Raw genomic sequence first — 144,179 nt, forward strand, 5'->3', positions numbered from 1 at the left:
ACCAATGTTAGCGCACTCTCAATCAACGTATGGGAATCAAAGCTTCCCGGTCATATCCAGGGGCAGGGCTGCCCACACTCTCCTACCTTGTTCGTGTGCTGTATAGAGCCCTTCGCTGAGTCCATCAGGAAGGACGTAATCCTGAGAGGAATGACTGTTTCAGGCAGTGGAGGCCTGCAGGTCATAGCCTCCCTGTGTATGGATGACATCATCATTTTCTGCTCGGATCCACTGTCAGTGCACAGACTCACGAGCATCTGCAACCAGTTCAAACTGGCCCTAGGAGTCAGGGTAAATCAAGGCAAGTATGAGGCCATGTTCTTTGGGAACTGGACTGACCAATCCTTTATCAGCTTCAGTTTCAGGACAAATTACCTGAAGGTGCTGCAAATATGATTTGGGAGGAGCATATCACCAAGTTGAGGCAGCAAGTGGGCAGATGAGAGCTCCGCTCACTTTTCATCGTGGGTTAAAAAAACCTTTTCATCAAGCGTGAAGCACTCTGTCCGTGAAGCATGTTTTGCCTATTCCCGAGCCCACGCCTTAGCAGTCACCGGAGCTACCTTTCGCTTCAGCTGGAGATCTACAATGGACCATTTTCCCAGGGACACCACCTACAAAGCTCTGGATAAGGGAGTAGATAACAGAAATGCCACCCTCAGCCTGTTGGTCACCTTTGTGTGCAGACCCTCTATGCACAAACACTAAGTGTCACTACGAACTAAGGTTCTACCTGCCCCCGGTGTTGCAAAGGACAACTCTGGCCTGCAGGTAGTTAGAGCATTCCATTTTACCTGCTCTTTATGGAAAAATTTGCAAACAAATATACTTTTAACCACAAATCCATCAGGAACTGGTCAGTAACTGATAGCATCCTTGAGAGCCTGCAGGAAAAGGAGAGGGTAGATCCTATTGTGTGATTCTGAACAGACTGTCAAAATCATTTGGCAAAATGCCTCATCACTAGAACTTTTCAACAAGCACCAAGACATCACTTGGCTTGTGGGGAGAAGGGCACTTCCCAACAATTCCTTCATGTATGCCCAGTCTATGTGTGCCCTCAAAGCAGCTGTGGGGGATTTTGATGAGGAGGGTGGTAGAGACAGTCACACACATTCTGCTGGATTTTGCCTTTGCACAGAAGGTTATAGAACATAGAAAAGTACAGCACAGAACTGACCCTTTGGCCCATGTTGTGCCAAGGTTTAATCCTAATGTAAAATAAAATAACAACCTACGCACCCCTCAACTCACTGCTACCCATGTGCATGCCCAGCAGTCGCTTAGATGTCCCCAATGACTCTGCTTCCACCACAATCACAGCTGGCAACGCATTCCATGCATTCACAACACTCTGCATAAAGAACGTTCCTCTGACATCCCCTCTATACCTCTCCTAATATCTTAAAACTATGACCCCTTTTACCTGTCAGTCCTTCCCTGGGGAAAGAGTCTCTGGCTATTGACTCTGTCCATTCCTCTCATTATCTTGTATACCTCGATCTGGTCACCTCTCTTCCTCTTTTTTTTCTCCAGAGAAAAAAAGTCCAAATTTGTCAGCCTTTTTTCATACCAGGCAGTATCCTGGTAAACCTTCTCTGCACCCTCTCCAAAGCCTCGTCTTTCCTGTAGTAGGGTGACCAGAACTGGACACAATATTCCAAGTGTGGTCTCCCCAGGACTTGTAGAGTTGTAGCAGAACCTCGCAGCTCTTAAACTCGATCCCCCGGTTAAGAAAGCCTATGGTGTTTTGGCTTTCATTAACAACCCTATCCACTTGGATGGCAACTTTGAGGGATCTATTGTAAAGGTTTGTCCTGCTCAGCAATGCAGGACACTGCTCTATGGCCTGTTACCCAAGACACCCACAGAGACAAACATTGACTGCACCTAGACGACCATCAACTCGGCAAAGCTCTTTTGTCTCCCCAAAGCTTGTTTTCCAGTGCAAGGAGCTGACCTTGACTGTGTTGATGGAGTTTAATTTGGATGAACGCAAGGCTTTTGCTAAAACAAACAAGGGCAGGACTTATATAATTAATGGAAGGGCCCCAAGTAGTATTGTAGAACAGAGACCTACAGGTGCAAGTACATAACTCTTAGCCAAAAAAGATGGAGTGGTTAAGAAGGTGTTTAGCACACTTATCTTCATTATTCAGATCTTTGAGTATAGGAATTGGGAATGTTACTTTGAGGCTGTACTAGACAATGGGGAGGCCTCTCCTAGAGTATTATGTCTAATTCTGTTTACTCTGCCATAGGAAGGATATTATCAAATTGGAGAGGGCACAGAAGAAATTTACCAGGATATTGCTGGAACTGGAGTGCTTGAATTATAAAAATAGGCTGGGAAACAAAAACAGAAGTTGCTGAGAAAAGCTCAGCAGGTCTGGCAGCATCTGTGAAGAGAAATCAAAGTTAATATTTCAGGTATGGGGATCCTTCCTTAAAACTGATGGCAGCTAGGAAATGCTAGTTCACAGGGTATATATGGAAAATGGGGAGATGAGGGGAAAAGAGAAGAAACATGGTAAGGAGTAAATAATTGGAATGGATAGAGCCCAAAGACAAATGAGTTGATAACAATCTGGCTGGAAGGGTGAATAGCTGTTAATGGAGACTGTTAGCCTGCCATCATACACTATCCATTGTTAGTCACTACGTGATAACAAGACCTTGTGAGAGAGATAGGGGGCTAGGACAGAGTCCTAGAGATGTACAGCATGGAAACAAACCCTTCAGTACAACCCATCTATGCCAACCAGGTACCCCAACCCAATCTAGTCCCACCTGCCAGCACCCGGCCCATATCCCTCCAAACCCTTCTTATTCATATACCCATCCAAATACCTCGTAAATGTTGCAATTGTACCAGCCACCACCAGGCTGGGACTTTTTTTCACTGGAGCTTGAGGTTGACAGGTAACCTTTAGTGGTTCATAAAGATTCTTTTCCTGAGGATGAGAGTGTTCAAAATTGGCTGGCATATTTTTAAGGTGAGAGGATATTTTTAAAAGCTTTGAGGGGCAACTTTTTTTAAAAAAAAACACAATGTAGTTAGTGTATAGAATGAACTGCCAGAGGAAATAATGAAAGCAGTTACAGCTGGTACATTTTAAAGGCATTTGCATAAGTACTTGAGTAGGAAAGATTTGGGCCAAATTTAGTTTGGGAACATGGAGATGTGGACTAGTTGGACCAAAGGTTCTGTTTCCATGCTGCTGTCTCTATGATTTGGATAAGAATAGAGGTAGCATGTTTAGTAAGTTTGCAGATGCCACCAAAATTGGTACTATAGTGGACAGTGAAGATGGTTATCTACAAGTATAAGGGGATCTTGATCAACTAGGCCAATGCATTGAGGAATGGCAGAGGGAGTTTAATGTAAATAGAGTTGTTGCATTTTGGTAAGACAAACCAGGGCAGGACTTACACAGTTACTGACAGTACCTGGGGAGTGTTGTCAGACAGACCTTAGGGGTGGAGGTACATAGTTTCATGAAAGTGGCATGGTGAAGGCCTTCATCGGTCACAGCATTGAGCACAGGAGTTGGGACATTTGAAATAGTGCATACAATTCTGATCACCCTGTTATAGGAAGAGTTATTAAACTGGAAAAGGTTAAGAATGATTTACAAGAATGTTACGGAGACTGGAGAGGTTAAGTAGAGGCTGAAATTCCCTGGAATGTAGGAGGTTGAGGGGTGACCTTGTTGAGGTTTATAAAATTGAGGGGCATAGATAAAGTGAATAGCCAAGGCCTTTTCCTCAGGATAGTGGAGTCCAAATCTAGAGGGCATAGGTTTAAGGTGAGACAAGGAGGATTTATAAAAAGACCCGAGGGGCAATATTTTCAAAAGGATGGTGCGTATGTGGAATGAGCTGCCAGAGGAAATGGAGAGTACAATTATTGGATTTAAAATAAGTTGGACAGGTACATGGATAGGCGAGGGATATGGGCCAAAAGCAGACAAATGGGACTAGTTCAGTTTAGAAAAACTGGGTCAGCATGGATGAGTCAGGCTGAAGGGTCTGTTTAAGTGTTGTTATGACTCTTGCAATAGTTTCATGCTTACAGGTGCTGGTATTCAAAGAACAAAGGAAATTACAGCACAAGAACAGGCCCTTCAGCCCTCCAAGCCCCTATCTAAACCTGTCGCCTATTTTCTAAGGGTCGGTATTCCTTTGCTCCCTGCCCATTCACGTCTGTCTAGATACATCTTCAATGATGCTATCGTGTCCGCTTCTACCTCCTCCACTAGCAACCCTGTCTATACCTCTCATGATTTTGTAGACCTCAATCAGGTTCCCCCCCCATCAATCTCCGTCTTTCGAATGAAAATAATCCTAACCTACTCAACCTGTCTTCATTGTTAGCACCTATGAAGCTGACTGATCCTGTACAACCACGTAAGGGGGCTTGAGAGATAAATAGGAGGATGGGGATAAATTGGGGGAGGGGGGGGGCATAAATGGGGGTGGGGTGGGGATATATTAGGAGGACTGCCAGATTGGGTTTGAAGAAACAGATTCTCCTTAGAGCAAAACAGATTGAAGGGAGTGTGGCATATACCCATAGGATTTGACAAGTTTAAGTAAGGTAGATAAAAGTTATTCTTATTAATGTACAAGAATTAGGGGTGGGACAGCTCTAAAGACTATGGGCAAGAAATGCAAGACCAATATGAATATGAATTTTTCTTCATACAGCAACTCATCACCCACAAGGGTGCAGGAAGTGGAAACAATCAACTTCCAAAAGAAAATTGGTTAAGTACTTGAAGGAAGTAAACGTGCATGACTGCAGGGGCTGATTGGTTGCTCAGAGAGCCAGCACATACTGAATGGGTTGCTGTTATAAATGACTGCCTCACAGAAACAAAAGGAACACAAGATCAGTGAAAATGTCTCCCTAAATACCCGGAGTCCTCCAATGTCAGCATGATAGATTAATAAACATTCACCTTAAGATTTTCAACCTCCAGATAAATCACTATAATCAATGTCTACTCAGAACTAATCTGGCTTATTGGTGTTGGATGTAGGTTTGCACGCGGAGCTGGAAGGTTCATTTCCAGATGCTTTGTCACCTTACTAGGTAATATCTTCAGTGGGCCTCAGGCAAAGCACTGCTGATAATTTCTGCTTTCAATTTATATGTTTGGGTTTCTTTGGGTTGGTGATGTCATTTCCTGTAGTGAAGTCACTTCCTGTTCCTTTTCTCAGGGGGTGGTAGATGGGTCTAACTCGATGTGTTTATTGATAGAGTTCTGGTTGGAATGCCATGCTTCTGGGAATTCTCATGCATGTCTTCTCCTGGGATGGATGTGTTGTCCCAGTTGAAGTGGTGTCCTTCCTAATCTGTATGTAAAGATACTAGTGAGAGTGGGTCATGTCTTTTTGTGGCTAGTTGGTGTTCATGTATCCTGGTGGCTAGTTTTCTGCCTGTTTGTCCAATGTAGTGTTTGTTACAGTTCTTGCATGGTATTTTTGTAAATGACAAAGACAACAAGCAAAACTAATGTCAACACATGAAATGATATCACCAACCCGAAGAAACCCAAACATATAAATAGAAATCAGGAATTATCAGCCCAAGGCCCACTGAAGATGCTACCTAGTAGGGGGATGAAACATCTGGAAATGAACCTTGCAGCTCAGCAAGTAAACCTACATCCAAAACCTCAACCTGAGTTATAAATCTTCTCAAAACTCACTGGTTTATTGGTTTTGTGACAAAAATTAGAGGGGCTGAGGTACAGCTGACTTTCCAAAATGGATTTAAAAACAATGAAAAACAAGTTTTCATTTGAAAAAAGTTTAATGATATTACAGAATGATAATGGAATATCAGCAAGTGATCAACAATCTTTAATCCAAGACAAAATTACATAAATGCAAATTTGTTAATGTTTTACTCTTTAATTTATAGCCAGTTAAAATGTTGTGGTTGGTTTCCCTTGCATTTGGATCAGTTGTCAAGTGATATTTGGAAGCAATTTTACCAAATTTAGCCAGAATTTCCACTAAAGGCAGTGAAACCCCCTACCACTGCCTCAATGCCAGCTGCAGCCCCTAATCCAAATTGGAAGATAACCACTTTGGCATAGACTCATCTTGAGCCATTATCTGTTAAGCATTTTGAACATGGTCTATCTCTTTTAAATAAATAAATAAAACAATCAATAAAATACAAATAAAAAAAACACTGACCCCAATCTCATTTAATGAGATTGGAAAGTTTGGTCTCTGCTTTGTGATGTGTTAGCTGATTTCAGCTGAGAGTCAGCAGGTCAGTCAGTGTTCCTTCAGGCTGCTATTCAGTGCATCTGGCTGCAACTATACAAGACTGGAAATCGGACAATACCAGGCTCAAGCTCAAGTACAGTATCTCATCACAGACTCCTGTCCAAGTTACATCTAATTAATGGTTACCCAGGAGAAATGTTGGAGGACAAACCCCTGTGGATCTTCAGCAAACAACTGACACCTTTGGCGAGGAAGGAAGAAAATGGGTAAAAATTATAAAAACAAGTAAATGCATTTGTGATAAGTAAGTCACAGTGAGACCAGGAAAATAAATCATTACCTTTTCAGATGCAAACAAAATCAGGAAACCAACCTGGAAAGCAGACTGAAGTCTGATCAATCCTGAGAAGGGATTGGTACCCCAACCAAGATTTCTTCAGATTTCAAGTCGAAACTATCACTGGAGATCTGAAGGATCTCTCTCATATTATGTATGCTTTGGGAATAGAAATATTTGAAGGGATACTCAGACCTGTTACATTTGTGTACACAGTGAAGCTGCAATAAAATTGAAGAAATTAATGTGATACCAAATCTGAAGGAACCACTACAAATCACTAACAAATTCTGAAATTTGGAAATTTTGAAAATGCTTCAGAATCCAGGACAGTTAGGTTCACAATAATTGATGAGAAAGCTCAGACTATCACACAACATATATCCAAAATACTGGCATTTCAAGAGGGTTTTGAAAGGAATCTGAAATGCTTTTGATTAAGAAGAAATGTGTAGTGGATCTAACCGGATAATTTTTGAAAGTATTTTAACAGATATGATGGGCCAAATCATCTCCTTGGGTGCTTTGTCATTTCCTTAAGTCATATTCAGCTAATATACAAAGAAAACAACTTCATGCCAAGTCTGTCACTGCCAGCAGCTTGAGAAGACTGTTCAACTTCCAAAACTGGAGGCTGAAGAACTGCCTCAAAATACTAAACATCATGTATTATGGGTTCAACTGAGTTGACCAATATTCAGTGAAGTTCTTTTGTGAAACTCGAAGGCACTTGGAAATAAGCCATTTTGTATCCCACAAGCAGCAGGTCTGCAAATGAGATGATTGCTCCTAAAACCAAATAAAAGTTACAAAACAAAACAAATCTAATTACTTCTGTTTTTTGCAAAAGACAAACAGTGGTTCACCAAGAAATAAGAATACTTAAATACCTCACTTTCAGAGGAATAAAAATAATTACTTGGTAAACTGCACTCCTAAATTATAGTAATTTTTTTTTCAAAATAAAGACAATACAGGGTCCAGGATCAGCAATTCTGACTCAGTCTAATAGATTTTAAACTTCATTAATTGTCACTGCTCAAAGTACAAAAACAAAATGCTTCCAGATAGAAAATTTGACAATGTGAATTTTGCACAAGTACTGTAAATGACATCTCATTTAGGAAAATCATCCACGGTCCAGTAGAAAGCAAATGAATATGAGCAAAGGCAAGACATGGGGAAATGGGGAAATGGGAAAATAACCTGTTTGAGACATTGAAAGGATCATGGCAACGACCTAGAAGGATCAAACGCAATCAGCCCAATTAATAGCAAGTTTCAGCCTTTATTATTTCTGACCTGTACCAAATACAGGATGAGGGAGCCAAATAAATTTCATCAATAACTTGAAGAAAACTGCAACCCATCCCTTTGATCATCATCCAAAAGCATTTAATTGGAAAACAGGCAAATTAAAGGCTACAAGCTTCTCCACAGCTCGATAAAGATCTTTCACGCACATTGCAATTTATTGCACTTTATCAACACATTAACAGTAAACTGCTGTGAAGTACCTGTTCCTTTATTGTTTAGCAGCTAATCTGTAAAGTGCAAAATCTCACAAAGTAAATGTATGTTTTGGGTGCTAATTCAGGAAGCAATGTTTGGAAAACTGACAGGATCTAAATTTAATACTTCACCTCAACAATCCGCAAACATCCTCTTAATTTTCAACCATGATTTTGTGTTTAAATCAGAAACTGGAGTTTCATCCAACAAGCTTTTGACTCCAATAAGTAAATGTTAATAGCTGAGTCAAACTGATAGCTGCATTCACTGGAAGGTGTTCTGATGCAGAAGCAAAAGCTCGAATAACACATTTAACGAATTACAAATATACAAGATACTTTGTAAGTGCCTTCAAAATGAAAGACTAAGTTCAAAGCTTGTGCTGACTCCTTTCTGGTTACATGGCCTAATCTTTTAACTCTTCAGTTATAGTATTCAATGGGTCTTGCATATGATATTCTTGTTCAATGAACCTAGGCTTACTCTATATTCGGAAGGCTCTGCTGCATTTCTCACTCATGGAACTCCTAACATGTCTGCTTTTTCTCATCATCTAAAATGTTTCACAGACTTCGGGGCAAAGCTAGCACAATAGAATTTCAGTGTGCTTTACATGCTCTTGTGATACTCTTCCATCTAGAGCTGATGATCATGCAGCAACCAATGGGGTTTAGATATAAAGGTTGCATTTTGTGGGTCATTGCTGATGACTAAAACCCAATGCATGAGAATCAAGTTCTGCCACAGGCACCACACAGGACGTGTTGTTACAAGTTGTTGTTGTGGATAGCACCTGTTCCCAAGCTGCTGTAACCAGTTGTTGTTGTCATGGTGCATGACAACCAACAGGAGGTGCTCCTCTGCTTTCAGTTCCTGACTCCAAAAGCCAATGTTTGAGGGTCATCATGCCACACATAAAACTATCTATAAAATGGAGCTTTAAGCAGCCTATCGGTCACCTGGCTTCAGTTACTTCACTGTATAGAAAGTTCTTAGGTTGGCAACTGTCTTCCAGCCTGCTGACCAGCTTTATCCACTGAGGCTGCTTTTGGCTTTCATTGCATGGATCGGTGTTTCAAGAGAATTACTCAGTTTGTGATATTGCTCTGCCAAGATATGTTCATAACGCATCACATACAATGAAGACGAAAACGGAGTTTCTTTTCACAAAGCCTTTAAGTTGCCCATGTTTTAGAGCCAAACAGATATTAAAAACAAAAGGTCCCTAAATAACACCATGCGGAGTAGGAACCTAGAACACAATTCCCATTATACTGGAGATTTATGGATTTTTGCAGACAGCCTACAGTTGCAGAGCTCTCTGGCAGGCTGACTGAACAGCATTGAGATGTCAAGTAAGCAGCATGGTGGCTCAGTGGTTAGTACTGCTGCCTCACAGCACCAGGGATCTGAGTTCGATTCCAGCCTCAGATGACAGTGTGTGGAGTTTGCACATTCTCCCCGTATCTGCGTGGGTTTCCTCTGGGGGCTCTGGTTTCCTCCCACAGTCCAAAGATGTGCAGGTCAGGGTGAATTGGCCACACTAAATTGCCCATACTGTTCAGGGATGTGTAGGCGAGGTGCATTAGTCAGGGAAAATGTAGAGTAATAGGGAATAGGTTAAGGTGGGATACTCTGAGGGTCAGTGTGGACTTGTTGGGCCAAATGGCCTGTTTCCACACTGTAGGGATTTGTGTCTCTTGGCATTTGCTCATTAGTCATCTATTCCCATGTTTATTCCCCACTAGTTAATCTTCGTTCAAGCATGTTTGATCCCTCTGCTCACTAATCACTTTTTAAGCTCGAGTCATTTTTCCTTCATTTGCTTTGTCAGAAGTTGAAAAGTGATCTCTTATTGAACAGCATAATGCACCTAGGCAAACAACAGGCACTTGTACGAGATGTACTAATCTCTCAGATTCTAGAACACACTACTGGATGGTCAATTTTCATCAAAAGTTAGGGGCATTGATCAAACTGGAAGTTGAGCTCTCGATTATTCATCTCCTTTACAGTAATGAAAATGTACTTTTAAATAATTTGTAAAATCTAACTTTCCTACTTATAATACATTTGCATTTTTAACACTTTACATATTCAAAATATGTAAAGAAAGTAAATTAGAAAACAAATACACGATAAAAAATACCTGGCAAACACAGGCTGATTGGGAATTTAAAAAAGTGTGCTTCAGTGTCCACTTTTAAAACAGGAAGACAGATAGATATGTAATATAAAACATTTCAAATATTTTTAAAAATAAAATGATCTTTCAGATTCCTGGAAACAGACATGGTCCCTGCAAGTGTACAATCATTCAGACACAGCTCCATCAAGAAGAGCAGAGGAATCCTCGTTGTCTTCAGCACTGACTCGCCTGTACTCTGTATGGAACAAGAGTGCAAAGCAGCAAGCTTCCAAGCTACAGATAGCAGCCAACACCAATGTAGGAACTATTAAATAAAAAACATATGAATGCATGATTATTTCTTCAATAAACATGTATTACAGACACCGTGAAGCAGTCTATGCCTGTGTACAAGGTCTGGACAATATTCAAGTTGAGGCTGATAAGTGGCTAATAATACTTATGCCACAAAAGTGCTGGAAAATTACCAATGCAAGTGAGAATCCAACTATTTTCTCCATAATGATCAATAGCACTTAGTCACCAAATCCCCACGTCCCGAGATTCACCACTGACCAGAAACTGAACTGGACCAGGCATGTAATAGCAACATTAACAATCCAAAAACAGGGAACTATGTGGCAAATAACTCACCTGCTATCACTCCAAAGCCTGCACACAAACTTCAAGACACAAGTCAGGAGTATGATGGAATATTGTCCATTTCCTGAATGAGTACAGTCCCAATAACACTCAAGACGTTTGACACCATTCTCTCCACTTAGAACATTCACTCTCTACATCCCAGAAGTATTGGCAGTTATATGAACAATTGAGAGGATCCACTGAAGCCACTCAGCAGGCTTCTTTGAAAGTACCCTCAAAACCACAGCATCTGCCACTTAGAAGGTCAAGGGAAGATGATCCAGGCAGAAGTCTTGTAAACCTTCTGCAGACTGCTTCCAATACATTTACATTCTTCCTTAAAGGAGTCTTGTCATCAATCTAATACACAGTTAATTGTACTGATCCTTTCACACCACATAAGGAGCCAATTCTCATTCTCCCCCGGAGATTAGAAACATAGAATATTAGAGGAGGAGTAGGCCAGTTGGTTCTTTGCACCTGCTCCAACATTCCATATGGTCATGACTGATTATCTAATTCAGCAACTTGTTCCTGCATATCCTTTCATTTCTTTAGCTTGAAGAGCTACATCTAACACCTCCTTAAAAACTATTCAATATTTTATCCACAACCACTGTCAGAGAATTCCACACGCTCACCACTCTCTGGAGAGATTTTTCCATTCACTCCTAAATGACTTTACATGATATCCTCAGTCTGTGACTGAGGTTCTGGACTCCCCAGTCATCCTGCATTTATCCCATCTAGCCCTGCTAGAATTCTGTGTTTTTATTGGTTCCTCCCTCATTCTTCTAAACTCGAGTGAATATAATCCTAACTGATCCAGTCTCTCTTCATACCACTCAATCTTATGCACCTCTTAGATCCCCTCTCAGCTTTCTCTGCTATAATGAAAACAACCTGAACTTATACAGCCTTGCTTACAGCAGAAATGCAGCACCCCAGGCAACATCTTTCTTATATTGTAATAACCATAACTGCACACAGTACTCTATTACCTAACCACAGGTCTGCACAGCTTTCAAGTGACCTCCCCATTCTTATAATCTGTCACAGCAGTGAAAGATAGGACTCCCATATGGTTTCTTAACTACCTTGCCACCTTTATGAATCTGTGCACAAGCACCCCAAGATACACTAGCCCAATCCCATGTTCTTTAATTGTTCTTGCTGATTACTTGTGGGACCTTATCAAAAGCCTTCTGAAAGTCTAAGTAAACCATATTCACTAATTTCCTCTTATTAATTCCACTAATTACATCCTCAAAAATAAACTCCAGTAAATTTGTCAAGCATGACTGTATCGTAAACGGGGAGGCACGGTAGCTCAGTGGTTAGCACTGCTGCCTCTCAGCACCAGGGACCTGGGTTCGATTCCCGCCTCGGGTGACTGTCTGTGTGGAGTTTGCACATTCTCCCCGTGTCTGCGTGGGTTTCCTCCGGGTGCTCCGGTTTCCCCTCTCAATCCAAAAATGTGCAGGTCAGGTGAATTGGCCGTGCTAAATTGCCCATAGTGTCAGGGTTAAATATAGGGTAGGGCAATGGGGCTGGGTGGGTTACTCTTCTGACCTGTTGGGCCAAAGGGCCTGTTTCCATACTGTGGGAATCTAATCTAAATACTCTCTGATCCTGTCACAGTTTTCCAAGTGGTCTGCTATTGAATCTTTTAGAACAGACTGCAGCTTTTCCCCCAATATCAATGTCGGGCTAAGCAGTCTATAAATATTCTCGGCTTTGATTTTTAAAAAAAATAGTGGAGTTGCAATAGCTACCCTCCAATTCACAGTCCTCAAGTCTAAAGAAATGTGAAAGCTGACCATCAATGCATCTACTTTTCAAGGGTCACGTCTGGGATGTAGTTTGTCAGGAACTGGGGAATTATTGACCTTTACTCCCCAACACTATTTCCATTGGTTCCTCTCTCTCATTAGACAGTGTTCCCCAAAATGTTTGAGATGTTATGTGAGCCCTCTGTGGTGAAAACAGAACCAAAAATGTATGTATTTAACTGGTCTGTCATCTTTGTTCCCCATTATAACTTCCCCTATTTATGAATGGAATGGACCTACATTTGTCTTCACTAATCTTTATCTCTTCACACACTTACAGAAGCTTTTACAGTTTGTATGTTCCCTGCATCATGTTCAACCTCCACCTTTCCCCTCTTAAATCTTTTCCTTTGATGAAATCTAATTTACTCCCTTGGATCTAAAACTATTGTTAACCTTTCTGGTTAGTCATTTGGTCCAGCTTTCCCATTTTATTCTTGTACCAGACAGGAATGAACAATTCGAGTGTTGTGCTGGAAAAGCACAGCAGGAGAGGCAGCATCCAGGAGTTGGAGAATCAATGTTTTGGGCATAAACCCTTCATTATTCCTGTGGCTCTTCTACCACAGGCTTATTAGACCATAACACATAGGAGCACAATTAGGCCATTTAGCCCATCAAGTCTGCTCTGACATTTGATCATGGCCAATATATTGCTCAATCCCATTCTCCTGTCTTCTCCCATAACCCTTGATCCCCTTTCCAATCAAGCACCTCTTAAACACACAACGACTTGCCCTCCATAGCCCCCTGCAGCAAAGCATTCCACAGATTTACTCACCACTGGCTAAAGAAATTCCTCCATCCCTCATTTCCAAGGGTCATCTCTTCACTCTGACGCTTCTCCTACTAGTGGAAACATCTTCTCCACATCCACTTTATCCGGGCCTCTCAGTATTCTGTAAGCTTCAATGAAACATCCCTCGTCTTTCTAAATTTAACTGAGTGCAGACCCAGAGTCCTCAACCACTCCTCATATGTAGAGAAGATTTGTAGCTCAGGTGCTCGTTGTTGTGGTTCTGTTCGCCGAGCTGGGAATTTGTGTTGCAGACGTTTCATCCCCTGTCTAGGTGACATCCTCAGTGTTTGGGAGCCTCCTGTGAAGCGCTTCTGTGGTGTTTCCTCCAGCATTTATAGTGATTTGTATCTGCCGCTTCCGGTTGTCAGACCCAGCTGTCCGCTGCAGTGGTCGGTATATTGGGTCCAAATCGATGTGCTTGTTGATTGAATCTGTGGATGAGTGCCATGCCTCTAGGAATTCCTTGGCTGTTCTGTTTGGCTTGTCGATAATAGTAGTGTTGTCCCAGTCGAACTCATGTTGCTTGTCATCTGTGTGTGTGGCTAAGGATAGCTGGTCATGTCATTTCGTGGCTAGTTGATGTTCATGGATGCGGATCGTTAGCGGTCTTCCTGTTTGTCCTATGTAGTGTTTTGTGCAGTCCTTGCATGGGATTTTGTACACTACATGGTTTTGCTCATGCTGGGTATCGGGTCCTTCGTCCTGGTGAGTTGTTGTCTGAGAGTGGCTGTTGGTTTGTGTGCTGTTATGAGTCCTAGTGGTCGCAGTAGTCTGGCTGTCAGTTCAGAAATGCTCTTGATGTATGGTAGTGTGGCTAGTCCTTTGGGTTGTGGCATGTCCTCACTCTGTTGTCTTTCCCTTAGGCATCTGTTGATGAAATTGCGGGGGTATCCGTTTTTGGCGAATACATTGTATAGGTGTTTTTCTTCCTCTTTTTGCAGTTCTGGTGTACTGCAGTGTGTTGTGGCCCTTTTGAACAGTGTCTTGATGCAACTTTTTTTGTGTGTGTTGGGGTGGTTGCTTTCGTAGTTTATGACTTGGTCTGTGTGTGTGGCTTTCCTGTATACCCTTGTAGTGAATTCTCCGTTTGGTGTTCTCTGTACCATCACGTCTAGGAATGGGAGTTGGTTGTCCTTTTCTTCCTCTCTAGTGAATTGGATTCCTCCGAGTGTGGCGTTGATGATCCGGTGTGTGTTCTCTATTTCTGTGTTTTTAATGATTACAAAGGTATCATGGGCGGCATGGTGGCACAGTGGTTAGCACTGCTGCCTCACAGCGCCGGAGACCCGGGTTCAATTCCCGACTCAGGCGACTGACTGTGTGGAGTTTGCACGTTCTCCCCGTGTCTGCGTGGGTTTCCTCCGGGTGCTCCGGTTTCCTCCCACAGTCCAAAGATGTGCAGGTCAGGTGAATTGGCCATGCTAAATTGCCCGTAGTGTTAAGTAAGGGGTAAATGTAGGGGTATGGGTGGGTTGCGCTTCGGCGGGTCGGTGTGGACTTGTTGGGCTGAAGGGCCTGTTTCCACACTGTAATGTAATCTAATCTAATGTAATGTAATCTAATCTAATATCTGACCCAGAGTTTGGGTTGAATTTGCGGTAAGACTTTGCTCTAACCTTTGCATTACCGCTTCTGCTGAGTCCAGAGATGGGTGAGCCCATGGGTGTGCCGTTGATTTGTTTATATATTTGGTTGTTGAATGTGAAGTGTGTTGTGAGGCACAGGTCCAGTAGTTTGAGTATGCCGTCTTTGTTGATAGGTTCCCCGTCTTGTTGTCTGTTTTGTATATCCAGCAGGTTGGCTATTGTTTCTCTGGCTAGGGCTTTGTCGATAGACGTGAACAGTGCCGTGACCTCGAATGAGATCATACAAAATCCCATGCAAGGACTGCACAAAACACTACATAGGACAAACAGGAAGACAGCTAACGATCTGCATCCATGAACACCAACTAGCCACGAAACGACATGACCAGCTATCCTTAGTAGCCGCACACGCAGATGACAAGCAACATGAGTTTGACTGGGACAACACTACTATTATAGGACAAGCCAAACAGAGAACAGCCAGGGAATTCCTAGAGGCATGGCACTCATCCACAGATTCAATCAATAAGCACATCGATCTGGACCCAATATACCGACCACTGCAGCGGACAGCTAGAACTGACAACCGGAAGTGGCAGGTACAAATCACTATAAATGCCGGAGGAAAGATCACAGAAGCGCTTCACAGGAGGCTCCCAAACACTGAGGATGTCACCTAGACAGGGGACGAAACGTCTGCAACACAAACTCCCAGCTCGGCGAACAGAACCACCACATATGACAAACCCTTTTGCTTAAAACTATATTCTCCTGCTCCTCTGACCTACTGTGCTTTTCCAGCACCACACTCTCGACCCTGATCTCCAGCATCTGCAGTCCTCACTTTCTCCCAGGAATGAACAATTGTTGCAGTTCCTCCATACACTCTTTAAATATTTGTTGTTGCCCATCTACAGTCATCCCATATGATCATTGTCCCCAGTTTATCATAGCTAGCTCACGCCTCATAGCATTGCAGTTTAGATTCAGGACCCTTGTCTCAGTATCAACTATGCAATCACCATCTTAATGGTCTCTCATCACAAGGGGGCTTGCACAGCTAGCTTGCCAATTATCCATTTCTTATTACACACTACCCAGACTAAGATGGTCTGCCATTCCGTTGGTTCCTCAACATAACGATTCAGAAAATCATCTAGCACACTGTCCAGGAATTTGTCCACTACAATAGGGTGAGTCATTTGATTTTCCCAATCTAAATGCAAATTAAAGTCACCCATAAATACAGCTGTAGCCTTATTGCTTGCATTTCTAATTTCCTGTTTCGAGCCTTCTCCAACATTCCCACTACAGTTTGAGGGTCTATATACAACCCACATTATCGTTTCTTGCTCCTTGGTGTTTCTAAACTCTATCCATAGAGTTTCTACTTCACCGGCAATAATGTCCTTTCTCACCATAAGACATTGGTTAGGCCACTGTTGGAATATTGTATGCAATTCTGGTCTCCTCCCTATTGGAAGGACATTGTGAAACTTGAAAGGGTTGAGAAAAGATTTACAAGGATGTTACCAGGGTTGGAGGGCTTAAGCTATAGGGTGAGGCTGAATAGGCTGGGGCTGTTTTCCGTGGAGCGGAGGCTGAGGGGTGACCTTAGAGATTTATAAAATCATGAAGGTCATGGATAGGATAAATAGACAAACTCTCTTCCCTGGGGTCAGGGAGTTCAGAACTAGAGGGCATAGGTTTAGGGTGAGGGGGAGAATGATATAAAAAGGACCTAAGGGGCAACTTTTTCATGCAGAGGGTGGTGTGTGTATGGAATGAGCTGCCAGAGGAAGTGGTGGAGGTTGGTACAATTACAGCATTTAAAAGGCATCTGGATGGGAATATGAATAGAAAGGGTTTGGAGGGATGTGAGCCAAGTGTTGGCAAATAGGACTAGATTGGGTTGGGATATCAGTTTAGCACGGACGAGTTGGACCGAAGGGTCTGTTTCCATGCTATACATCTCTATGACTATACAATTAACATTTACTTATTAATTACATATAATTAGTCTACTTAAGAGCTAGCGAATTCCAGCTGAGTGCAAACAAAAATTAAAAGCACTTTGATTCTTTAATATGCCAAAATGCAAAAATAATTTTGCTGAGAAACCAAAGAGGCAGAAAACCATGTCATTTAGGCAGTTGGCTGGAAAGTTAACTTGAAAGCTAAGGAATAGCTCCACCTACTGACTGTATCTGGGAGGATTCTGGATCAGTGGTGCTGGAAGAGCACAGCAATTCAGGCATGTCCTCGGATGCTGCCTGAATTGCTGTGCTCTTCCAGCACTACTGATCCAGAATCTGGTTTCCAGCATCTGCAGTCATTGTTTTTACCTTTGTATCTGGGAGGAACCAGGTCAGCTGTTTGCGATTTCTTGTCTACAGCATTGTAACAGTAACTATCTTTTAGGAAGTATCAATCCATTTTTCTAGCATTAATACAGTTAACCAGACTTAATAGTAAAATAATTATTTATGTAATTAACTACTCCTCGTTACTCAAGTGTCCCTTCTACCAAAGTCTTATTAGACCATAACATATAGGAGCACAATTAGACCATTTAGCCCATCAAGTCTGCTTTGAGGTTTGATCATGGCCGATGTATTTCTCAATCCCATTCTCCTGTCTTCGCCCATAACCCTTGACCCTCTTTGCAATCAAGAACCTTTTTTGGTCTTAAACACACAACGACTTGCCCTCCATAGCCCTCTACAGCAAAGCGTTCCACAGATTTACTAACCACTGGTTGAAGAAATTCCCCCATCCTTCATTTCCAAGGGTCATCTCTTCACTCAGACACTGTGTCCTCTCCTACTAGTGGAAACATCTTCTCCACATCCACTTTATCCAGGCCTCTCAGTATTCTGTAAGCTTCAACGAAACATCCCTCATCCTTCTAAATTTCTGAGTGCAGACCCAGAGTCCTCAACCGCTCCTCATATGACAAGCCCTTCATCCACAGATTATTCTTGTAAACCTCCTCTGGACCCCTTCCAACACCAGCATTTCTTCATCATTCAATATGAGGCAGCCCTGCGGACTATGGAAAGGGTTTGCGATAGAAATCTACCAAAAGATGAAATTATCACAAGGTACAGTAATCTTAGAATCCACACTAACCTGTCCAATCGAGTGCTGCACCTACTCCAACTTGACAGGCAGAACCATCACTAGTAATTGGCTGGGCCAGTGCTGGCAGGAAATATATAAATAAAGATCCCTGGAGCTGTCTGCAGTTAAAAATAGGAGAAATTAGTTACTAAAAGTGCAAACATATACTCCCTCGTGCGTCAACCATGGCTCAGTAAATAGTACTCTTGCCCAAATCAAAAGGTTCTGGATTCAACGGTCCTTCACTATGTGAGCAGAAATATCTAGATACTACCTTGTCGGCTCCTGTAAGGATGGTGCATGCTTCAGAGAGAAAGCCATCCCATCCTTCTAAATTTTAAAAAATATATTTTAAAAGTACTTTACTGACATCCATTGATAATGAAAAGTACAGGCAACTGTGGGCCATCGTCGAGTACATCTCTGATTCTGTGACAAGGAGAAAGAAATCACTGGACGGGGAGAAAAACTGGATGAAAACCAAAAGCAATAATGATCCATTACCCAGAAACGAAGATTAATCCAGCAGAGGTTGCTTCACCCACAGGGTAAGAACATTCTACACCAAGCTCCATGCCCACTGGATAAATGGAAAATCCAAGCAGCCCAAAAAGTGAGCATACTACAGCGAGTCCATAAGGTTGATCTCTCATACGTGAAACCTGAAAATGCAGAAAAGTGATATTGGCACGACACCAATTCAAATCTTTCAGTTTAGAACATAGAATGATATAGGGCAGAACAGGCCCTTCAGCCCTCGATGTTGCGCCGACCTGTGAACTATTCTCAGCTCGTCCCCCTATGCTATCCCAAAATCATCCATGTTTTCAAGTCTATTTCATAAAACAATTCTAGTAAAAGGAAATAATTCTCAACATAAGAGTTTAAAACATTCAACAGGTCAAACAACACCTACGGAGAGAGAAGCACCAATATTTTGGATCAATGGTCCTTAATTAGAACTCTCTACACAACCTGCTTAACGAACCCAGGATAAGGAGAAAGTGAGGACTGCAGATGCTGGAGGTCAGAGTCGAAAGAGAGTGTGGTGCTGGAAAAGCACAGTTGGTCAGGCAGCAACCAAGCAGCGAGAGTGTTGACGTTTCAAGCATAAGCTCTTTTCTTGATGAATTGTTTATGCTCAAAACATCGACTCTCCTGCTCCTCAGATGCTGCCTGACCAGCTGTGTTAACCCAGGATCAGCCAGCCTTCAGAAATAACTGGCAGCTTAGTGCTTTTTCTTTATCCACGTCATCTCAATTAGTTGTTTGACTTCCGCCATTATAAACTAAGTCTCAAGTGTTTAATACCCTCATGAGCTGCAGTGTTAAGTATTTATAATCATAGAATCATCAGTGAATAAGGCATTTCAGCCCACTGTGTTGTTGCTGGCCCTATTATCACATGCCAATCTCTTCCTTTTCCTCATATCGTTGCACACCATTTCTATCTAAATACAATCAAATGCTTCTTGAATGTCTCAATTGAACCTGCATCCACCACACTTCCAGAAAAGGCATTCCAGACCCTAACAATTTGCCACGAGTGCTTTTCACACATCATCCTTGCTTCGTTTACACAACTGAAGTTGAAATTTGTGCCCTTTCATTCTTGCTTCTTTTACACATGAAAACAGTTTCACCATATCTGTTCAGGCCACTTATGGTTTTGAACACCTAAAGTCAGATTTTCACTTTTGTTCTGGAGAGAAGGCGGAGAGAAGTACAGCATAGATACAGGTCCTTCAGCCCTCCAAGCCTGTGCTGGTCATCATGCTCTAATTAAACCATAAAACAAACCTTCTGCCCTTATTCAGTCCGCATCCCTCTATTCCCTTCCTATTCATGTAACCGTCCAGGTGCCTCTTAAATGTCGCCAATATGCCTGCTTCCGCCACCTCTTCTGCCAGTGCTTTCCAGGCTCCTACCACTGAGTGAAAGACTTCCCTCACAGATCTCTCAAACTTACCCCCTCTCACTTTGAATCTGTGACCCCTTATAATCAAAACTTCAACCCTGGGAAAAAGCCTCTGACTATCTACCCTATCTATGCCTCTCATAACTCAACCTCTATCAGGTCTCCTCTCAGCGGCTGTCTTTCCAGTGAAAACAATCTTAGTCTTTTTAACTTTTCCTCACAGCCAATGTCCTGGAGACCAGGCAACATCCTGGTGAACCTTCTCACCAAGGCTTCCACCTCCTTCTGGACATGGGACGACCAAAACTGCTCTCAATCCGCCAAATGCAGCCTAACAAGGGTCTTGTATAGCTGCAAAAATGGTTTGTCCACTCTTGTACTCCACGTCCCAGCCAACGAAGGCAAATATGCCTTCCTGATTAAGGGCTTTTGCCCAAAACATCGATTCTCCTGCTCGTTGGATGCTGCCTGACCTGCTTTGCTTTTCCAGCACCACACACAACACTAATCTCCAGCATCTGCAGTCCTCATTTCCGCCAAGTATGCCGTAAGACTTCCTAATCGCCCTGGCCACCTGTGTTGCCACTTTTAGGGAACTGTGACCTGCCACACCCAGATCTGTCTATACGTTAATGTTCCTAAGGGTTTCTGCAGTATAATTCAAAATGCATCAACTCGCATTTGTCTGGATTAAACTCCACCTGCCATTTCTGTGCCCAACTCACCAATCTATAACCTGTTGTATCCTTTGACAATTGTCAGCACGATCAGCAACTCCACCAATCTTGTGTCATCTGCAATGTAACTCATCAGACCAGCCAAATTTTCCTCTGGATCATTTATATATGCAACAGCAAAGAACCAAAGACTGAACCCTGTGGAACACCACTAGTTACTGAAAAGCACCTTTCTACTTCTACCCTCTGTCTTCTATGACTAAGCTATTTTTTGTATCCATTTAGTAAGCCGACTCCAAATCCCAGGTGCTTTTAGTTTTTGTATCAAATGCCTAACTAAAGTCCATATAAACAATCCCAGCTTCTTCAATCCATCCTCAGAGATTGGTTCCAGCTATGAGAAATTCATTCAAGTAAATTGCTTCTGCACACAATCTCCAATACGTTCTCAGCTTTCCTATAATGTGGTATCCACAAACTGTGTGTCATATTCCATTTAAGGTCTAATAAAAGGTCATATACAAGTTCACCATCTCCTCCTCGATCTTGTACTTTGTGACCCTATTAATAAAGCTGAGAACATTATATGGTTTATTTACAGCTCTCAACACCTGTTCTGCCCTGTTAAAGATCTTTGCATATATAACCCCTAGTTCCTCTGTTTCTTCATCCCTTTTTAGATTTGCACCCACTATTTTATATTGTATTGCAGTATTCTTCCAATTAAAGAGCAGCACCTCAGTTCTCTGCATTGCACCTCATCTGCTACCTGGTTGGAGTAAGACCTGACATCGGAAAATGGCCGTGCTTGTTGGAGGTCAGTCATCGCAACTGCAGGAATTCTCTGCAGGGGCTCCTCAGGGTAGTGTCCAAGACCCAACCATCTTTAGTTTGTTCATCAATGACCTTCCCTTCATCATAAGGTCAGAAATGGGGATGTTGGCCAATAATTGCACAATGTTGAGCACCATTCACAACTCCTCAGAAACTGAAATAGTCTATATTCAAATGCAACAAGACTTGAACAATATCCAGACTCAAGCTGACAAATGACGAGTAAAATTCATGCCACACAAATGCCACAATGAATTTCCAATAAAAGACAATTTACTCACCACCCCTTGACATTCAATGGTGTTACCATCACTGCCTTGCCCCACTATCAATATCCTTGAGGATGCCATTAATCAGAAACTCAACTCGACTCACCACATAAACAGTAGCTACAAGAGAGGTCAGAGGCTAGGAATACTGTGGCATGTAACTCCCCTCCTGACTCTCTAAAGCCTGTCTACAAGGCACAAGTCAGGAGTGTGATCCACTTGCCTAGATAGGTGTAGCTCCCACCACAACACTCAAGAAGCTTGACACCACCCAGGACAAAGCAGCCCGCCTCACTGGTGCCACCTCCATGGGCATCCACTCCTTCCACCACTGACACTCCGTAGCAGCAATGCATACTACCTGCAAGGTGCATTGCAGACATTCACCAATGATCTTTATACAGCATCTTCCAAACCTGCAACCACTTCCATCTGGAAGAATAATGGCAGCAAATGCATGGGAACACCACTACCTGCAAGTTCCCCTCCAAGCTACTGACCATACTGACTTCACCATTCCTTCACTGTCACTAGGTCAAAATCTTGGAGCTCCCTTCATAGGTGGACTGCCTTCTCAAGCGCAATTAGAGACAAGCAATAAATGCTGGCCAACCAACAATTCCCACATCCAATGAGTAAATAAAAAAAACTTTCCATTTACCATCAACTTGTCAACATCTTTTTGAGTTCCATACTGTCATCCTCACACTTTACAAATAGAATCATACAGCACGGAAACAGACCCTTCGGTCCAACTTGCCCATGCCGACCACAGGTATCCCAATGCAATCTAGTTCCACCTGCCAGCATCTGGCCCATATCGCTCTAAACCCTTCTTGTTCATATAGCTATCCAAATGTCTTTTAAATATTGCAATTGTACGAGCCTCCACCACATCCTCTGACAGACCATTCCGCGCACACACCACCTTCTGTGTGAAAAAGTTGCCCCTTACGTCTCTTTTATATCTTTGCCCTCTAATTATGGACTCCCCCACCCCAGGGAATAGACCTGTCTATTTACTCTACCCATGCTCATGATTTTATAAACCTCTATAACGTCACCCCTCCTCAGCTTCCAACACTCCAGGAAAAACAGCCCTAGCCTATTCAACCTTTCCCTATAGTTCAAATCCTCCAACCCTGGCAACATCTGGGCAGCACGGTGGCACAGTGGTTAGCACTGCTGCCTCACAGCGCCAGAGACCCGGGTTCAATTCCCGCCTCAGGCGACTGACTGTGTGGAGTTTGCACGTTCTCCCCGTGTCTGCGTGGGTTTCCTCCGGGTGCTCCGGTTTCCTCCCACAGTCCAAAGATGTGCAGGTCAGGTGAATTGGCCATGCTAAATTGCCCGTAGTGTTAGGTAAGGGGTAAATGTCGGGGCATGGGTAGGTTGCGCTTCTGCGGGGCGGTGTGGACTTGTTGGGCCGAAGGGTCTGTTTCCACACTAAGTAATCTAATCTAATCTAATCTAATCTAATCCTTGTAAATCTTTTCTGAACCCTTTCAAGTTTCCCAAAATCCTTCTGATAGGAAGGAGACCAGAATTGCATGCAATATTCCAAAAGTGGCCTAACCAATGTCCCAATAAATCCTCAGGACCTTATCAGGCGTACCCTAGAACTTTGAGAAGCTAGGGAAGTGATTGCTGAGTCCTTTGCCGAGATATCTGTATCATTGGTAGGCACAGGTGAGGTGCTGGAAGACTGGAGGTTGGCTAATGTGGTGCCACTGTTTGAGAAAGGTGGTAAAGACAAACCAGGGAACTATAGATCTGTGAGCCTTAGGTCAGTGATGGGCAAGTTGTTGGAGGAAATCCTGAGAGACAGGATGTATTTGGAAAGGCAAGAGCTGATTAGGGTTTAGTCAACATTTCTTTGTGCATGGGAAACCATGTCTCACAAACTTGGAGTTTTTTGAAGAAGTAACAAAGAGGATTGATGAGGACAGAGTGGTAGACGTGATCTATTTGGAGTTCAGTAAGACGTTCCACAAGGGTCCCCATGGGAGATAGGTGGGCAAGATTAGAGCTCATGGAATACAGGGAGGACTAGCCATTTGAACATAGAACTGGCTGAAAGGTAGAAGACAGAGAATGGTGGTGGAGGGTTGTTTTTCAGACTGGAGGCCTGTGACCAGTGGCTCTTCCAAATATTGCTTCATCTGCAAACTTGGATATTGTCTCCCACTCATGAAGATTCAAATCATTAATATACATCAAGAAAAGCAAGAAATGGCTGTAAAGCTCCTCCAGTGATTGAAGTGGTTGCAGCAACAGACTTCAAGAAGGCACTGCCAGCAAGGCAACATCTGGCAGCAGAGTCAGCGACTCCTGGGCACAATAAGCCCAGAGCTGGGACTCTCGATTGTGGGGTGAGTGTGGGTTCAGCATGGGACCCAGCATCAGTGGCAACGACCACGAGGTAGGCCCAGCTGCGAAGATATAGAGCCTGAAGAGCTGTGACTCCTACAGTGATGGGTCTTGAACAGGCGGTGGTGAGGCGTGAGCTGGCTCAGGTATATTTTTTTATCTGTTTTATTCTTAAACTATTCAAAATGGTACCACATTGTGGCAACTGTTGAAGCTTTTCACTATTCTCTGTATAATACAAATACAATAAAAAAATAATTGAAGTGACCCAATACCAACCCCATGGGAACTACATAAAAAGTTTTACAGCCTGAAAAATAATCATTGATCATGACACCTTGACTATCAGTCAATTTTGCATCTACATTGCCATTGTCCTTTTTTATACAATGTCACACAACCTCTCATGAGACTTGAGGCACTGTATTAAATGGTTTCTGGAAATGCATGTATTCCATCACAAAACTTTGACCCTCACAGCATCACACACTACAGAAGCCCAGTCGTCCATTAGATATACACCCAACTAAAACTCCTCTAAAATTTACACTCGCTTCACTTTCCATCCCTTGAATGTTCTGACATTTCAAGTTCTTATTAAAATGTTGAGGTTTCCTGCTTCAATTACCCTCTGAGGCAGTCCATTCCAGATTTCCACTAACCTCAGTGAAAATATTTTTCAAATCCTCTCTAAATCTTCCATCTTTTCAAATTGGAACTCAAAATAATTTTATTTCCCCTTGTTAGTGACCCTTCAACTAAAACAAATAGCTGCTTTCTATCCACCTTGTCCATATTTTTCAAATTTATGCATCTCTATCAAGTCCCCTCTCACTCTTCCGTTCTGAAGAAAACATCCTGAGCTTATCCAGTCTCTCTTCTTAGCTCAACTACTCCATCTCAGGCAATATCCTGGTGAATCTGCTTTGGATGTCCTCCATTGCATTTACGTATATCCTTCCTATAGAGCAGAGACTAGAACTACACAGAGGACTCCAGCTGTGACCTTACCAATGTTCTGTACAGCTCCAACATAACCTCCCTGCTCAGTGCCTTGATTGAGAAAGGCAAGTGTCTCAAACTCTTGACTAATGTATAACCCATCTCGCTATCTTCAGGCATCTGTGCACAAGCACCCAAATATCCCCTGGTCCAGAGCTTAGGGTCAATAACCAGGGGGCATAATTTTAAGGGGAAAGGTAGAAATTTTAGATGACAGTCATCAAGTCACACAGTCGTAGAGCTTGGAAATAGATTCTTTCGATAACTCATCTACACTAACCAAGTTTCCTAAACTGAACTCGGTCCCATATGCCTGCATTTGGCACGTCCCTCTAAACCTTCCTTATCCATTTACCTGTCCAAATGTCTTTTAAACATTGTAATTGTACTCGCCACTACCATCTCCTCAGGCAGTTCATTCCATATAGGCAGCAACCACTATGAAAACCTTGTCCCTTAGGTCCCTTTCAAATCTTTCCCTTCTCACCTTAAATCAATGCCTTTTAGTTATGAAATGACCCCACTCCTGGGAAAAGACTTTGGCTATCCACCTTATCTAAGCCCCTCATGGTTTTATAAATCTCTAAAAGGTCACCCCTCAGCGTCCGACACTCCAGGGAAAGAAGTCCAGTCTATCTAGCCCCTCTTTAGAACTCAAACCTTTCAGTCTTGGTAATATCCTTATACATCTTTTTCTTGCACCCTTATCAGTTTATTAACATCCTTCCAAAGCAGGGTGACCAGAATTCTCCCCATGTCTGCGTGGGTTTCCTCCAACTTCCTCCCACAATCCAATGTGCAGATCAGGTGAATTGGCTATGCTAAATTGCCCATAGTGTTAGTTGCATTAGTCAGGGTTAAATATAGGGTAGGAGAATGGGTCTGGGTGGACTACTCTTTGGAGGGTTGGTGTGGACTTGTTGGGACAAAGGGCCTGTTTCCATACTGTAAGGTATCTAATCTAAAATTGTACATGGTACTCCAAATATAAATCCTTTCACCCAGTGGTGAAAATTTACAATGCACTTCCTGAGAATTCAGTTGAGACAAGGAAGCTCAACCTTTAAAAAGCACTTGGAAGTGCACATACAATTTGTTTCAACTAACTTGGCAGAGAGGTGTGATCCAGGGAGAATGTTCAGCAGGGGGAGACGAACAGCCAAAATCAGAAGAGACAGTAAGTGAGTCAAGTGAACAAAAATTATAAACCAGTTAAGGCACAAGAGAATTTGGTAAGATTGGAGTCTGATTTATTGTGACATATATTGAATAGTGAAAAGCATAGTTTTCCGAGCTACACGGGCAGATCGTACAAAGTTCATCTGGGTAGCAGATCAGAGTGCAGAATATAGTGTTACGGCCACAAAAAAGGTGCAGAGAGAGGTCAATATTAACGTTTGAGAGGTCCATTCAAGAGTCTGATGACAGCGTTGAAGAAGCTGTTCTTGAATCTGTTTGTACATGTATTCAAATGTTTATATCCCCTGCCCAACGGAAGAGAGTATAACTGGGATGGGAGGGGTCTTTGATGATGTTGGTTGCTTTCGTGAGGAAGCAGGAAATATAGGCTCTCTATAGTTTGTGGTGGTCTTGGGAAGAGCAGTTGCCAAACCATGTGGTGATGCATCCAGATAGGAAGCCTTCTCAGGTGTAGCTATAAAAATTGCTAAGAGTCTTCATTAACAAAGTTCATTAGCTACCTGAGGCATTGTTATGCTTTTCTGACCATCGCATCGATGTGGGTGGACCAAGACAGATTGTTGGTGACATGTATTGAGATAGTGATTAGTCTTGTTTTGCATGCTATACAGGCAAAGTGCACTGTACAAAGTGCATCAGGGTAGAAGAACAGAGTGCAGAATACAGTGTTACAACTACAGAACTTGTGCTCTTGACCATCTCCACTTCAGCACCACTGATACAGTGTTCTCCACTCTGCTTCCTGAAGTCAGCGAGCAGCTCCTTCATTTTGCTGACATTGATGGAGAGATTGTCGTCTTTATACCATGCCCCTCAGCATGGTACTGCTATACTCTGTCTCATCACTGTTCAAGATCTTACCTATAATGGTGGTGTTATCAGCAAACTTGAAAATGGAATTGGCGTTGAATTTGGCCACACAGTCCTCAGGAATAAACGTTGTATAGTAGGGGGCTAAGTACACAGCGCTGTGGGGCAATGGTGTTGAGGATTATTGTGGAGGTGGTGATTTTGCTATTTTTACTGATTGCAGTCAATAGGTTAGGAAGTCGAGAATCTAATAACAGAGGGTGGAGAAGAGACGTAGATCGTGGAGTTTGGAGAAGAGTTTGTTTGGAATTATGGTGTTGATGCAAAGCTTTAAATGATATGCAGGAGCTCGATATTAGGATTAGATGGTATTTATTTTAATGCAAGAGTCTCACGAACAAGACAGATAAGTCGAAGGCACAGATTAAAACATAGGAATTGGTGTCGTTGCTGTCACTCAGACATGGTTGAAAAAGGGGCAGGACTGGTAGTTCAATATTACAGGATTTAGGACCTACACGAGAGACAGGAGATTAAAAAAGGAGGGGGTGTCACAATATTGATCAGGGAATTGGTAATGCAGATGATGTAGAGAATTGATATAGAGTCCTACAACATGGATACAGACCCTTTGGTCCAACCCGTCCACGCCGACCAATCTCGTCCCACCTGCCAGCACCCGGCCCATATCCCTCCAAACTCTTCCTATTCATATACCCATCCAAATGCCTTTTAAATGTTGCAATTGTACCAGCCTCCACCACAGCCTCTGGCACCTCATTCCATACACGTACCACCCTCTGCATGCGAAAGTTGCCCCGTAGGTCTCTTTTATATCTTTCCCTTCTCACCCTAAACCTATGCCCTCTAGTTCTGGACTCCCCAACCCCAGGGAAAAGACTTTGTCTATTTACCCTATCCATGACCCTCATCATTTTGTAAACCTCTATAAGGTCACCCCTCAGCCTCCGACACTGCAGGGAAAACAGCCCCAGCCTGTTCAGCCTCTCCCTGTACCTCAGATCCTCCAACCCTAGCAACATCCTTGTAAATGTTTTCTGAACCCTTTCAAGTTTCACAACATCCTTCCAATAGGAAGGAGACCAGAATTGCACCCAATATTCCAACAGTGGCCTAACCAATGTCCTGTACAGCCGCAACATGACCTCCCAACTCCTGTACTCAATACTCTGACCAACAAAGGAAAGCATACCATGTGCCTTCTTCACTATCCTATCTACCTGCGACTCCACTTTCAAGGAGCTATGAACCTGCACTCCAAGGTCTCTTTGTTCAGCAACACTCCCTAGGACCTTACCATTAAGTGTATAAGTCCTACTAAGATTTGCTTTCCCAAAATGCAGCACCTTGCATTTATCTGAATTCAACTCCATCTGCCACTTCTCAGCCCATTGGCCCATCTGGTCCAGATCCTGTTGTAACCTGAGGTAACCCTCTTCGCTGTCCACTACTCTTCCAATTTTGGTGTCAGCTGCAAACTTACTAACTGTACCTCTTATGCTCGCATCCAAATCATTTATGCAAATGACAAAAGGTAGAGGGCCCAGCACCTATCCTTGTGGCACTCCACTGGTCACAGGCCTCCAGTCTGAAAGACAACCCTCCACCACCACCCTTTGTCTTCTACGTTTGAGCCAGTTCTGTATCCAAATGGCTAGATCTCCCTGTGTTTCATGAGATCTGACCTTGCTAATCAGTCTCCGATGGGGAACCTTGAACGCCTTACTGAAGTCCATATAGATCACATCTACTGTTCTGCGCTCAATCCTGTTGACTATCCCTAATCAGTCCTTGCCTTTCCAAATACATGTACATCCTGTCCCTCAGGATTCCCTCCAACAACTTGCCCACCACCGAGGTCAGGCTCACTAGTCTATAGTTCCCTGGTTTGTCTTTACCGCCCTGCTTAAACAGTGGCACCACGTTTGCCAACCTCCAGTCTTCCGGCACTTCACCTGTGACTATCGATGATACAAATCTCTCAGCAAGAGGCCCAGCAATCACTTCTCTAGCTTCCCACAGAGTTCTCGGGTACACCTGATCAGGTCCTGGGGATTTATCCACTTAACTGTTTCAAGACATCCAGCACTTCCTCCTCTGTAAGCTGGACATTTTGCAAGATGTCACCATCTATTTCCCTACAGTCTACATCTTCCATATCCTTTTCCACAGTAAACACTGATGCAAAATATTCATTTAGTATCTCCCCCATTTTGTGGCTCCACACAAAGGCCACCTTGCTAATATTTGAGGGGCTCTATTCTCTCCCTAGTTACCCTTTTGTCCTTAATATATTTTGTAAAAACCCTTTGGATTCTCCTTAATTCTATTTGCCAAAGCTCTCTTATGTCCCCGTTTTGCCCTCCTGATTTCCCTCTTAAGTATACTCCTACTTCCTTTACACTCCAAGGATTCGCTCGATCTATCCTGTCTATACCTGACACATGCTTCCTTCTTTTTCTTAACCAAACCCTCAATTTCTTTAGTCGTCCAGCATTCCCTATACCTATCAGCCTTCCCTTTCACCCTGACAGGAATATACTTTCTCTGGATTCTTGTTATCTCACTTCTGAAGACTTCCCATTTTCCAGCCGTCCCTTTACCTGCGAGCATCTGCCTCCAATCAGCTTCCGAAAGTTCTTGCCTAATACCGTCAAAATTGGCCTTTCTCCAATTTAGAACTTCAACTTTTAAATCTGGTCTATCCTTTTCCATCACTATTTTAAAACTAATAGAATTATGGTCGCTGGCCCCAAAGTGCTCCCCCACTGACTCCTCAATCACCTGCCCTGCCTTATTTCCCAAGAGTAGGTCAAGTTTTGCACCTTCTCTAGTAGGTACATTCACATACTGAATCAGAAAATTGTCTTGTATGCACTGAAGAAATTCCTCTCCATCTAAACCTTTAACACTGTGGCAGTCCCAATCAATGTTTGGAAAGTTAAAATCCCCTACCTTAACTACCCTATTATTCTTACAGATAACTGAGATTTCGTTACAAGTTTGTTTCTCAATTTCCCTCTTACTATTGGGGGGGGGGGGGTCTATAATACAATCCCAATAAGGTGATCATCCCTTTCTTATTTCTCAGTTCCACCCAAATAACTTTCCTGCATGTATTTTCAGGAATATCCTCCCTTAGCACAGCCGTAATGCTATCCCTCATCAAAAATGCCACTCCCCTTCCTCTCTTGTCTCCCTTTCTATCCTTCCTATAGCATTTGTATCCTGGAATATTAAGCTGCTAGTCCTGCCCATCCCTGAGCCATGTTTCCATAATTGCTATGATATCCCAGTCCCATGTTCCTAACCATGCCAAGTTTATCTGCCTTCCCTGTTAGGCCCCTTGCATTGAAATAAATGCAGTGTAATTTATTAGTCCTACCTTGTCCCTGCCTGTTTGATTCACTTCTGTTCTCAGCTGTACCAGTCTCAGATCGATCCCTTTCCTATCTCCTTGGGTCCCACCCCCCACCTTACTAGTTTAAATCCTCCCAAGCAGTTCTAGCAAATTTCCCTGCCAGTATATTAGTCCCCTTCCAATTTAGGTGCAATCCCAAATAAAGCAACATAGGAATTAGCAGAAGCAGGCATTAGAGCAATTCAAAGTCACTCCACTTGATCTTATGCTGGTCTCAACTCTTCGTTCTTGCCTGCTCCATGTCGTCCTTTTTCCCACTTTTCATCAAAAAACATATCTATTTCTTTCTTGAATCTATTGATTGGGGCAGTGAGTTCCATAGATTCACAACTCTCAGTAGTAGTTTCTCCTTATCTCAGTTTTGAACCTCCCTCTTTCTCTACCTATGCCCTCTGGCTCTCAACTGCTCCACAAGGGGTACCATCTGATCAGCATCCACCTTACCAATCACTTTAACATTTTACGTACCTCAAGCAGATCCTCTCCCCACCCCCCACCCACTTCTTCTGAACTCCAGCGAGTAGAAGCCCAAGCTATTCAACTGCTCTTCATACCATAGTCCTTTCATCCCTGGAATCAATACGGTGAACATCCCACAAACCGCCTCCAGTGCCACCTCATCATTCCTCAAGTAAGGAGGCCAAAGCTGGACACAATATTCCAGGTATGGTCTCACCAATGCCTTATATAATTTGAACAACACTTTACTTTTATAATTCAGTCCGTTTGCCATAATTGCCAGGATTCCATTTACCTTTATTATATGTTGCATCTGTATACCCACTTTCTGCAATTCATGCAGAAGGACACCCACACCCTCCTGCACCGACGCACTTTGAATCTGCTTTGCATTTAAATAATAATTTGCCTTTGCATTTTCTCAGCTAAAATGGACAACCTCACACTTATCCAGATTAAACGCCATCTGCCAGATTCTGGGCCATTCTCTGAGCCTCACAATATCCGTCTATAAACTCTATATCGCCTTGTCACAGCCTGCTTTCCCAACTATTTTAGTATCATCTGTGAACGTTGCTATGTTTCACTCTGTCCCTACTTGCAGATAATTTATAGTGATTGTGAGAACTGGACCCTACGGCAGCCCACTAGTTACAGCTCACCGTCAAGAGAAGGACCTCTTTATCCTGAGAGAGGAGTGTGTGTTGCTGGAAAAGCACATGTCAGGCAGCATCCGAGGAGCAGGAAAATCGCCGTTTCGGGCCAGAGCCCTTCTTCAGGAATGAGGCTGAGAACCTCGGAGAGGAGAGATAAATGGGAGAGGGATGGGGCTGGGGAGAAGGTTGCTGAGAGTGCAAGAGGTGGATGGAGGTGGGGGTAAAGCTAATAGACAATACACAATAGGTGCAGGAGTTGGCCATTCTGCCCGCACCACCATTCAATATGATCATGGCTGATCATCCTTAATCAGTATCCTGTTCCTGCCTTATCTCCATTACCCTTGATTCCACAATCCTTAAGAGCTCTATCCAACTCTTTCTTAAATGAATCCAGAGATTGGGCCTCCACTGTCCTCTAGGGCAAAGCATTCCACACAGCCACCACTCTCTGGGTGAAGAAGTTTCTCCTCATCTCTGTCCTAAATGGTCTGCCCCGTATTTTTAAGCTGTGTCCTCTGGTTCGGCACTCACCCATCAGCGGAAACATGTTTCCTGCCTCCAGAGTGCCCAATCCTTTAATAATCTTATATGTCTCAATCAGATCCCCTCTCAGTATTCTAAACTCAAGGGTATACAAGCCCAGTCACTCCAGTCTTTCAGCGCAAGGTCATCCCGCCATTCCAGGAATTGACTTTGTGAACCTACGCTGTACTCCCTCAATAGCCAGAATGTCTTTCCTCAAATTTGGAGACCAGAACTGCACACAGTACTCCAGGTGTGGTCTCACCAGGGCCCTGTACAGCTGCAGAAGAACCTCTTTGCTTCTATACTCAATCCTTCTTGTTCTGAAGGCCAGCATGCTGTTAGCCTTCTTCACTACCTGCTGTACCTGCATGCTTACCTTCATTGACTGGTGTACAAGAACACCCAGATCTCTCTGTACTGCACCTTTCCAAAATTAATTGCATTTAGGTAGTAATCTGCCTTCCTGTTCTTGCTACCAAAGTGGATAACCATACATTTATCCACATTAAACTGAATCTGCCATGCATCTGACCACTCACCTAACTTGTCCAGGTCACCCTGTAATCTCCTAAAATCCTCATCACATTTCAACCTGCCACCCAATTTAGTATAATCAGCAAATTTGCTAATGTTATTGCTAATACCATCTTCTATATCATTAATATATATTGTAAAAAGCTGCGGTCCCAGTAATGATCCCTGCGGTACCCCACTGGTCACTGCCTGCCATTCCGAAATGGAGCCGTTTATCACTACTCTAGGTCAGAGAGGAGGGTGGAGCAGATAGGTGGGAAGGAAGATTGACAGATGGGACAGGTCATGAGGATGGTGCTGAGCTGGAAAATTGGAACTGGGTTAAGGTGTGTGGGGCAGGGCGGGGAAGAAGAGGGGGAAGAGAGAGAGAGAGGAAATGAGGAAACTGGTGAAGTCCACATTAATGCCCTAAGTTTGTGGCACCTTGTCAAATGCCTTCTTGAAGTCTAGGTGCACCATATCCACCGGATCCCCATTGTCCTCAGGCGACTGACTGTATGGAGTTTGCACATATTCTCCCAGTGTCTGCGTGGGTTTCCTCTGGGTGCTCCGGTTTCCTCCCACAGTCCAAAAATGTGCAGGTTAGGTGAATCAGCCATGCTAAATTGCCCGTAGTGTTAGGTGCAGGGGTAAATGTAGGGGAATGGGTCTGGGTAGGTGCACTTCGGTGGGTCAGTGTGGACTTGTTGGGCTGAAGGGCCTATTTCCACACTAAGTAATCTAATTTAATTTAACATTACAGCGCAGTACAGGCCCTTTGGCCCTCAATGTTATGCCGACCTGTGAAACCAATCTGACATCCATATAACCTATATAATTCCACTATCATCCATATGTTTATCCAATGATTATTTAAATGCCCTTAAAGTTGGCGATTCTACTACTCTTACAAGCAGGGCGTTCTATGCCCTTACTACTCTGAGTAAAGAAACCTCAGACATCTGTCCTATATCTATCACCCCTCAATTTAAAGCTACGTCCCCTCGTGCTAGCCATCACCATCCAAGGAAAAAGGCTCTCACTGACCACCTTAACTAATCCTCTGATCATCTTGTATGTCTCTATTAAGTCATCTCTCAACCTTCTTCTCTCCAACGCAAACAGCTTTAAGTCCCTCACAGCCTTTCCTCAAGACCTTCCCTCCATACCAGGCAACATCCTAGTAAATTTCTTCTACACGCTTTCCAATGCTTCCATATCCTTCCTATAATGCGGCGACCCAAGTTTTGTACAGCTGCAACATGACCTTGTGGCTCCGAAACGCAGTCCTTCTACCAATAAAAGCTAACACCCCACATATGCCTTATTAACAACCTTAACCTGGGTGGCAACTTTTAGGGATCTATGTGCATGGACACCAAGATTTTTCTGCTCATCTACACTACCAAGAATCCTACCATTAGCTCAGTACTCTGCATTCCAGTTGTTCCTTCCAAAGTGAATCACCTCTCACTTTTCTGCATTAAACTTCATTTGTTACCTCTCAGCCCAGCTCTGTAGCCTAAATCCCTCTGTCACGTGCAACATTCTTCTGCACTATGCACAACTCTACTGACCTTCGTGTCACTCGCAAATTTACTAACCCATCCTTCTACGCCCTCATCCAGGTCATTTATATAAATGACAAACAGCAGTGGCCCCAAAACAGATTCTTGCGGTACACCACTGGTAACTGAGCTCCAGGATGACCATTTCCTATCAACCACCACCCTGTCTTCTTTAAGCTAGCCAATTTCTGATCCAAACTGCTAAATCACCTTCAGTCCCATGCCTCCATATTTTCTGCAAAAGCCTATCATGGGGAACCTTACCAAACTCTTTACCAAAATCCATATACACCACATCAACTACTTTACCTTCATTCACCTGTTGGTCACCTTCTCAAAGAACACTAAGGTTTGTGAAGCACGACCTATTCTTCTCAAAATCATGTTGACCATCCCTAATCAAATTATTCTTTTCTAGATGATTATAAATCTTATCTCTTATAATCCTTTCCCACACTTTATCCACAATTGAAGTAAGGCTCACTGGTCTATAATTGCCAGGGGTGTCTCTACTCCCCTTTTTGAATAAGGGGACAACATTTGATATCCTCCAGTCTTCTGGCACTATTCCTGTAGGTAATGATGATAAAGATCAAAGCCAAAAGGTTCTGCAAGAATTTCAGCAAGTTTGTCAAGCATGATGTGCCCTTCATGAAACCACGCTGACACTGCTGAATTGGGCTTTGTTTTTCCAATTATTCAGTTATCTCCTCCTTGAAGCTTTAGAGGGGGTGCAGAGGAGATTTACCAGGACGCTGCTTGGACTGGAGGGCAGGTCTAATGTAGAAAGGTTGAGGTAACTAGGGCTTTTCTCATTGGAGCAAAGATGGATGAGAGGTGACTTGATAGAGGTGTACAAGATGCAGAGAAAAGATAGAGTGGATAGCCAGAGACTTTTGCCTAGGGCAGAAAAGGCTATCACATTGGGGTGGGGGGTAGGGGGGCATAATTTTAAGGTGACTGGGGGAAGGTTTAGGCGAGATGACAGAGATTGGTTCTTTAAACAGAGTGGTGGGTTTGTGGAATGCACAGTAGCACAGTCAGATACATTAGGGACATTTAAGTGACTCTTGGATAGGCACATGCAAGATAGTACAATGAAGGGTATGTAGGATAAAAGGTAGGCACAACATCAAGGGCCGAAGGGCCTGTACTGCACTGTTCTGTTCTATGTTCTACATTTATGACTGAACAATAAATAAATCCATTTGGATATGAACTTACAAATGAAAAAGGAGCAATCACTTTGCTGGGAGTATATAATTGGTTCTGTAACAGTCAGAGAAATTGATAGGTAGGCAAATTTCAGAGAAGTGTACAAGTGAAAGTAGAAGTGAAAATATGGTAATAAGGGATTCACTTCCTCAGCATTACTGGGGGTTGCCAGAGAGTGTGCAAGGTTTAGAGGGAGCAAAATTGTTAAAATGCATCCAGGACAGTTTTTTAAAAAAAAGCAAATACATAAAAGATACCACAAGTCTTGGAGACTGAACTGTTGGTAATTAAGCCAGGCAAGAGGGTCAACTTTCAGTGGGGCACCATTTTGCAGTCAGCGATAATAATTCCATTAGATTCAAGATTGTCCTGTTCCATAACAAGGATGGGCCTGAAATCAAAGTTCTAAATGGAGGGGAGATGGAGTTTAATAAGATTAGGTAGGATTTGGCCAGAGTGGAGTGAGAGCAGATACATTTAGGAAAATCTGTGTCAGAACTTTGGTACACATTCAAGGAGGAAATTGGGAGAGCACAGGGCCAACATGCTCCAATAAAGACAAAGGTAAGACTAACTCCAGCGAACCCTGACCATCAAAGGACTTAGAGGACTGGGTAGAGGGAGAAAGGGAGGATTATGACAGATCCCAGAGGTTGGAAACAGCAGAAACTCTAGAAGAGTACAGAATGTGCAAGGGGAAACTTAAGGAAATTACAGGAGCAACAAGAGGTCAAGAATGAACAATGGCAGGTAAAATGAAGGAAATTTTAAGTTATTTTACAGGTACATTTGAGAAAGGACACGAAGGGAAAACATAGAATTAAAGAAACCAAACAATGTTAGGAATAAAGCAAAAGGAAAAAATATTAAATAACTTAAATAAAGGTTTCAAGCTTTGCTGGGAAAAGCAGCAAGTCCAGCTCTGTACCAAGAACACGTTTCGGCAGCTACGAAACTTAAACATTTGTCATTAAGGAGGAACAAAAGCCTTCGACAGATCACTTCAAATACCGATGAGGAAAGACAATAGGGGTTTGAATGAAGAGTTTACTGACCAAGTGCGTGAGGTGGAAAACAATTAGGAATGCGTTTAAGACAAAAATGTCAGCAATCAGGTTTAAACAAAGGGCATGAGGTGATAAAGATGTGACCAAACTTTATAGGAGATCAACACTTTATGTCATCACCCAAGTCAGTACAAGGGCAGTTTCATTATCACTATTCTAGTCATGTGATGAAAGTTCATCACAAGCACAGCAGGAATGTGGTGAGAATATCACGTTCATCAGTAGGAGTTTGATTGACATGTTTAGTGGGCAAAAACTGTATTAATACTAAAGATTGAGAGTGCCATTTTCAGAGTAGTCCGAGAATGCACGAGGTTGGTAAGTGCTAATACCGCTACTCTGCTGAGGTTTTAGAACCTCTGCTTAGACTAGGGCTTGGAGTCTTGTTACTCTAACTGTGATATTGTAGTAAGTGTTTAAATAAATGTGCTAAACCTTTAATAGACTGCTTGTAAGAATTTTATTCCAGGCAATTGAATAATCTCAGGGAAAGAACCAGGGAAGACAGCGATTCCAATAGGGAGATCTCCCTCACCCACTAAAGCTCTCTGGGAGGCTTCGACGCATTCAGGGTAAACAGATGACTGGGGAAATGAGTAGAGCTTGATAAGGACAAAGTGCACACAGAGACTGAAGATGTCTAAATTAATACTTTGTGTCAGTTTCACTTGTGAGGGAGAAGATGTGAATATGAAGTTAAATACAGTGGATGCCCAAAGAGACTTGGGGTTTCAGGTGTATCAATCTTTAAAATATCAGCAGGTGTAGAAACAGATGAAAGAAAGCTAATTGAATACTGGCCTCTACATCTAGAGGTCTGGAATACAAAGATGCAGAGGAAATGCTGCAGTCATTCAAAACTCTGGTTGGACCCCATTTGGATTACTACGAGCAGATCTGGGTACCATACCTTTGAAAGGATATAAAGGCCTTCGAGGCTGTATCACATAGGTTTACAAGAATGACACCTGGACTTCAGGAGTTAAAGTTGTGAGGAGAAATTAAATGGGCCTGTTTTCTTTAGAATTTAGAAGATCTGATCAAAGTCTTCAAGATATCCCAACCCAATCTCATCCCACCTGCCAGCACCCAGCCCATATCCCTCCAAACCCTTCCTATTCATATACCCATCCAAATGCCTTTTAAATGTTGCAATTGTACCAGCTTCCACCACTTCCTCTGGCAGCTCATTCCATACATGTACCACTCTCTGCATGAAAATGTTGCCCCTTAGGTCTCTTCTATATCTTTCCCCTCTCACCCTAAACCTATTCCCTCTACTTCTGGACTCCCCGACCCCAGGGAAAAGACTTTGCCTATTTACCCTATCCATGCCCCTCATCATCTTGTAAACCTCTATAAGGTCACCCCTTAGCTTCCAACGCTCCAGGGAAAACAACCCCAGTCTGTTCAGCCTCTCCCTATAGCTCAGATCCTCCAACCAATATTGGTCGGCATGGACGGGTTGGACCGAAGGGTCTGTTTCCATGCTGTACATCTCTATGACTCTATATTAAACAGGAGAGAAAAAAGCTGAAAATGTGTTGCTGGAAAAGCGCAGCAGGTCAGGCAGCATCCAAGGAACAGGAGAAATCGACATTTCGGGCATAGGCCCTTCTTCAGGAATGAGGAAAGTGTGTCCAGCAGGCTAAGATAAAAGGTTGGGAGGAGGGACTTGGGGGAGGGGCATTGGAAATGCGATGGGTGGAAGGAGGTCAAGGTGAGGGTGATAGGCCGGAGTGGGGTGGGGACGGAGAGGTCAGGAAGAAGATTGCAGGTTAGGAAGGCAGTGCTGATTTCAAGGGATTTGACTGAGACAAGGTGGGGGGAGGCGAAATGAGGAAACTGGAGAAATCTGAGTTCATCCCTTGTGGTTGGAGGGTTCCTAGGCAGAAGATGAGGCACTCTTCCTCCAACCGTCATGTTGCTATGGTCTGGCGATGGAGGAGTCCAAGGACCTGCGTGTCCTTGGTAGAATGGGAGGAGAAGTTGAAGTGTTGAGCCACGGGGGTGGTTGGGTTGGTTGGTCTAGGTGTCCCAGAGGTGTTCTCTGAAACGTTTCGCAAGTAGGCGGCCTGTCTCCCCAATATAGAGGAGGCCACATCGGGTGCAGCGGATGCAATAGATGATGTGTGTGGAGGTGCAGGTGAATTTGTGGCGGATATGGAAGTATCCCTTGGGGCCTTGGAGGGAAGTAAGGGGTGAGGTGTGGGCGCAAGTTTTGCATTTCTTGCGGTTGCAGGGGAAGGTGCCGGGAGTGGAGGTTGGTGGGTGGGGGGTGTGGACCTGACGAGGGAGTCACGGAGGGAGTGGTCTTTTCAGAACGCTAATAGGGGAGGGGAAGGGAATATATCCCTGGTGGTGGGGTACGTTTGGAGGTGGCAGAAATGACGGCGGATGATACGCTGTTTATGGAGGTTGGTCGGGTGGTAGGTGAGGACCAGTGGGGTTCTGTCCTGGTGGCAGTTGGAGGGGCGGGGCTCAAGGGCGGAGGGGCGGGAATTGGAGGGCATCGTCGACCACGCCTGGGGGCAAATTGCGGTCTTTGAAGAAGGAGGCCATCTGGGTTGTACGGTATTGGAACTGGTCCTCCTGGGAGCAGATGCGGCGGAGACGAAGGAATTGGGAATATGGGATGGCGTTTTGGGAGGTGTAGTCTAGGTAGCTGTGGGAGTCGGTCGGTTTATAGTAAATGTCCATGTTGATTTGGTCGCCCGAGATAGAAATGGAAAGATCTAGGAAGGGGAGGGAGGAGTCTGAGACGGTCCAGGTGAATTTGAGGTCGGGGTGGAAGGTGTTGGTAAAGTGGCTGAACTGTTCAACCTCCTTGTGGGAGTACGAGGCAGCGCCGATACAGTCATCGATGTAGCGGAGGGAAAGGTGGGGGGTGGTGCCAGTGTAGCTGCGGAAGATGGACTGTTCCACATATCCTACGATCCCATCGCCAGACCATAGCAACACGACGGTTGGAGGAAGAGCGCCTCATCTTCCGCCTAGGAACCCTCCAACCACAAGGGATGAACTCAGATTTCTCCAGTTTCCTCATTTCCCCTCCCCCTACCTTGTCTCAGTCAAATCCCTCGAACTCAGCACTGCCTTCCTAACCTGCAATCTTCTTCCTGACCTCTCCGCCCCCACCCCACTCCGGTCTATCACCCTCACCTTGACCTCCTTCCACCTATCGCATTTCCAACGCCCCACCCCCAAGTCCCTCCTCCCTACCTTTTATCTTAGCCTGCTGGACACATTTTCCTCATTCCTGAAGAAGGGCTTATGCCCAAAACATCGATTCTCCTGCTCCTTGGATGCTGCTTGACCTGCTGCACTTTTCCAGCAGCACATTTTTCAGTAGAGAGAGATCATGCCAAACAAATTAGAATCTTTTGAAAATTTGAACAAGTATGCGGACGAGGGAAGTTCAGTTGATGTAGTTTGAGAATTTTAGCAAAGCTTTTAACAAGGTCTCACATGGAAGATTGATTTAGAAGTTTAAAACACATGGAATTCAGGGAAACTTGGTGAGATGGATCAGAAACTGGTTTAGTAAGCTTTAGGGTAAGGAGAAGATGATTCAGTGGAGATATTGAAGAATCGTCGTGACTCAGCAGGTAGTGGGAAACTGGAATGCACTTACCTGGGAAGGTGGTGGTGGCTGGAAAACTTACAACCTTTAAAAAGGTATTTGGACGAGTACTTCAAATATAATAACATTCAGGGATATTGGGATTAGCATACTTTTAGTAGTTGGTGCAGACTCCACCTGCCATTTCTGTGCTATGCTGTGTATGAATCTATGAACAAGGTGGCCTCACTGAAACAAACAATTTTTAAAAGGCTTGACATGCTAAGTGCTGAGAGAATGTCTCTAGACTCTCCCATGAAGAGAAACATTGTCAGACAAAAAGGGGAACCAATTTAAGACTCAGATGAGGAGGAATTTCTTCTGTCAGAAGTTTGTCTTTGAACGCCTTGCCAGAGAGAGCTAAGGAGGCAGAGTCTTTGCGTATATTTAATACTGAAACAGACATTCTTTATCAGTAGGAGAATCAAGGGTTCAGGGAAAATGCAGATAACCGGTCATGAGAAATGTTGGATCAGCCATGATCCTATTGATTGGCAGTGGAAGCTCGATGGGCCAAATGGTCTACTTATGTTCCTCTTGCTTATGATATTTTGGTCTTATAGACTGGTTAGACTGACATCAGCAGTAGGGAATGCTACAATCCATTTATAAAAGATTAACAGCAGAGCATTTGGAGAACAGTGACAGGATCAGACAGAGTTCGCATGAATTTACAAGAGCAAGACCACACTTGACAAATCTACTGGAATTTTAAAGATACAAGTGTTGACTTGATATGGGTGTCAGTGGATGTTGTTTACTTGAATTTTCAGAAGGTGTTTGATAAGGTTTTACATTAGAACTAAAGCACATAGAATTGGGGATAGTACTGACACGTAGAGAGAACTAATTGGTAGCAGGAAATAAAAAGGGTAGGAATAAATGGGTCTTGTTCCAAATGGCAGGCAATGACTAATGTAGTACCACAGGGCTCAATGCTTGGAAGCCAGCTATTCAGAATGTAAGGTTATGATTTACATTAGGGAACTAAAAGTATTATGTCTAAGCCTGGAGGTGACAATAAAACTGGGTTGGAAGGTGAATAGAGAAGAATGCATTGATGACTGTGAGATTTGGATAAGTGTGAAGTTACGCACCTTGGTCACAAACACAAATGCATACCATCTGAATAGCTGTAAATTGAGAGGGGAATATGCAAAACCTGGGTGCCCTTATACGCCAGTTGCTGAAAGAAGCATACCAGTGCAGCAGGTAGAAAGTAAATGCTATGGTGGCCTTTGTAGCAAGAGGATTCTAGAAAAGCAGTATGGATGCCCTGCTGCAATTGTACAGGGCCCCTTGTTGAGACCACACCTGGAGTAATGTGGGCAATTTTGGTCAGAGGAAGAACACTCTGGCTATGGAGCAAATGCAAAGGTTTACCAGACTGATGGCTGGGATAGTAAGACTGACATATGAAGAGGGGCCAGAATCTGTTTTTAAGGAGTATATTCACTGCTGTATAGAAATAGTGCGAGGGAGGGATCTCACAGAAACAAATTCCAACAGATAGGGTAAATGCAAGAAGGAATTCTTAATGCCCAGCGAGTCCAGAACCAGGATCACAGCCTCAAGAGGGAAAAAATGAGGACTGCAGATGCTGGAGATCAGAGCTTAAAAATGTGTTGCTGGAAAAGCGCAGCAGGTCAGGCAGCATCAAAATTCCTGAAGAAGGACTTATGCCTAAAACGTCGATTCTCCTGCTCCTTTGATGCTGCCTGACCTGCTGCACTTTTCCAGCAATACATTTTTAAGCTCTGATCTCCAGCATCTGCAGTCCTCATTTTTTCCCTCTTGAGGCTGTGATCCTGGTTCTGGACTCGCTGGGCATTAAGAATTCCTTCTTGCATTTACCCTATCTGTTGGAATTTGTTTCTGTGAGATCCCTCCCTCGCACTATTTCTATACAGCAGTGAATATACTCCTTAAAAACAGATTCTGGCCCCTCTTCATATGTCAGTCATCCCCACACTGTGGCAGAGAATTCAAGGGCTCAACACATTCTGGGTGAAGAAATGTTGCCTTCTCTCAGTTCTAAATGGCCTCCCTTGTATCTTTAGGCTGTGAGCTTAAAAATGTGTTGCTGGAAAAGCGCAGCAGGTCAGGCAGCATCAAAATTCCTGAAGAAGGACTTATGCCTAAAACGTCGATTCTCCTGCTCCTTTGATGCTGCCTGACCTGCTGCACTTTTCCAGCAATACATTTTTAAGCTCACAGCCTAAAGATACAAGGGAGGCCATTTAGAACTGAGAGAAGGCAACATTTCTTCACCCAGAATGTGTTGAGCCCTTGAATTCTCTGCCACAGTGTGGGGATGAAGCTAAGATATCGAGTTTTTGCAAGATGAAGTTAGGCTTAGTTCTTAGGGTTAAAGAAATCAAAAGGCTATGGGGAAAACACGGTGGAATGGATTTGGACAAAGAGCCACGATCATACTGAATGGTAGAGCAGGTTCAAAATGGCCAAATTAAATAGGCTTGCTCCTATTTTCTATATCGTCAGCTTCCCTTCCCTGTCCTCAACCCATGTCGTCACTCTCTTCCCTCCTTCCCCCATTGAACCCTGTTCCAATACCTCTCTCTTCTAGGAGCATGTACATCATGGCCTTGATGAATTACATCATTAATATTTTACATGTTGATATAGGAGTGTTTCTGGGTTAGCTATATTGATGATCATACTGAATGTGCAGTTGCTGGTATCAGCAGACATTATCTGAAAAAAAACTTTGTTAGCATAGTGACCTATTTGAGGTCATTACCATCACAAAGACTGCCTACTGCTAACTCTAGACAGCCATTAAAACCTGATGCATTCCATTGTCACTTGCAAAGATCTTGTAGCACATTGATAATGTCCATATCTTTGAACCAGGAAGTCTGAGTTCAAGTCCCACCTGCTCCCGAGATGCATAATAACATCTCTGAACAGGTTGACTGGAAAGTATCTCCACTGTTACTTCCTGACTTGATTAATGCAATACTTTTCAGGCTAGCTTCCCAATCTTCAAATCATCCAAAATTCAGATGTTTGTACAGTCTCCTTTACCAAACTCCACTTTCTGATCACATTAGTGACCACTGACCTATGTGGACTCAAAGTCTATTTGACCACTCTTTATAAATCCAGGGCCTCACCAGTGCCTAACCAGGTAGTTGGTGTACATCCCTTCACATACCTTTGGCAGTGCAAGCAAGCTCATCTCTGCCAGTTGGTTTCATCAAATAATCTAGAAATTATAATGGTAAAATCAGAGGAACTTCAGGCAACAGATTCCCGATGTTGGCTCTCTAAGTTTTCACTGTGATTAAGGTGTATCAGTAACATCGAAGAAATACTTACCAGTGCAAAAGCAATAGTGGCAAAAGCAGTCAAACAAAAATTAATTTTGGTGGTTTCCATAAACTTCTTTGTTCTATCCACATACATCCCGAGCACAAATGCACCACAGATTCCAAATACAATAAACAAGGCCCCACAGAGTCCAGCAAAAGTCTGTAACACAAACAGATTTTACAGTTCACAAATGACAAACAAGTTATACTTGCACACAGGAACTGTAACATTAATCAGACTGTATAACATCCAGGTTGAACCTTATCACCAGACTCGAAAGATTCACTCTGCGCAAAAATACTCCTTCAAGAATCAAATTCAAACAATAAATATCTTCAGATAATGCAGCTTTCATCTCTTAGTATGAACAAACTGCATGAAGCACAGGCTCAAGCACAAGTCTCAACCATCAAGAGTGTCCACCAGGTACTCACTGAACTGTACATTAATACAGCTTTTGTCACCCCTTTTAATCCTTAATTATTCAAATTCAACAAGCGACTGGCCAAGATTTTGTTTAAACAGATTACAAGTTGATGGCTTCTGTAATTGGATGGTTTGTGTATTCATCACTTTCACACTGCCTGACTTTCCTCCAACAGATTAGTACTCTATTTGGTTCCTGTATATCATCTTTTTGCCACTATTTAGTCAAATGCTCCTTTGACCAAAACTCTGAAAGGCATCATTGCAAGGCCCAACACTTGAGTAATGAATGAATGTGAAAGTCAACAAAATTTACAAACCATGTACTCCATTCCCAAAGCGGTGTCGGGTACCTCCTGAGCAGCCACTCCCAAAAGCTACTATCAATGCTATCGTCAGCTTTTATAAAAATTGTATTATCCAACTTCAGAAACACAAATTCTGTTTCATCCTTCATTTTCTTTTATCCAAGGAGCTGTGGATTTGTTTGTTTCTGTGCCCCCCCCCCACCACCACCAAAGCCCGCTCATCTAAACAACAGAATACTTTGATCACGATCAAATGCAGCTGTTTCCCTTAGTCACAGGGTCAACAGTGAAGGGGCATAAATTTGAAGTAAAGAGCTGGAGGTTTACAGGGTACTCAAGGAAAAGTTATTTCACTCAGTGTTGGGAATCTGGAATAGGATTGCATTGCATGGGAGTGGAGTAGGGTTGGGAAAACTGACAACCTTTAGAGCACTTGAAATGTCATACTATTCAAGTCTATGGATCAAGTGCTGGAAAGTGGGATTCATACAGCTAAGTGGGCACAGACACAATAGGCCAACAGGCCTTTTCTGTGCTGTGTGACTCTAGTGACTATTCTCTAAATTACTCCATTGATACTTGATCCAGTCAACACAATTTATTCTTTAGAGTTATATCCCTGATAGCCAGTGAGTTAAGAAAAAAGAATGCCAATTTTATCTGAAATATTTGCTCATTTGACATTGGTGGAAATCGATAACTAATTTTTTTTGCCAGGAAATCTGAAAATTCAGCTCATGTACTGCAAGAATGAGCTACAAATGTTCACTAATTAAATAGAGAACTTTCCTACATAAAAACTGGCACAAATACCAAAAACTAAGATATTTTAAATACTTGTTAAAGATATTAAAAATTCAATGAACACAAATGTGCCAAAATTGTACACGAACAAGACATTGGTTCGGCTGCATTTACCATACTGTGCACAGTTCTGGTTGCCACATTACCAAAAGGATGTGGATGCTTTGTAGAGGGTGCAGAGAAGGTTTAGGAGGATGTTGCCTGGTATGAAAGGTGCTAGCTATGAAGAGGTTGAGTAGGTTAGGATTGCTTTCATTCGAAAAACGGAGATTGAGGTCTACAAAATCATGAAGGGTATAGACAATATAGACAAAGTAGATAGAGATAAGCTTTTTCTCAAGTTGAAGGATTCAATAACGAGAGGTCACATGTTCAAGGTGAGAGGTGGAACGTGGAACGTTTAAGGGGGATACACGCGGCAAGTACTTCACACTGAGGGTGGTGGGCATCTGGAACGCGTTGCCAGCCTAAAATATTGGTTTTCTTCAAGAACACAGGCAAATACAATTAGAATTGTATCAATTGATGTACAAACCTCCAAAATGTATTCTCTCACTGCCTCAGTAAAATGTCTTCCTGCATAAAAAAGTGTGTGATCAAACAATTCAGACATATTATCTGGATGTAGATAACGTGCAAGGATTTGGGGAAAAAAGCAGGACCACTGGCATTATGAATGATACTCGCTTAAAGAGCAAGTGCACCATAATGATTTGATGTTATGACAACCTTGCCTTTCATCTGAACAGGAATATACTGTTTCTGGACTCTTGTTATTTCATTTTTGAAGGCTTCTCATTTTCCAGCTGTCCCTTTACCTGCAAACATCTGGCCCCAACTTTTGAAAGTTCTTGCCTAATACCGTCCCAAAGTTAGCCTTCCTCCAATTCAGAACTTAGATGTTGTGAAACATGAAAGGTTCAGAAAAGATTTACAAGGATGTTGCCAGGGTTGGACAATTTGAGCTACAGGGAGAGGCTGAATATGCTCAGGAACAGACCCTTAAGTCTGCACCAACATTTGTTGCCTTTCTAAACTAAAAACCTTTTGTCACTACATTGTTCATATCCCTCTGTTCCCTTGACAGATTTGTCAATATGCCTTTGAAAATGATGCTATCATATCTGTCTCCACTAACTCCTCTGGTAGCACATTCTAGGCGTTTACCATCCTGAGGGAAAAATGCCTCATCGCTTTTAAACATGGACCATTTTACCTTAAACTAATGTCCCCTAGTAACTGACATTTCGATGCTGAGAAAAAGACTGACAAACAATTCTATTCATTCCTTCATAAATTTCCATCAGGACCCTCAGCCTCCAACATTCAAGTGAAAACAAAGCAATTTGTCCAATGTCTCCTCATTGCGAACACTCTCCAAGTCATACATCATCCTGGTGACTCGTTTCTGCACCCTTTCCAAAGCCTCCACATCCTTCGTTAAGCGTGGCAACCAAAAACGTACACAACATTCTAAATTCTTTGAAAAACTCTTACCCCCCCTGTCTTTTATTACTGCCCTGTCTTTAGCAGGATAACTAAAAATCCTCCTTTGCATTTAATCTTCCCTGTAATTTTCAAGCAATTGCATTGTTCTATATCTATCCCACTAGTTGGCGACCAATAGAATGTATGTAACAATGCAATGCATCTATTTGTTTGTTAGCTCTAAATAAATGGTTTCCATTAGGCCCCTGGACTACTACTCAGATCAGCAAATGCAATGCAATGCTTGGAATCAACAGTGCAACCTAACTTAATTTCCTCTTTCAAAGACACTTGTAATGGAAGATCTAGCGCCCAGCTTTGAATTATTTGATCCAGTATCAGAAAAGTTTAGGTACATGAAAGTAACACAGCTGGAAAATATACAGAGCTAAGAGGGGCAAGGTAATACAAACAGACAAGCAAGGCTTCATTTGGCCCCTCAAGCCAGGTCCACTATTTTTCATTTATTAGCAATTAATTTTTTTTGTCTCCTATACCCTCTTTGCAGCTTATTTTCCTACCTTTGTCATCAGGACATTGTGGCAACCATATCTTCAATCCATCATCCAGATCATTTATACAAATTGCAAACATAAGTTATATATGCTCTCTTCTAATCTAATGGAATCTTCCAAATTGAAGGAGTTTTCGAACATTTAAAAAAAATATCAACTATCTCACAAACTACTTCTTTTAAGACTCCAAAATGAAGGCCATCAGGATTTGGGTACTTGAGACCGCAACTGCAACAATTAGAGGGATTTGAAAAACGATGGGAATTGTAAAATTTAAGCGCTGCCTAACCAGGAACCAAAATGACAGTGAACACAAGGTAATGAGTGAACAAGTTTTGATGTCAGCATGCACATGAACAGAAGGCTAGATAAGTTCAATTTTACAGATGATAGAATGCCGGCGAATAACCAGATGGCTTACTAGTCTTATCCAAGAAGGATACCTGCCAACTGCACCTGGTCTGGCTGACATGGGACTCCAAAGACACAACAATGTGATTGACTTAACTGCCCTTTGAAATGGCTTAGCAAGGCTCTGATTAAAGGCAGTCAGAGCAGGCAATAAACACTGGCAAGCCAGCAACACCCATGTCCTACGAATGAATTTTTAAAACGTGCATTGGAATAGTCAAGCCAAAAATTAACAAAGGCACGAAGGAGGGCATTTGCAATATTCAAGCCGAGGCAGGGGATAGAGTTAGGTGATTTTCCAAAGGTGGAAATCAATGATCTGGTGATAGTGCAAATGTAGTAGGAAGTTCACCTTCGGCCATGGAACGTGGAGTTTGCACGTTCTCCCCGTGTCTGCGTGGGTTTCCTCCGGGTGCTCCGGTTTCCTCCCACAATCCAAAGATGTGCAGGTCAGGTGAATTGGCCATGCTAAATTGCCCGTAGTGTTAGGTAAGGGGTAAATGTAGGGGTATGGGTGGGTTGCGCTTCGGCGGGTCGGTGTGGACTTGTTGGGCCGAAGAGCCTGTTTCCACATTGTAATGTAATGTAATGTAATCTAATCTAATATTATAAGTGTAATATTATCAAGTATTTGGCTGAACTTGATTCAAAAGAGTACCTCTGTTAGCTATAGCTAATGCGCCAGGACAGTGATGGAGTTGATGTCCACACAACAGATTTCATCATTGGAAGCAACAACTTCAACATTTTCAATAATTGGTTGGAGAAATTTTGTGCTCATCCAATACTGAATGTCATACGTGGAACCTGCTAACTTGGAAACAGCAGAGGTAAAGAGACTGATGGTGAGATAGCTAGGCATCTTGGCATACATGCAGAAACATGCCTTTGGATGATATTGCTGGGTGTCAGCACAAAGATGAGAAACCAGAGGTGGCCAATAGATCCAGAGGAAACTATTTGGGAGCTCACTGCCCTGTATTTCCTCCCCTTTTCCACCCCCCACCCCGCCGCCACCATTCTCATTTTTTATGGAAATTTCAAAGTTAAAATGATTGCAGTACCTAAACATCCACATTCATAATTTCAAAAGAAAGAGCAATAAACGGAGTTTCTCTTAAAAGGTGTCAATTTCATGATAAGGCCACAAACCAATCAGTGCATAAAACAAAATAAGAGTTCGAGCAAAAATGTCCCCATACCCCAAATGGAATAACTAGATCCATTCCCAAACAAAGCTGATATTTTGCTCAACTGAAAATTAGAAGGGCAAGAAACAGGAGAATGTAAACGTGGTCTTACATTTGAATATCCCCTAACACACAGAATCTGTTGTAGGAGTGCAGAGAAAGAAGTAAAAACACCAATTCCTCCCCCAAAACAGACCATCAGGATCAGGTACGCCTTGTTCTTCAACAACTGCAATTTAAAAATCAAAACACAAGTTAGAACATGTCAATAAGCTCACATACCAAGTACAACATGCTTTAAATTAGTTCCAGACTTCCTGGCTAGTTTACAATCCCATTTTAAAAAGATACTTGAACTTCCAGTTAATAGGTGAACAGATCACACAAAAAGATTTCACATTTTAAAGGTATGACTATAACAATATGGAAGTAGAACTGATTACACACTTTTTGCAGCAACTTGCACTTTAAAATACAGAACAGATTTACTTTCAACCTTTTCCATTCCCCAGTCTGAAAAGTTTGAATTTGAGTAGTGTACATTTTCCAAGCCTTCTCCCTTGCAGCTTCATTTTAATGACACTCAATTTAGTCTTTCCATTCCAAACACAAGCTCACACCTGCACTCCTGTGGTCAATCACAATGGCTTAGTGTTTAGAACTTCCCATCTACTCCCAAATCCTGATAGAATAACTGTCTGTGAACTTTCAAGAATATCTTAGAAACCCTACTCCTCTCAAAGCCAACTTCCACAGTAACGTGGATCACTTGGACCATGTATCCAAGTAGAAATCTTCATCAGGTTGGATACCTTGGGACCCCAGTCCAATTTTATCTTGGCAGTCGATCAGTCCGAAGCACAACTGTTTATAACCCAACCTCTCAGTATTTGGCTGAACTTGATTCAAAAGGGTACCTCTGTTAGCAAATAAACAGAGGACACTGTCTCAATGTAAACACCTAGTACCTTCTTCTGGAAGAGAAGTCCTTGCGTACAAAGCATCTACCATTAGTTGAGAATCTATAAATGTACAGTGCTTGCTGAACAATCAAAAAGTTAGAAAATGAACAGATTAGCTGTGCAATACTGCAACTACAAGAGCAGCTCAGGGAAAAGACCTGCACCAAATAACTTACTACCCAACTCCCCCAATCTTCTGTCGGTCATCTGCAACTCACAAGTGAACAGTGTGATAAGACTACTCCCCATTTGCCTGGATGAGTGCAGTTCCAACAGCTCTCAAGAAGCTTGAGCTGTCCAGGATCAAGAAGATCACTTGAATGGCACCACATTCAATATCTTTACCAGTGATATAAGTAGTAATCGTCCACACCATCTACAAGATTGACTGTAGTGACTCAACAACGTTTTCCAGTGGCCTCTAATATCTGGAAGGGTAAGACAGTAAATGCATGGTAAGGCCACCAGCTGCAAGTTTCCCTTGAAGTCACATAACATCCTGATTTGGAAATACACTGCCATTTCTTCTTCACCACTGGAGCAAAATCTTCAAACACCTTCCCCAAACGCCACCTACGGTGTGCACTTCGAGTTCAAAAAAGCAACTGGAAGACCATCACCTAAGAGCAATGGGAATAGCCAATAAATGCTAGCCCAGACAAGACTCATATCCTTCAACTGAGAAAAGCACAAGTACACTAACAGCTTTACCAATAACATTTTTTTGAGAATCAGTTGAACTCAATTTGGCTCTTGCTAGAAGCAACGTATGACCACGGAATAGAGAAAAACAGAATTAATGTTTGAGTCCAGTGAACCTTTGTCAGAACTGACCATGGACACAACCAGATCTAACGAACAGCCATGGGGCTGAAAACATTAACTTTAGACTCCACAGATGCTGCCAGATCTGTTGAGTTTCTCTAGCACTTTGTTTTTGTTTCATATCTCTAGCATCAACGGTTTTGTTTAACATTTTTGCAGTTCTGGAATCCACATTATGGGAGGGATACTGTTGCACTGGAGAGGGTGCAGATGAGACTTACAGGATATTACCTGTGCTAGAGAGTTTTAGTTGTAAAGAGAGACTGGGGACATTAAGGTTATTTCTCTTGGAGCAGAGGAGACAGAGGGTCACTATTGAGATATAAAATTATGAGGGGCGTAGAACACTGTAGATAGGAAGAAATTTTCCCCATGTTGGAGAGATAAATAACCAAGGGTATTGGCTAAAGGTAAGGGATAGGAGGCTTTGGTGTGGGGAGGAGAGATCGGGAGCATTTGAGGAACAATATTTTCATCCAGAGTATGACAGGAATCTGCAACTCTCTGCCTGTAAGGGTGTTAGCAGCAGGAACCTTTGTACCATTTTAGTTGTTTTAAAATGTGCACTTGCAGTGCTAAGGAATAGAAAGGTTATGGGCCAAGTGCTGAAAAGTGGGATTAGAATAGTTAGGTATTTGCTCTTGATGGTCACAAACTGGATGGGCAGAAGAGCCTTTTTCTATACTGAAGGCCTCTGTGGATCTATTCATAGGAACCCGCAAGCAAAAGGAAAATGCCTCACGCATTTTCCAGAGTTACCCAGGAACAGTAGAAACCTATAATTCTTTTCTTTTCCCACAGATGTGGCCATGATTAGCTAAGCCAGCATTTATTTGCCACCCTTAATTGCCAAAGGTCAACCAAATTGCTGAGAGTCTGGAGTCACATGTAAAGCAGACCAGGTGAGGATGGTAGAGCTCTTTCCCTCAAGGACATGAATGAACCACCTGCGTTTTTATGATAATTGACAATGTCCGCCATTCCTAGGATCTTTTTTATTGAATTCAAATTTCATTATTTGTCATTGTGGGATTTGAACTCATTTCCCAGAATAAACACTGTGATTCTGGATTACTGTCTCTGGATTAGTGCAGCAATATCACCAGTTCTTATCTCCATGGGAATGCCTCAAAATAAACTTAACTAATTAGCATTTATCTTCTCCTGTATTTGTACATTGTTGAGATTGTTGGAAACTTAACATTCTTGGATTTTCCATTGAATGTATGACAAAATGTTTCAGTAACACACTTTTTGCAACACTGGTTTCTGTTAACTTGTGTTCAGAATTCATCTGAAGAATCATACTGGACATAAAACATGAACTGGTGAGTTCTGAAGAAAAGGTCATGTTCAACTCAAGTTAACTGTTTCTCTTTCCAGTGATATTGCCAACCCTGCTAAACTTCTCCACCACTTGCTCCTTTTATTGCAAATTAAAAGCAAATTAAACAAAATCCATTTTATTTGTGATCAACTGCAACCTAAAATTAGAAGTTAGATGACAGAAAAAGCAAAGACACAGAAATATTGTTAATTTAGTCTCATTCATAAGGCAATAAGAATACAAGATTCTTTATTGTAAATCCATTTTTGGCTTGTGTTTGGCAATGAGTTCAGTTAATTGCAAAATGCTTTTATCAAAATCTTCAGAGGAACAAAAAATAAAACAGACACACTCCCACCCAATTCTATCAACAGTCCCATAGCATTATTTCTTCACTTCTGAACTCAAAACAATAACTGTTTCTTTCTGTCTCTCTCTACACAGGTACTGCCAGACCTGCTGTTTCTCCTGCATTTATCAATTAATTATTTACTTGGCTGAAACTTAGGGCAAGACATTTTTAAGCTAAATGTGAGACAGGGGAGCTCAGTCTCATGTGTCATTACAGTCAGCATTATACAGGAAATCAAAAATGTACTCCTGGCAGTCCAAATGACCATATGGACAAGTAAAACCACCAGTTTGCTCAGTTTCAGCACTGCAGTACATCTGCAAGCCTGAGAGGCACGTGGAGAGTGTGCTTTTAGATGTGGCCACACCGCAGCCTAAGAAAGTGCTGTCAGGGAAGGAATAGGTGAACAGTCAGATGGGAGATAGGTATGCAGCCAGGAAAGTCTAACAGTGCAACTCACTCAAGAACATTTTTCCTGTGTTGGAAAACAGTGGAAGTAATGGCTTCTAAGGAATAGAGTCAGAACCCAGCTGCATTGTGGATCATTACAGCAATAAAAAAAACTGTATAAGCTGTGGTTAATTTCCTTACAAGAGAAGACAGGAGCTGGGGGGGGGGGGGAATGAGAGGTGCTGCTGCTGCTGCTGCTTGACATGTACAAAATTACGAGACATTGATAGGGCTATTCGGAAGAAACCTTTCCCCTAGTGGAAGGGTCAATCACTAGGGGACATAGATTTAAGATGGTGGGCAGGAGACTGAGGGGGTATTTGTGGAAACTGTATTTGTGTACATCTAGAGCTTGCTGTCTGAAAGTATAATAGATACGATAATCATTGCAACCTTTGAGAACTATTTAGATGGTTACTTGAAATGTCGCAGAATACAAGGCTATGGAACAAGTGCTGGAAAATGGGACAAAATTAGAGAGGCACTTGATGAATAGTGCAAGTACATTGGCCAAAGAGCCTCTCTCTGTGCTTTAAAACTAAGACTCTAACTGGGATATAGAAAGCAAGCTCATGATCTCGCCACTGTAAACCAGTGTCCAATCATCGGTTACAACTTTCCGGAGTAAAACTGGCTCCATCTAAGCCATGTGTGGAATATTAACCTGCTGAGAGGCAGCTACTGCTTGCTGTGCACAAACTACCAGGGCAAACCATACTGCAAAGCCTTGTAACGTTTTGCTAAAGCAAGCTCGAGCATTTGTCAGAGCAAATCATGTCTAAAAAAACCAAGGGATTTGCACAGGCATCAGCTTCAGTACTATTCATCACTGTTACTAAAGCAGAAGACTGTAGGTGCTGGAAATCAAGAAGAATCACAAAACAAGAATTATTCAGTCGCACTACATTTGCGGTGAGAAACAGAAATATGATTTTAGGTCTCTGCCAGAGCTGCTGCGTAAATTCCAGCTTTTTCTTTCTCATCATCACGGTGATCATCTTTCTGCAGGTAAATATATCCTACTTAGTTAACACTTCAACATCGCTTAAATGAAAATATTTGAGTTAAGGGGCTCTTACACCGGATCTGAAAAGTTCTTACCCTGACATGGAGTCCGTGAGGACAGGAGAGATCTAACCACTTTCATCAAGTGTTGTCTGAATTCTGCAGAATGCCCTAGTTTTTGGTCATCATCAGTACCCTTTCAAAAAATGACAGTATTACTTAGGTTTCATGCATATTGCATGGACTGAGCCATGACCAGAACTCAAGGATGCACTGCATTGCATGACAGTAATGATGTAGGACTAACACTAACATATTCCAAATGATTATGTGGGCATGTTCGATGATTCATAGCCCAGTCACAGTAATGCACCATTGTCTCTGGATAATATAGAATTACACTTTTTAATAACATACTGCATAGTACAGTTAATTTCCACTCAGGTTTGACACAGCTGCTAGTGGGAGTGAACCAGTGATTTTATTAGATACCACTCAGTATTATCAAGATCAAAAATACCTGCACGACCATGGATTAATTTCTCAGTTTCAACACTGGGCTCATCAATATTTCAGAATACAGGTTTGATATTTGTACTCAGTTATCTCAGTCATGAAGATAGAAATTGTGCAGTTACTTTTATTCCTGCAACTCACCTGAAAGGAAATTTCCTGCTGGGAGTAAAACTGCTGCAAAGCTGACAACTCAAAGTTCACCAGAGATCAAAACAGTATTTAACTTCTGTCGGCTGTGGTTAACTTTTGCCTCAATGGTCAGTAATGTTTGGTTTTAAATCCCAAATGTTACAAGATGAAAAAAAAAATCAAGTCTGACACTCCATCACAGCACTGTAGAGGGGCCATCTTCTGAGTTAAAACAAAGCACCCATCTGCTTCCTAAAATAAAGATTTCACAGCACTATTTTGAAGGAGGATTTCTCCTTGGTAAATGTTTATTCCTCACTCAATATTACAAACAGATCTGGTTACCAATTGCTGGCTGTGGGAATCTCCTATAAAGAATTGGACTGCTGCATTTCCTGCATTAGAACACTGACATCATTTCCAAAATATTTCCTTTCTGTAAAGTATTTTGAGACATGATGACTAGTCATGAAAAGTCCTATATAAACAGTTTTTAATAACGTAATAAAGTCATCTTGGACTGCATGCGATGTCATAGCTCACTCCCTCAAAGAGAACTACAATGACGAATAAACGAAAGAATATTGCATTGCTAAAAACTAAATTATCCCTCTTCCATCCCCATTTGAGCTTCATTCAAAGTTATTTGACTGTTGCTACGATAAGTGGTAATACTGTGAAGTTAGGATTGACAAATCAGTAGTTCTCATTCAGCCAATTCTGTCAATAGCCAGTGTGAAATAGGTATCAAGTCACCAAGTACATCCAAAGTCCAGTTTTACTGGATTTGTGAAAGGTTGCTGTTTAGGACAACTACAGTTGGTGCGATCATCAAATGTGCATAATGAAAAGGTGCTCAATCAAATGAAGACAGAAAAAGACAATGTCAACAAGCATTTAATATGGAATCATCAACTTTGCAAGAGCACGCCTTTGAGTTCAAGGGTTGAACCTGAAAATGATAGGCTATTAAAAGTCCAGAAAACAAATACATAGTAAGCATTTCTGTATTTGAATTAATTCTGTTATTATAAGCTACTGAAACCAATGATTGCAATACTTCCCTTTGGGTAACTGACATCTTACATCAGATTCGGAGATGCCGGTGTTGGACTGGGGTGTACAAAGTTAAAAATCACAACACCAGGTTATAGTCCAACAGGTTTAATTGGAAGCACACTAGCTTTCGGAGCGACGCTCCTTCATCAGGTGATTGTGGAGGGCTTGATCGTAACACAGAATTTATAGCAAAAATTTGCAGTGTGATGTAACTGAAATTATACATTGAAGAATTGATTGTCTGTTAAGCCTTTCATCTGTTAGAATACAGTGATAATTTCACTTCTTTCATGTGTAAATCACAAAACCCTTTTTTTTAAATGCAACATTTTAAAAAAAAGGGTTTTGTGATTTACACATGAAAGAAGTGAAACTATCACTGTATTGTAACAGATGAAAGGCTTAACAGACAATCAATTCTTCAATGTATAATTTCAGTTACATCACACTGCAAATTTTTGCTATAAATTCTGTGTTACGATCGAGCCCTCCACAATCACCTGATGAAGGAGCGTCGCTCCGAAAGCTAGTGTGCTTCCAATTAAACCTGTTGGACTATAACCTGGTGTTGTGTGATTTTTAACATCTTACATCAGGACAGTGTGCATGCCAATATTTGCAAGAAATATCCTGGGATTAGACAAAGATATAATTTTAAAACACAATTTGGAGATGCCAGTGTTGGACTGGGGTGTACAAAGTTAAAAATCACAACACCAGGTTATAGTCCAACAGGTTTCATTGGATGCACTAGCTTTCGGAGCACCGCTCCTTCATCAGGTTGTTGAAGAATGATGAAGGAGCAGCGCTCCGAAAGCTAGTGCTTCCAATTAAACCTGTTGGACTATAACCTGGTGTCGTGCGATTTTTAATTTTAAAACACATTCAACACTGCTATTCCCGTGCTAATTACCTGAAGTAGTTATAGACTTTACCCAGTCCTTTTTGCATATGCCATGTAGGCATTTCCCTTTAAAGAATGAATATGGATCTTAATCCATCACTTGGCGGTGCCTGAGAAGAGGTTCACTAGATTGATTCTAGAGATGGAGAGGTTTATCTTATGAAGAGACACTGAGTAGTTCAGACTTATACTCTCGGGAGTTCAGATGAATGACAGGAGACCCAAGTGAGGTATACAAGATGCTGAAGGGGATCAATAAAGTACATGTAAAAAGGACATTTCCTCATGTGAAGCAATCTGGAACAAAGAGGCAGTGTTTTAAAATGAGGAGTAGCCAATTTAATATAACGATGAAGAAAAATTAATTCTCTCAAAGTTTATGAATCTGTCAAATTCAATATCCAAGTGCTGGGACACGGAGTGAATTTAAGGAGAAGATGGGCTGATATGATGCAGAGCTAGGCTGAGGAGTGGCAGATGGACTTCAACCCTGTCAAGTGTGAGGTTGTCCATTTTGGAAGGAGAAATAAGAATGCGGAATACAGGGTTAACGGTAGGGTTCTTAGTAAGGTGGAGGAGCAGAGGGATCTTGGGGTCTATATTCATAGATCTTTGAAAGTTGCCACTCAGGTGGATAGAGCTTGTAAGAAGGCCTATGGTGTATTAGCGTTCATTAGCAGAGGGATTGAATTCAAGAGTCGTGAAGTGATGTTGCAACTGTACAGGACTTTGGTTAGGCCACATTTGGAGTACTGTGTGCAGTTCTGGTCGCCTCACTTTAGGAAAGATGTGGAAGCTTTGGAGAGGGTGCAGAGGAGATTTACCAGGATGTTGCCTGGAATGGAGAATAGGTCGTACGAGGATAGGTTGAGAGTGCTAGGCTGTTTCTCATTGGAACGGTGAAGGATGAGGGGTGACTTGATAGAGGGTTATAAGATGATCAGGGGAATAGATAGAGTAGACAGTCAGAGACTTTTTCCCCAGGTACAACAGAGTGTTACAAGGGGATATAAATTTAAGGTGAAGGGTGGAAGGTATAGGGGAGATGTCAAGGGTGGGTTCTTTACCCAGAGAGTGGTGGGGGCATGGAATGCGCTGCCTGTGGGAGTGGCAGAGTCAGAATCATTGGCGACCTTTAAGCGGCAATTGGATAGGTACATGGATAGGTGCTTAAGCTAGGACAAATGTTCGGCACAACATCGTGGGCCGAAGGGCCTGTTCTGTGCTGTGTTGTTCTATGTTCTATATGTTCTATGGACAGATCTTTAATTAGCCGTGGGTTGCAGGGTTATGGAGAGCAGAGTTGAGGTTGGCCATGATGGTATTAAATGACAAAGCAGCCTCAGCCTCAAGATGCTGAATTTCCACATGTTCTATTAGTGCAAATCCCAAAAACATCCCATCACCAGACCATCATAATCTCCCAGACCATCCACAACCTCACCATCTGGAGCTCTCCCATCCACAGCCTCCAACCTCAGTCCGGGAAACCCCCCCATGGCCCAGTCGACCTCCTACCCAAAATCCACAAAACCTGACTGCCATGGTCAACCCATCATCTCAGCCTGCTCCTGCCCCACCAAACTCATCTCTGCATACCTTGACACCATTCTGTCTCCCTTAGTTCAGGATCTCCCCACCTACATTCTGGACACCACCAATGCCCTCCACCTTCTCTATGACTTCAGTTTCCCTGGTCCCCAACGCCTCATCTTCACCATGGACATCCAGCCTCTGTACACAACCATCCGCCATGACAAAGGCCTCCAAGCCCTCTGTTCCTTCCTCTCGCGCCAATCCAACCAATACTCTTCCACCAACACACTCATTCGACTGGCTGAACTGGTTCTCATCCTCAACAATTCCTCCAAGTTCTCCTACTTCCTCCAAACCAAAGGGGTAGCCACGGGCACCTGCATGGACCCGGTTGTGCCTGCCTATTTGTTAGGTACATGGAGCAGTCCAGCTCCCGCAGCTACACCAGCACCATACTCCACCTTTTCCTCTACTACAGCGATGACTCTATTGGCACCACTTCATGCTCCCACAAGGAGGTTGAACAGTTCATCAACTTAACTAAACACCTTCCACCCAGACCTCAAGTTTGCCTGGACCATCTCAGATGCCTCCCTCCTCTTCATGGACCTCCCCATCTCCATGTCTGACTCAACACTGATATACACTACAAACCTATGGACTCCCACAGCTACCTGGCTACACCTCCTCCTACTACCTCTCTCTTCTCCTCGCCCCACCCCATTGTAAAACTGCTATGCTTTATTCAGAATTCCTCTGCCAGATCTGCTCCCAGGAAGACCAATTCCACTGCAGAAGATCCCAGATGGCGGCCTCCTTCAAGGACCGCAATTCTCCTTGCCACATGGTCGACGATGCCCGCCAGCGTATCTCATCCACTTCCTGCACCTCCACCCTTGAACCCCATCCCTCCAATAGCAACAAGGACAGAACTTCCCCCGCCCTCACCTTCCATCCCACCAACCCCCAGATACATTGCATCTCCTCGGCCATTTCCGCCACCTAGAAACAGACCCCAGAGATATATTTCCCTCCCTACCATTGTGTGTTTTGGAGAGACCATACCTTCCACACACCCCCCACTCCCCTCCCCCCAAACCCCAATCTACCCTTCCCTCCCACACTTTCCCGTGTAATTGCAAGAAGTGCAAAACCTGCGCCCACACCTCCAGCCTCACCTCCATCCAAGGCCCCAAATGATATTTCCACATCTGACAGATTTACCTGTACTTCCACACGTCACCTACTGCAACCATTGCACCCGATGTGGTCTCCTCTACATTGGGGAGACAGAATGCCAACTTGCGGATCATTTCAAAGAATATTTCTGGGACACCCGCACTAATCAACCCCACTGCCTTGTAGCTGAACACTTCAACTGCCCCTCCCAACTCCAAGGACATGCAGGTCCTGGGCCTCCTCCATCGCCAAATCCTAGACACCTGCCACCTGGAGGAAGAATACCTTATCTTCCACCTTGGGACCCTCCAATCACACTGGATCAGTGTGGATTTCACCAATTTCCCCCCCATCCCAGTCCCAACCGTCCAACTTGGCACCGTTCTCTTTAACCGTCTTACCTGTACATCTTCCTTCCCACCTATCTGCACCACCCTCCTGTCCGGCCTATCACTTTCAGCCCCACCTTCATCTACCTATCAGTTACTTGAACCTGCCCATCTTTGGAATCACCTTAGCAAATATCTTCTTCAATGTCCTCATGGCCTTCACATCCTAATTAGATTAACTTCAAACTGGGCACAATGGTCTAACCAATTTGTAGTGCAGTTGTAGCATAACTGCTACTTTTGTATTCTATTCACTTCTTTAAATAAAAGTGAGGAGCCATCAAATTCCTATTTAAAAACAAAAATGAACAGCATTGCAAATGTGTAAACACTGATATATGTGAAAGACATTTTTTTTCTCTCTGCCTGACAAGAGTATCTGACATTGCCCAATTTTATATCTGAATACTCAAGCCTCAGCACCTTTTAAAGCTTCATCTCTTCATTCATAAATCTTATCTAAATTCATCCTCTTAAAATCCATTACCTCATTTCTCTGCATGAAAGTGTATTTGATTTTGATCAATCTAGGTTGCTTTAACCTTCTTACAGCGGCTTGCATTCCTCCTCAGTTAATTACACACCCCGTTTTTTGCCTCAGTGACGAAATGACATCATTGTACTACACAAATGCAATGGTCAATAATTGTAGCATCAATTAGATAGTTCTCCAGTGGGAGAAAGTGAGGACTGTGGATGCTTAAGATCAGAGTTGGAGTGTGGTGTTGAAAAAGGACAGCTGGTCAGGCAGCATCTGAGCAGCAGGAGAGTCGACGCTTCAAGCATAAGCTCTTCAGGAATCTATTGAAGAGCTTATGCTCAAAACCTTGACTCACCAGCTCCTTGCATGCTGCCTGACCAGTTCTCCTTGCAGTTGCTTGTAAGGAACTCAGTTGTGTTAATATGTTTAAAGAAGTGCAATTAGATTGTAAGACAATGGAAGAAATTGGAAAAGTCGGCCCCTCAGTCTACCTTCATTCAATAAGATCTTTGCTGATTTTCAACCTCAACACCACCTTCAAACTGATCCCCAACAAGCTAAACATTTAAAAATCTAATCAAAATTCATTCATGGCCTTAATATGATCATTGACAAAGCATCTAGACAAGAGATAGAATTCCAAAAATTCCAAATTCAGAGTGAGGAAATTTCTTATCTTAGTACAAATGGCTGCTCCCTTAGCCTTGAACAATGGCCCGACAATTGTATCCATAATCTCAAACCCTCACAGGATTATAGAATCCCTACAGTGTGGAAACAGGCCCTTCAGCCCAACAAGTCCATGCCAGCCCTCCAAACAGCATCCTACCCAAGCCACTTCCCCTACATTTACCCCTGACTAATGCACCTAACGTACACATCCTGAACACTATGGACAATTTAGCATGGCTAATTCACCTAATCTACACATCTTTCAATTGTAGAAGGAAACTAGAGCACCCAGGAGGAAACCCACACAAACAAGGGGAGAATGTGCAAACACCACACAGACAGTTGCCCAAGGCTGGAATCGAATCCAGGTCCCTGGCACGGAGGCAGCAGTGCTAACCACTGAGCCAGCATGCCACCCCAGAGTGGGACAGTGCTGGTCTTTAGTGTTTGAATGAGATCATCGCTCAATCTTCTATACTCCACAGATTAAGGTGATTCCACTATTTCTTCTCAAGATTTTCATCTCCGGAATTGACAAGTGAATCTCTGTGCATCCCATCTAAGGCAAACACATTCTTCCTTGGTCATTTAGATCAAAACAAAATACCACAGATGTATTCTCACTGAATGATGTACAATTGCAGCCATGAGAAAATATTAATTTCATTTTTCAAACACTCCCAGAAGTACATACTTCACAGCCCCCATTATACATCAGCTGACACGTATAAATCCTACAGCACAGAGACAGGCCCTTTGGCCCAAACTGGTCCACGCCGACCAAAATGTCCATCCATGTTAACATCATTCCCTGCACTTTTGCCCATATCCTTCTCAGCCTTTCCTATCCATGCATTTGTCCAAATGCCTTTTAAATGTTGTTAATGTACCAGCCTCAACCAACTCAGCTGGCAACTCATTCCACATGCCTACCACCTTGTGTAAAAAAGTTGCCCCCCAGGTTCCGTTTCATTCTTTGCCCTCTAACCTTAAACTGATGCCCTCTGGTCCTCAATACCTCACCCCTGGGAAAAAGACTGAGTGCATTCCCAATATCTATGCCTCTCATGATCTTATGCACCTACGTGAGGACCCCCCCCACCAGCCTCCTACGCTCTAAAGAAAAAAGTTGAGACTGGTGATGGGAAAAACACAGGTCAGGCAGCATCCAACAAGAGTGAACATTTCAGGCATAAACCCTTCGTCAGGAATGAGACTTGGTGGGCCAGGGGGCTGAGATAAATGAGTGTGGGAGGTAGGTGAGAATGCGATTCTTAGATACCTATTGCATTCTCAGCTACTTCCTCCCCCCAAATTATCGCTCAGCCCCCAGCCCACAAGCCTCATTCTGATGAAGGGCTTATGCCCAAAACATCGATTCTCCTGCTCCTTGGATGCTGCCTGACTTGCTGTGCTTTTCAACACCACATTCTCAACTCTGTCCTTCGGCATCTAGAGTTCTCACTTTCTTCTAAAGAAAGAAGTCCAAGCTTGTCAAACCTCTCCCAATAAACTCAGACCATGGAGTCCAGGCAACATTCTTGTAAATTTCTTCTGCACTGTTTCCAGTTTATTAACATCCTTCCCACAACAAGGTGACCAAAATTGAACATAATACTCCAAGTGCGGACTCACCAACATAGTGTACAACTGCAATGTAACTTCCCAACTTCTATTCTCAGTGCCCTGACTGAAGGCCAGCTTGCCCAAAAGCCTTCTTTCACTGTCCTGTCTACCTGTGACTCCACTTTCAGAGAACTGTGAACCTGAACTCCAAGATTCCTCTGTTCCACTCCACTCCTTAAGGCCCTACCATTCACCATGAAACTCCTACCTTGATTTGACTTTCCAAAATGCAAGACCGCACACTTACTTATGTTAAACTCCATTTGCCATTTCTCAGCCCATGTCCCCAGCTGATCAACATCCTGCTGCAATTTCTGATTATCTTCCTCAGTGTCCGCGATACTGCCTATTTTATTGTCATCAGCAAACTTATTAATCATACCTTGTACATTCTCATCCAAATCATTGATACAGATAACAGTAATGGGCTGTAAGGCACTCCATTAGTCACAGGCCTCCAGTTTGATAAGCATCCTTCCACTATTAACCTCTGCTTCCTACTATCAAGCCAGTTGTGAATCCAATTTGCCAGCTCGCCCTGGATTCCATGTATATAATTTTTAACACCAGTCCGTGTGGAACTTTGTCAAAGACCTTACTGAAATCCATACAGACCATGTCTACTGGCCTGCCCTCATCAACGTTCCTGGTTACTTCAGAGAAATCTAACAAGTTTATGAGGTATGATTTCCCACTCAAGGCCATGCTGACTACTCCTAATCAAACCCTGTCTTTCCAAATACACGTATATCTTATGTTTCGATCTTCTCAAGTAACCTATCCACCACATATGCAAGGCTTACTAGTCTATAGTTCCGAGGCTTTTCTTTGTAGCTCTTCTTGAATAATGACAACAATTCACTATCCTCCAGTCTGCCAGGACCTCACCTGTGCTTAACTTACTGAACCCGTCCAAACTCCTTGCAACCTCAGTACTCCTCAGAGGTGGCTTCCACATTGATTTTGGATCATTAACAAATGGAAATGCATTGTGCTCAGTCCCTTCAACTGTTATTAATATATACTGCATACAGATAATGCAGCAATTCAAATCCTTTCAGCACTCCACAGGAACAGCTTGCTAAAATGAAAATTAGTCATTTATTCCTAGCTTGATTTCTGTCCTTTAATCAATTTCTATTCCTGTTAATATATTATTTTCAATGTATGAACGCGGGAAAACTGGATTGATGAGGGCAGAACGGTAGATGTGATCTATATGGACTTCAGTAAGGCATTCGACAAGGTTCTCCATGGGAGACTGATTAGCAAGGTTAGATCTCATAGAATACAGGGAGAACTAGCCATTTGGATACAGAGCTGGCTCAAAGGTAGAAGACAAAGGGTGGTGGTGGAGTGTTGTTTTTCAGACTGGAGGCCTGTGACCAGTGGAGTGCCACAAGGATTGGTGCTGGGTCCTCTACGTTTTGTCATTTACATAAATGACTTGGATGCGAGCATAAAAGAGGTATACTAAGTAAGGTTGCAGATGACACCAAAATTGGCAGTGTAGTGTACAGCGAGGAGGGTTACCTCAGATTGCAACAGGAACTGGACCAGATGGGCCAATGGGCTGATAAATGGCAGATGGAGTTTAATTCAGATAAATGTGAGGTGCTGCATTTTGGGAAAGCAAATCTTAGCAGGACTTATACACTTCCTGGTAAGGTCCTAGGGAGTGTTGCTGAACAAAAAGACCTTGGAGTACAGGTTCATAGCTCCTTGAAAGTGGAGTCGCAGGTAGATAGGATAGTGAAGGCAGTGTTTGGTATGCTTTCCTTTATTGGTCAGAGTATTGAGTACAAGAGTTGGGAGGTCATGTTGCAGCTGTACAGAACATTGGTTAGGCCACTATTGGAATATTGCGTGCAGTTCTCTATTCCTTCCTCTCGGAACGATGTTGTGAAACTTGAAAGGGTTCAGAAAAGATCGACAAGAATGTTGCCACGTTTGGACGATTTGAGCCATTGGGAAAGGCTGAACAGGCTGGGGCTGCCTTCCCTGGAGCGTCAGTGGCTGAGAGGTGACTTTATAGAGGTTTACAAAATTATGAGGGGCATAGATAGGGTAAATAGGCAAAGTCTTTTCCCTGGGGTCAGGGAGTCCAGAATTAGAAGGCTTGGGTTTAGGGTGAGGGGGCAAAGATACAAGAGAGACCTAAGGGGCAATTTTTTCAGAGAGGGTGGTACATGTATGGAATGAGCTGCCAGAGGAAGTGGAGGAGGCTGGTACAATTGCAACATTTAAGAGGCATTTGGATGGGTATATGATCAGGAAGGGTTTGGAGATATGGGCCAGGTGCTGGCAGGTGGGACTAGATGGGGTTGGGATATCTGGTCAGCATGGACTGGTTGGACTGAAGGGTCTGTTTCCATGCTGTACATCTCTATGACTATGAATGAGTTCTTAAATTGTGCCAACCCCTTCTTGGGGAGCCTTATTTAATGACAAGTGGAAACCAAAACATTCTAATCCCCAAACCCATCATCCGCTGGTTATATTTTTATCCACCTAGTTATATTGCTCCATAGTAAATTGGTCAAATATTTCCTTTTGGAATCAAGTCATAGGTTTATAGAACCACATGATTTACTAAGTGCCCTGATAATACTCCGAGCACTTTTCCTCCTATTGATGTCCTAATTTCTTAAATAACTATTCGATTTGTTATCTTTGTTATGAAATTGAAGGCATGTACTGTATCTTTGAGTGTGAAAGTTGGCAAGCACCTGTCATGTGACTGACTAGCAGGCAGAGTGCGCTGGAGAATTGAAAAATATAACCTTAAGATGTAAACTAAATACCTGAACTGTACTTACAGCAGTTCGAACTTAGGCAGTTTAAAACTATGTCCCAAGATACTAAAACCCAATCGAATTTGAATTTTACTCTTTTGACAACATTGAACCAATGAGACGATCGGATGTTTGGGGTATAAAAAGCAGGCATTTTGGACAGTTAACCAGAAAGGGCACCACCTTCCGCTGTTAGGCAGGCTGTCTGAAAACACTATCAAAAGGTATCTTTTCGTATCTATGCAGAAGACCAAATGACGACCCAGGGAATCTACAAACAGAGGAAGATTGACACCGGGGATGGCAGTCACTCTCTGGTTTTCAAAACTGAGTTGCTGTAAATCTAATAGGGGCTTTATTGGATTAATATATTGTTACAGAGTGGGAGGTAGATAACAAACCATAAAGAGAAATGAGGCTTAGAGTTGTAAATAGCTGTTGCTTAATGTTCACTTTTAGAGTTAAAGAATAAAATTGATACTTTAACAGATTACAAGGCAAGGTGAACTGTTGTGTGTGTTTGGCTAAATTAGAAGGGTTTACCGCCAGTCATAACATCTTAAATCCTTGACATTGTTCCATTTTCTAGGGAATTTTGAGATTACAACCACTGATTACTCTCTGCAGCTACCTCTTTCAGAATTTTAGGATACAGTTCAAGGCATTTCTAACTACGTATTAATTTCTCCCGCATATTTCTTTTAGTAATGATTTACTCTACATTCTTTACTCAAATTAGTCCTTTCTTTATTTGTTATGATTTTTGTGTCTGCTATTATTATGAAGGAAGAAACAATGTTTTAAATATTGCATTGAACTGTGAACAGTACTCTACTCCAAGCATGAGCCAACCGAGGCTTGAGACAGGTTTCTCAAAGTCAGCAGTGATGCAATGGGTCAAATGGGTTCCTTCTGTCTGTAATCTTAGTCTGATGGGAAACAATTTGGAGATGGAGATAAAGATCCAAGGAATGCTTAAGTTTTGAAATCAGCTTGGCTTTGATGAAAGCCACTGATGCTAATTCAGAACTCATGATTTATGCTAGCAAAGTGAACAATTCATCCTCCTTTTTGGGAAGTTAATACCCAATTCCATCTAATGGGGAAGAGATAACCCCCCTAAATTTACTCGAGATATAGGCGTTGCCGGCTGGGAGTCAAAGAGTGCAGTGCTGGAAAAGCACAGCCAGTCAGGCAGCATCCGAGGAACCTGCACCTCGGATGCTGCCTGACCAGCTGTGCTTTTCCAGCGCAGCACTCTTTGACTCTAATCTTCAGCATCTGCAGTCCTCACTTTCTCCCCATTGCTGGTTGGAGAAATTGTACTTCAGGACCTGACTGTCAGCTTGCTTGTTAAACTGCTGCAGCACTCTGGGTATAGTTAAGTCATGGCCAAGTAGATAGCATTCCAACACATCAATTCAGTTCAGTTTCTTGTCAGTGCTAACCTCCAGGATGTTGATAAGACCATAAGACATAGGAGTGGAAGGCCATTCGGCCCATCGAGTCCACTCCGCCATTCAATCATGGCTGATGCGCATTTCAGCTCCACTTACCAGCGTTCTCCCCTTAGCCCTTAATTCCTCGAGACAACAAGAATCTATCAATCTCGGCCTTGAAGACATTTAGCGTCCCGGCTTCCACTGCACTCCGTGGCAATGAATTCCACAGGCCCACCACTCTCTGGCTGAAGAAATGTCTCCGCATTTCTGTTCTGAAATGACCCCCTCTAATTCTAAGGCTGTGTCCACGGGTCCTAGTCTCCTCGTTTAACTGAAACAATTTCCTAGCATCTACCTTTTCCAAGCCATGTATTATTTTGTACGTCTCTATTAAGTCTCCCCTTAATCTTCTAAACTCCAACGAATACAATCCCAGTATCCTCAGCCGTTCCTCATATGTTAGAGCTGTCATTCCAGGGATCATCCGTGTGAATCTCCGCTGGACACGTTCCAGTGCCAGTATGTCCTTCCTGAGGTGTGGGGACCAAAACTGGACACAGTACTCCAAATGGGGCCTAACCAGAGCTTTATAAAGTCTTAGTAGTACATCTCTGCTTTTATATTCCAACCCTCTTGAGATAAGAGACAACATTGCATTCGCTTTCTTAATCACGGACTCAACCTGCATGTTTACCTTTAGAGAATCCTCGACTAGCACTCCCAGATCCCTTTGTGCTTTGGCTTTATTAATTTTCTCACCATTTAGAAAGTAGTCTATGCTTTTATTCTTTTTGCCAAAGTGCAAGTCCTCGCACTTGCTCACGTTAAATTCCATCAGCCATTTCCTGGACCACTCTCCCAACCTGTCGAGATCCTTTTGTAGCCTCCCCACTTCCTCAGTACTACCTGCCTGTCCACCTAACTTCGTATCATCGGCAAACTTCGCTAGAATGCCCCCGGTTCCCTCATCCAAATCATTAATATATAATGTGAACAGCTGTGGCCCCAGCACCGAACCCTGCGGGACACCGCTCGTCACCGGCTGCCATTCTGAAAAAGAACCTTTTATCCCAACTCTCTGCCTTCTGTTAGACAGCCAATCCTCAATCCATCCCAGCAGCTCACCTTGAACACCATGGGCCCTCACCTTGCTCAGCAGCCTCCCGTGTGGCACCTTATCAAAGGCCTTTTGAAAGTCTAGATAGACCACAGCCACTGGGTTTCCCTGGTCTAACCTACTTGTTACCTCTTCAAAAAATTCCAACAGGTTTGTCAGGCATGACCTCCCTTTACTAAATCCATGTTGACTTGTTCTAATCAGACTCTGCTCTTCCAAGAATTTAGAAATGCTCATGTCATTGAACATCAAGGAGTGGCTGTCATTTGCTCTGTTTGAAATGGGTATTGCCCGGCATTCCTGTGAAGCTAATATTATTTGCCATTTATCAGCTCAAGTACGGATGTTGCTCAAGTCTAGCATTCAGACAGCCGTTGAATTGCAAATGGTTCGGAACATTGTTTAGTCTGTGAACATCACCACTTTGACTTTGTGCTATAGGGGAGGTCACTGGTTAAGGATGTGAAGATATTCGAGTCTAGGGCAGTACCTTGATAATCTCTTGCAGAGATCTCCTGGAGTGGAGACGTCTGACTTCCAAAAACTTTGCAACAGACGCAATTCCAACCAGAGGAGTGTTGTTCCTCCCTGCCCTCTATTCCTATTCACTTCAGTTTTGTTTAATATAATCTGTCAATCATTATACTTCGCTCATTCTGGGGTGTTTTGTTTCCAATATTATTCTCTTAAAATAAAAATTTGGCTGAACAAAAAAAAAGGTATGAGCACAAACAATTTATCATCATTTCTAAAACAAGGTCTAATCGGTTTTTGGGTTACTGTAATTACACAATATCCTACCTACTGGAGTACCAAAATTTGACTATCAAAACAGTCCATAAGTGAATTCAGTAATGACATAATTAGATTTCCCTCGGAAACATCTGCAAATGCTAATTTACTTGATTGATGGTTGGTAAATGGTTCCTTTAAGAGGTAGAGTGCTGTAGGACTGCACCTTTAGAATAGAGGAGAAAATATGGTTGTGACATAGACAAATTGAAAGCAAAACAGCTGGCTGACGCTGAAAAGCTCACCAATCTTGTTTGCGATGGTTTCAGACAACACAACATATTGCCAAAACCAGTAGTCAGGTGATCTGAACGTCAATAGGTACAAATATATAAATGTCTGTGCAACTCGGGCAAGCAAGGATTCATTTCAGTCATCAAACTCAATCCACTCATCAACTCTCACAAACTGATATTGTTGCAGACCCAGTCTAACTTCCAGTGGAATACAGTGACAGTGTAAATAAGACCCTCAGCAAGAGCAGAAAAACGCTGACTCATTCAAGGCTTACATCACTGTGGAATCTGTCATCGAAGCCAAGTGATCCCCTCAACAAGTGAGATCCAAGTGCTAAAGCTCTGAATGCACGAGGATCCACTCAATATAAAAATCCAAAAGACTGCAAGACAGTACACGGACAACAGATACAACTTTGCTAGAAAATTCAGCTGTCCTTCAACACAGGGACACAAAGGGATCAAAAGGCAGCAAGTTAATCAATAAAGAACTCTAACCCATCCAGACAGCCCTTCACCGTACCACCTCCATTCCCTAAACCACTGCTCTAACTCCCCTCTCCAAATGCGATAAAGACAGACTCCCCCCTTGCCTCCCCTACCATCCCATCAGTCTCTGCATCTAGTGCATCATCCTTAAACTCCACCAACTCCAAGCAGACGCCCCCCCCCCCCCCAACCCCAGAACATTTTCCCCTCCCCAGTCCTCACCGACTTCCGCAAGGACTGTTCCCTTTGCCAACCCTTTGTTTGCGCCACACTCCCACCAATCCAGCAGCCCCCCCCCTCAAAAAACCCTGCAACCACATAAGATGCAACACCTGCTGGTGCACCACCCTCACCTCCAACCAGGGCCCAAACAGTCCTTCCAGGTGACAGAGGTTCACTTGCCTCTCGCCCGACTTAGTTTACTTCATCAGATGCACCGATGTGATCTTCTCTACAATGGAAGACCAAACAAAAACTTAGGGAGCGGTTTGTCGAGCATCTCAGCCAGGCTCCCGGGGCCACCCATTTTAATTCCCCTTCCCATTCCCTTTCAGGCATGATCATCCTCAGCGTCCTCCATTGCCACTACGAACCAAACCGCAAATTGGAGGAACACCTTATCTTCACATGGGCAGCCTACAGTCCGGAGCACTCAACACGGCTCTCCAATTTCAAATGACTTTCCTTCCCATCCCCTGATTCACTTCCCAGCTCTGTCCCTCCCTTCCACCAACCTGATTCATTCCTCCCATTAACCAACATGTTCGTACTCCTGCCAGTCTTCACCTAACCCCACTTTGCCACCCTGCCCTGCCATCCCCTTTACCTGCATCTCCCCCTACACCCACCCCTCGTCCTGTAGTGTTGCACTGGAAACAGCGACTTCTCCACCTGCTGATGCTGCCTAGTTTGCTGTGTTCTTCCAGCCTCCTGCCTCAAAAACAAAGGCAGGGGAAATTATTATTAACAGTAAAAAACAGTTGTACACTTGGGTGAAAAATGACCATAAGCTATATTCCAGGAAGGCCAATGTCACTACACAATCTCTAGACACCATAGAAAGCCAGCCCGTTATTGCGCAGCTGAATATTAACTCAACAGTGGAACTGCTTAGGAATACTGGTGATTTGTTTGCCATGGACAAAGCTCCCAGTGAACACGTAACAAACTCAAAATAGAAATCCAGCACCCTCTTGCAGCTCGCACACAAACTTCTGTATCTCTAATTGAGGGAGGAGGCAATTCCTCAGAATTTGCTGATATGAAGATTGCAACCTTGTACATGGACAAAGGTAACCACAATAACTGCAAATAAGGCAAGCTCTGTTGAGCATTGAGGGAAACTTACTTGCCCATGCGGCTCGTCAGATTGCAAATCCTGGCTGGATGCATCTACCCCAAATCTCAGAGTGGTTTTAGAACTGGAATATTTACAATTAAGAGCAACTGCAAGAGAAACAAAGGAGACCTTGAGATATTGCCTTCAGCAATCTCACCAAGACATTCAACTATGTAAGCTGCTGGAGTAAATTAGCTGCTCACTGAAGCTGTTCAACATGACCTGCTCTTTCCATGAAAATACAATAAGTTCAGCTATGACAGGGCAATGTGGGAACTCAGATCTGCGGGCTGTGTTGCGGAACTGGCACTCTGTTTGCCTCAGTGCAGAGGGTGTCTACTCACATGCCAGAACTGATGGAAAGCTATTCAGCCTTGCTCATCTGAGATCCAAACCAAAAAGGTGTGCCAAGTGCTCAGCAGAGCTGCTCAACATCGATGATGCCGCAATAATATTCCACACTGAGGAACACCTGCAATAACAAGTGGACAGGCACTCTCACACCTGTAAGAGGAGTTTGTTTTGACTATCAGAATCCAAAAGACAAACGTTATGATCCAGTATGTTAACATACCATCTTGTCAGTACTGACAATGTGACACTAAAGTTTATTGATTGCTTCACATACCTACACTCCACAATCACCTGCAAACTGAACCTACAAATGTGGAAAAATGCCCAAGTTCACAAAAATCTGGACAAATCCAAATGAGCAAATCACCAGCCTATCAATGTACTTGTGATCATCAAGAGACACTCAACAATAACCTGCTCACTGACATTCAGTTTAAATTCAACCAGTCACTCAGCTCCGGACCTCATTACAACCTTGGTCCAAACATGGACAAAACAGCAGTACTACAGAAGCGAAGCAAGAATAACTTACCTTGACAGCAAGGCAGCATTTTAGATTTGGTTTCAAGTATAGAAGTACAGGAGCACAATGAGAGGTGTGTAATGTCACCTCACAAGGTACAAAAGTAGTCAAAGAAATAAAGTTTAAAAGCTTAATCATTATCTTCATAGAATAAGTGGAAAAATAAAGAAATAAAGCTAAAAGTTCAACAGTCTGCATCCTCTGCTTAGCTTGCTCTCCAGGAGGCCACAGCTGTCAGTTCTCGATGTCACCGCTGGTACCAGGGTAGCTCCCTCACTGCTCACTCTTCCTGCTCTGGGCCACGATGCCATCACTGCTGCTAAAGCTGCCTGCTGCCCAAAATCCTCCTGCCTCCGGAACATGCCCAGGCAGGACCCTCTCGCACCCCGGGTTTAGAGACCAGACTAAGACATTGCTGTGCCAGGCTGAGACACTGGGGGGGGGGGGGGGGGGGGGGGGTTGTTGTTGCTCTATGCTGGTTGCAATCATACCTCACATAGCAGAAGATTGTTGCAGCTGTTGGATGTCATCATCTCAGCTCCATGATAGCAGTGCAGACATCCCTCAGCATCAAGTCTTAGACACAACCAGTGTCAGCTTCAACAGATCTTCATAAGGTCAGAAGTGGAGTTATCCCAGATCCAACCTTCCAACGTGGCACTGCCCTCTTGATGTCCTATCTTCCTTCTCATCTATCCACTCTAACCTATCATCACCCTCAGCTTCATCTACCTATCACCTTCCAAGCTACCTTCTTCCAATCCCCTCCCATTTATCTCTCAGCCCTTTTGGGGCCCCCTCACCACATTCCAGATGAAGGGCTTATACCCAAACCGTCAATTCTTCTGCTCCTCGGATGTTGCTTGACCTGCTGTGCTTTTCCAGTGCCACACTTTAACTGTGCCAGACAACTGCCAAGCAATGATGATCGCTGACAAGCAAGAATCTAATCAACTTCCCATGACACAATTCCATCACAGAATTCCCACAATCAATATCCTGCAGCTTACCAGTGACCAAAACTGAACTGGATCTATCACAAACATTTTCCTGTACGACTATATCACCAACCACCAGCTCAGCACTGGTTATTTCCTTGATGGATAGTCATTAGGATTTCAAATTCTGAACTACCCAAAATCTGGCCACCTTCAACAAGGCATGGGTTAGGAACGTGAAGGAAGCCTCTCCAATTGTTGAGGAATGCAGTTCCAACATACTTAAGCAGCTTTTGAACCAGCGTGGTCGATATATACCCTGTCCAAAACCTTAAAAAATATCAAAACATCAACACAGTGGCAATATACACCATCTGCACGATGCATGTCAGTATTTCATCAGGACTCCTCTGACAGCATCTTACAAACATGCATCTTCAACCAGCTAGAAAGACAACTGCAGCAGAAACATGGGAACGCTACCTGCAAGTTCACCTCCAAGCCACTTCTTATCCTGACTTGGAAATACATTGTTGTTCTTTCATTGTCAGATCAAAATCTTGGAACTTCCTGACATCACTGCGGACGATGTTACATATGTGGACCATAGTGGATCAAGAAGCCAGCCCAATAATACATTCTCAGTTAGCTACGTGCAATAAATTCTGGTCAGCCAATGTGTGGAACAACAGCAACCTGACTGAGAACACCAAATGCAAGACAACACGTTAAACTGAAGGAAAGGCTCACTGGTTTCCACATTTGTTGCCTGAGTCATATCCAAGGCAGATCTTAGTAGGAGAAGGTCATCAATTGAGTTTTCAAGCATGTACTAATATCATCAGCAAACATTAATTGCTAACAAACAATGTCCGCTCTGGCACAACCATGTTCATCAGGTGGATAATGGCTGCCATGCAAAAGACCTTCTGTATGGTGAACCAGCCACAGGGTCACGACCTCAGGAGATATGCAGATTGTGGACATTGATGATAGAGCAAAAGTCACTGATGAAAGCCTGCAACCTCTGTAGTTTGACTGACTGGAAGGGCATTGGAAGCAGAAATAAGCAGGTCAGCTGGCCAAAAGCCCAGAGAAAACAGTAGCCAGTGAACCACATACTTCTCAGCCAAAGATCTTCATCTGCAACATGAGGCAGAATAAATTATGCCAGTGTGGGACTTATCGGGTGATGCTGAACAGAATTGACCACCATGACAACCAATTGTCCAAAAGGATGGGACTGCTGCCATCCTCAAAACGTTTCCCAAGTGATGGAATAATTACATTTTCATTCATGCAAAAGATAAAATACAGATGTCAAAATCTAAAATACAAATTTAGAACTCCGCGAATACTCAGATTAGACAGCACAACCATAACTGAGCTGAAACTCTAACATCTGTTTTACTTATTAATATTGCATGAATTGTTGAGTGTTTCTTGGATTTCCTGTTTATAGATTAAAGATCTAAGCAGGCCTAGAAGTCATCCAATTCAGGAACTTCAGCATTCAAAACTTAAGCAAGCGATTACTAGAAAGTTTTGTATTCCATCCAGTTGGGTGATGGGCTTATGCTGTTGAACAGTGAAGTAAAGAAAAACAATGGGAGGGTATTTTGCAGAGGAATTTCATACAAGATTGGAGCATACACTGCGACGGACGAATGGGGTGGGAAGTGGGAATTGAAATGGCATGGGATACAAGACAAAGAACCTCAAGTATAAAGTGTACATTTAGTTTAAAGGAACTTCAGAATCAGTTAATTTTCACTTCAGTTTATTGTAATATTACAATTTGCTTCCTCTAAAACTATGTAATTAAAATAAATGCACATTCAGCATTTTTAGTTCAAGGCTGGAGCATTAAGAAATATTCAAATGAAACTCTAGTTATTATCACTTACCATCTTCACTCCTCTAAAAAAAGGCTCTGAGGTAGAGTTGGCTGCACCAGCAGACGGAGGTGTTGGAGGTACCTTATTACGAATTCCAACACTCGTCAGAAGACAAGCAATTGCTGCAGGCACGGCGTACACTATCATCTGAAAATCAAAAAGAACTTCATTCAGAATATATTCTCTCTGGAGCATACTAGGAGCATTCTAAATTATAATTAGGATGATCAACATCAAGATTTTTGTGTGCGCTTACCAATACTGGCATTGAAGATGGCTTCTTCACCAACATTGGAGAAAGTATATTGGCAAAGAGAATACCCAACGGATTGGCTAGATAGTCAGATAGGAAACAAAATTCAATTATGACATAGCAACTGTGGTGTTACATTTTGTAGAGTCAGAGTTACACATCACGGAAATAAATCCTTGGGTCCAACAACTCCCATTTGCCAGCATTTGGCCCATAAAGCTCTAAATCCTTCCTTGTACCCCATTCAGATGCTTTTTAAATGTCGTATTTGTACTCACCTCCACTACTTCCTCGAGCAACTTATTCCATATACACACCATCCCCTGTTTGAAAAGGTCATTGCTCAGGTCCCCTTTAAATCTCTACCCTCTAATTTTGGATTCCCCTATCCTGGGGAAAAGACCTTGGCTGCTCACCCTGTCTGTGCCCCTCATGATTTTATAACTCTTCGAGAGAGTAGTATATGAATAGGAAGGATTTAGAGGGATAGGAGCCAAGTGCTTTCAAATAGGACGGGATTAGGTTAGGATAGGTGGTTGGCATGGACAAGTTGGACTGAAGGGTCTGTTTGCATGCTGTACATCCCTATGCTTCAAATGACTGAGCCATGGCTGAAAATCAGGTCAAACTGGGCTACCATGCATATTATGAAAAAACTTTAACATCTAGCACATACATGGGAGAAGCATGGCTTGATTTAAATTATACAACCCTAATGGGTTTCAACTCTTAAATTTGGTGTGATAAACAGTTCTCAATACTCTAATTGAAGCCTCATTTGTGTTTCATACATTCACCAAAATTTCCCTGTTCTTGCATTCTTTGGCTTGACCAATCCATCAAAGCATGCTATAGTAAACAACAAACAACAAATGCAGATCTCAAACAAAAATTGAAATTGCTAGAGAAACTCAGCAGGTCTGGAATCATTTGTTAAGAAAAAGCAGAGTTCACATTTTGAGGGTGAAGAAGGATCACTTCAACACATTCTGCATGTCTTTTGCAAACTCTTATAAAAGGTAGTTAGGTGTTTACCCAGATGGCTGGCTAAAGCTTATATCTATTCCATAGAAATCCAAATGAAAAGTCACTAATTTTTTTTGAAAGATGGATCACATACGTTCTATGCCAAACTCACCCATTGATGAAATCATGTTTGCTGTTGCTCTCTGTTGTTCAGGAAACCAAATAGCAGCCACTTTTGTTGGAGAAAACAGAACCAAAGGTTGTGCCAAAGCACCAAGAGTCTGGCCCACCATCAGGAGAGGAAATTTCCAGCTTTCTTGAGGTATGAAGTCAGCAACGCTTAAGAGTTGCATGGCACAACCAGCCAAGTTCAGCCATGAGCTCAGAATCAGCTACATACAGAAAATAAGAGGGATTACTAAATGATTAGATGGTAGTCAGTTGGTACTTCTGTGTATATGCAGTGGAATACTTTTCCACTATTTTGGGCACATCTACAGATATCCTCGTTTTCAATCCCTGCTTGCTCAAATTATGTTGTCAAGAATAAATTCAGTCATCTTTACAACCTCTGATCATCCATGGAAATAATCTTACATCATTGAAAGCAAACTGGCTTAATGTAAATAAATTACACTTCATTAGTAGTATTCAGGAACTATATAATGATCATATAGCTCAATAGAATTCATGTTTTTAACATTAACTTTACTTGAGCAGCATCTGTGTATAAGCACCATCTATTTCCAACAGAGGACTCACACCTGCAATTTAGGTTTTGTTGGGAAACACATTTGAAAATTAATTGGGCATCGGGGTCCCTATGCTCTTCTACCATACAGTCATAGACATCAAATTTAAAAAAATTGTTGCTCATTCAAATAAACAGACTCTCAGGCCGACTAGAGGGATTGAACACATGGATCATCACATGCCAGTGCAAAGAGTGACCTCCAACTAAGGAATTGGCTCTTCAGTTATGTCATACAATTTGAAAGTTCTTTTGAAGGCGAAATGTAGATCCAGTAACCAACCTCAATTCACACCATCATTGGCATTAATTGTCTTATTTCTAGTCAGTTGATTATTTTGAATTTCTGGATTGTTTAATCCTTTGTCCAATTCTTTCCTGTTCCTTAGAGTGGTGTGCAAAGTTTTGGCCCAAAAGTTTTAATGGGGACTGTGAGATTAGCAGCAGAGGGTAGGAAGTGGATCAGATTAACTCACTGTACATCAATACAAATTACCGAAATGCAACCAAATAAACGTTGTTAGAAAGCTTTGCTCAGAGCTCAAAAGCTCAGAACTCTTAGAAGGTGTGATCAGTTGTAGTCTAAGAAAATGCAGAATCCCTGTGGTATATTCCAAAGCAACAAGTTTGACCACCAAATTTATGTATATATGTAAACAGTAAAACAAACACACAATCCAAAAGGATTGAGCAGGGTAAACTCTGGAGAGGGGAGTAGGACTTGTTTATCACTGTATTTAACTGAAGAAAACTGCTATCAAAGTTGTTACACACCTAGCTATGTCAGTAAGTCAGAGAGACATGGAGATAATATAAAACTTACCGACGTTTTAAGTCCAAGCATGTCTAGTATCCACGTTGTCCAAAAACCAAAGGGAACACCAACAATGAGGTAGATCATCGATAGCCAATTGACTTGATCCATGGAAATATGGAAATACCGAGCTGTTTGGTCCGCAATTGGAGCGAATGTCAACCAACACTGAAATAATCAGGAATAGTTACGTACAGACCTACTCTTGCAAAGTGCATTTCACAAAGTGAATGCAAATGACAGCATCAGAAGACACTGTCAGACAATTACATAGCATTAAAACACCATTTCCTAGTTTTGTGCTTCCAGCTGTTACAAGTTGGATTCTAGGCTGAAACCTGTCTTGATAGATCAAAATTTGTTTTTGTTATTTAGTAAAGTGGTCTTTCACAAACAGAAGCCTAGAATGCTACAGAAATGGTTTTAGCCATAAAACAGACAATCTTATTACATAAAAGCAAGAAACAACTGAACCAAGCAGTTTACATATAACAATTGGAAAAATTTTGAAACATTCAAAATACAATCCTGTCTATTCAAACAGCACCATTTTACAGTACTCAAAACCAAAGAGAACTCAATTCTGTACCACATGTATAGGTTTTAATTTTACTGTAGCTTCAATTCCCTAACTTGAGTTTTGTAGCTTCATCCTTGATTACCACACAACTCATTTTAGAATTGCTTAGCTTTTAATAGCCCCTCAGGTTTCTAACCAAACATTTCAAGTATGGAAATTTCAAAATAAAAGCTCAATAAAGTTAAGCAATTTTCTTACTTTTATGAACTAGTTTCTCCAAGGGAAAGGAGCTATTTCAAAAACTAACTTCAATTATGACCTTCAAGAAGAAAAAGCTCTAAAGTTATGGATTTTTCCAAAAGGTGGGGGAAAAAGCTCCAGATTCTTCTAAATTGAAAGCAAGTTAATGCCCTTAAATATTGACTTCGTCCACTTGTAAAACTCTCACAATGCAAACAAATTTCCATTTTATCCTCAAGGCACCATCTCTCATATTAATTTAAAAGATCCCAACTCCAGAAATACTAAACAAGCTGAGCATTAAATCCCCTCACTCACACACAAAAATCCACATGCCACTGTGTTCAAAATATCAACTCTAAAATAAATTGGACATAGGAACTAAGAACAGGAGTAGGTAGTTCATCCTTTGAGCCAGCTCCGCCACTTAACATGATCATGGCTGATCTTAGAGTCAGATGTACAGCACAGAACTTGTCCCTTCAGTCCAACTTGTCCATGCTAACAAGGTATTAGACCATAAGACATAGGAGTGGAAATAAGGCCATTCGACCCATCAAGTCCACTGTCATTTAATCATGGCTGAAAGACATTTCAACTCCACTTACTCGCACTCTCCCCATAGCTCTTAATTCCTTACGAAATCAAGAATTTATCAATCTCTGCCTCGAAGACGTTTAACGTCCCAGCTTCCACTGCACTCCATGAGTGAATTCCACAGGTCCACCACTCTGGCTGAAGAAAGTCTCAAATCCATTCTAAATTTAGCCCCTCTACTTCTAAGGCTATGCCTATGGGTCCTAGTCTCCCCACCGAATGGAAACCACTTCCCAGTATCCTTTCTAAGGTATGTATGATCTTAAGTTTCTACTAGATCTCACCTCAACCTTCTAAACTCTAATGAATACAATCTCAGGATCCTCAGCCGTTCATCGTATGTTAAGCCTACCATTCCAGGATCATCCGTGAGAATCTCCGCTGGACATGCTCCAATGCCAGTAGGTCCTTCCTGAGGCGTGGGGCCCAGAATTGGACATAGTATTCTAAATGGGGACTAACTAGAGCGTTATAAAGACTCAGAAGCACACATCACTGCTTTTATATTCCAACCCTCTTGAGATAAATGACATTATATGCACTTTCTGAATCATGGACTCAAACTGCAAGTTAACCTTTAGAGAATCCTGGACTCGTACGCCCAAATCCCTTTGTACTTTTGCTTTATGAATTTTCTCACCGCTTACAAAATAGTCCATGCCTGTATTTTTTTTTCATACCCCCCAGAGTGCAAGACCTCACATTTGCTCACGTTAAATGTCATCAGCCATTTCCTGGACCTTTTGCAAGGTTTGTGAAGGTTTGTAGCTCATGTTGCAGTTTAGGGTGTAGGTTTGATATCCAGACGTTTCATTACCTGGCTAGGTAACATCATCAGTAGCGACCTCCAAGTGAAGTGAAGCTGTTGTCTCCTGCTTTCTATTTATATCTTTCTCCTGGATGGGGTTCCTAGGGTTTGTGGTGATGTCATTTCCTGTTCGTTTTCTGAGGGGTTGATAGATGGTATCGAGATCTATGTGTTTGTTTATGGCGGTGTGGTTGGAGTGCCAGGCCCCTAGGAATGCTCTGGCATGTCTTTGCTCAGCCTGTCCCAGGATAGATGCGTTGTCAAAACCATGGACAAAACAAGATAGAAGAGACATTTAACATCATCAACAACACCCTCACAGGTATAAAATTCACCAAGGAGGAAGAAGCCGAAAACAAACTCGCATTCCTGGATGTCACAGTCAAAATAAAAAACAACGGAGAACTACAAACCTGCATATACAGAAAACCGACAAACACTGACCAAATACTAACTACACCAGCAACCATCCCAACACACACAAACAAAGCTGTATCAGAACACTATTCCAAAGAGCCACCACACACTGCAGCACAGATTAAGATTAGATTACTTACAGTGTGGAAACAGGCCCTTCGGCCCAACAAGTCCACACCGCCCCGCCGAAGCGCAATCCAACCATACCCCGACCCCTACATTTACCCCTTACCTAACACTGCAGGCAATTTAGCATGGCCAATTCACCTGACCTGCACATCTTTGGACTGTGAGAGGAAACCGGTGCACCCGGGAGGAAACCCACGCAGACACGGGGAGAATGTGCAAACTCCACAGAGTCAGTCGCCTGAGGCGGGAATTGAACCCGGGTCTCTGGCGCTGTGAGGCAGCAGTGCTAACCACTGTGCCACCGTGCCGCCCACAACTTCAGAAAACAGAGGAGAACCACCTACACAACGTATTCAAGAAGAACAGATACTCAAAAATTACAGTGTGCAGATTCCTCAAGAACAAACCACGACAAGCAGACCAAACACAGCCAGAAGCCTAACCACCTTACCATACATCAAATAAGTTTCAGAAATGATAGCCAGACTAAGACCCCTCGGAATCCTAGTAGCACACAAACTCACCAACACAAACAAAAACTAACAAACTTAAAAGACCGAGTATAACCCATGGACAAAACCAACGTCATCTACAAAATTCCATGCAAGGACTGCCACAAACACTACGTAGGACAAACAGGAAGAAAGTTAGCCACTACACGAACACCAGCTAGACACAAAAAGACACGACCCTCTCTCCCTCGCAGCCCTACACACGGATGAAAAAAACCACCATTTCGACTGGGACAACACATCTATCCTGGGACAGGCTAAGCAAAGACATGCCAGAGAATTCCTGGAGGTCTGGCACTCCAACCACAACGCCATAAATATGCCATCTATCAACCCCTCAAAAAACTAACAGGAAATGACATCACCACAAACCCCAGGAACCCCATCCAGGAGAAAGATATAAATAGAAAGCAGGAGACAACAGCTTTGCTTCACTTGGAGGTCGCCACTGATGATGTTACCGAGCCAGGTAATGAAACATCTCAGTGAGCAAACCGACACCCTATTTCCTGGACCATTCTGCTAAACTGTCCAAATCTTTTTGCAGCCTCCCCAACTCCTCAGTACTACCTGCCTGTCCACCTAATTTCCTATCATTAGCAAACTTCACCAGAATGCCTCCAGTGCCTTCATTCAGATCATTAATATATAAAGTGAACAGCTGCGGCCCCAACACTGAACCCTGCCTAATCTAGCCCCATTTGCCAGCCCTTGGCCCATACCCCTCTAAACCCTTCCTATTCATATACCCATCTGGATGCCTTTTAAATGTTGTAATTATACCAGCCTCCACCGCTCATTCCATACACATACCACCCTCTGAGTGAAAAACATTGCCCCTTAGGTGTCTTATATTTTTCCCCCCTCACCCTAAACCTATACCCTCTAGTTCTGAACTCCCTTATCCCAGGGAAAAGACCTTGTTTATTCACCCTACCCATAATTTTATAAACCTCTATAAAGGTCACCCCTATGCCTTCGATGCTTCAGGAAAAACAGCCCTTGCCTATTCAGTCTCTCCCTAAATCCTCCAACCCTGGCAATATCCTTGAAAATCTTTCCTTTCAAGTTTCATAACATCTTTCCGATAGGAAGGAGACTAGAATTCCATGCAACATTCCAAAAATGGCCGAACCAATGTCTCGTACAGCCACAAGGTAATCTCCCAACTCCTATACTCAATACTCTGATCAATAACGGAAAGCACACCAAACGCCTTCTTCATTATCCTATCTGTGACTCTACTCTCAAGGAACTATGAACTTGCACTCCAAGGTCTGTGTTCAGCAACACTCCCCAGAACCTTACCATTAAGTTTTTTTTTTATAGATATTTTTATTAGAAATTTAACATTTTTACAAGTTTACAAAAATAAACAAAACTCTCAGATATAAACATTGATATACAATTAGCTCAAATATACAATAGCCAAAATTTGACAAAAAAAAAACAAAACAACAAAAAAAACCAAAAAGAAAAAAAAAACAAACAAAACTCAACTATCTACTAATCTAACCTACAACTAACCAGGGTGTATATTTAAGTCTCTTACATGCTCGGGATGTGTTAGCATCAGATATGATAAAACCCGTATTCGTGCGGGATTCCTCCCCCGAGGGGCCGCGGACCAGCCAGGTTTGTAATCTCACTTAAATAAAAGCCCTTGTTAGGATAGCCGAAATATCTGTATTTATGTAATTCAAAAAGGGCTGCCATATTTTATAAAATAATTCGGTCTTTCGGTGCACCATATTTGTAAGGAAGTCAAGGGGAATACATTCCATAATTAGTCTGTGCCAATTTGAAAGTCCAGGGGGGCCCTCCGCCACCCAGTTCATCAAAATATTTTTCCTTGCACAGAAAGAAAGAATAGAAAATAGTCTCTTCCCGTACGTGTCCAGGGAGGGAAAGTTCGAAAAGCCCAAAAGGAGAGATACGGGGTCCACTTTTATTTCCGTTCCTAAAATTTCTGTCAGGGTACTTGCTACTTTAGTCCAATATCTACAGATCTTATGACAGGTCCATAAGCAATGTACAAGAGTGCCCACCTCTATTTTGCATTTAGGACACATTGGAGATGTTCCTGCCTTAAATTTTGCCAATCGAACCGGTGCTATATGGGCCCTATGAAGTATCTTCAGCTGGATAGCCTGGGTTCTGTTACAAATAGTAATTCTTCTAGCATTTTCCCAGATATCATTCCACGTTTCTGTGGAGATTTCTAGTCCCAGATCCTGATCCCATGTTCTAAGCAGATTATCCATATCTCCCGATACTTCATCATGTAGTAAATGATAAATATTACTGACGGAAGATACCCCCACTGGTCGTAGGACACTACATTCTCTATCGGATTTATAAAGACTATCTAATAACGTAGTCTTCTTCTGTATAAAATCTCGAATTTGGAAGTATCGAAAGAGGTCTCCATTGGGTAATCCGAATTTCTGACGCAGCTGTCCGAAAGACATCAGGACCCCATCTTTAAATAAATCCCCGAGACATGAGATACCCCTGGATCTCCAGAGTTTAAAAGTGGCATCTGTTAACCCCGGTTGGAATCCCCATGCTCCCACTATCGGTGCATAGGGGGATGTTTTATGTGAATTACCCTCATTTTGCCGCATTATATTCCAAGCCTTGATTGTATTCAGTATTATAGGGTTTTTACAGTGATCTGTAATGATTTTCCTCTTGTCTGAGAATAAAAGGTTAATAAGTGGGTATTTTACTTGAGAAGCCTCGATGTCCAACCAGATTGATTGTGGATCAGACAAGACCCAATCAGCTATGTAACTTAATAGGGAACTTAATTGATATTTCCTAAAATCTGGGAAGTCCAATCCACCCCTTGCCTGTGGAAGCTGTAGCTTCTTCAGCTTAATGAGGGGCCGCCTATGATTCCAGATAAAGGAACTCAGCCAGCCGTATAATTTACATAAAGCCGTCCTCGGCAGCATCACCGGAAGCATTCTCATAGGATATAGGAGACGGGGCAGGATATTCATTTTGATTAATGCTATTCTACCCAACCAGGAAATTGGCAGGTCTCCCCATCGCTGGAGGTCCTGCCTTATCCTTTCCAATAAATACACAAAATTAGCCTTATACAACTGACCAAATACTGGAGTAATAAAAATGCCTAAATATAAGAAACCCTCCAGGGACCAGCGAAAGGGAAAAAGGGAACCGTCCGCTAAGCGGGGTATCACAGCAAGGCCACCCATTGGCATAGCCTCCGATTTTGAAAAATTAATTTTATAGCCTGAGAATGCACTAAATGTATTAATAACTTGGATTAAGCGAGGTACGGACATCAAAGGGTTACTGAGGAATAGAAGAACATCATCTGCATAAAGGGTAATTTTATGTTTACCTGTACCAATCCTTGGGGCCACTATATTAGGATCAGCTCGTATAGCTTCTGCTAGTGGTTCAATTATTAGCGTGAATAACAATGGCGAGAGGGGACATCCCTGACGGCAGCCCCTACCCACACTGAAGCTATCCGAGCCTAATCCATTGGTAACCACAACTGCTTTGGGATCACTATACAGTGTTGAGATCCATTTGGTAAACACCTGTCCAACACCAAACCTCTCCAATGTGTAAAACAAATATGACCATTCGACCCTATCAAATGCCTTTTCCGCGTCTAATGAAACCACTACTCCTGGTATCTTTCCCTGATGACAAGCTTGAATCATATTCAGAGCCCTTCTAACATTATTGGATGATCTACGGCCCTTAATAAACCCCGTCTGATCCTCCTTTATAATATGTGGCAGTATCCTTTCTAATCTCAGTGCTAACGTTTTAGAGAGGATTTTAAAATCTACATTTAGCAAGGATATTGGTCTGTATGATGTACAATCTTCTGGGTCTTTTCCTTTTTTAAGGATAAGAGAGATATTTGCCTCTTTCAGCGAAGGCGGGAGACAGCCCTGACTATATGCATAGTTATACATGTCCATAAGTGGACCAATCAGTATTTCTGTAAATTCTTTATAGAATTCAGCTTGAAAGCCATCTGGGCCCGGCGCCTTACCATTTTGAAGGTGCCTAATTGCATCAGCTATTTCTTGGGGTGTAAGAGGAGCATTTAGGACCGATACTTGTTCCGGAGTTAGGTCTGGAAAAGTCAATTTTTTAAAAAATGACTGCATCCTCTTCGTCCTATCTTCACAATCCTGTGATTTATATAACTCAGAATAGAATTCTCTAAAGGTCGCATTAATCTTTTTATGATCATGAGTCAAAATAGCCGTACTTTCCTTGATAGACATAATAGTCTGAGGGGCCTTTTTTATCTTTGCAAGAAATGCTAAGTATCTACCCGATTTGTCGCCATATTCATATAACCTTTGCTTTGCAAATAATATTTCCCTCTTAGCTGTTTGAGTAAGTGTAGTATTTAGAGCTGACCATTAAGTTTAAGTCTTGCCTTGATTTGCTTTTCCAAAATGCAGCACCTCACATCTATCTAAATTAAACTCCATCTGCCACTCCTCAGCCCAATGGCTCATCTGATCAAGATTCCATTGTAATCTGAGGTAACCTTCTTTGCTGTTCACTCCACCTCCAATTTTGGTGTCACCTGCAAACTTACTAACTATACATTTCCTACATTCACATCCAAATCATTTACATAAATGACAAAATGTAGTGGACACAGCACAGATTCTTGTAGCACTCTGCTAGTCATAGGCCTCCAGTTTGAAAATCTCTCACCTCCACCACCAACACCCTATCTTCTTGAACTATCTTCGAGCCAGTTCTGTATTCAAATGGCTCGTTCTCCCAGTGTTCCATGGGGAACCTTGTCAAATGCCTTACTGGAGTCCATACAGATCACGCCCACCACTCTGCCCTCAATCCTGTTACTTCCTCAAAAGACTCAAGTTCATGAGATGACTTCCCATGCACAAAGCCATGTTGACTGTCCCCAAACAATCCTTGCCTTTCTAAACACATGTAAATTCTGTCCCTCAGGATTCTCTCCAACAACTTGCCCAACTCAGATGTCAGGCTCACCAGCCTATAGATCCCTGGCTTTTCCCTACCATCTTTTTTTAAAAACAGTGGCACCACGTTTGCCAACCTCCAGTCTTCCGGCACCTCACCTGTGACTATCGATGATACAAATATCTCAGCAAGGGGCTCAGCAATCACTTCCCTAGCTTCCCAGAGTTCTAGAGTACACTTGATCAGGTCCTGGGGATTTATCCACCTTTATGCAATTCAAGACATCCAGCACCTCTCTCTTTGTAATATCGACATTTTTCAAGAAATCACCATCTATCTCCCCACATTCTGCCTTCCATGTTCTTCTCCATAGTAAATACAGATACAAAATACTTGTTTATTATCTCCCCCATTTCCTGTGGCTCCACACGTAAGCTGCCTTGCTGATCTTTGAGAGCCCTACTTCCTCCCTAGTTACCCTTTTGTCCTTAATGTATTTATACAAACCCTTTGGATTCTCCCTGACCCCATTTGCCAAAGCGCTCACACCTCTTTTCTGCCCTGATTTCCCTCATTAGTCCTACTGCCTTTATACTCGAATGGTTCTCAACCTCTCCCGTCTATACCTGATGTGTTACCTTTTCTTAATCAAAACCTCAATTTCTCTAGTCATCCAACATTCCCTACACCTACCAGCCTCTCCTTTCACCCTAACAGGAATATACTGTCTCTGGACTCTCATTAACTCATTTCTGAAAGCTTCCCACTTTCCAGCTGTCCCTTCACCTACCCCCAATCAGCTTTTGAAAGTTCTTGCTTAATACTGTCAAAATTAGCCTTCCTCCAATTTGGTTTAAATCCATTTTCCTGCCTGCTCATCATAGCTCTTATCAGAAACTTCCGTATTTCTGGGGCAATGAGTTCCACAGATTCACAGCCCTCTGAGAAGCAGTTTCTCCTCACCTCAGTTTTGAACCTACCTCCTCTCTCTCTGTATCTATGACCTCTTGTTCTAGATTGTCCCATAGGGAGGAAAACACCTGTTCAATGTCAACTTTATCAATCTTCTTTAGCACTCAATACATATCAGATCCTCCCTCACTCTTCTGAACTCCAGCAAGTAGAAGCCCAAGTTAATCAACAGCTCCTCATGAGACAGCCCTTTCATCCCTGGAATCAACATGGTGAATCTCCTCTGAACTGCTTCGAGTGCCATCACATCCTTCATTAAGTAAAGAAACCAAACCTGGACATACTACTCCAGCTGTGGTCTCACCAAAGCCTTATATAATTGTAACCACACTTCTTTACTTTCATAATTCAGTCCTTTTACAATAAATGCCAGGATTCCATTTACCTTTCATATTATATGCTGTGACTGCGTACCCACTTCCTGCAATTCATACACATGGCCATCCATATGGCCTCTACATTGACACACTTTGAATCTGCATTCAACTTAATTAACAATTTGTCCCTTTTTACCAGCTGAAATGGACAACCTCACACTTATCCACATTAAACCCCATCTGCCAGATTCTGGCCCATTCTCCTTGCCTATCAACATTCATCTATAGACTTTTTCTCCTTGTCACAGCCTGCTTTCCTGCCTACTTTAATATCTACTGAGAATTCTGCTATGTTACACTTTGCAGCTATGTTACACAGGTTCCTGAAGAAGGGCCTGTGCCCGAAACGTCGAATCTCCTGTTCCCTGGATGCTGCCTGACCTGCTGTGCTGTTCCAGCAATAAAGTTTCAACTATGTTACACTTTGCCCCTGCTTGCAGAAGCATATATATTATATACAGCAAACTTTGTTTTAGTGACACCTTATGAACTGGCGCTCTATAAATGACAAATCACATACAAACATTGGAAGTTTACTCTATCATCTTTGCAATGTCCAAGTAGACAGTTGAGGGTGGAAGGGGAAAGGCACTCCACTGGTAAATTTTAATTAAGCCCAAGTTGCTTTATTATTTAAGTGAGTTATGCTGTGAATAAAGTATAACAGTGATGTGTATACCTCCTGCATTATCTGATTTATGTAGTTACGTGTACCTATGTTCAGTGAAGAGCTTTGTTTGCAAGTACAGGCAGCCATAGTAAGCAAGGACATACAGATCATCGGATGCTTAGATAAAGCAAGGCATACAAGGTTATGGCGGTACAGGGGGTGCAATAAGCAAGAACATGATTTGAAGTTAGAGTCCATTCAGTCTAATAGCGGCAGGGTAGAAGCTATTCTTGAACGTGTTGGTGTGTGTTCAAGCTTCTAGATCTTCTACCTAATGGAAGAGATTGTAGGAGAGCATTACCGGGGTAGGAGGGTTATTTGATGATGTTGGCAGCCGTTTCATGGCAACAAGTAGTGTAAACGGAGTCCATTGATGGGAGGTTGGCTTCCATGATTGTCTGGACTGTGCACACCTTTCAATAGTTTCTTTTGGTCCTGGACAGAGCAGTTGCAGTACCAGGATATGCAACTGGATAGTATGCTTTCTATGGAGCATCTGTAAAAGTTGGTGAGGGTCCTTATGGACATCTCTTTTTATGAGTATTTGTTTTTATATAGATTACATGGACCTCTTGAGCAACTTGCGAACGTGTATCGGGTATAAGCAGGCATGGAAAGAGTTAACTTCTGAGTTTTGTGAAAGGCGTTCAGCTGAGCATGACTCAGATCAGATAAGAACATGCAGTTAACAATGGGGTGCTGGAAACAAGGGTAATGAGTTAACAAGGTGGAAAAGTAGTCATTGTGTAGAGCCATTTAACAATATTGGAAGCATTCAGTATGTAAGGTCAGATAACAAGGGGAAAGTATCCATTATATGAATCCAGTTAACAAGGTTAAGAACATTCATTGTCTAACAGCAGACGGCTTCATCTCTATTATTGACACTCAATGATTATAATGGTCACCCAATTAATAAGTAGGTTGCCTTATCCGGATGCTCCTCCCTGTAAAATGACTATATAGTTCATGAAGAAACTCTTGTTCAAGAGAAGATCGGAAACCCATGTCCCTGCGCACATGGGCGATGTCGATATCTCTCTCTCTCTCTCTCTCGGAATAAAGAAAGGTAAAACTACAGTGTCACCTATGTTTTGCTTTGACTGAAGGGGGAACAGGATGACAAACTGGAATAATTGTTCAACCAGCACACCTGTTCCCATGAGTACCAGTTAATAAAACGTTTGCTGTATATAAAAATCATACCTTACATTACACTAAAGTCAGATGAGAAATTGCCCATATACAACAGACAACATACAGACATTACATCACGTACTGCAATTATGAATTAGGTCACCAACTCCTTCTGGACTATAGTGCTGCTCTCTTGAGTGTTATGGACCAGGCCAGATCTCTCAAAACATGTCAAGAAGGTAGCCCAGACCCTAACTTTGCTATTTAAGCAGGTGTAAAGTGGATATTCCAGGAGAGAATCAGCTGGTCAAACCACTTAGTTTTAAACAAAACAGAATTAATTTAGAAGATTACTGAATGAAACATGAACAGAGAACGGAATACAGAATAACTTATCCTATCTGAAAACCCAACAGATCATCCCAACTTAATGATGCTGTTCGAAATACTTGCAATAATCCCCCGAAACACCCCTACCACAAAAGATAAAATCAAACAAGTTCTTACACGATAAAAGTCAGAGAGAGAGTACCAGCTAGGACCTGCTTCTGGGTCCACCAATTTTTGCACTACTGCTAAAAACAAACCAGAGAAAAGCTGAGCTGGGAGAACTGGCCACACCCCTTTCATTGGACAAGTGTTTTTTTTGGAACTTGAAAGCCTTCTGCTTGAGGGAGTATCTGTCAGCTATTATCAAATTGGCGCTGAAACCCTTCAACCTCTAGATTGTTCAGAGTCCGTCATTTACAACCTCTGAAAAAAAAGATTGCATAACCTTGTTAAAGGAGCAGTTTCGTCATGAGAGAGATGACCTGCTATGGTTTAACCAAAGGGTCACCATGCCATAGGTTGAGAATTAAAATGCTTCATGGTAACTTCAACCAGTGCAGAGTCTGAACCAACATTGTAGGCACAATTCTGCATCACAAACCAGCCATCCAGACAAGAAGGGTTGCAATAGTTACAGATCATCGCAAACCTTCAAACTCAAGCAATTTGAAGCCTTGCAAAATGACTGAAATCACAGTTGAATATCTTGTTAAACTTCTATACAGAAAGACAATGTCTAGAGCAAGGCTGATAGATCACTACAATTAACATGGATGACTGTTTAACAGATCCTGGGTCAAAGCAGCAAAGACTTCAACATGAACAAAACAATCCTAACTTTCAGTTGTCAGTGCTCTGGGAAACAAAGGTTCACATATAAATTCATGCGATATTTGATCAGGTCTGTGATATTATTTAAGGATTATGAACAGTATTTAGAAAGATAATCAAGATCTAATTATCTCCTTGCCCAAATGCAAACGAGCATCAGAACAGATGCTGAGGATTGAAAAGATGGAAAAGACTGAAAACCTATGGAGAAAGGAAAATGAAGCCTGCTAGGTTAAGGGTTTCACCTGAACCATTATCTTGTTCTTCTACCCACTGATACTGCCCAAACGATTAAACTTTGCACCACAATGCTCTTGTTTCAGATTTCAGCATCTGCATTTTTTTTGGCTACAGCGCTGAAGTTTTGCTGTGTATTAGGTATACAAGCTGTTAACAGCAAAACTATATCAAGGCCATACCCTATTAATTTCATTTAATTTGAAAGTCTTTCTAGACTTGCAAAGTTTAAACTTAATCCTGAACATTTTCTAGTAATTGTGCTGATAGCATTGGGTTTATGGCAGCAGATCAAATAATTTTCTTCACCTGCACATAATGTGAAGTAAGGAATAATTCCATGAATCAATCTATCTCCTCTTCAAATACTTGCAGTAATGTAGACTCCACTATTCTCATTGCACAAACCACAGTTTTGGAATTGGAAAGTTATGTTAAGGTTGGTCTGGCCTCTTCTTGCGTACTGTGTACAGTTCAGGTTGCCCTGCCACAGAAAGGATATTATTAAATTGGAGAGGATGCAGATAAGATTTACCAGGACTGGATGGTTTGAGTTATAAGGAGAGGCTAGATAGGCTGCGATCATTTGAAGCGTAGGAGGTTGAAGGTTACCTTATAAAGAGTTTGCAAAATCACGAGGGGAATAGATAAGATGAATAGCTAAGATTTTTCTTTAGAATAGGAGAGTTCAAACATAAAATTAAGGAGACAGGAGAAAGATTTAAAAGGGACCTAAGGGGCAACTTTTTCAAAGGGTGGTTTGCATGTGAAATGAACTGCCAGAGGTAGTGGTAGATGCAGGCACAGTTACAACATTTAAAAGATATTTGGACAGGTACACGAATAGAAAATGTTTACAAGGATACGGGCCAAACGCAGGCAAGTGAGACTAGTTTAGTTTGGAAAACTTGGTCGGCATAGACAAGTGGGACAAAGAGTCTGTTTCTATGCTATATGACTCTGACTCTATCACTGCCTTCTGTGTGTTACCAATCCACAGTCTATGTTAGGTCATTATCCCAATATTGTGAACTGTTATTTTGTGCAACCAACTTTAAGGTGGTACCTTATTGAACATCTTCTGGAAATCCAAATACATTTTAATTACCAGTTCACTTTTATTAACTTTGCTTGTTCTATCCTGAAAGAAGTCTAGCAATTTTGTCAAACAAGATTTCCCTTTCATAAAACAATGCCGCCATTCCAACTGTCCTCTTTCAAATGGATTCTAGCATTTTCTCAATGACAGATGAGAGATGAACGGACTTGTCTTTCGCCCCTTCAGTTTGTGAAGTAATCTGTGTCTCAGCTAGAAACCATTAACTCTATTTGTTATCTTTGAAAGTTTATAGTGTTGTCCACTGTGAAGACCAATAAAAAATATTAGTTTAAATTAAAACCTATTTTCATGTTTCCCATTATTTCCTAGTTGCAGTTCCAAGGGTCCCTCATTACTCTTAGCTCTTTTCTTTTGATACACCCACAGAAACTCTTGTTGTTTGTCGATTGCATGCCAGTTTACTTCCTTATTCAAAATCTCCACCCCGCACTCCCATTAGTTTTTAGTGCTGGTTCTGAAAACACGACCAATCCTACCAGCTCTTACTGATTTGTATGTCTTAGTTTTGAATGGATTCTCTTCTTTACAGCTGTTAACCACCATTGTCATTCTTCTTACTGAGTCCTTCCTTTTGACTAGAAGGAATTTTGCTGAGCATTATGAAATATCTGCTTCAATGTCTGTCTCTGCTCGTCTCACCTACCCCCGTGGTCGGCAACTCTTCCTTCATATCTCTGTACATGACCTTCTTTAAATTCAGGACATTGCAAATTAAATTTGATGGAGAGCAAGCCAATGTTGTGTTAATGGTCACTATACCCTGGAAGCTTAACTACAAGATCTCTTTGCAAATCTAGCAATGTCATAAGGTCACTTTGAAATGTACTCTACAAATTTGTCTTCCCTTTTACACTTGCCAACCTGATTTGTCCACTCAATAAGAAGAACAAAGTCATCCCTGACTACTGTTGTGACCTTCTTAAATGTCTCCATTGTTTCCCCCGTTTGTAGTTAGACTACAATGAGACAACTCCTCGGGGACCAAGAGACTCCTCCTACTCATGACTCATTTTCCTGACTACTCCGGATTTCCAATCAAATTAATTGCACACCATAATCAATTGGACCAAAGAAAAAGGGAGATTTTAGGGCTCAAAACAGTAGTAATCCAAGAGGTGTACCAAATGTGCAAGAGCAACTTCAAAAGGAAATCATGAGAGCAAAAAGGGAGCCTGAAAGGATAATAGCAAGTAAAACGAAGGATAGCCCTCAGTTATTTTACAAGTCCATTAAAGGTAAAATGATAACTAGGAAAAGAGGTATCCCTCTCCTGCCCCATTAAGGATCACAGTGATAATGTGTTCGTGGACCACAAGACTAAAAGATGGAGTACCAGAATTAGGCCACAAGATCTTAAAAATAGGATAAAAGGCCGGTACAACATCAAGAGCCGAAAAGCGTGTACTGTGCTACACTGTTCTATATTATGATACCTTTTTGAACCCAATTCTCCCGCCTTCTCTCTGTAACCTTCGATCCCCTTATTAATCAAGGACCTATTTCTGTCTTCAATACACTCAATGACATGGCATCCAAGCCCGCTGCAGCTCTGAGGATTCACCATATTCTGGCTGAAGAAATTCCTCTTCATCTCACTTCTTGTCCGTTGCTGGTGTCTTCCAATGTGAACACTGATGCTAAGTACCTATTGAGTTCCTCTGCTATTGCTTGTTTCACCATTACTACTTCTCCAGCCTCATTTTCCAGTGCTCCAGTATCCACTCTTAACTCTCTTTCACCTTTTAGATAAAAAAAATTCCTATAACCTTTCATATTATTAGATAGCTCACTTACTTCAACTTTTAAAAAGTTATTCTTTGCTGGATACCCAATTTTCTTGGCTTCCCATTAATCTTCACCACACTATTTTCTTTGCTTTTATATGGTTCCTAACATCCCTTGTTAGCCAGGGTTGCCTCATCCTCCTCTTACGATGTTTTTTTCCTCCTTGGGATGAAGTTCAACTATGCCTCACAAATTATCACCAGAGTCTTCTTCCATCACTGCTCCACTGTCTGCCCTGCGATTCTCCCCTTCCAATCAACTCTGGCCAGCTCCTCCCTCATGTCTTGGTAGTTAGTTTTACTCGACCATAATGCCATCACATCTGATTCCAGTTTCTCCCTCTCAAAATGCAGAGTGGATTGTCACGTTATGGTCACTAGTCCCTAGGGGTTTCTTCACCTTCAGCTCTCTAATTAAATCTGCCTCATTACACATCACTAAATCCAGAATTGTCTATTGCCTTGTGGGTTGTACCACAAGCTCGTCCAAAAACACCATCTCACGGGATTCCATGAGTTCTTTTTGAGATCCACTACCAACCTGATTGTCCCAATCCACCTGCATATTGAAGTAGTTTTCCATGATTATTGAAATACTGCCTTTCTGACATGCTTGCTCTATCTCTTGATTTATTCTCTGTCCCACATCCTGACTACTGCTCGGAGGTCATACACAAATCCCATCATGTTCTTTACTCCTTTGTTGTTCCTCAACTCAACCCACACAGATTCTACACCTTTCAACTCTTTATCACAATTTATTAATGAGGGAACCTCAGCCCCCTGCCCATCAGCCAGTCCTTTCAATAAGACATGCATCCTTAGATATTTAGTTCCCAGCTCTGATCCCTTTGTAGGCAGGTTGATGATACCCACAACAGGATGTTGCCAATTTCAATCCAGTTAAAAATCACAACACCAGGTTATAGTCCAACAGGTTTAATTGGAAACACACTAGCTTTCGGAGCGACGCTCCTTCATTAGGTGGTAGTGTTTCATATACCGCATGCATTTAAATATAACCCCCTCAAGTCTTGCATTGACTGTCCCTGTTTTCTTAGGTGCTTCCTTATCTGAAGTTAGATTCCTGACCCTTTCCAAATGAAAGAAATTGTGATAAAGAGTTGAAATTGTGATAAAGAGATCTGGAAACTTTAACCTCTGCTGATCCCTTTCTGACTTTAACTTTTTCCATACTTTTCCATGCAACAGAACCCACCCACTTCACTATGTAGTTTAAAGCATTAATCGATATGTGCTCATTATGCATAGCCAGTGGACAAGCATAGGGTTCTAAATGAATATTGTGTGTCAGTGTTCACTAGTGAGAGAGATGATATGGGTATGAAGGTCGGGGAAAGGGCTGTGGTATGATTAAATCAATTAGCACAGAGAGAGGAGGGTCCGAGTTGTCTAGCAGGCTTAAAATTTGATAAATCCCCAAGGACAGCTGAAACGCATCCTGTGCTGTTAAGTGAGATAAGTCCATCTGACTTACTGCTAACTCCCTTATCGGTGGCAAATAGAATTCAATTTGGTTAAGTCTCAGGTGTAGCACTTAGAACAAAGGTGACAAGGGGATACATGACCAGTAGGACCCTGGGAAGCATTGCTCAGAGGAATCTTGTTGTGCATGACCACCAGTCCCTTCAGACAACAAGATAGGAGATCAAGTGGTTAAGGTAGCATATCGGACAAATGCCTTTAATATCTGAGGCACAGAGTTTGAAAACAGGGAAGTTACGCTGGAACTGTAAATAACATTGTTTAGGCTACAGAGTATTGTATGCAGTTCTCCAATTCTAGAAGAAATGCGATTGTACTGGAAAGGTGCAGGGATCTACCAGGATTAGATTAGATTACAGGATGTCGCCTGGGCTCGAGAGTTTTAGTTATCAAGAAAGATTGAGTAAACTGGTGTTGTTTTTCTTGGAGCCGAAGAGACTGTGGGGAGTTACAAGTGAGATGCATACATTGAGGGGCATTGATAGTGTAGACAGGAAGGAACCTTTCCTTTGGTGGAGAACTCAATGATCAGGTGGTGTAGATTTGAGATAAGGGGCAACAGGTTTACAGGAAAAATGTTTTAACCCAAGGCAGGAGATTGACGTGAGCTAATAAAACAAGTATAAATAGCCTCCTTCTGCACCATAACAATTCTGAGATTCTGTGAAAGGCCTCTCACTTTCGTGTCAGGAGGTGGTGAAGTCGATTTTTCAGGTAACCCTTCCTCAGGGCTAGGTGTGGGAGTTGGGGGAGCTGCAGATCCTACACTCATCTCCAGTCCAGAGGAAGGGTCACGCCCGAAATGTCAACTTCACCACATCCTGATGCTGCCTGGCTTGCTGTGTTCTTCCAGTCTCCTACCTGCCTACTTTGGATTCCAGCATCTGCAGTCTTTTGTCCCACTTTTGTGCCCCTGATTACAGTGTAAGTTTGGTGTAATTACGCAGAGGTGTGACTCTGCCCTGAAACTTGAGACCTCCCTCTCTTCCTGATGTTTCGCAGTGTCTGCAGTTCAGGCTCTTGTCATCAAATTTGAACTGAAGTTTCTCATGCAGCCAAAGCTGATATTTATTTTGTTTTGCAATATAACAATCCAGCTTGACCCACTGCAAGTCAGTAACAAATGATTCAAAATCGGCATTAAAGGCCAAAAGTACCTGGGAAGGGGCTATAAAGAGGTGGCACAAGGAATCCAAGCAATGAGATTTTTATGGTTGCCAAAATCTGGAATAACTTCAATATTGTAAAGATGCGAAACCAGTTTTAAATGAAATTCAACCTTGACTCATCCTTAGCGAGATGCCAAATGACTGGCATTACATAACATCAGTTCTCTTTTTGTTTTTACCACAAGCCCCAATGTGTCAGTCCTTAAAGTTTTCACATGATGGTCGAGATTTAAGTCCGTTTAATTATTGATCAATAAATATATGCATTAAAGTAATTTAACTTGTTCAGTTTTCTATTGCTCTACCAAAATATTTAGAAATGCTATAAAATGTGATAGTCAATTCCAATTTCTTGTTTCAAAAGAAGGAGGGCACATCATTTCTCCCTGTGAAAGCACTTTTCTGAAAAGAAAAAGGAACAATCTCAAAAATGAAGAGGTTGCAACTTTGTTGAATTCCCCAATAAAGTCTGCAGTCTGAAATTAGTCCAGATAATCAGAACTGTTAACTGTATAACATTTTCTCATAAACAAATGACTCTGTAACAGATATGAAAACAAATCTACCAGCTTAAATAACTTGCCCTCAGTTATTGCTCTTGTTGTTACTGATGCTAATTCAAGGGTTAAGTCAATCACTTAGCTAAAACAAACAAGGGCAAAAATCCAGTTATGTGAAATAGGAAATGAGACAGATAAGCACGGAGACAAAATCTCATGTCAACAAATTTAAAGAAAAGATCACAAACACAACCCACTTCTACCATAGTCAATTTCCCAATGGGAAGTTACATTGCCCCAGTTGTTTCTGTGCCTACAGCTATAGTGAGTAACTAAAATTAATCTCACCTCTAATTGGACAGCGATCAGTTGAATTGAAGATTGTCTTTTAGTTTTCTGGAAATTTAAACTGAGAAGTTAAATAATCCCAAGAATAACTAAGCTGTTCATACAGGAACACCATAGTAATTAAAGCCGAGAATTCAACTTATTTTAAAAGTCACTACAGTTAAAAATCTCAGTCAGAAATGACATGGCATCAGGTTATCATCCAACAGATGTATTTGAAATCACAACCTTTCAGAGTGCTGCTGCTTCGTCAGGTGAAGTGCACCACCCCAGGCCAACACCAGCACCTCCACAATCTTAGTTAAAAACCACAACACTTCTGTCTCTCTCTCTCTCATTTGGTGTGCAGTTTTCTGAATTTTTCACCCTTCATACCTGCATAGCAGATATTTTATAAGAACGCACAACTGTATTTCTTTCTTCTACCATTCTGACAATTGTTTTCCATTCTTATGGATGTCCAGGAAACAAACAGAATGGGTCATGTAGTTGGATTTTATATATCTATTACTTCTACTTGTTTCCAAAACTTTTCTAAAAAAGCAAAGCCAATTTCCACATTCTCTTACCTTCTGCAAATATCACTCAGCAATTTATTGAACTTGACAGTTAACTAAAATTGGCAAGTACTAATTCTTTTGCAATGCATTTTTGAAGTTTACATTGCAGTGACACTCCAGTGGAAATGAGATTCAACTATATTAATGTACTACATACTAAAGCACAAGTATTTGAAAATATATTACCATTAAAAGCTGACAAATACACAATCAGGAAACTCCTGACATAATCAACCAAAGATGGCCTGTACACAATGAGTTCTTTCAGTCAACAATGAGCACATTATTACAGTAGACTGAATACAACATCTCCAGTTTCATCCAATCAAAACAACATATAAAGGGCAGGGTAAAAGAAAAATTATTTTTGCACTATCATATTGCTATCAGTCATGAAAATAATTGATGTTCTGCAGAAGCAATATGATAGGCATCCTGTGGCAACATTTTCAGCAGTAACAGATTACTGATGAATAGAGATTTATCTTATTGAGGATGATTCTTCCTCAGAGATGGCAGGATGAAAGAGATGCCAATGCTGGCTGAGAGTCTGCAGATGAACTAAGGATCTCTACCTTATACTTACACATTCTACCACGGAGAGGACACTGGTGGCCAGTTAAGGGTATTGAAATTGTTCACTTAAACAGCTGCAGTCTTTCACTGTCTCTCAGTGACATTGCTCTGTTGCCCATGAACTGGAGTGGTTCAGTAGATCATTTCAGAGGACAGTTAAGAGTCAAGCACATTGTTCAGAGTCTAGGATAAACATCTCGGCCAAATCAGGTAAGGGAGCCAGTTTTCTTCCCCAAATGACATTTGTGATCTAGATGGATTTTTATAACAGTGATACTTGTCATGGCTATCATTACTAAGACTAGCCTTATATTTCAAATTTTATTCAGTGAACTCTAAAACTATCAACTACCGTGGTGGGATTCAAATCCACAACACCATAGCATTAGCCTGGACTTCTGGTTTATAAGCCAGCAACATGATCACTCGGCACCATTTGCTCACTCTTGTTCACAACAATGTTTTGGCATAAGTTTTGATGAGTTGGCATTTCAGTCACAATTGGGCATCTGCTCCCATGCGTTGATATTAGTGCAACCACACCTTCACAAACTTTGAAACTATCTTGGAAATCCTCCTTTTGATCCCTCCGAACATACGTCTTGAAGTGAAATAGAATATTTGAAATTCTGAAATCAAGCATTTTAGCACCAAGTCCTGTTCACATCAGTTTATGCAAGATACCCATGCTTACTGAGCGTTAAAAGTCAGATTTCCTCTTTTGTCATCCTACTTGATCCACAGAATCTTAAACTGTGTTGAGGTTGTCGTCCTCAGGCCTCAATGTGGCGAAAGTTTTGCTCAAGGTTCAAAACCACACAAATGTCAGAAGGACCACTGCCCAACAGATTTGAATTATTATTCAGTCCAATATCACGATTCTCAAAAACAAAAAATATTTAACTTAAAGCTGAGCTAGTACACAGGACTCTGGGGTGTATGTTATTTACTTTTTGGGTTAGATATCCTCCAATATATGGAAAATGAAAGACTTTTTCAAATACCTCACTGCAAATCTCAATTGGATTTGATCTGGTATAGGACTTTGTGCTACTCAAGGCAAGTTCTGTGCTCTGCTGAATACATCAACTTTGTTGTATTTCTGCAATGATTATTAACTAGTTCAATGTCAGCAGACTGCAGTTCTACTTAAGTAGCGATTGGCTCGATTTCAGCTTTTAGACAGTTGAGGTTAGTGCTGTAGTTATACCTTCAAATAGCATTATTGCAGCATGATAGATTGACAACAGAATCACTGCTATGACACACCCATCTGGCATCTATTTTGAAGGAAAGGGATTTGTGGTGGAGACATTACAAAGTACTGTTACTTGTACACTGTCATAAATTCTGTTACTAAAATTAGTTGGTCTCCCAAAACCCACCAAAGGTCTGTTTGATTAATCATTCAAAAGCCTTTGATTAATAAAGTACATAATTTATAAAAGGGTCAGCATTTTTCTGGGATTGAGTGTGTTGTGAAGAACATGTCAGTTACTCATCTGTGGGTTGGAAGCCATAATCAGACTCTGGAAGCATCTCCACTGCAACTGAAGAGGGCAATTAGTCACCAAGCTAGGGCTTTCTCAACTGTTGATGGTAGTACCATTCCGTACAGGTATTATACTCAACTTGTCACCTTTCTTGAAAATTACAATTGTCATGACATCTCTAAAGGTTGCTTGGAATTTCTTCATTTTGCCAGAGATTCAGAAATTGGTCATTTACCTGAGAAATCTACATTCCTCCTCCATATTTCAACATTTCTAAGAAGCTATATTTCATGGTTTACAGCAGAAATCATTTATTCACCATCAGATTATTGCCTTTCAGTTAGAAGCTGTACTGCAAAAGCAATCACAACCTGCATCAACAAGGCCAAGATAGAAGCCCTTATAAAGCCTGCGTGGAGACAAGGAAGACAAACAAGAAAACAGACAAGGTAGACTCTATTCCGGAAAGCAAAATCCCAAGAATACAGAATTTGTGGATTACAAAAGCAAAATATGCAAATATTAGCACTGGCATCAACCAGGACAAACACATGAAGAGACTTCATGAATTATCTGCTAAAATCAATTCTGAACTCAAAGCTGTTTAGGACTAACTTTGGATTCTGAGGACAAGGTGAAAGAAATCTTCTATCCTAACCTATATGGACCTTTGCTAACTCACTCTACAGACAAGGTCTTAATTCTTGAGGACATGAGGATGGGATCAACCTCAAAACTTTGGGATGAACACCATTGTTAAACATCATTGGTGTCTTTCTTGTGTGCACTGAAGACATCCTCATGTTTTCTGATAGACATTTTTGCCAAAGATATTTCAAGACATCTAGACAAAGTTCAAAACACTTATATACATGATAGTCAGAACCAGAGACCAGGCATGTGCTTTTGCGAGAGCTGACAAATGCTGGACAGATCTTTAACTCAGTCAGTCTTGGTAGTTGAGACAACCCCTAATTAGGAGCTGAAAATGTGTTGCTGGAAAAGCGCAGGTCAGGCAGCATCCAAGGAACAGGAGAATCAACGTTTCGGGCATAAGCCCTTCTTCAGGCTTATGCCCGAAACGTCGATTCTCCTGTTCCTTGGATGCTGCCTGACCTGCTGCGCTTTTCCAGCAACACATCTTCAGCTCTGATCTCCAGCATCTGCAGCCCTCACTTTCTCCTAATTAGGAGCTGACAGCCACAATAGATATGGAAAACATTCCAGGTCATTCACACAATACAGTGCTCACATGAAATAGCATCCAAGACAACCGGCAACCTTTGAAGTCAATCCTCTTTTAACATGTCAAGAAATCCTAAGACATCTCGAAAAGGCATCAAAATGATTTGATCAAAACACATAATGCAAGTTCGTTATTTACAATTCGTCAGTATTACAAATCTGGCAAGTGTTCAAACTTCAGGGAAACGTCTGCCAGACAGGCAACGTCAAGCTCACCAGAGATCCCGCAGTATGAAACAGAAACAGTGGCGAGAAATGCAATACAGGGGACTCGGCCCTTACCAAAGCATGATTCGGAGATGCCGGTGTTGGACTGGGATGTACAAAGTTAAAAATCACACAACACCAGGTTATAGTCCAACAGGTTTAATTGGAAGCACTAGCTTTCGGAGCGACAATCATCTGATGAAGGAGCGTCGCTCCGAAAGCTAGTGCTTCCAATTAAACCTGTTGGACTATAACCTGGTGTGTGATTTTTAACTTACCAAGGCAATACCAGATCTCTGGAGCCTCAGCTCAAGGACCAACAGCAATGGAGCCAACATGGTGACCTGCTGCAGTCCCTCAGTGACAACCATCGAGGGGCTCTCCGCGCAAAGCGCCCATCATACCATGGCATTGGAGCAGCTCAAAGCACTGCTGGCGAACAACACCAACCACCGGCGCCGATAGCTCTGATAGCGCAACGCCAGACCGGCCTCTGATTCACGGTCACGGCCGCCATCGCTGCCTTTCGGCTCCATCATTCCCGAGACCCGGCAACACAGCCGCCACCGCGCAGGCGCCCCATCCACTGCACACGTCCACATGGTCCTCGACCAATCGGCTGAGGGCAACGGCGCCTGAGATCCCGTGATCAGCCACACCTGGTAACCGGCAAAACCCGGCACCGGATCTCCTCCCATTCCCCAGCAACTGGCAATGGAACCACTCCCATTCCCCAACAACCCGGAAAACCCAGCATTGGATGCTGCCTGAATTGCTGTGCTCTTCCAGCACCACTGATCCGGAATCTGGTTTCCAGCTTCTGCAGTCATTGTTTTTACCTCGGAAAACCCAGCACCAGATCCACTCCCATTAAACCACCAGAAAACCTGGCACTTGATTCACTCCCGTCCCTCAAACAGCGCAAAACTGATTCTGGATTCAGGATCAATGGTGCTGGAAGAGCACAGCAGTTCAGGCAGCATCCGAGGAGCTCCAGCAAAATCGACGTTTCGGGTAAAAGCCCTTCATCAGGAATAAACCTTTTATTCCTGATGAAGGGCTTTTGCCCAAAACGTCGATTTTGCTGAAGTTCCTCGGATGCTGCCTGAACTGCTGTGCTCCTCCAGCACCATTGATCCAGAATCTGGTTTCCAGCATCTGCAGTCATTGTTTTTACCTTGATTCTGGATTCACTCAAATTCCTCAACCTATGCAAAATCCGGCTCTTGATCCGCTCCATTCCTCACCCATCACAAAACCTGACTCCGGATCCACTCCTATTCCTCTAACACCACAAAACCCAGTTCAGAATCCATACCCATTCTTTAACTACCGGAAATCCAACTCTGGATCTACTCCCATTCATCCTACCACATAACGCAACGACTGATCCACTCCCATTCCTCAAACAATGCAAAACTCAGCTCAGGCGACACTCCCATTCCTCAAGCGCAGCATGGTCGTTCAGTGGTAAATACTGCTGGTTCATAGTGCCAGGGATCTGGGTTTGATTCCAGACTGGGACAAGTGTCGACATGGAATTTCTACATTCTCTCCATGTCTGTATGGGTATCCATCAGGTGCTCCAGTTTCCTCCCACAATTCAAAGATGTACAGGTTAGATGGATCCACCATAGTAAATGTGGGATGACAGGGTGAAGGTGGGTCTTCAAAGACGTGCTTCAGAGGGTTTATGCAGACTCCATAGTCCGAATAGCTTCTCTCTCTGAATTATAGGAATTCTATTATTCTAACTACCACAAAACCTTGCTGTGAATCCACTCCCATTCCTCAACTATTACATATCTCAGAAATGATTTCACACCCATTAATTGGCAGGATGGTCGGAACAATGCAAGGGCAATCAAGGACATAGACCGGGACTAACATAGTATTAAGGGCTTGGATGAGGAAGAATTTAGGAGAAAGTGACGACTGCAGATGCTGGAGATCAGAGCTGAAAATGTGTTGCTGGAAAAGCGCAGCCGGTAAGGCAGCATCCAAGGAACAGGAGAATCGACGTTTCGGGCATCAGCCTTCAGGAATGAGGAAAGTGTGCCAAGCAGGCTAAGATAAAAGGTAGGGAGGAGGGACTTGGGGGAGGGGCGTTGGAAATGCGATAGGTGGAAGGAGGTTAAGGTGAGGGTGATAAGCCGGAGTGGGGATGGGGATGGAGACGTCAGGAAGAAGATTGCAGGTTAGGAAGGTGGTGCTGAGTTCGAGGGTTGGGACTGAGACAAGGTGGGGGGTGGGGAAATGAGGAAACTGGAGAAATCTGAGTTCATCCCTTGTGGTTGGAGGGTTCCTAGGCGGAAGATGAGGCGCTCTTCCTCCACCCGTCGTGTTGCTATGGTCTGGCAATGGAGGAGTCCAGGGCCTGCATGTCCTTGGTGGAGTGGGAGGGGGAGTTGAAGTGTTGAGCCACGGGGTGGTTGGGTTGGTTGGTCTGGGTGTCCCAGAGGTGTTCTCTGAAATATTCCGCAAGTAGGCGGCCTGTCTCCCCAATATAGAGGAGGCCACATCGGGTACAGCGGATGCAGTAAATGATGTGTGTGGAGGTGCAGGTGGAGAATAGGCAAAACGTGACCTGTTGGGGATATAAGGCAGGGCAAATGGCTGAGGTGTTAGTGGGGGAGCACTTTGGGACAGGTCATTATAATTCTATTAGTTTAACTTGTGCTCCAGATCTTTCCTTTCCCATTATTTTAAAGTTCTAAATTGGGGCATGGCCAATTTTGATGGTATTAGACAGGAACTGTCAAAAGTTGATTGGGGGAGGCTGTTGACAGGTAATGGGATGTTGATGGATTACACCAGACCCTCTTAAAAATATTTTAAGAAGATAGCCAAGAGCCTAACATTTTCTTATTTTAAAGGTAAATGTGAAGTGGCTGTTCCAGATGTGATGCACTCATCAAATCACTCAGTGTTAAGCATAGAGTCATACAATCATAGGTATGTACAGCACAGACACAGACACTTCAGTCCAACTTGTCCATGCTGACCAGATATCCCAACCCAATCTAGTCCCACCTGCCGGCACCTGGCCCATTTCCCTCCAAACCCTTCCTATTCATATACCCATCCAAATGCTTTTTAAATGTTGCAATCGTACTAGCCTCCACCACTTCCTCTGGCAGCTCATTCCATACATGTACCACCCTCTGAGTGAAAAAGTTGCCCCTTAGGTCTCTTTTATATCTTTCCATTCTCACCCTAAACCTATGCCCTCTAGTTCTGAACTCCCCACCCCAGGGAAAAGACTTTGTCTATTTATCCTATCCATGCTGCTCATGATTTTATAATCCTCTGTAAGGTCACCCCTCAGCCTCCGACGCTCCAGGGAAAACAGCACCACCCTGTTAAGCCACTCCCTATAGTTCAAATCCTCCAACCCTGACAAAATCCTTACAAATCTTTTCTGAACCCTTTCAAGTTTCACAACATCTTTCCGATAAGAGGGAGACCAGAATTGCACGCAATATTCCAACAGTGGCCGAACCAATGTCCTGTACAGCCGCAACATGACCTTCCAACTCCTGTACTCAATACTGTGACCAATAAAAGAAAGCATACCAAACGCCTTCTTCACTGTCCTATCTACCTGCAACTCCACTTTCAAGGAGCTATGAACCTGAACTCCAAGGTCTCTTTGTTCAGCAACAGTCCCTAGGACCTTACCATTAAATGTGTAAGTCCTGCTAAGATTTGCTTTCCCAAAATGCAGCATCTCGCATTTATCTCCACCTGCCACTTCTCAGCCCATTGGCCCATCTGATCAAGATCCTGTTGTAATCTGAGGTCACCTTCTTCGCTGTCCACTCCACCTCCAATTTTGGTGTCATCTGCAAACTTACTAACTATACCTCTTATGCTTACATCCAAATCATTTATATAAATGATGAAAAGTCATGGCCCCAGCACCGATCCTTGTGGCACCCTACTAGTCACAGGCCTCCAGTCTGAAAAACAACCCTCCACCACCACCCTCTGTCTTCTACCTTTGAACTACAGTTCTGTATCCAAATGGCAAGTTTGACATCTATTCCATGAGATCTAACCTTGCTCATCAGACTTCCATGGGGAACCTTGTCCAATGCCTTACTGAAGTCCACATAGATCACATCTACCGCTCTGCCCTCATCAATCCTCTTTGTTACTTCTTCTAAAATCTCAATCAAGTTTGTGAGTTATGATTTCCCACCCATAAAGTCATGTTGACTATCCCGAATCAGTCCTTGCCTTTCCAAATGCATGTACATCCTCTCCTTCAGGATTCCCTCCAACAACTTGCCCACCACCAACATCAGGTCCCTGGTCTATACTTCCCTGGCTTGTCCTTACCAACCTTCTTAAACAGTAGCACCACATTAACCAACCTCCAGTCTTCTGGCACCTCACCCGTGACTATCGATGATACAAATATCTCAGTAACAGGCCCAATAATCACTTCCCTAGCTTCCCACAGAGTTCTAGGGTACACCTGGTCAGGTCCTGGGGCTTTATCCACTTTTATGCGTTTCAAAAACACTATAGTTAAAATACAAATGAAAGAAGGAGGAATTTAGAATAACAACTACTAGAAAAACCTAAATCAAATAATTGATACAGTGTTGTGGTTCTGTTCGCCGAGCTGGGAATTTGTGTTGCAGATGTTTCGTCCCCTGCGAGAGATACCCCCGCAATTTCATCAACAGATGCCTAAGGGAAAGACAACGGAACAAGGACATGCCACAACCCAAAGGACTAGCCACACTACCATACATCAAGAGCATTTCCGAACTGACAGCCAGACTACTGCGACCACTAGGACTCATAACAGTACACAAACCAACAGCCACTCTCAGACAACAACTCACCAGGATGAAGGACCCGATACCCAGCATGAGCAAAACCAATGTAGTGTACAAAATACCATGCAAGGACTGCACAAAACACTACATAGGACAAACAGGAAGACAGCTAACGGTCCGCATCCATGAACACCAACTCGCCACGAAACGACACGACCAGCTATCCTTAGTAGCCACACACGCAGATGACAAGCAACATGAGTTTGACTGGGACAACACTACTATTATAGGACAAGCCAAACAGAGAACAGCCAGGGAATTACTAGAGGCATGGCACTCATCCACAGATTCAATCAATAAGCACATCGACCTGGATCCAATATACCAGCCATGCAGCGGACAGCTGGAACTGACAACCGGAAGTGGCAGGTACAAATCACTATAAATGCCGGAGGAAACATCACAGAAGCGCTTCACAGGAGGCTCCCAAGCACTGAGAATGTCACCTCGACAGGGTTTGAAACATCTGCAACACAAATTCCCAGCTTGGCGAACAGAACCACAACAACAAGCACCCGAGCGACAAATCTTCTTCCAAACTTTGAATTGATACAGTACCTATTTCTAATTAACAGGAAGGTAAATTCAGACACAGATTCTTGCAGGTAATTCTCCAATCCAGGAGGAAACAACAACAAGGGAGATTTCAGAGAATGTAGCAGCCAGGAATCATTTTACAGAGGCTCCAACTCGTCGGAACCAAAATAGCATCTGATCGTTACAGCTAAAAATACCAGAAAGCATGATCTGCGAGAACTGGCCAGTCTCTTTACATTGTTACAACTGCTTTATTGGTCAGAGTATTGAGTACAGGAGTTGGGAGGTCATGTTGCAGCTGTACAGGACATCGGTTAGGCCACTGTTGGAATATTGCATGCAATTCTGGTCTCCTTCCTAGTGGAAAGATGTTGTGAAACGTTAAAGGGTTCAGAAATGATTTATAAAGATGTTGCCAGAGTGGGAGGATTTGAGCTATCGAGAGAGGTTGAATAGGCTAGGGCTGTTTTCCCTGGAGCGTCAGAGACTGAGGGGTGACCTTATAGAGGATTATAAAATCATGAGGGGCATGGATAGGATAAATAGACAAAATCTTTTCCCTGGGGTGGGGTAGTCCAGAACTAGAGGACATAGGTTTAGAGTGAGAGGGGAAAGATATGAGACCTAAGGGGCAACTTTTTCATGCAGAGGATGGTATGTGTGTGGAATGAGCTGCCAGATGAAGTGGTGGAGGCTAGAATGATTGCAACATTTAAAAGGCATCTGGATGTGTATATGAATAGGAAGGGTTTGGAGGCATATGGGCCAGGTGCTGCCAGGTAGGACTAGATTGGGTTGAGATATCTGGACAAGTTGGACCGAAGCATCTGTTTCAGTGCTGAACATCTCTATGACTCTATGCTTTTAAAAAAACCTAAAGGCCTCTTCTGAATGTTGACTGAGGCCATCTCCTGTGGTCACTTTGGTACCTCTGCCTTCACAACCTCTCTGTAGAAAAAAAACCAGGACAACATAACCTTTTTAAAGTGACAGCATTGTCACAGAGACATCTGGCATGTGGGAGATTCTCAAAAGTGAGATAATGAGAGTTCAGGGACAGCAGGTTCCTGTAAATGTGAAAGGCAAGACTGGCAGGAGTACGAAATATTGGATGACTAGAGATATTGAGGCACTGGTCAAGAAAAAGGAGGCATATGTCAGGTATAAACACCTGGGATCTAGAAAATGTCTTGAGAAATATAGAGGATACAGGATTACACTCAAGGGGAAAATCAAGAGGTCAAAAAATGGACATGAGATTGCTTTGGCAGATAAGATTAAGGACAATCCAAAGAAATTCTGCAAATATTAAAGAAAAAAGAGAACTAGGGAGAGAAGAGGGCCCAGTAAAGATCAGTGAGTCCATGTATGTGTGGAAGCACATGAGATGAGAAAGATCATAAATTAATATTTCACTTCAGTATTTACCATGGAGAAAGATCTAGAAGCTAGGGAACTCGGAAATAAATAGTGATGTCTTGAAAATAATCCACATTACAGAAGAGGAGGTGCAGGAGATTTAAAACACATGAAGGTAGGTATAGGAACACATGTGGGACCTGATCAAGTTGGAACATATCCCAGGACGTTGTGGGAAGCTAGAGAAGAAATTGATGGGCCCCAAGCAGAGATATTTTTATCATCAACAGCCACAGGTGAGGTACTGGAAGACTGGAGAGTGGTTAATGTTACATCATTATTTAGGAAATGCTGCAAGGAAAGGTCAGGGGACTACAGACTGGTGTGCCTGATATCAGTTGTGCTTAAGTTGTTGGAGGGGAGTCTGAGAGTCAGGATCTGCATGCATTTGGAAAGGCAAGGACTGATCAGGGATAGTTAGTATGACTTTGTGTGGGAAATTATGTCTCACAAACTTGATTGAGTTTTTGAAGAGGTGACCAAGAAGATAGCAGAGCGGTAAACATTGTCTACATGGACTTTAGTAAGGCCTTTGACAAGGTTCCATATAGTAGACAGGTTAGTAAGGTTAGATTACATGGGATCCAGGGAGAGCTAACTGTTTGAATACAAAATTAGCTTGACAGTTGGAGACAGAGAGTGGTGGTAGAGGGTTATTGTTCAGACTGGAGACCTGTAACAAGTGGTGTGCCACAACAATCAGTGCTAGGTCCAATGTTATTCATCATTTATTTAAACAATTTGGATGAGAATATAGGAGGCATGGTTAGTAAGTTTGTGGATAACACCAAAATTGGTGTTGACAGTGAAGAAGGTTATCTTAAGCATACAACAAGATCGTGATCAACTGGGCAATGGGCAGAGGAATGGCAAATGAAATTTAATGCAGATAAATGTGAAGTGTTGCATTTTGGTAAGTCGAACCAGTGCAGGACTTACACAGTTAATGGTTGTGCCCAGGGGAATGTTGTCAAACAGAAAGACCTAGGAGCACAGACATATAATTCCTTGAAAGTGGTGTCACAGGTAGACAGAATGTGAAGAAGGCATATGGCACACTTGACTTCATCGGTCAGAGCACTGAGCACAGGAGTTGAGACATCATGTCACGGCCGTACAAGACATTGGTAAGGCTACATTTGGATTTCTACTTACAATTCTGGTCACCCCGCTATAGAAAGGATGTTATTAAACTAGAAAGGGTATAAAAAAGATTTCGAAGGATGTTACTAAGACTGAATGGAGGACGCAACCTTTTCACATAGACGATGATGCGTGATTGGAATAAACTGCCAGCGGAATTGGTAGAGCTAAGTGCAACTACAACAGTTTACAACAGGTTCTAGTTCAGTTCAGGAAACCTGGTCGGCATGGACGGATTCGGCCCAAGGGTCTGGTTCCATGCTCCATGATTCTTTAACAAGTACAAATGACAGAAAGGGGAATAAGAAAAATCATAGGCAAAAGAATCAAAGGTAAGAATCAAGCAAGACCACAGTATAAAATACTGATGATTTGGACAGGAGAAAGTGAGGACTGCAGATGCTGGAGATCAGAGCTGAAAATGTGTTGCTGGAAAAGCGCAGCAGGTCAGGCAGCATCCAAGGAACAGGAGAATCGACGTTTCGGGCATAAGCCCTTCTTCAGGAATGGCTTTCCTGAAGAAGGGCTTCTGCCCGAAATGTCGATTCTCCTGTTCCTTGGATGCTGCCTGACCTGCTGCGCTTTTCCAGCAACACATTTTCAGCTCTGATGATTTGGACATCCTGGTGTTGGACAGAGGTGGACAAGGTCAGAAGTCACATGACACAAGGTTGTAGTCGAACAGATTTATTTGAAATCACAAATTTTAAGAGCACTGCTCCTTTGACAGATGAAATGAAGGGAACCAACAGGCACAGAATTGATAGGCAGAGAGATCAAAAATATCATACAAATGGTGTGAGTGGAGTATCGACAGGCTGAGTAACAAGTTTCTGCAGGTGATGAAAAGTGTCAGACGATGAGAGTAAAATGTCAACAGCTGAATAGGAAATGAAGGGATGACCTATGATCTGATTAATTGAGGCAGAGAGATAATTACAAAAAATTGAAAATAATGTGGTGCCGGGAACATACCAAATGGCTGGAATAACATGATAGACATAAGAGTCGCACGTCCAGGGTCTAACCAAAGTAACAAGTAATCCAAAAATGTGCAAACTAATTAAGGTAGAGAGAGATCATAACAAATTGTCATGTGATAGTGTCAAAACAACAGTAAAGAAGATTTTACAAATACAAAACAGTGTGGTGAGGTTACATTAGCATGACATGAACCCAAGATCACAGTTCAGGCCGTCTTCATAGTACGAAAGTTGGCTATCAGTTTCTGCTCAGCGATTCCGCATTGTTGTTAATCTCGAAAGTCACCTTGGAAGATGCTTACCCGAAAATTGGAGGCTGAATGTCCTTGAACAATTAAGTGTTCCTCAACTGGGAGGGAACATTCCTGCCTGGTAATTGTTGCATGGTGTTCATTCATCTTTGTCCTAATATCTGCATGGTCTTGCCAATATATCATGCCTCAAGTCATCCTTATCTGCAGTGTATGGAGGTAGACAGCATTGACCGAATGTATGAGTACCTGCCATTTATGTGGTAGCTTGTGTTTCCACGTGTAATGGTAATATCCATGTCGATGATCTGGTATGTCTTGTAGAGGAGAAAGTGAGGTCTGCAGATGCTGGAGATCAGAGCTGGAAATGTGTTGCTGGAAAAGCGCAGCAGGTCAGGCAGCATCCAGGGAACAGGAGAATCGACGTTTCGGGCATAAGCCCTTCTTCAGGAATGGGGAAAGTTTGTCCAGCAGGCTAAGATAAAAGGTAGGGAGGAGGGACTTGGGAGAGGGGCGTCGGAAATGTGATAGGTGGAAAGAGGTCAAGGTGAGGGTGATAGGTCAGACTGGGGTGGGGGCGGAGAGGTCGGGAAGAAGATCTCAGGTTAGGAAGGCGGTGCTGAATTTGATGGATTTGACTGAGACAGGGTGGGGGGAGGGGAAATGAGGAAACTGGTGAAATCCGAGTTCATCCCTTGTGGTTGGAGGGTTCCTAGCCGGAAGATGAGGCGTTCTTCCTCCAACCGTCGTTTTGTTGTGGTCTGACGATGGAGGAGTCCAAAGACCTGCATATCCTTGGTGGAGTGGGAGGGGGAATTGAAATGTTGAGCTACAGGGTGGTTGGGTTGGTTGGTCCGGGTGTCCCAGAGGTGTTCTCTGAAACGCTCCGCAAGTAGCCGGCCTGTCTCCCCAATATAGAGGAGGCCACATCGGGTGCAGAGGATGCAATAGATGATATGTGTGGAGGTGCAGGTGAATCTGTGGCGGATATGGAAGTTTCCTTTGGGGCCTTAGAGGGAGGTGAGGGGGGAGGTGTGGGCGCAAGTCTTGCACCTCCTGCGGTTGCAGGGGAAGGTGCCGGGAGTGGAGGTTGGGTTGGTGGGGGGTGTGGATCTGACGAGGGAGTCACGGAGGGAGTGGTCTTTACGGAATGCTGATAGGGGAGGGGAGGGAAATATATCCTTGGTGGTGGGGTCCGTTTGGAGGTAGCGGAAATGACGGCGGATGATGCGCTGTACATGGAGATTGGTGGGGTGGTAGGTGAGGACCAATTCTCTGAAACGCTCCGCAAGTAGCCGGCCTGTCTCCCCAATATAGAGGAGGCCACATCGGGTGCAGAGGATGCAATAGTTGATGTGTGTGGAGGTGCAGGTGAATCTGTGGCGGATATGGAAGTTTCCTTTGGGGCCAAACGCCAGCTCGCAGATACCTCCTCCTACTGCCCCCTTGACCAGGACCCCACCCCCCACCACCAAACCATCATCTCCCAGACCGTCCATAACCTCATCACCTCGGGTGATCTCCCATCCACCGCCTCCAACCTCATAGTCCCACAACCCCGCATCTCCCGCTTCTACCTCCTGCCCAAAATCCACAAACCTGACTGCCCCGGCCGACCCATTGTCTCCGCCTGCTCCTGCCCCACCAAACTCATCTCTGCATACCTCGACACGGTCCTGTCCCCCTTAGTCCAAGAACTCCCCACCTACGTTCGGGACACCACCCATGCCCTCCACCTGCTCCATGATTTTCGCTTCCCCGGTCCCCAACGCCTTATTTTCACCATGGACATCCAGTCCCTGTACACCTCCATCCCCCATCACGAAGGACTCAAAGCCCTCCGCTTCTTTCTTTCCCGCCGTACCGACCAGTACCCTTCCACTGACACCCTCCTTCGACTGACTGAACTGGTCCTCACCCTGAACAACTTCTCCTTCCAATCCTCCCACTTCCTCCAAACGAAAGGAGTAGCCATGGGCACCCGCATGGGCCCCAGCTATGCCTGCCTCTTCGTAGGATATGTGGAACAATCCATCTTCCGCAACTACACTGGCCCCACCCCCCACCTTTTCCTCCGCTACATCGATGACTGTATCGGCGTCGCCTTGTGCTCCCAGAGGAAGTTGAACAGTTCATCCACTTCACCAACACCTTCCACCCCGACCTCAAATTCACCTGGACAGTCTCAGATTCCTCCCTCCCCTTCCTCGACCTTTCTATTTCCATCGCAGGCGACCGAATCAACACGGACATCTACTACAAACCGACCGACTCCCACAGCTACCTGGACTACACCTCCTCCCATCCTGCCCCCTGTAAAAACGCCATCCCATTCTCCCAATTCCTTCGACTCCGCCGCATCTGCTCCCAGGAGGACCAGTTCCAAAAACGCACAACACAGATGGCCTCCTTCTTCAAGGACCGCAATTTCCCCCCCGATGTGGTCGACGATGCCCTCCACCGCATCTCTTCCACTTCCCGCTCCTCCGCCCTTGAACCCCGCCCCTCCAACCGCCACCAGGACAGAACCCCACTGGTCCTCACCTACCACCCCACCAATCTCCATGTACAGCGCATCATCCGCCGTCATTTCCGCTACCTCCAAACGGACCCCACCACCAAGGATATATTTCCCTCCCCTCCCCTATCAGCATTCCGTAAAGACCACTCCCTCCGTGACTCCCTCGTCAGATCCACACCCCCCACCAACCCAACCTCCACTCCCGGCACCTTCCCCTGCAACCGCAGGAGGTGCAAGACTTGCGCCCACACCTCCCCCCTCACCTCCCTCTAAGGCCCCAAAGGAAACTTCCATATCCGCCACAGATTCACCTGCACCTCCACACATATCACCTATTGCATCCTCTGCACCCGATGTGGCCTCCTCTATATTGGGGAGACAGGCCGGCTACTTGCGGAGCGTTTCAGAGAACACCTCTGGGACACCCGGACCAACCAACCCAACCACCCTGTAGCTCAACATTTCAATTCCCCCTCCCACTCCACCAAGGATATGCAGGTCTTTGGACTCCTCCATCGTCAGACCACAACAAAACGACGGTTGGAGGAAGAACGCCTCATCTTCCGGCTAGGAACCCTCCAACCACAAGGGATGAACTCGGATTTCACCAGTTTCCTCATTTCCCCTCCCCCCACCCTGTCTCAGTCAAATCCATCAAATTCAGCACCGCCTTCCTAACCTGAGATCTTCTTCCCGACCTCTCTGCACCCACCCCAGTCTGACCTATCACCCTCACCTTGACCTCTTTCCACCTATCACATTTCCAACGCCCCTCTCCCAAGTCCCTCCTCCCTACCTTTTATCTTAGCCTGCTGGACAAACTTTCCCCATTCCTGAAGAAGGGCTTATGCCCGAAACGTCGATTCTCCTGTTCCCTGGATGCTGCCTGACCTGCTATGTCTTGTAGAGGTTGCCGTGGCAGGTTTGTGTGGTATTATGGTTGATGTTGTCTTGAAAGCTGGGTAGTTTGCTGCGAACGATGATCTGTTTCAGGTTTGGTGATTTTTTTGAAGGCGAAAGGTGGAGGCGTGTGGATGATTTTGACGAGATGCTCATAGTCATTGATCACCTGTTGAAGGCTGTGAAGAACATGGCATAGTTTGTGTTCTGGAGAAGTACTGGATGACGAAGGGTACTCTATTGGTCTTATCCTGTGTCTGGCTTCTGAGGAGATCATTGCAGTTTTTCACTGTGGCATGTCAGAACTGGTGATCAATGAGTTGAGCATTGTATCCCATTTTTATGAGGGCATCTTTCGGTGTCTGTCATGTTCCTTCCTGCCTGGGCATACCCTGTGTAAATGCAAGGCTTGTCTGTAGGGGATGGTTTCTTTAACATGTTTAGGGTAGAAGCTGGAGAAGTTCAGCATCATGAGGGCTTGCAGTCGTGAGGTACTGAGGTGTCTGTCCTTAATGGAGATGCATGGATCCAAGAATGAGACTGATTGATTGTGAACAACAGTTCATGGTAACTGTGATGGTGGAATGAAACATGCTCATATCGTTGTAGTTATTTCAGTGATTCCTCACCATGAGTCCAAAGGAAGAACATGTCATCGATGTATTTGGGGTACAGCAATGGTTGGAGATCCTGTGCAGCAAATAAGTCTTGCTTGAACTTGTGCATGAAAATGTTGGTATATTGGGCTGCAGATTTGGTCTCCAAACACATTGCTGTCCCATGTGTTTGGATGAAGAGTTGGTTTTTGTGTTTGAAGATGTTGTGGCCAGATGAAGTGGAAGAGTTGATAGATGATGTCTGGAAAGGGGCAGTTGTTGCTGTTGAGAACTAAGGCTGTTGCAGTGATGCCGTCAGTGTGGGGGATGCTTGTGTAGAGTGCCGAAACTTCTGTTGTGACGAGGATTGTTCCTGGTTAGACTGGTCCATGGGTGTTGATGTTTTTTTTAAAAAAAACTATACTGTCATGACAGAAGCTGGGGGTTCCTTGTACAATGGGTTTCAAGATGCCCTTGACATACCCAGAGAGGTATGTCAGGGTCCCATTGCCTGATACATGGTACATCCAAGTGTGTTGGCTTTGAGTATCTTCGGAAGGCAATAGAAGTCTCCTGTGTGAGAATTATGTGGGAAGAGAGTGCATAGGATAATCTGAAGGTCTGGATCAAAGATCTTGATCAGTCCATCGAGTTGATGGGTGTATTCTTTGGTCAGATCAACAGGTAACTAATGTTCCTGGTTGTTCAGTTATCAGTATGCTTCTTTGCAGTAGTCTGTTCTGTATAACAATGGTTACTCCTTTGTCCGTTGGTTTGATGACGATGTTGTGTTTGGTCTTGAGTCTGGATGGCATTGCGTTGTGCTTGGATGACATTCTTAACTGTCTTGTGAGCACTGCTGATGAATCTGGTAATAACACATCTCCTGACGGCTTGAGCATATCGGTTGACCCTTGGACAGCAGCCTTCCAGAAAAGTCCAAATCGACTCTTCCTTTTTCGGTTGCCGCACTGCCGATCTTTCTGTCAACTGTTCTGGTTCTTTGGTTGTCTCATTGGACTTGCTGCTGACACCTTGGGGTTTGTGGAAGAATTCCTAGAGCCTCATTCGCCTGATGAATTCCTCTATGTTTGCTGTGAGACCAATGGCATCCATTTTGATCGTGGGGCAGAAACTGAGCCCTCAGATGATAACTTCCATTGTGTCTGGTTGAAGGATGTGGTCAGACAGGTTGATGATGGATTTCCCTGTACTTGTTTCAACCGTGCTACAGTGGGAGACTTGGTTACTGCTAGTGGTAATGCCAAGTTTCTCCAGTTTCCTGTTCTTGGTGTGCTTGTAGCTGGTGTAGTTCTGTTGCCTCCTCCATTTGTTAGTGTCTCATAGCTGGTCTGCTGTAACTGAGTGCAAGCTGAGAATATGGATTCGAACTCAATTTCAAGGTTATGGCGCCTACTGTAGAGCTGGTGTATGAGATGATTGAGGAGTGTGAGAGGTACAATTGCAGAGTTTCTCAGTGTAGTATGTGTTATAGCTATGTCAACTTGAGTGGGTCCATGATCTGCTGTCCTTTCGCGATCTTGTCTGCTTTCTCATATCTCTGCAGAAACTTGACCTCTGTGTCTATATTGGTGGGCGGCACGGTGGCACAGTGGTTAGCACTGCTGCCTCACAGCGCCAGAGACCCGGGTTCAATTCCCGCCTCAGGCGACTGACTGTGTGGAGTTTGCACGTTCTCCCCGTGTCTGCGTGGGTTTCCTCCGGGTGCTCCGGTTTCCTCCCACAGTCCAAAGATGTGCAGGTCTGGTGAATTGGCCATGCTAAATTGCCCCTAGTGTTAGGTAAGGGGTAAATGTAGGGATATGGGTGGGTTGCGCTTCGGCAGGTCGGTGTGGACTTGTTGGGCCGAAGGGCCTGTTTCCACACTGTAATGTAATGTAATGTAATCTAATCTAAATGTGTGTGCTTCTTGGATATTTTCCCCACTTTGAGCCAGCAGTTTGTGGTGTCGATGGTAGCCATGATGTGGTGGTGCTGGTGTTGGACTGTGGTGGACAAGGTCAGAAGTCACACGACACAAGGTTATTGTCCAACAGATTTATTTGAAATCACAACTTTTGGAGCACTGCTTCATCAGGTGAAGTGAAGCATACAGGTGCAAAATTTATAAGCAGAGAGATCAAAAAGTAGTACAAATGGTGTAAATGGAATGTTGACAGACTGAATAACAAGTTTCTGCAGGTATTCAAAAATGTCAGATAATGTGAGTAAAGTGTCAACAGCTGAATAAAGTTAAAAATCACACAACACCAGCTTATAGTCCAAGAGGTTTATTTGGAAGTGCAAGATTTGAGAGCACTACTCCTCCGACCAGTGATGTCAGGACACTAGCTACCTGACAAAGGAACAGCGCTACAAAAGCTTGTACTTCTAAAGAAACCTCTTGGACTATTGTGTTATGTGTGATTTTTAAACTTTGTCCATCCCAGTCCAACACCGGTACCTTCACATTACAGCTGAATAGTGAAGCAATGACCTACGATCTGATTAATTCAGACAGAGATCAAATTACAAAAAATTAAAAATACGATGGTACTGGGGACAAACCAAATGGCTGAAATAATGTGATGGGTATATGAGGGTGCCGAGAATTTAACCAAAGTTACAAGTAATCCAAAACTGTACAAGTTAATTTAAGGTAGAGAGATCATAACAAATTATCAAGGTGATGGTTTCAAAACAGAACAGTAAAGAAGATTTTACAAATACAGCATGTAGCATGACATGAACCCAATATCATGGTTGAGGCTGTCTTCATAGGTACAGTACTTGGCTATTAGTTTCTGCTTGGCGATTCTGAGTTGCCATGCAGCTCGAAGGCTTTTTGGAGGATGCTTACCTGAAGATTGGAGGCTGAATGTCCTTGACCACTGAAGTGTTCCCCAACTGGCAGGGAAAACTTCTGTCTGGCAATTGTGCTGTGTCCATACATCCATTGTTTTCGTGTCTGCATGGTCTCACCAATATATCATGCCTGGGGCATTCTTGCCTGCAACCTATGAGGTCGACAGCATTGGCCAAATGTATGAGTACCTGCTATTTATGTGGTGGGTAGTCTTCTCAAGTGTGATGGTAATATTCATGTGGATGATCAGGCATGTTGCTGTGACATGGTTGTGTGGTGTTGTGGCCACTGTTGTCCTGAAGGCTGGGTAATTTGCTGCAAACTATGTTGGCAGTTGCTTGAAGACGAGAAGTGGAGGCAGAGGGATGATCTTGGTGAGATGCTCATCGTCATCGATGACATGTTGAAAGCTGCGAAGAACATGGCGTGGTTTCTCTGCTCCAGGGAAGTACTGGATGACAAAGGATACTCTATAGATATAAATCCAGTATTGAGGAAAGATATTAGCTCAGACAATGCAAAATCTGCATGGGTAGAACTGAAATGCTAAGGGACAAAAATACATTAATGGGGATGGTGAATAGACCACCAAACTGTAATGGTGATGTTGGTATTGGCAAGTCAGAGATGGAAATGGCAAATGAAATGATGGGTGACCTTAATCTATAGATAGATCGGGTGAATCAAATTAGTCATAATATCGCAGAGGAGCAATTCCTAGAAATGTATATGGGATTTTCTTTGGACCAAAACATTGAAAACCAATTGGAGAATAGAAAATGGATACCATGCAGTGAGAAAGGAATAATTGGTAATGTAATTGTGAAAGACCCCTTGGGGATGAGCGATTGTAATATTATAGAATTCTTCATTGAGATAAAAAGTGAAATTTTTGATTCTGAGACTAGGGTCCTAAATTTTAATGAAAGAAACTACAATGATATGTATCAAGAGTTGACTATGATCGATTGGGAAGTATCACTGAAAGGAATGACAGAGATAGACAATGACAAACATTTAAAGAGCAACGTTGTAAAGATAACAGTGGCCAAACCATGGCTTACAAGGTAAGTTAGAGATATTCAAATTGGCAAGTAAAGCAACAGACCTAAAGACTGGGAACAATTTCGAAGTCAGCCAAGGAGGGCCAAAGGATTGCTCAAGAAGGGAAAATAGAGTGCAAGGATAAGTTTGCAGGGAACATTAGAACTGAATGTAAAAGTTTATATAGGTATCGAAAGAGAAAAAGATTGATGAAAACTAAAGTAGGGAGATCCCTTACAGTCAGAAACACCAGACATTACAATGGGGAACAAAGAAATGGCTGACAAACCAAGTTCATATTTCACTTCTGTCTTCACAAAGGAGAACAGAAACAATGGAGCAGAAATGACGGGGTACATCAGGTCTAGTAAAAGAGAGGAACTGAAGCAAATTTGTATTAGTAAATAAATCGTATTAGAGAAAATGATGGGATTGAACTCTGATAAACCTCCAGGGCTTGATAACTTACATCCCAGGGTACTTAAGGAAATAGCCTGAGAAATAGTGGATGTATTGACGGTTATGACAATAGACAATAGGTGCAGGAGTAGGCCATTCAGCCCTTCGAGCCTGCACTGCCATTCAATATAATCATGGCTGATCATTCCTAATCAGTATCCTGTTCCTGCCTTATCTCCATAACCCTTGATTCCACTATCTTTGAGAGCTCTATCCAACTCTTTCTTTAATGTATCCAGAGAGTGGGCTTCCACTGCCCTCTGGGGCAGAGCATTCCACACAGCCACCACTCTCTGGGTGAAGAGGTTTCTTCTGAGCTCTGTCCTAAATGGTCTACCCCGTATTTTTAAGCTGTGTCCTCTGGTTCGGCACTCACCCATCAGTGGAAATATGTTTCTACTGCCAGAGTGTCCAATCCTTTCATAATCTTATACGTCTCAATCAGATCCCCTCTCAATCTTCGAAACTCAAGGGTATATAAGCCCAGTCGCTTCAGTCTTTCAGTGTAAGGTAATCCTGCCATTCCAGGAATTGACCTCGTGAACCTACGCTGCACTCCCTCAATAACCAGAATGTCTTTTCTCAAATTTGGAGACCAGAACTGCACACAGTACTCCAGGTGTGGTCTCACCAGGGGCCTGTACAGCTGCAGAAGCACCTCTTTGCTTCTATACTCAATTCCTCTTGTTATGAAGGCCAGCATGCTATTAGCCTTCTTCACTACCTGCTGTACCTGCATGCTTGCCTTCATTGACTGGTGTACAAGAACACCCAGATCTCTCTGTACTGCCCCTTTACATAAATTGATTCCATTGAGGTAGTAGTCTGCCTTCCTGTTCTTGCTACCAAAGTGGATAACCATACATTTATCCACATTAAACTGCATCTGCCATGTATCTGCCCACTCACCTAACTTGTCCAGGTCACCCTGTAATCTCCTAACATCCTCATCACATTTCACCCTGCCACCCAGCTTTGTATCATCAGCAAATTTGCTAATGTTATTGCTGATAACATCTTCTATATCATTATCTTACAAGATTCTTTAGACTGAGACAGTTCCTTCAGTTTAGACAGTAGTGAATGTAATCACACTATTGAAAAAGAGGTAGAGAGAAAACAGAATTATAGACCAGTGAGTTGAACATTGGTCGTAGGGCAGATGCGAGAGTATCAAGGACTTTGCAATCGACAACTCAGAAAATAGTGGCAGAATCAGACAGGAGAAAGTGAGGACTGCAGATGTTGGAGATCAGAGCTGAAAAATATGTTGCTGGAAAAGCGCAGCAGGTCAGGCAGCATCCAAGGAGCAGGAGAAGGGTTTATGCCCGGAATGTCGATTCTCCTGCTCCTTGGATGCTGTCTGACCTGCTGCGCTTTTCCAGCAACACATTTTTCAGCAGAATCAGACAGTCAGCATGAATTTACAAAAGGGCAATCATGATTGCCAAATCTATTGGAATTGATTGGGGAAGCTAGTCAATGTGATTTATTTGGACTTTGTTGAAAGCCTTCCAAAAGTCTAACACAAGAGATTAATGTGTAAAACTAAAGCACAGGGGATTAGCTGTAGTGTGTTGAGACAGATAGAGAAATATTTAGCAGACACAAAACAAAAAGTAGGAATAAATGGATTTTTTTCTGAGGGGTAATCGGGGACTCTATGACTCTTGTGGGATACAATAGAAATCAGTACTAGGACCCCAGTTATTCACAATAAATATTCACAATTTAGATGAGGGAACTCAAAGTAATATTTGCAGACAGAGTCATAGAGATGCAGAGTATGGAAACACACCCTTCAATTCAACTCATCCATGTTGACCAGATATCCTAAATTAATAGAGTCTCATTTGCCAGTGTTTGGCCCATAACGTTCTAAACCCTTTCTTGTACTCATCCAGATGCCTTTTAAATGTTGACGTGGTTGAGGCTGGTACAATTACATCAGCTCATTTCATATAAACACCACTCTCTGCATGAAAAAGTTGCCTCTTCAGCCCCTTTTAAATCTTTCCCCTCTAATTGTAAACTTATGCTCTCTAATTTACAACACCCTACCCTGGGGAAAAGACCTTAGCTATTCACCCTAACCATGCTCCTCATGATTTTATAAACTTCTATGACACAAAGGACCAAAGAATTGATTAGGGGGAAAATAGAGTAAAGGAGTAAGTTTGCAGGGAACATAAAGAAACTTTCACAGTCAGTTTAGGTTTAGATTACAGTATGGAAACAGGCCCTTTGGCCCAACAAGTCCACACCGCCCTGCCAAAGCGCAACCCACCCATGCCCCTACATTTACCCCTTACCTAACACTACGGGCAATTTAGCATGGCCAATTCACCTGACCGGCACATCTTTTGGACTGTGGGAGGAAACCGGAGCACCCGGAGGAAACCCACGCAGACACGGGGAGAACATGCAAACTCCACACAGTCAGTCGCCTGAGGCGGGAATTGAACCCGGGTCTCAGGCGCTGTGAGGCAGCAGTGCTAACCACTGTGCCACCATGCCGCCCAGGTATGTAAAGAGAAAAATGTTGATGAAAACTAAAGTAGATAGATCCCTTACAGTTAGAAATATGGGGAACAATGGAGGGCAAAGAAAAGGCTAACAAACTAAGTTCACTGACTGGAAAGGTGAACTGTGAGAAAGATGCAGAGATGTTACAATGTGATTCGGACAGTCTGAGTCAGAGGGCAAATCATAGAATCTCTACAGTGTGGAAACAGGACATTCTGCCCATACAGTCTAAACCAACCCTCCAAAAGACATCCCACCCAGAGGAACCCCATCCCTATACTCCACATTTCCCATAGCTAATTTACCTAGCCAGCACATCCTGGATACTATGGCAATTTAGCAAGGCCAACCCATCCAACCTGCCCATCCAGGACTGTGGGAGGAAATTGGAAGAAATCCATGCAGAATGTACAAACCCAGGGAAAATGTACAAACTCCACACAAAGTCGCCCCAGGGTGAAATCAAACCCAGGACCTTGACGCTGAGGTAGTGGTGCTAACCACTGAGCCACTGTGCTGCCCCATGGCTATGCAGTACAATGTGAATTAATGTGAAGCTATCCACCTTGGTAGCAAAATTAGGAAGGCAGATTACTATTTGAATGGCTGTAAATTGAGAGAGGGGAATGCTCAATGACACTTTGGTGTCCTCATGCACTAATTGCTCAAAGTAAGTGCACAGGTGCAGCAGAGTAAAGAATGCAAACTGCGTATTGGCCTTCATAGCAAAAGGATTTGAGTATGGTAACAAGTATTGGTGAGTTACACCTTGAATACTATGTGCAGTTTTGAACCTCTTATTTGAGAAAGGATGTTCTTACCAGAGGAAAGTGAAGATTTACCAGATTGAATCCTGGGATAGCAGTACTGATGCATGAGGAGAGATTAAATCGGTCTAGACTATCTTCACTGGAGTTTACAAGAATAGTGGTTGTGGGCGGGGGGGCGGCACCATAGCAAACTATACATTCTAACAGGCCTAGATTGTCCTGCATCTAATCTATGTTCTTGATAATGGGGAGTCCAGAACCAGCGATCATAATTTAAGGACAAGTGGTAAACCTTTTAGAACTGAGAGGAGAAATTTCTTCACCCAGAGAATAGTGAGCCTGTGGAATCCATTACCAAGAAAGCAGGTTAGGCCAAAAAGTTTTATGGTTTCAAGGAGGTAGATATAGCTCTTATGACTGAAGGAATCAAGGGATATGGGGCAGAGTGAGATTATTGAGGAGAAAGTGAGGTCTGCAGATGCTGGACATCAGAGCTGAAAATGTGTTGCTGGAAAAGCGCAGCAGGTCAGGCAGCATCCAGGGAACAGGAGAATCGACGTTTTGGGCATAAGCCCTTCTTCAGGAATGGCATAAGCCTGAAGAAGGGCTTATGCCCGAAAAGTCGATTCTCCTGTTCCCTGGATGCTGCCTGACCTGCTGTGCTTTTCCAGCAACACATTTTCAGCAGAGTGAGATTAGAATGTTGAGCTCAATGATTAGCCAAGATCACATTGAATGGCAGAGCAGGGACTCCTGTTCCTATCTTCTCAGTATCTATATTAATTGTTGTTTGGGTTCATGCCAACTAACCCATTTTCTTGACAGTACTCTCAATAAGCTGCTGAACACCCAGCTTGAATTCCTCATGTCCACCTTATGAGACATTATCAATGGTTGATTAGGAAAACAAAGGCTATTTTAAAAAAAAAATCACAGCTCAGTTGTGTATGGTAATACTTTTGGTTTAAAGAAAATCAAGGAGATTCAGTTCAGTCCCTTCCCTCTCTCCCTACCTCCCCCCAACTTTGATGGTTTGCATTGCCCTGAACAGGTTTTGCATGTATTTACTTGGCTACGTGGATGGTAACTGGTGGTGGTTCACAGTTTACAAAGAAAAACAGTTATGATGATTTTGGTGGAGGAAAGGTCGCTCAGTTGTGCAATAGCACTTTTTAAAAATTCATTCAGGGTGTGGGTGTCGCTATCTAGGCCAGCACTAATTGCCGCAGAGGACAGTTAAGAGTCAACCATATTGCTGCAGGTCTGGACTTACATGTAGGCAATTTCCTTCCGTAAAGGAAATTAGTGAACCAGATGAGCTTTTCCATCAATCAACAATGATTTCATGGTCACTGTTAGACTCCTAATTCCAGATATTTATTGAACTCAAATTCCAACATCTGCCGTGGCAAGATTGAATCCAGGCCCCCAGAATATTACCTGGGTCTCTGAATTAAGAGGAGAAAGTGAGGTCTGCAGATGCTGGAGATCAGAGATGGAAATGTGTTGCTGGAAAAGCGCAGCAGGTCAGGCAGCATCTAGGGAACAGGAGAATCGACGTTTCGGGCATTAGCAGCACATTCCAGCAACACATTTCCATCTCTGAATTAAGAGTATAACGACAATACCACGAGACATCACCTCCTTATCATTTCTGATTTTAAAAAAAAGTAGATCCAGGTTTTCTTGTGGCACAGTGGTACTGTCTCTATCTGAGTCAGAAAACCTAGGTTCAAGTCCCATCTGCTGTAAAAGTGTGTAATAACATCATTGCGCAGGGTTATGAGAAAATACCTGTCATCTCACTCAGTTGAAATACTGAGACAGGAGCTATGAAGGATCATGCAATTCTAATTGTATTGGAAAACAAACAGTAACTTTACAATGAGAAATCTGTTTAAAAGAAAAAAAATTAAGGGGATTTTGGTGGTGAAATGTTGTTTAGTTGTATGCAAGAACACTTCTGAGTAGAAAAAAAATCAAGCAGATCACATGAAAAATCTTTTGTGTGTTTTTGGTTACACATCAGCACTAAGCTCCTGATCAATGGGTAGCCAGTGCGGGGGAAGTGTGGACAGATTGAAGAATGTGAGAACTGCAGATGCTGGAGATCAGAGTCGAGAAATGTGGTGCTGGAAAAGCACAGCCAGTCAGTATCCAGAGGAGCAGGAGAGTTGACGTTTTGAGCATAAGGTCTTCATCAGGAATGAGGGTGGGCCCCAAGGTGGCTAAGAGATAAATGGGAGTGGTGTGGGGATTGGGAGGGGGGGGGAAGTAGCTGGACGGAGGGTGGAGTGAATAGGTGGAAAGGAAGATAGACAGGTAGGACAGTTTAAGAGGACGGTGCTGAGTTGGAGGGTTGGATCTGCGATAAGGTTGGGGGGGAGGAGAAGGGCCTGAAGATGGGACTTTTACAGCAGATGGGACTTGAACCTAGGTTTTCTGACTCAGATAGAGACAGTACCACTGTGCCACAAGAAAACCTGGATCTACTTTTTTTTAAAATCAGAAATGATAAGGAGGTGATGTCTCGTGGTATTGTCGTTATACTCTTAATTCAGAGATGGAAATGTGTTGCTGGAATGTGTTGCTAATGCCCGAAACGTCGAATCTCCTGTTCCCTGGATGCTGCCTGACCTGCTGTGCTGTTCCAGCAATAAAGTTTCAACTTTGATCTCCAGCATCTGCAGACCTCACTTTCTTCCCGGGAGGAGAAATAAGGAAACTCGTGAAATCAGATTGGAGAATGTCCTTGTTGGTCTGCTTCTGGGCCTGGCCAGGTTGACTAGAAACAAATGAAAGCTGTGGATGTGGTCATATCTGCTGACTGTCTACCCCTGTTCCATGGTTACATTTGTCCCCAGGGGTCCTTGGGGAAGAAGCATGTGTGTCCCTCAAAAGGAAAAAGCAGACCTGCGGGGGGAGGTGGTGGATGTAGAGTTACAGTCTTTGGCTTGGTAAGCTAAAGGCCCAGAGTAATTTTAAATAAAGCAGACTGAATCTGCTGACTGTCTGCCCCTCTTCTACAACTACATTTCTGCTTGGGTGTCCTTGGAGAAGGAGCAAGTAGTGTCCCCTAATACTTTTGATATCTTTAGAGAAAGGTGGGCACTACTCTAGAGTGCTTTATACTCCATTTTGATTTAGTCCCTTCCCACTCTCTCACTTCTGAAGGTTTGTATCACTCTCAATGGATATTGAATGTAAATATCTAATTGGCTACATGTGTGATTGCTTGTGGGGGTTACTAGTTAGAAACAAAAACAAAAATATCATAGCAATTTGCAGATTGAACAATACTGTTCAGTTCTGTGAAAGAGCACTTCTGGATATATAAAAAGGAAGCAGATGCAGGGGCCTTTATGGTGCAGTGGTAGTGTCCCTATCTCTGAATCAGGAACCCCAGGTTCAAGTCCCACCTTCACCAGAAGTGGGGTACAACATGGCTTCACAGCTTGATTAGAAAATAAAGTAGACTCAGGGATGGGTCTGCAGGACTGCAAGTCCTGAGCTGGAACTAGTCTATGTACATCATGAGTAGTGGGTCTATTTTGGCGTTCCACAATAATCGATGTTCCTTTCCAGTCAGGGTTCCTGAGTTATTTTGAAAATGCTCATCCTTTCTCTCAAAAACTCCATGTTCCTGAATCTCTGAATATCTGTCACCGCTTCTAGTTCTCCGAGATACTTACATTGCTCCCATTCTCTCCTTTCGAACATTCTTGATGTTAATTGTTCTTTATTGGCAACCATATCATACCTAGGTTGTGGAACCCTCTCATGAAACGCTTAATATCTCTTCAAGATGCTTCTTAAAACTTCACTTTTTGTTAAATGTGAAATTGAGGCCCCTTCCCTCTTAGGTACAATATATTGAAGCACTATTTCAATGAGGAGCAGGGAGGTTATCCCCAATGTCCTGGGTAGGAGGTTTGCTTATGTGGTTCAGGACGGGTTTAATTTAGTTTGGCAGTGGGGTGGGAACCAGAGCTACATATTTGAGGGGGGGTAGTTGTAGATGGGCAGTGACAGGCTGTAGTGAATCTATCAGGAAGGTTTTTCATGCGATGAAACAAAGGGATCAGTTAACATATATCTGCTTTAACGCAAGGAGTGTCAGAAATAATAAGTGATTAACTTCGAGCATGATTCAGTACTTGGGACTATGATGTTGTGGCCATAACGGAGACGTAGGTTTCATGGGGGCTGAATAGTTGCTAGATGTTCCAGGGTTTAGAACATTTAAACAGAGCAAGGAGGGGGGAAAAAGAGGAGGTGGTGTAGCATTGCTAATCAGAGAGTGTGTCATAGCTACAGAAATGAAGGTTGTTGAGGAAGATTTGTCGACTGAGTCAGAATGGGTGGAAGTTAGGAACAGCAAGGGAGCAGCCACCTCATTGGGGGTTTTCTACAGATCCCCTAATAGCAGTAGGGAAATCAAAGGACTCATAGGCCGGCAGATTTTGGAAAGATGCAGATGTAGCAGGGTTGTTGTTATGGATGACTTCAACTTTCGAAATATTGACTGGAATCTCCTTAGTGCAGATGGTTTGGATGGAGCTATTTTTGTCAGGTGTGTTCAGAAGGGTTTCCTTACTCAGAATGTAGACAGGCCGACGAAGGGAGAGGCCGTTTTGGATTTGATGCTCGGCAATGAGCCAGGACAGGTGGGGCCTGTCGGAAAAGGTGAGATACTGATTTAAAACTTTAAAATCTTACCTCGAGCATTGGAACCCTCAATTTTACTTGCCAACAGCAGGAAGAGCGGGAGCTTGGACCAGGGGCCTGTTGGGAAAGGTGAGTCACTGATTTAAAACTTTAAAAGCTTGCCTTGAGTGTCGGCCATGGCAGCACCTTGTAGAGCAGACATCTTTGGGAAAGGAGGGACTTTTGTTCCCCTGAGCTACATAAGTTATGAGTGTTTTCTAAACCAGAGTCCCTACCCTTGTAGGGCCTCCCACCCATCCACCTCCTCTAACCTTACACACCAGGGACACATCAGGTAAGCTTCTCTTTTTTTCTCACTTTCTGATAAGGGGGTGAGCAGGGATGGCAGTGCAGGGAGAGGAATGTTCCTGCTTGATGTTTGAGATGAGGGAGGCCATTAGTGTCCCATCCAAGAACATCTGCAGGAAGTGCACCCAGCTCTCGCTCCTCCAAGAGCACATTAGAAACTGGAGCGGGAGCTGGATGAACTTCGGATCATTCAGGAGGCAGAGTCTGTGATAATGCGAGTTACAGGGAAGTAGTTACTCCGAGGCACAAAGAAAGCTGGGTAACTGTTATAAGGAGAAAAAAACGGTCAGTGCAGGGATCACCTGTGGTCGTACCCCTGAAAAACAAGTATACCATTTTAGATACTGTTGGAAGGGGCAGGGAACAACTTACCAAGGGCATGCACTGGGATGGAAATCTCTGGCACAGAATATATCCCTGTTGCACTGAAGGGAAGGGGGAGAATGTTAGTCATTGAGACTCAATAGTTAGAGGGTCAGATAGAAGTTTTGTTGGGAACGAAAGAGACTCATGGTTGTTGTGTTGCCTCCCAGGTGCTAGGGTCTGTGATGTCTCGGATCGTGTCTTTGGGGTCCTGTAGGGAGAGGGTCCACATAGGTACCAACGACATAGGTAGAAAGAAGGATAGGAATGTAAGGCAGGATTTCAGGGAGTTAGGGTGGAAGCTAAGAGCTAGAACAAACAGAGTTGTCATCTCTGGATTGTTATCCATGCCACGTGATAGCGAGGCGAAGAACAGGGAGAGATATCAGCTGACACGTGGCTGCAGGGATGGTGCAGGAGGGAGGGTTTCAGGTACTTGGATAATTGGGGCTCATTCTGGGGAAAGTAGGACCTTTATAAAATTGACTGCCTTCACTTAACCAGAAGGGTACTAATATCCTGGGTGGGAAATTTGCTAATGCTATTCTGGTGGGAATTCTGGCTCAGCAGAGGGGTAGAAACCAATGTTTAGTTCCAGTACACAAAAGGATGAGAGTAGGCAGGACATAGACAGGATTTCATGGTCACAGCAGTATGCTGGCAGACAGCAAGCTGGGTTGAAGTGTGTCTACTTCAATGCCAGGTGTATCCGGAATAAGGTAGGTAAGCTTGCAGCATGGATAGGTACCTGGGACTTCGATGTTGTGGCCATTTCTGAGATATGGATAGAGCAAGGTCAGGAATGGATGTTGCAGGTTTCATGGTTTAAATCTTTCATTAAGATCACGGAAGGTGGTAAATGAGGGGGAGGTGTGGCTTTGTAAGTCAAGGATGGTATAACGGTAGCTGAAAGAACTTTTGACGAGGACTCATCTACTGTGTTGGTATGGGCTGAGCTTACAAACAGGAGAGGAGAGAGGTCACACTGCTGGGAGTTTTTTTATAGGCCTCCGCAAAGTTCCAGGGATATGGAGGAGAGGATTACAAAATCCATTCTGGGCAGGAGTGAAAGGAACAGGGGGGGGTCATTGTAGGAGACTTTAACTTCTCCAACATTGACTGGAAATGCTATAACTCCAGTACATCGGATGGATCAGTTTTTGTCCAATGTGTGCAGGATGTTTTCCTGACACAGTATGTCGAAGGGCCGATGAGGAGAAGCCACACTTGATCCGGTACTTGGTAATGAATCAGGCCAGGTGTTTGATTTAGTGATAGGTGAGCACTTTGGAGAGTGATCAGAAATCAGTTATGTTTTGTTTAGCGATGGAAAGGGATAGGTATATGCTACAGGGCAAGAGTTATAGATGGGGGAAGGGCAATTTTATGCAATTAGGCAAGACTTAGGAGGTATCAAATGCGACAGGGGATGGGAGCTAGTTTAAGGAACAAATATTGCGTGCCTTTGATAGGTATGTCCCTGTCAGGCAGGGAGGAAGTGATAAGGTAAGGGAACCATAGCTTACTAAAGGAATTGCACCTCTTGTTAAGCGAAAGAGGGAAGCTGATCTGACCTTGAGGAGAGTAGCGAGGAAGGATTTAAAAAGAGTTAAGAAGAGCAAGGAGGGGACATGAACAGTCTTTAGCAGGTAGAATAAAGGAGAACCTGAAAGCTTTCTACAGATATGTGAGGAATAAAAGGATGACTAGGGTAGGAATGGGGCCTGTCAAAGACAGAAGTGGGAAGTTGTGTGTGGACCCTGTGGAGATCGGAGAGGTGCTAAACGAATATTTCTCATCTGTTTTCACTCAGGAAAAGGAGAATATTGTAGAGGAGAAGACTGAGATACGGGCTATTAGACATGATCGGATTGAGGTTAGTAAGGAGGAGGTGTTATCAATTCTCGAAGGTGTAAAAGTAGGTAAGTTCCCTGAGCCGGATGGGATTTTTCCGAGAATTCTCTGGAAAACTTGGGAGGAGATGGCGGGGCCTTTGGCCTTGATCTTTGAGTCTCATTGTCTACAGGTTTAGTACCAGCGGACTGGAGGATTGCAAATATTGTGCCCTTGTTCAAGAAGGGCAGTAGAGATGACCCAGGTAATTATAGACCAGTGAGCTTTACGTCTCTTCTAGGAAAAGTTTTGGAAAGGATAAGAGACAGGATTTATAACCATCTAGCAAGAAACAATTTGATTGGAAATAGTCAACATGGATTTGTCAAGGCAGGTCGTGTCTCACAAACCTCACTGGGTTTTTTGAGAAGGTGACCAAGCATACGGATGACAGTAGGGCAGTTTACACGGTGTGCATGGACTTCAGTAAAGCCTTTGATAAGGTTCCACATGGATGGCTGTTGGAGAAAATGAGGAGACATGGGATTGAAGATAACTTAGTAGTTTGGATTAGGAACTGGCCTTCTGTCTGAAGGCAACGAGTGGTGGTTGATGGAAGATATTCAGCCTGGAGTCCAGTTAGGCAGGGCAGATGACAAAGGTGTCAGTTGAGGGGGGTGGGGGGGGGGGGGGGGGGGGAAAGAGGAGGGTGGCGTGGTGCACTTTGGGCCGAGCGACCATAATTCTATTAGTTTTAAAATAGTGATGGGAAAGGATAGACCAGATCGAAAAGTTGAAGTTCTAAATTGGAAGGAGGCTAATTTTTATGGTATTAGGCAAGAACATTCAAAAGCTGATTAGGGGCAGATGTTCACAGGTAAAGGGACGGCTGGAAAATGGGAAGCCTTCAAATGAGATAATGAAAGTCCAGAGAAAGTATACTCCTGTTAGGGTGAAGGGAAAGGCTGGTAGGTTTAGGGAATGCTGGATGACTAAAGAAATTGAGGGTTTGGTTAAGAAAAAGAAGGAAGCATATGTCAGGTACACACAAGGTAGATTGAGTGAATTCTTAGAAGAGTATAGAGGCAGTGGGAGTATACTGAAGAGGGAAGTCAGGAGAGCAGAAAGGGGCCATGAGATAGTTTGGGATAATAGAGTTAAGGAGAATCCAAGGGTTTCTACAAATACATTAAAGACAAAAAGGTAACTAGAGACAATAGGGCCCCGCAAAGATCAGCAAGGTGGCCTTTGTGTGGAACTGCAAGAGACGGGGGAGATAGTAAATGAGTATTTTGCACCAGTTTTTACTGTGGACAAGGACATGGAAGGTATAGAATGTAGGGAAATAGATGGTGACATCTTGAAAAATATCCATAATACAGAGGAGGTAGTGCTGGATATCTTGAAATGCATAAAACTGGATAAATCCCCAGGACCTGATCAGGTGTACCCTAGAACTCTGTGGGAAGCTAGGGAAGTGATTGCTGGGCCTCTTGCTGAGATATTTGTATCAATAGTCACAGATGAGGTGCCAGATGACTGGAGGTTCGCGAACGTGGTGTTAATGTTTAAGAAGGGTGGTAAGGACAAGCCAGGGAACTACAGACCAGTGATTCTGACATTGGTGGTGGGCAAGTTGTTGAGTCATGGAGATGTACAGCATGGAAACAAACCCTACGGTCCAACCTGTCCATGCCGACCAGATATCACGACCCAATCTAGTCCCACCTGCCAGCACCTGGCCCATATCCCTCCAAACCCTTCCTATTCATGTACCCATCCTGATGCCTCTTAAATGTTGCAATTGTACCAGCCTCCACCACTCCCTCTGGCAGCTCATTCCATACATGTACCACTCTGTGTGAAAAAGTTGCCCCTTAGGCCCCTTTTATATCTTTCCCCTCTCACCCTAAACCTAAGCCCTCTAGTTCTGGACTCCCCGACCCCAGGGAATTGATCCTATCCATGCCTCTCATAATTTTATAAACCTCTATAAGGTCACCCCTCAGCCTCCGATGTTCCAGGGAAAACAGCCCCAGCCTATTCAGTTTCTCCCTATAACTCAAATCCTCCAAACCTGGCAACATCCTTGTAAATCTTTAGGGACAGGCTGTACTTTATTTGGAAAGGCAAGGACTGATTAGGGATAGTCAACATGGCTTTGTGCGTGGCAAATCATGTCTCACAAACTTTGAAGAAGTAACAAAGAGGATTGATAAGGGCAGAGCGATAGATGTGATCTCTGTGGACTTCAGTAAGGCGTTCGACAAGGTTCCCCCTGGGAGATTGGTTAGCAAGGTTAGATCTCATAGAATACAGGGTGAACTAGTTATTTGGGTACAGAACTGGCTCAAAGATAGAAGACAGAGGTGGAGGGCTGTTTTCAGACTGGAGGCCTGTGACTAGTGGAGTGCCACAAGGATCAGTGCTGGATTCACTACTTTTCATCATTTGTGTAAATGATTTGGATATGAGCATAAGAGGTATAGTTAGTAAGTTTGCAGATGACACCAAAATTGGAGGTGTAGAGGACAGCGAAGAAGATTGCAATGGGATCTTGATCAGATGGAGTTTAATTCAGATAAATGTGAGGTGGTGCATTTTGGGAAAGCAAATCTTATTAGGACTTATACATTAAATGGTCAGGTCCTTGGGAGTGTTGTTGAACAAAGAGACCTTGGAGTGCAGGTTCATAGCTCCTTGCAAGTGGAGTCGCAAGTAGATAGGATAGTGAAGAAGGTGTTTAGTATGCTTTCCTTTATTGGTCAGAGTATTGAGTACAGGAGTTGGGAGGTCATGTTGCGGCTGTACAGGACATTGGTTAGGTCATTTTTGGAATATTGCATGCAATTCTGGTCTCCTTTCTATCAGAAGGATTTTGTGAAACCTGAAAGGGTTCAGAAATGATTTACAATGATGTTGCGAGAGGTGGAGTATTTGAGCTATAAGGAGAGGATCTATAGGATGGGCTGTTTTCTCTGGAGTGTTGGAGGCTGAGGGGTGATTTTATAGAGGTTTATAAAATCATGAGGGGCATGGATGGGTACATGAATAGGATGGGTTTGGAGGGCTTTAGACCGGGTGCTGGCAAGTGGGACGAGATTGGGTTGGGATATCTGGTCAGCATAGATGAGTTGGACCAAAGGGTATGTTTCTGTGCTCTACGTCTCTATGACTCCAAGTCATGCTGCAACTGTACAAAACCCTCATGCGGCCTCACTTGGACTACTGTGTGCAGTTCTGGTCGCCCCATCATAAGAAAGATGTGGAAGCATTGGAAAAGGAGATTCACCAGGATGTTGCCTGGATGGAGCACAGGTCGTATGAGGAAAGGCTAAGGGACTTAGATCTGTTCTCATTTGAGAGAAGGCGGCTAAGAGGGCATTTAATAGAGACATACAAGTTGATCAGAGGATTAGATAGGGTGGACAGTGAGAGTCATTTTCCTAGGATGATGACATCTACTTGTATGAGGGGGCATAGCTGCAAATTAAGGGGTGACATATTTAAGACAGAAGTCCGAGGCAGGTTCTTTACTCAGCGATCAGGGCGTGGAATGCCCGAGCTGCCAGTGTAGTTAACTCAGCCACACTGGAGCATTTGAACAGTCCTTGGATAAGCATATGGATGATGATAGGATGGTATAGGGTGATGGGCTTAGATTAGTTCACAGATGGGCTTAGATTAGTTCACAGAGAGCCAAAGGGCATGTTCTGCGCTGCATTGTTCTATGTTAGCACACTTCCAAGAAAGGTCTGGTATTGTCATGTGATGCCTCCCGGTGTTGCATCAGAGTGGTATTCGCTCATACGTGGTCCAATGGAAAGGATTGCCATTAGCAAAGGGCAGCACGGTGCCTCAGAGTGCCAGGGACCTAAGCTTGATTCCAGCCTCACTGTGTAAAGTTTGCACATTCTTCCCATGTCTGCATGGGTTTCCTCTGGGTACTCTGGTTTCCTCCCACAGTCCAAAGCTGTGCATGATAGGTGAATTAGTCATAGGAAATGCAAGATTACAAGGGGAGAGGGGTGAATCTGGGTTTTTGGAGGGTTGGTATGGACTTTTGGGCGGCACGGTGGCACAGTGGTTAGCACTGCTGCCTCGCAGCGCCAGAGACCCGGGTTCAATTCGCGCCTCAGGCAACTGACTGTGTGGAGTTTGCACGTTCTCCCCGTGTCTGCGTGGGTTTCCTCCGGGTGCTCCGGTTTCCTCCCACAGTCCAAAGATGTGCAGGTCAGGTGAATTGGCCATGCTAAATTGTCCGTAGTGTTAGGTAAGGGGTAAATGTAGGGGTAGGGGTGGGTTAAGCTTCGGCGGGTCGGTGTGGACTTGTTGGGCTGAAGGGCCTGTTTCCACACTGTAAAGTAATCTAATCTAATCTAGACTCCACACGGTGTAGAAGCAGGCTATGATATTTTCCCATACACGGATTCCCATAAATGTTGGCCATTGTTGATCAGTCGAGATTTAGTACATAAGAAAAGTTCCACAATATTCATCATTCAGTGGCCTGGCAGAAAGAGCAGACCAAACTTAGAAAGCATGTTTGAAGAAACAGCCAACAGCCTCATTAGATACCAAACTATCACAGTTCTTATTTGACTATAGGACAATCCCACAAGCAACTACAGGGATAGCCTTGGCAGTGTTTTCTAATGGGTAGAAGACTCTGCTCCAGGTTAACTCTGTTCTTCCCCTACCTGGTAGGGAGGCTGTAATGGCATTAGGAATGCCAATTCCAAACACAAGACACCTCTCAATGATAGACTGTTTGATATGGGGAACAAGATTTGGTGTAACAATTACTGAACTGGCCCTGAATGAGTAAGAGTTATGGTTGATGCAAGGTGAGGACCAGTGACGAGTTTAGGTACATTTAATGGTCCTGTACAAGCACTTCGACAATATGAAAGCTGTGATTTCGCAAACAGTGCGAAAGCAAAACACACCCAGCCCCTTGAAATAGTTGAAAAGACTGCTGGAACTCGTGGTTTCACCCCCTGCCTCAAGTGTTGACGAGTCCTCAGAATCAGAGAAGGTCATGACTGATGTAGCCATCTTAACACAGTTGCTGCCTGAAGAAGAATTAAATTTCTACTGAAACACTCCTGGCCCAAGAGGCCAGTGTTCACGTCTTATATGTGCCTCTATCGGATGCCAAGTTGTAGAAATCTGACTGGTGTTAAAACGCCCCAGCAAGCTCGTCAAGAAAAAGAACTGGCGAGTGTCCTTCGACTCAAAGAAGGGTGGATGAAGTGAAAATAATAGATCAGCCAACTGGATTGCTTAAATGAGTTCGCTGATTGGGGCTATTAATCTAGTCGAATCAGGGAGCCGTAGCCAACAGATACAGAGGATCGTATATTGGGTGTGGGCGTTTGCACTCCCTTTTTGATTTTCTGAAAAACCTTCTCCTCTGTTTTTGGCTGCTCTTCAGTCCCACGCTCCTGATCTTTGGGCACCCGGTACGGAGGAAGGAGGGCAGGTCTGAAGACCTCCTCGTGGGTCTGCTCCTGGGCCTGGCCAAACTGGCCATCAACAGGTCCAGGCAGCGGGCCGTGGAGGGGGTCGTTAGGGCCGACTGCCTGCCCCTCTTCCGCGGTTACGTTAGAGCCCGGGTGTCCTTGGAGAAGGAGCACGCGGTGTCCACCAACACCCTGGAGTTGTTCAGGGAGAGGTGGGCGCCGCAGGGAGTGGAGTGCATCATTTCTCCCTCCAACTCTATTTTGATTTAGTCCCTACCCTCCCCTTCACTGTTTTGATCACACAGCACTGCCCTTTGATGTGAAGGGCAGTGTTTGTCACTGGCCACCCGGGTGTTTTCCTATCTTCCTGATGGTGGAAATTGAATAAAGATTCGTGCACTTTGTGTCTTCCACTGTGTCTCACACCTGCACACACACACCATGGGTGCTGGGGAAAAAAAAATAAAAAAAAAAGAAAAAAGAAAAAAAAACAAAAGAGAAAAAAAAACAACAAAAAAAAACAGAGGATCGTATATTGGGTGTGGGCGTTTGCACTCCCTTTTTGATTTTCTGAAAAACCTTCTCCTCTGTTTTTGGCTGCTCTTCAGTCCCACGCTCCTGATCTTTGGGCACCCGGTACGGAGGAAGGAGGGCAGGTCTAAAGACCTCCTCGTGGGTCTGCTCCTGGGCCTGGCCAAACTGGCCATCAACAGGTCCAGGCAGCGGGCCGTGGAGGGGGTCGTTAGGGCCGACTGCCTGCCCCTCTTCTGCGGTTATGTTAGAGCCCGGGTGTCCTTGAAGAAGGAGCACGCGGTGTCGACCAACACCCTGGAGTTGTTCAGGGAGAGGTGGGCGCCGCAGGGAGTGGAGTGCATCATTTCTCCCTCCAATTCTATTTTGATTTAGTCCCTAACCTCCCCTTCACTGTTTTTGATCACACAGCACTGCCCTTTGATGTGAAGGGCAGTGTTTGTCACTGGCCACCCGGGTGTCTTCCTATCTTCCTGGTGGTGGAAATTGAATAAAGATTCGTGCACTTTGTGTCTTCCACTGTGTCTCACAAAAAAAACCAAAAAAAAAAACCAGAGGATCGTATATTGGGTGTGGGCGTTTGTGGGCGGCACGGTGGCACAGTGGTTAGCACTGCTGCCTCACAGCGCCTGAGACCCGGGTTCAATTCCCGCCTCAGGCGACTGACTGTGTGGAGTTTGCACGTTCTCCCCGTGTCTGCGTGGGTTTCCTCCGGGTGCTCCGGTTTCCTCCCACAGTCCAAAAGATGTGCAGGGTCAGGTGAATTGGCCATGCTAAATTGCCCGTAGTGTTGGGTAAGGGGTAAATGTAGGGGTATGGGTGGGTTTCGCTTCGGCGGGTCAGTGTGGACTTGTTGGGCCGAAGGGCCTGTTTCCACACTGTAATGTAATCTAATCTTTGGGCACCCGGTACGGAGAAAGGAGGGCAGGTCTGCCGACCTCCTCGTGGGTCTGCTCCTGGGCCTGGCCAAACTGGCCATCAACAGGTCCAGGCAGCGGGCCGTGGAGGGGGTCGTTAGGGCCGACTGCCTGCCCCTCTTCCGCGGTTACGTTAGAGCCCGGGTGTCCTTGGAGAAGGAGCACGCGGTGTCCACCAACACCCTGGAGTTGTTCAGGGAGAGGTGGGCGCCGCAGGGAGTGGAGTGCATCATTTCTCCCTCCAACTCTATTTTGATTTAATCCCTACCCTCCCCTTCACTGTTTTGATCACACAGCACTGCCCTTTGAGGTGAAGGGCAGTGTTTGTCACTGGCCACTCGGGTGTTTTCCTATCTTCCTGGTGGTGGAAATTGAATAAAGATTGGTGCACTTTGTGTCTTTCACTGTGTCTCACACCTGCACACACACACTATGGGTGCTGGGGAAAAAAAAAAGAAACAATGCACCTACCCTCCCCTTAAAAAAAATAAACAGGGGATTTCACACACACACCATGGGTGCTGGGGATAAAATAAGCACTACCGCACTTAGGTGGTAGTGTGGGGTTAATTTGAAAAAAAAACAGAGGATCTATATTGGGTGTGGGCGTTTGCACTCCCTTTTTGATTTTCTGAAAAACCTTCTCCTCTGTGTTTGGTTGCACTTCAGTCCCACGCACCTGATCTTTGGGCACCCGGTACGGAGGAAGGAGGGCAGGTCTGAAGACCTCCTCGTGGGTCTGCTCCTGGGCCTGGCCAAACTGGCCATCAACAGGTCCAGGCAGCGGGCCGTGGAGGGGGTCGTTAGGGCCGACTGCCTGCCCCTCTTCCGCGGTTATGTTAGAGCCCGGGTGTCCTTGGAGAAGGAGCACGCGGTGTCGACCAACACCCTGGAGTTGTTCAGGGAGAGGTGGGCTCCGCAGGGAGTGGAGTGTATCATTTCTCCCTCCAACTCTATTTTGATTTAGTCCCTACCCTCCCCCTCACTGTTTTGATCACACAGCACTGTCCGTTGATGTGAAGGGCAGTGTTTGTCACTGGCCACCCGGGTGTTTTCCTATCTTCCTGGTGGTGGAATTTGAATAAAAATTCGTGCACTTTGTGTCTTTCACTGTGTCTCACATCTGCACACACACACCATGGGTGCTGGGGATAAAAAAAGCACTACCACACTTAGGTGGTAGTGTGGGGGTTAAAAAAAAACAAATAAACAGGAGTGTTGTGGAGTGCATCATTTCTCCCTCCAACTCTATAAAAAAAGATAAACGGGAGAGTACTGGCCACCCGGGTGTTTTCCTATCTTCCTGGTGGTGGAATTTGAATAAAGATTTATGCACTTTGTGTCTTACACTGAAAAAACAGAGGATCGTGGGGGTCGTTAGGGCCGACTGCCTGCCTCTCTTCCGCGGTTATGTTAGGGCCCGGGTGTCCTTGGAGAAGGAGCACGCGGTGTCCACCAACACCCTGGAGTTGTTCAGGGAGAGGTGGGCACCGCAGGGAGTGGAGTGCATCATTTCTCCCTTCAACTCTATTTTGATTTAGTCCCTACCCTCCCCTTCACTGTTTTGATCACACAGCACTGCCCTTTGATGTGAAGGGCAGTGTTTGTCACTGGCCACCCGGGTGTTTTCCTATCTTCCTGGTGGTGGAATTGAATAAAGATTTGTGCACTTTGTGTCTTTCACTGTGTCTCACACCTGCACACACACACACACACCATGGGTGCTGGGGAAAAAAATAAGCACTACCACAGTTGGGCGGTAGTGTGGGGGTTAAAAAAAGAAAAAGATTTTAAAAAAGACAGCGCCCCTTCGCTTCGGGCGAGGAGTGCGTCAAGGCTGCCTCCTGTCCGGCCAGTTGTATTCCCTGTGCGTGGAGCCTTTCCTGCGCCTCTTGCGGAGGAGGTTGTCGGGGCTGGTTCTGCGCGGCGCGGGCACGGGGGTGGTCTTCTCGGCCTACGCCGACGATGTGCTCCTCACTTTCACCGACCCGGCTGACTTGGGGAGGATGCGCGAGTGCCAGGCCCGTGGACTCGCCAGCGTCTTCCGCCAGGATCAACTGGGCCAAATGTTCCAGACTACTGGTCGGTCCGTGGCGGGTGGACTCTCTGCCGGAGGAGTTACGGGGGTTCAGCTGGAGTACCACCCATCTCCTCTACCTGGGGGTCTACCTCAGCCCGGCTGTGGAATCCTGGCCGGCCAACTGGCAGGAGCTGGAGGCCAAAGTCTCGGCTCGCCTCGGCCGCTGGACAGGACTGCTCCGAGTGCTATCTTACAGGAGTCGAGTGCTGGTCATAAACCAGCTGGTGGCCGCCATGCTGTGGTACCGGCTGGTCACTTTGGTCCCTCCTCCTGGCTTTGTCGCTGACATCCAGAGAACGTTGGTCGATTTCTTCTGGGACAAAAAGATGCACTGGGTCGCCGCGCAGGTTCTGAGTCTCCCTATTGAGGAGGGCGGTCAGTCGCTGGTGTGCGTCCGCACCCAGGTCGCGACGTTCCGTCTTCAGACCTTGCGGCGATACCTTTTCGTCGAGCCTCCTCGTAGGTGTTGCGCCCTGGCGACGTATTTTTTCCTCCAGGTGCGTAACCTCAACTACGACACGCAGCTCCTGTTCGTCGACCGTGACGGTTTGGAGGTCGCCCTCAAGACGCTGTCTGTCTTTTACCAGGACCTGATCACTGTTTGGAACATGGTCGAATCGCATTGCGCCTACCCTCCGGCTGGAGTAGCGGCTGTCGTCAGGGAGCCGTTGCTCAGGAATCCGCACCTCCGTACTCGCGGGTTCGAATGGCTGTCGGAGGGGAGGGCCGTGGCGGCGAGGGTGACCAGGGTCGGGGACGTGCTGGGTGCCGGGGGCCTGGGCTGGACGCTGCCGCAGGACATAGCGAGCAGGGCAGCGGTAGACGTTTGGTACGTGGCCACCGCCATCCGACGCCTTAAAACGGCGGTGCTCGGACCCGACGTAGTGCACCAGTTGGAGGACGCACAGGTGTGCGGTGGGATCCCGTCCGCGTTCACCCCAGCCGGACGGAATTTCACATTGGCCCCAAGGTCCCATACTTCCCGCGGGAGCCTGTGCCCCACAACCTGAGCCGCCTCCGAGACTTTAATTTTGTTTCGTTTAATGAGGTGAAAAGGAGGGCCCTGTATAGACTGCTGCTGCACACCATCCACCTCTTCTCCCTCATCCACCGTCCGGACACGCCTTGGCGTGCCCATTTGCCACCGGGCAGTGGGGATCCCCAGTGGAGGGCTCTCTACGCGGGAGTCCTCCCCCTTTCTCTCGGGGATCTGGGGTGGAGGGTGCTGCACGCAGCAGTCCCCTGCAACCACAGATTGTAGTGGTTCATGGACTTCCAGCCCAACTGCTTGTTCTGTGGCGCTGTGGAGTCCGTGGACCACGTGTATATTGGGTGTGGGCATTTGCACTCCCTTTTTGATTTTCTTAAAAACCTCCTCCTCTGTTTTTGGTTGCACTTCAGTCCCACGCACCTGATCTTTGGGCACCCGGTACGGAGGAGGGAGGGCAGGTCAGAAGACCTCCTCGTGGGTCTGCTCCTGGGCCTGGCCAAACTGGCCATCAACAGGTCCAGGCAGCGGGCCGTGGAGGGGATCGTTAGGGCCGACTGCCTGCCCCTCTTCCGCGGTTACGTTAGAGCCCGGGTGTCCTTGGAGAAGGAGCACGCGGTGTCGACCAACACCCTGGAGTTGTTCAGGGAGAGGTGGGCACCGCAGGGAGTGGAGTGCATCATTTCTCCCTTCAACTCTATTTTGATTTAGTCCCTACCCTCCCCTTCACTGTTTTGATCACACAGCACTGCCCTTTGATGTGAAGGGCAGTGTTTGTCACAGGCCACCAAGGTGTTTTCCTATCTTCCTGGTGGTGGAATTGAATAAAGATTCGTGCACTTTGTGTCTTTCACTGTGTCTCACACCTGCACACACACACACCATGGGTGCTGGGGAAAAAAATAAGCACTACCGCAGTTGGGCGGTAGTGTGGGGGTTAAAAAAAAGAAAAAGATTTTAAAAAAGACAGCGCCCCTTCGCTTCGGGAGAGGAATGCGTCAAGGCTGCCCACTGTCCGGCCAGTTGTATTCCCTGTGCGTGGAGCCTTTCCTGCGCCTCTTGCAGAGGAGGTTGTCGGGGCTGGTTCTGCGCGGCGCGGGCACGGGGGTGGTCTTCTCGGCCTACGCCGATGACGTGCTCCTCACTTTCACCGACCCGGCTGACCTGGGGAGGATGCGCGAGTGCCAGGCCCGTGGACTCGCCAGTGTCTTCCGCCAGGATCAACTGGGCCAAATGTTCCGGACGACTGGTCGGTCCGTGGCGGGTGGACTCTCTGCCGGAGGAGTTACGGGGGTTCAGCTGGAGTACCACCCATCTCCTCTACCTGAGGGTCTACCTCAGCCCGGCTGAGGAATCCTGGCCGGCCAACTGGCAGGAGCTGGAGGCCAAAGTCTCGGCTCGCCTCGGCCGCTGGACAGGACTGCTCCGAGTGCTATCTTACAGGAGTCGAGTGCTGGTCATAAACCAGCTGGTGGCCGCCATGCTGTGGTACCGGCTGGTCACTTTGGTCCCTCCTCCTGGCTTTGTCGCTGACATCCAGAGAACGTTGGTCGATTTCTTCTGGGACAAAAAGATGCACTGGGTCGCCGCGCAGGTTCTGAGTCTCCCTATTGAGGAGGGCGGTCAGTCGCTGGTGTGCGTCCGCACCCAGTTCGCTACGTTCCGTCTTCAGACCTTGCGGCGATACCTTTACGTCGAGCCTCCTCGTAGGTGTTGCGCCCTGGCGACGTATTTTTTCCTCCAGGTGCGTAACCTCAACTACGACACGCAGCTCCTGTTCGTCGACCGTGACGGTTTGGAGGTCGCCCTCAAGACGCTGCCTGTCTTTTACCAGGACCTGATCACTGTCTGGAACATGGTCGAATCGCGTCGCGCCTAACCTCCGGCTGGAGTAGCGGCTGTCGTCAGGGAGCTGTTGCTCAGGAATCCACACCTCCGTATTCGCGGGTTCGAGCGGCTGTCGGAGGGGAGGGCCGTGGCAGTGAGGGTGACCAGGGTCGGGGACGTGCTGGGTGCCGGGGGCCTGGGCTGGACGTTACCGCAGGACATAGTGAGCAGGGCAGCGGTAGACGTCCGGTATGTGGCCACCACCATCCGACGCCTTAAAATGGCGTTGCTCGGACCCGACGTAGTGCACCAGTTGGAGGACGCACAGGTGTGCGGTGGGATCCCGTCCGCGCTCACCCCAGCCCGGACCGAATTTCACATTGGCCCCAAGGTCCCGTACTTCCCGCGGGAGCCTGTGCCCCACAAACTGAGCCGCCTCTGGAATTTTAAGCTTGTCTCATTTAGGGATATGAAAAGAAGGGCCCTGTATAGACTGCTGCTGCACACCGTCCACCTCTTCTCCCTCATCCACCGTCCGGACACGCCTTGGCGTGCCCATTTGCCAGCTGGCGGTGGGGATCCCTACTGGAGGGCTCTCTACGCGGGAGTCCTCCCCCTTTCTCTCGGGGATCTGGGGTGGAGGGTGCTGCACGCAGCAGTCCCCTGCAACCGCAGGTTCACGGACTCCCAACCAACTGCTTGTTCTGTAGCGCTGTGGAGTCCGTGGACCACGTGTATATTGGGTGTGGTTGTTTGCACTCCCTTTTTGATTTTCTGAAAAACCACCTCCTATGCTTTTGGTCCCTCGCTCCTGATCTTTGGGCACCCGGTACGGAGGAGGGAGGGCAGGTCTGAAGACCTCCTTGTGGGTCTGCTCCTGGGCCTGGCCAAACTGGCCATCAACAGGTCCAAGCAGCAAGCCGTGGAGGGGGTCGTTAGGTCCGACTGCCTGCCCCTCTTCCGTGGTTACGTTAGGGCCCGGGTGTCCTTGGAGAAGGAGCACGCGGTGTCCACCAACACCCTGGGGTTGTTCAGGGAGAGGTGGGCGCCGCAGGGAGTGGTGTGCATCATTTCCCCCTCCAACTCTATTTTGATTTAGTCCCTCCGCTCCCCTTCACTGTTTTGATCACACAGTACTGCCCTTTGATGTGAACTGGCCACTCTGGTGTTTTCCTACCTTCCTGGTGGTGGAAATTGAATAAAGATTCGTGCACAAACAAAATCCAGGATCATCTTAAAAAATAAGCACTACTGCAGTTGGGCGGTAGTGTGGGGGTTAAAAAAAAGAAAAAAAAACAAAAGAAAAAAAAGAGCATCAGACATCCTAACACTCGAGCTCTGAGGGAGTTGGATCAATGTCAAGGACATTCCACATGTAAATAAGTGGTGACTTAATGATGTAATACCAGCTTCTGTAGAATTGTTACATTCTCTTTTATCTTAAATTTATATCCCTTACCAATTAACCATTTCTACCATGGGAAAAAGACTCTGACTATCCATGCTTATAATTTTGTAACTTCAATCAAACCACCCCTCATTCTTTTACATTTATCTGAAAACTACTACCAAACTTGCCCAATCTTTTCTCAAAAAAAAATCGTCTAGAAAATAAGCATTCCCGCAGTTAGGCAGTTGTGTGGAGTTAAAAAAAAGAAAAAGATTTAAAAAGAGGAAAAAAATCATAAAAACTAAACAAGAGTGTCAAAGGCTCTGTTCACTCTGAGAGCTGGCTCTGAGGGAGCTGGACCAGTGTGTGTGTGCAAGGACTCTCCTCCTTGACTGCGTCAGAGGGGAAGGGGACTGTCCCTGGACCAGTTGCCCCACATCCAGTGTGCTCGAAGGAAGAAAGAAGAAGGAGAAGAGGAAGGAGGAGGTGGCAGAAGGAGGTGAGAGCTCTGAGTCCTGGGCCTGCTTTTGGAGCTGCAGCCTGGGCCTCACCCAGGTCAAGGGAGTGTTGCTGCTGACCTGGGGCCCACCCCCACTGCTGGTCTCTGGGACCCCACCCGGACCTGCCTCAGCTGTTACTGCTTGGGGCATGCCTCACTGCTGCTGCCTGGGACTCGACTTGGGACCCTCCCAGGACCTCCACCACTGCTACTGCTGGAGGCCCACCTCCACCGATGCTGCTGGGACTTACCTTGGGGAACCCCCAACAGGCCTGCCCCCACCGCTGCAACCAGGGGCCTAACTGGGACTCACTCTAGTGCTGCCTGGGACTTGCCTGAGGCCTGCCTCCACCACCGCTGCCTGGGACTTTACTTAGTGCTGCCTGGGACTCGCCTTGGGCCCCTCCCGAGGACTTCCACCACTGCTGCGACCTGAGGCCTGCCTCCACCTGCTGCTGCTGCCACTGCCTGAGGCCTCACCTGGGCTTAACGATACAGCTGGTTCCTGGGGCCTACTGCCATTTAGCAGCACAGTATGGTGAGTCCCAAAATTGCAGGGCCCAGCCGTACCTACGCTGGGGCGGCTGCTCCAACTCCGCTGCAACCCCGACCCCTGACTAAACACCTGGGGTAAAGGCCTATCCCCACCCCAACATGACCATAGAGGCCTGCAGTAAGGCCATGGCTAGTGGGGTCGGTCCACTGGCCATCGTCGCTGCGGCCAGGATGTACGTGAAGGCTGTCTTCTTCCTGAAGACCGAGCAGGCGGTCCACCTGGCCGTGGAGAGGGTGCTCACTGTGGGCGGGACACATCTGCCCGTCGACCCTTTGGAGGTTATGGCCCAGAGGATCGTGATCTCCAACGTCCCAACCTTCATTGCCAGCGAGCTCCTTCTACCCCACCTCAACACCATGGGGGAGATCCGCTCGGATGTCCAACCACTCCTGCTCGGTCTTAAGGACCCAGCCCTCGGGCACGTATACTCCTTCCGACGCCAGGTGTTCTTTTGCCTGGCCCGGGAGGAGGTCACCGAGGGCTCGTTTACCCTCCTCCACGAGGGTGCGGCCTACGGGGCCTTCTGGACGGTGGACGGCGTGTGATGCCACCTGTGCCGCAAGGTGGGGCACATCAGGAAAAACTGCCCCATCTAGAAGGCTGCCCAGCCCGCACCAATGGCTAATTGGTGGCACCGGTGCTCCCCCTCCCCCAAAGTCAACACCACAAGCCCCGGTAGCGGGGGCTAAGCCAGAGGCTTCCGATGCCTCAGCCTTTGGCAGGGAAGGGGGTGAGCGTCTGGCCGGACGGAAGGTGCTCAGGAAGACTCAACACACAGGCCCACCCACGGGGAGACCACCCTACCACCTTCCCCAACAACTAGCCCACGAACTGTCCCGCCCCGGCACGACAATGCCCCCGCAGCTGTGCCAGCGTCACCCCGGCGCGGGAACCCTGACCCCCAAACCTGTACCTGATCCTGGCCCTGCTATACCCTATGACCCCACACCAAACCCCCGCCCCGTTACAGAAACCCCTGGTTCCCTCCTTCCCTCCTCTGTAGGGGAGAGGGGATCCCAGCAGTGCTGCTCCTCTCCAGGGGATGAGCCTACGGTATCTTCTGCATGTCCTGCACTGTGGCCTGACCTGCCTGAACCCCCAGGGGCTACAGCAGGACCTTCTGCTGCCATAACTCCTCCGGCCCCTGGGGAGGACTTTAAAAACTGCATAGGCTGTAGTGCGGGCGACAACTGCGAACTGCCCACTGGGTTGTTGAGTGGTGGAGGGGAGGAAGGTGTTATCCTCACTTCTCCCTCCCAGACTGTTTTTGTGGGGGCCTTGGCCCTGGGGGAGGACCTTTTCCCCGAGGAGCCAGGTGTCCCAGTGTCAGGAGGGGAGCAGGGCCACGAGCCTCTGCTGCCCGACGACCCGAACTCAGGGCATTCCAGGAAGGGGTGCCAAGGAAGGTACCGCCGGTGACCCTGGGGGTGGGGTCGCCGGGGGTTTGAAGCCAGTTGGTGGTGCCCCCAATCTCTCGGTGGGGGAGGGGTAGGTGACCAAAGGTGACCTCCTGGAGGAGGGTTCGGGATCGTTGGTGGACACTGGGGACGATGTGGAGTCTGTCTCCAGCGACATTTTTGAGTCCCAGGCCCCCCACCAATCTCCCCCTCAAGGAACTCCGGAGGAGTCGCTGGGATA

The 144,179-nt window shown here is 44.1% G+C and overlaps 1 protein-coding gene across 4 annotated transcripts; it reads right to left on the bottom strand.

Annotated features, from left to right (window-relative positions):
- Positions 1-7,532: 7,532 nt before the first annotated feature.
- On the bottom strand, positions 7,533-105,691 carry slc49a3 (solute carrier family 49 member 3). Of its 4 annotated transcripts, none has more exons than XM_043674549.2 (10): positions 105,620-105,691; positions 76,968-77,126; positions 75,566-75,785; positions 74,431-74,507; positions 74,184-74,321; positions 48,952-49,068; positions 43,704-43,856; positions 18,716-18,873; positions 18,221-18,330; positions 7,533-10,551 (listed from the first exon to the last, which is right to left on the bottom strand). In XM_043674549.2, the coding sequence occupies exons 2-10, from the start codon at positions 77,067-77,069 to the stop codon at positions 10,412-10,414; spliced, it is 1,215 nt and encodes a 404-aa protein (XP_043530484.2). In that variant the 5' UTR covers positions 77,070-77,126; positions 105,620-105,691; the 3' UTR covers positions 7,533-10,411. The 4 variants fall into 4 exon arrangements, with proteins under 4 accessions (XP_043530484.2, XP_043530481.2, XP_043530483.2 ...); XM_043674546.2 differs by lacking the exon at positions 105,620-105,691 and adding an exon at positions 100,613-100,754; XM_043674548.2 differs by lacking the exon at positions 105,620-105,691 and adding an exon at positions 79,133-79,317.
- Positions 105,692-144,179: the final 38,488 nt, after the last annotated feature.

Source organism: Chiloscyllium plagiosum, unplaced genomic scaffold, assembly GCF_037043375.1.
Source record: "Chiloscyllium plagiosum isolate Xiang-an unplaced genomic scaffold, Cpla_swu_hap1 HiC_scaffold_36, whole genome shotgun sequence".
In the NCBI taxonomy this organism is placed as follows: Eukaryota; Metazoa; Chordata; class Chondrichthyes; order Orectolobiformes; family Hemiscylliidae; genus Chiloscyllium; species Chiloscyllium plagiosum.

Bases quoted from the DNA above. Each gene is read 5' to 3' on its own strand.
- slc49a3 (XM_043674546.2), bottom strand. From the start codon at position 100,747: ATGATGGAGCCGAAAGGCAGCGATGGCGGCCGTGACCGTGAATCAGAG. The intron at 75,786-76,967 runs GTAAGTTTTATA...TTCTGTATGTAG, and splicing joins TGCTTGGACTTAAAACGTCG to CTGATTCTGAGCTCATGGCT. The intron at 10,552-18,220 runs GTTAGTGTGGAT...TTTATTTAATAG, and splicing joins TGCAGCACTCGATTGGACAG to TTCCTACATTGGTGTTGGCT.